The sequence below is a fragment of the Hyaena hyaena genome, unplaced genomic scaffold (assembly GCF_003009895.1).
Source record: "Hyaena hyaena isolate Hyena2069 unplaced genomic scaffold, ASM300989v1 scaffold_522, whole genome shotgun sequence".
NCBI lineage: Eukaryota > Metazoa > Chordata > Mammalia > Carnivora > Hyaenidae > Hyaena > Hyaena hyaena.
This window is the reverse complement of record NW_024081156.1, coordinates 684432-828610: the sequence shown is the minus strand read 5'-3', so window position 1 is coordinate 828610 and position 144179 is coordinate 684432. Positions and strand designations below refer to the sequence as shown.

At 36.2% G+C, this 144179-nt stretch overlaps 1 protein-coding gene across 1 annotated transcript; it reads right to left on the bottom strand.

Annotated features, from left to right (window-relative positions):
* Positions 1-35486: 35486 nt before the first annotated feature.
* On the bottom strand, positions 35487-105695 carry RTKN2 (rhotekin 2). Its single transcript, XM_039255368.1, has 12 exons — positions 105518-105695; positions 99145-99341; positions 88484-88542; positions 83075-83128; positions 81633-81750; positions 79041-79235; positions 67155-67249; positions 57268-57374; positions 56218-56349; positions 44106-44271; positions 39770-39877; positions 35487-38477 (listed from the first exon to the last, which is right to left on the bottom strand). The coding sequence occupies exons 1-12, from the start codon at positions 105575-105577 to the stop codon at positions 37942-37944; spliced, it is 1827 nt and encodes a 608-aa protein (XP_039111299.1). The 5' UTR covers positions 105578-105695; the 3' UTR covers positions 35487-37941.
* Between the last annotated feature and the right edge of the window lie 38484 nt (positions 105696-144179).

Here is a 144179-nt window from a genome sequence, read left to right as displayed (position 1 = left end):
GGGCAAGAAAGTAAATTCTTTGGGTGATAATAAGGGGGTGGTGGAATTTATCAGCATGATTACTGTTTTAGATTTGTACTGTGTTCAGCTTAGATGGGAAAATCAACAACCATTCACTGGTATACTCTATGTGATCAGGCTCTTTCATTAGGCATATTTCAGGCTTAGAAATACATTCTAACTTCACATTATGTATATATTTGTTTTAAGTGCTATTGTAGTGGGGGGCATAGAAGAGATAGAGGGTGGGGTAGGTTGAAGACACAGCTCCAACAAATGAGGACCTTGAAGGAATTATTCACTAGGCAGACATCTCTTGAAGGTCCACCTGTTGAATAAACAGACCTTGCTCAGGGAGGGTTTTCTGGTGCTACAAAGGACTGCAGAAGAAATATATCTATAGCCATTTTTTTAATAACATAAGAAGAACAAAAATACCTGTAGTGGTCTCAAGGTGAAGAGGAAATTGATCAGTGTCTCAAGTGTAAGAAAAGAGACTAAGATCCTTTCAAAAGATTTCAGCATCAAGGGTTGGAACAAAGACAGTTTTGCCTTCTAGTAACCAGAGCACTTTATTAACCAGATTGGGCCATTCCTTGAAATTTGTCTATTTGCAGACTTGGATCCCTGAGACAACTTCTAGCCAGCAAATTCTCCAAATATGATTACCTCCAATATATGAGCTCATTTCTCTGCACTTACTCCCAAATGGTGGACATCGATTGGTGACATTAATGAAGTAAGTACCCAACTATCTTTGTTCATGAGCTATTACCTCAGTATTGATTGTAGCCTTAATTGACAATTACTTGAATGGGCTGGGCTATACTGAGCTTTTATTAATTTTCCATGGTGATACTCATTATTAAACTTCATTGCAATTGTTTAACAATGTACACTCCCCCCTGTGGCTCACTGAACTGGAAAATTCCACTGGCCATTTCCCAAACCTCTTTATCCTGGAAAATAAAGAATTTTGCTATTGCTAAATTTGATATCAGGATTCTAGACCTCGATTCTGCAGGGAGAGAATTGGCTGTGAAAATAAATAGAATTTGCTAAATTATTTTTCCTTCACTGCTATTTCAGAGAACATGTTGTATCCACGGATTTTATTCTATCCTTTGCTTCCTAGAGTGAACTCCATGCTCCTGTAAAATTATATTCATTATTCTTTCTCTTTTTCTTTTTTTTTTAAATTAAGGGTGTGGAGGAGGCAGCAAGGTAAAGGAGATTTTGTGGTTTTAAGGACAAGGAGTTTGGGTTTCTAGGGGTGGTAAATTGCAGCAAGGTAAATAGAGAAGGGAAACTAAGGGAAACTAATGGTACATAAGGTTATTTAATAAGGTTTATTTATGCCGACCCATCTCAGTGCCATCTCTGACTCCAGTGATAAGGGCTGTTCTCCCCTTCCTGGTATGGGAGAAGGAAGCAGAACACCAACAGGAAGGGAAATTTATGCTCCATTCCTCGGCAGATCAGTGGAGTACAGAAGCCTCCTCTGTGTCTGCCATCTCTCCATAGCCTTCAGCTTAAAATAATCCTATTCCCAAGTGGCATATTTGGTGGGGGGTGAAGGGGGACAGGGGCAATACTCTGATTCCTTTTAAAGGTGATTCGGAAATGTGACTTATGATGTCTTATTGAGCAGAGCAGTGGTTTTAATGTGACATAAATTGATTAGAGTTGGAATTCACTTCATTATGAGCTAATGAATAGAGACATTCTTGTAGTTTTCTGGGAGAGTGAGTGCGGCAGCAGAGAAATTTATCCATAAAGGAACTGATAGATGTTTGGAGTAGCTGTTCTAGAAACATAACCAGTGAATATCCACAAAGTGTCCCGGAAAAATATTGATTGGAATTCAACAAATTCAACTTTCAATTAATCGGACAGGTGTCATTTTTGTTTGGTTTGTTTTGTTGACCAAGAAGTCAATGATAAGAAAACTAGCTTCTGTTGGAAAGGATGTTTTGAAAGAGAAAAATTAACAGAGATGAGTTTACTTTGAGCACAATAATCTTTGCCTTTTATGAAAGGCTATGTAATGTAGTGGAAAATGCCCTTCACTAAGAATCAAAATTCTTATAGTTTCATGTTTCTGGACCTCATTATAATATGGCCTGTATAACCTCTGAGGCACTTTCTGTGCTCTTAAATGCCACAAATTTGATCTTTAGACATTGAGCTCTGGGAAGGTAATATAATGGAAAGAGTACTGCACTGGAAGGCCAGAACATTGCTTTGAGTTGTTGTTTCCCCAGCCAGCTGTGTGACCTTGGGAAAGTCACTTCACCTCCCTGGGCCTCACTTTTCTCCTCTACACCATGGTGTGCTATTGAGCCAGGTCACCTTCTCCTTTTCAGGTCCTTCAGTTCAATATGGTAAGCAATGGCTCCTGTTGCAGTTACTTGTTTTTGTTTTTGTTGTAAGTTTATTTATTTATTTTCAGAGAGAGAGAAGGGAAGACTAGGGGCAGAGAGAGAGGCAGAGAAAGAATTCCAAGCAGGCTTTGCACTGTCAACAGAGCCTGATGCGGGGCTCAATTTCACATGAGATCATGACCTGAGACGAAACCAAGAGTCAAACACTTAACCAACTGAGCCACGCAGGCGCCCCATGTTGTGGGGTAACCCTTATTGTGGTTACTTCTGTGCACAGACCTGGCAAGGTTATAGTGGCCAGTTGTTTAATAAAACACAAATCCAGGTTTCATCATGAAGATTATTTTATGGATTCAGCTGACATCCACAATCAGTTGACTTTAAGTAAAGGAGATTACACTCAATAATGTGGGCAGGTCTTTTCCAACCCATTGGAAGTTAAGAGTAAAAAACCGAGGTTTTCTGGAGAAGAAAAAGTTCTGCCTCAAGACTGAAGCTTTAACTCCTGCCCGAGTTTCGGTCTTTCCAGACTGCTCTGTGGATTTTGGACTTGCCAGCTCCCACAATCATATGAGCCAACTTCTTAAAATAAGTCTCTTATCATACATACATATATGTAAATACACGTTTATTTTATTGGTTCTATTTCTCTGAGGAACACACTGATACAGCTCTCCAGGTGAGATGATAAATTGGTGGCCATCAAAGGAAGATGCACTGATATTTCTTCTACTTACTATGGTAAGAGTAGGGATAGAAACATAGAGCACATGTTACTTCAGTGGCTATATTCAGCCCACAAACATTTTTTCTTGGGCCTACATAGTTTATTTCTTTTGAATTAGTTGACAACGTTTAAACATGAAGAGGTATCAATTAAAGTGTGACTTTCTCTTTCTCTTTCTCTTAAGTATTTGGAGATCTAGCAACCTGGCCTGTATTCTCGCAAGAGAATAATCAGTCTGAATGAAATCCTCAGACTGGGTCACCTCAAACTTGTCACTCTGGGGATACACAAAAGTTTTCTATGGAGTATCAATTTTTGGACACTCGACTTCCATATGTTCTCATTTCTATAGCTGATCTACCTGGCAACCTGCTTGTCTCCCGAACCCTCACATTTGTCCTTTCTCTCTCAGCTCCCCTTTCCAATCATCCTTTTCTCACCTCATAAAATGAGGTCAATATGGAAATAATGCTGCCCAGCTCCCACACAGCACTTGCTGCCCATAGTGGGTTGAATGATGACCCTCCAAAGATATGTCCATCTAGAGCCTCAGAATATTAACTTATATGGCATAGAAGTGTTTGTAGATGTAATTAAGGTAAAAATCTTGAGAAAAGATCATCCTGGATTATAGTAGATCATAAATCCAATAGCAAATGTCTTTATGAGAAGCTGAAAAGTAGAAAATAGCCACAAAGGTACAGAGGGAAAGGCCATATGAAGACAGAGGCAGAGATCAGTGATGCATCTACAAGCCTAAGGGCACCAAGGAGTGCCAGGAGCCAGGAGAAGCTTCAAGACAGGTGGCATGGAACAAATCTTCCCCAGAGCCTCCAGAAGGAACCAGCTCTGCTGACCCCTTGGTTTTGGACTTCTGGCCTCCAGAACTGCGATAGAATACATTTCTGTTACTTCAACCCACCACGTTTGTGGTAATTGGTCATGGCAGACCTAGAAAAATGAATATACTCCCCTCTGCGGGGAGCTCCTTCAAGGTTGACCTCAGCTGCAGGGGACCACCCTGACTGAAGTCACACCCTTTCCAGGACAGCCCCACATCTGGCCATGCAGAATGTGGGGTACTTGTCACCAACACAAATCTAACGGGCAGGGTTCACCCCAGGGCTGCCTGCTGGGAAGTCTTCGCCAATTTCCTCTCATCCAGGCTTGTTTCCTCTTCCTTCTTTGCACATGTGTTGACCCCTTGTTAACATCCTGCTCCCCACATTCTGTCTCAGCATCTGCTTCCAGAGAACCCAACCTGTTATTGCAGAAGAAAATGCACACCTTTTACCATCTCAGGTCTTCCTATCATGCATCACCTCTGGGTGTCACAACTCTCTAGGTAATAACTGGACAGTTCGAAATATTGATGTTGATGTTGCTATAAAAGTTTCCTATCCCCATTTACTTATTTATATAAAGCAATTTTCTCAGCATTTATATCTATAAACATCAAACTTAGAAAAAGGTTTGGTGCTGAATCCCATCTCATGCTAGAGGTAAATAATACTCATCTGTGCATATGTGAACTAATATGGAAAAAATAAAAGCCTATCTATCTCATATAGGTATGCATTTAAAATTTTTTAATTTTATGTTTCGTAATTATTCATAAAAATTTACAAGTAAATTTTAAGGTTACTTTAATCAATTTTTCCAGAAGAAAAATATTTTAATATTTATGGCCTTATGGTCAAAGGATATTAACTTTCAATTTGTATTTTTATTTATGTTGCAGAGAAGTAAGAAAGTGTGATGAATAAAACACTTTAAATCAGACATTATGGTTGAATAACATTTTGTGGGGGGAGAGTAATTAAAATACAAGTTCAAGGAAGGGCACCTACAGTGGCTCAGTCAGTTGAGCTCCAGCTCTTGATTTTAGCTTAGGTCATGATCCCAGAGTCATGGAACTGAGCCCCACATCCTCAAAATTCTCTCTCTCTCCCTCTGCCCCTCTCCCCTGCTCACACACATTCTCTCTCTAAAATAAAATTTAAAAATAATTTTAATAGAAGTTCAAGGAGAAAAAGGAAGGAACATTTCTGTTTGTCAAATAAGAACTTGTTTGTGTATCTTTTTTACGGTTAATAGTGGCTATCAAATTGCTGTGGGGTCTAAATTGTATTGGAGTGGTGTAAATTTTTTATTTTAAATGGTTACCATTTATAGTACATCATTAATTACCGCACCAGCCCCCCTTTTTAAGTAGGCTCCACAACAAGCATCGATCCCAACACAGGGCTTGAACTCACAACCCTGAGATCAAGAGTCAACCCACTGAGCCACCCAGGCACCCCATCCTTTTAATAACTATTAAGCATACGATTACAAATTTTAGATGTTTCCTTAAAAATCTGATGAGGGTGGTACAGTTTCTCAAAAATTTGGGGGGAGGTTCATGACTACCACTATTTGCACTGCCTGCTAGCACCAGCAGGTATTTCAGTCTTTGACTCCTGCCTTGGCTAAACAACAGAACAACTCTATGCTAAAGCCTGTGTTAATCCTCAAGTGTGGTTTCTGAGAGGATTATCCTCCCCAGATCTCTGAGGAACTAACAGCATATCTGCCAGGGAGGAAGGGGCTGAAATAGAGAGGAGGGGTAGCTTTTTCTAATTCTCACAAAAGCTCTTTAAAGGCAAGGGCCACAGAGGAGAACACTCTGATGGGCAACAGGGACTGAATGACCAATTCCCCCAAGACATTTAAGAGAAGCTGCTCCGTCCACAACCTCTTCCCATATCCCTCTCCTCTGAGCTTTCTTTCTTTCCCTTCTCTACATAGATTCCATTCCAGGCTGAGGGGAGTGAGACATCTAGGAAAATGTGTTTGCTTTGCACCAAAATAATAACCACAACTATAGTAATGACTGCTGTTTATTGAGTGCTTACTATGTGCCAGGTAGAAAAGTTGATTATCTTAATAGCTGACATCAGAATTACCTGCAGGAAGGAAAATGTCTTTTCAGAGTCGCTTCATTAGCCCTCTTAGGAACTGTATCAACGATACAAAGGGAAGCAAGAGAATTTGGGGAAAAAATTATGACAAGTAATAACAATCAACACCTTTATAAATGCTAACTATATGCCAGACAGTGCTCAAAGTATTTTATCTATAGAAATTCATGAAATCCTCACAATCATCCTATTATTATCCTCATTTATGAAAGGGGGAAACTAAGGAACAGAGACAAAGCAACCAGCCTCAGTACTAGTAAGCAATAAAGTATCAACTGGCTCTAGAGTTTGTGCTCTTATCTACTATACTGTATCTATGCCCTTAACCACTGAACTATCAGGACTATATCAGGACTTTTTAAATAAAACAATAGTAATTAAGCCAACATGGTACCGTTTCATCATAGAATAAAGAAATAGAGATCATAAACAGACCCACATATAGAAAATTAACAAATGATAATTAGGAATTTCAAATCAGTAGCAAAAGTAGAAACAAATTTCTAAATCACACCTAAATCAAATTATATTCCAGATGGATCAAATGTATCAAATGTATAGAAATGTAAATGTTATCAGCAATTTTAAGTTCTAGGAGAAAATATTGGAATATTTTTACAATGTTGGCATTTCCTTCTAGGTATATGAAGCAAAGTATCTATTTTAAAAAAGATTTGTACCTTTAGCTAAATATACAGTAAATAAAAATTTCTATATGGAAAACAACACACTATAACTTAAGTTGGAAGAAAAATACTCTGAGATAATACTATAAATATATGATAAATAAAGAGACAGAAACCATAATATATAAAGAGCTTCTATAAATCAACAAAGAAAAAACCTCAAATTACACATAAGGATAAGAAAAGAAAAAATACAAACATGAATTCACAAAAAATAAATGCAAATATCCAGTAAATCTATAAATAGATGTACAATCATCACAGAAACCAAAGATATACAACATTTTTAAAAGGGATATCATTTTAAAGAAAAATATTAGTAAATATTAAAACATTTGAAAATATGGCAGATGGAAAACTCTAAGGTCCTGTTAGCATATTGGCAATAGTGTAAATGGCAAGCCTTTTGGAGAGAATATCAACAGTAGCTATTTCAACAGAAAATGCATCTTCCCTTTGTTCTAGTAATTGTAGTTATTATAGGGGATAATTATCAGGTCATTCATAAAATGAATCCATGTTTCCCCCCTGGGTCAAGTTTCTGCACCTCAGCCTGGTTTGCAAGGCCCTCAGTAGTCTGGGCCCACCTACCCACTCAGTGCCGCTCCCACACACCAATCTGTTATCCCAAGCCTGGCAGGTACCAAATAACACGACCTTTGCTTATGCTGCAAGGACCCTTCTTTCATGCTTTCACCTACCCCCACTTGTTTCAAGGCCAAGTCTGAGCTCTATCTCCTACATGAAGTCAGGTCCTTAGCACAGCTCCTGACACCAACTAAGGGCTCAATAAATACAAGCTTTTGTTATTTTAATACTATTAACTTTTAAACATCTACTTTTTCAGGTGACACCCTAAGCCTTTTGTGTATGTTTTCATACAGTGAGGTTGGAAGTTTCTGGAAGACTAGAAATACTTTGGGCTTCCCATGTGGAGGCAGTACAGTTTACAGGGTTCTAGTATCAGACAGGCCTAAGTTTGACCTTGATCTGCCATTTTCTGCCTACGTTTCAAGTTATTTCTCCTTTATGCACCAGCCCATAATACATGCTAAATCAATTGGTACTGTAATGATCACGGTTGCCTACCTTCTCTCTGCAAACTTGCTCCCTCCCATCAATGCCAAAATAGAATCAAACCCATGGAAAGCAGTCAGCAAACTCTAGCAAGCTGATCAGGTAGAGGTCCAAATTGTCGTGTGTTCTATCAAATACACTCTAAATGACACTTTGTGTGAGTGCATGTGTGTATGTGCTTTCATTCATTCATTCAGTCAGTCATTCAATCAATCAATCAATTATCTAAGAAGAACTCCCCTTAGTTTGCTCTTAAGTGAGCTAGTAACTATTCTCAGTTTAGAGCTAGCCAAGAATCAAACTTGACCTGGTTGCTAGGAAACTCTGTCTTTGGAGCAGAAGTTAAAAATCAATTCCCTCATGCTTTAAAGAACTTATATTTAAGTAAATGACTTCCTCAGAAATATTGATTCATTCCAAAAGCATTTAAATAATACAGAAAACAAGAGGATTTTTATGTGAAAGCTGCATCTCCACAGTGAAGTAGACATGTGTGTAAGGAAAACATATTTACACATATAATCTACATCTTGTTCAGAGAGAAAATAGACTCTAATGTAGTAATAGGACTATTTATATAATGAACTCTCATGGGCTGTTGCATAATTAATGATTTCTGAACTATATGAATGTTTTTATGTGAAAAATGCCTTTGTGAACTTTAATAAAAACTTGGTTTTGTGATTACATCAAAGTCTGAATTTGTATTAACAAATGAAGCTGTGTAAAGACATGAAGACATTTTCTAATGGAAACATCATAATTAGAAGCACATTTTCTCAAAAGATGTGTTTTGAAAATGCTTGCGCCTCCTCATGGCCTCAGTGCTTGCAAAAGATTCTCATGGTCAGCAACTGGCTTCACCAGCATTCTCGGACATCAGCTAGCCCCTCTCCAGGGAGGGATGCCAGCCAGCCTGTGAAATATTTCTACAAGAACTTTTGGCTGCCTTAACTGCGTAAAGCAAATGTTTGTTTGCTGCGGTACGTGAATCAAATGCTTTTGTGTGAAAACACTTGCTAGAGAAACAAATGTTTGTTTTGGTAATCGACATTTGGACTGTTGGAACATTACCACTTAAGATATTGGTTTGAGAAATATACATTTAATTTGGAAAGCACCAGTGAGGATCAGGCATGTGACACAAATCTAGGCTGTAAGGAAATGAGGTTGAAATTGGACCCCAATATTTCACTTCCCCTTGTCAGATCTGACTAGGAAAATGGTGCCTTGTTTGACATGTTGCTGTATAATGTTACTGAGCAACAGCATAAAAGAAAAAAAAAGTGATTTACTTCCTTCTAGAAGTGTATGACTTATAAATTATCAAAGATAGCAGCAAGAGTGTATTTATCTAGTATTAATATTTAAATGCCATCTTCCTATTGAATGTACCACATGCTCCATATTAATCTTTTAGATTAGACTTAGTACAAATTGATGTTTCCTAAATGGAAGATTTCTCCTTACAGTTCACTTTTGATTATCCATGCTAACTGGCAGGAGGCAAGGTACAGATACCCCAAAACAGCAGGTGATATAGAAATAAGCATTGGCTTCAGAGAGCATTAAATTTTTTAGTAGCAGAAAGAAACTAATTACATTTTAAGGGAAAGAGGTATTCAGAAGGGAGTTTGATGGCAAGGGGGTAGTTTTTATTTTAAATATTTTTGGTCACAGAAAATCCATAAATAGAAAGTCAAACGATGGTATATTGAGGTCTAGTCTAAATACTAGAGCACAAACATTTTTTAATTAACTATTTTATTTCCTGTACATTTTAAGTATATTTTTAGTTCTGACAAATGCCAGGATTACATGTAAATGCATTTCAATTTTTTTTACCACTATGTTTGAGTTTTTCTCTTTTATGAAAATTAACTGCAGGATCCAGGTTCATCTGAAAATTTATGAGCTGAAATCTATAATCAAATCACTATGTACTTAATAATAAAATAAAATTATAGCCCACATTCCTTGCTGCTGGCCTTAGTCCTATTTGATCTTTGGCTGAAAAAAATGTCATATTTTTAAGTAGAAAGGGAAGCCAGTATCAGAATAGCCAAATAGAAGGATTATTCACTAGAACATCAAGAAACATGACTTTGTATCCTGAATCCACCCATTGCTGTTTCCATTTGTAAATTTCATTCTACCGTTGAGAAAGATAAGTGATATAATTCATATATATTTGAAGTACTTTGAGCTCCCCAGAACTTAATAATTCAAAGTATTACAGTAAATTCCCATTTATTCTGAATCCAAACTACCAGAAAGCTGAAATAATGAGAATATTTTTTGTGCAATTTATAAAATGGTAATGTCCCTGGAGCATTAAAAGATTCTAAATTCTTCTGAACAGTCACAGAAAGATTAAATTTTGTTCAGCATAATTTTATGGTAAGATGTTTGATAGGGTTCTAATTCTTTGAAGATAGTAATTAATCCATATGTAGCCTATGGTAATTCTTCTTTTTAACTTCAATATAGAAATAGTATCTTTGCATTTCCAGGAAACCTTGGTTTTGTATTTCTAGCCTAATCATGCTCTAAAATGTAGAGCATATCATAAGCTTTACAAAGTTTGATAACGGATCACATATGTCCTACTTTATTAGCTATAAATGATTCATGTGATTTCAAGTAAGAGCCACCCACTCAAGCTAGCTAAAGGAAAAGATATTATTTATTACTTTGAAACTGGGATCTTTCAGGGAACCCACACCTGTGCTCAGGCATAAACTGGACCCGAGACCGGGGGAGGTCTGTGAGAAACCCTGGAAAATTATAACTTCTCTCTGCCTCTCATCTCTATTCTCTTTATCGGCTTCATTTTCTTCTTAGTCTGCAAACCAATACCTGCTCTATTCCCTCCACTTGATGGGAAGCTGGGGCCTCTGTGGTAACAGACATTGTATATTATGGAATCAGGCATTAGAGAGACACCAGCACTTTTTAGGCCCCACTTGAGTTGTAAGAGAATAAGATATGCCTGCTGGGGTCAGGTATGCACTCAGCCCTCCACTTCCCAATCCTTCTATCTCCCAGTACACTGATGGGGAAGAGGAGAAGGATCATAGCCTGGGTAAATAATCAAACCCCATGGACAGAAAAAGGGGCAATTATCAGAAAGGCAGCCTCAGTGTGAGCTGAAAGATATCACTACCGATTTCATCAGAAGAGTTTTAAGTATTAAGAAACTGTCACATTCATGGTGACAGATACAAGTTTTCTAAAATTCTAATTTTCACTTGAAAGCTTAAATTTTAGCACTGGCAAAAAAAATACTGTCAATTGCATGACTGTGGTGACAGGCTGACTTCATTCATTTTTGAGAAAATGTCTGCCAAACAACCAAGTCTAAATAACCATAATTTGTCTGTCAGTTATTCTTTTAAGTAAAAATGTTCCATTTTAAAAAGAGAGAAAGAGGCTAGTTGAGCTCACAACTCAAGCAACCACACACATGCTTTTCCTGGAGGCAGCCATCATACCTTGGTCCACAGTGCTTCACACATATTTCCTATTTCATCAGGTAGAATACTTCAAAAAATATGTGTAATCAAGGGTCAATATTTAATAAAAGTAATAAGTTTTAACTGATCCATCAAGGGCATTAAACTAAACTGTTTTCTCTTTCCCTTCACATGGAAGTTAGGAATATAATGATTACTAAGAATATAATGAAGGCAAATTCTTTGCTATATCTTTTTCGTGTTATTATGAAAATTGTTTTGCTTCCTCATTTTGCTGAAAGGGTCTCAGAGATACCCTCACTAACTCCATAGCCATGGATCTGTGGATCACACTTAGATATTCAGTGCTATACACCAACCTGCTAAACAATATTCATATTAATTAGCTGAAATCATTGAGCAAGGGAATCTTTTTCCTTTGGTATAATATGTTCTTGGCAGCAAGAATATGGACATCCACATACATGGAGAACATAACATTTAACAATTATAAACAAATTAAACTTTTTAGAAATCAGTTCTGGGGAGAATTTTAAAACTCAGACTGATAAAGTTGATTAAGAACCCTGGAAATAGTGAAGTTCAGCATAGCATCCAGTGGAAGAATATTTAAAACAATAAATGTTGTTGAGTTTGGTTGGATGCATTACTTTGCAGAAACTGAGAAGACCTTGCACAGAGCCATGTGATATGACAATTTCCCAAATCATATAAAATTAAAAATTCAAGGAAGTCCTTGAAGGTCTAGCCACAGCAATCAGACAAGAAAAAGGAATAAACAGCATCCAAATTGGTCAGGAAGAAGTGGAACTTTCACTATTTGCAGATGACATGATACTATATATAGAAATCACTAAACACCCTACAAAGAAACTAATAGAACTAACACATGAATTCAATAAGGTTGCAGGATACAAAATCAATGTATAGAAAGCCACTGCATTTCCATACACTAATAATGAAACAGCAGAAAGCGATATTAAGAAAATATCCCACTTATAACTGTACCAAAAATAATGAAATACAGTAAAATTTTGAATTGTGAATAACTTCTTTTGCAAGTGCTCTGCAAGATGAGCAAACATTTCTAGTGAATTTTAACTTGATAAATGAGCAATGTCTTTCAATACAAGTAGTATGTGACATTGAATGTCGCATGATCACAACTGAGCTATTGGTTCTCCCTCTCTCTCCTGCTGTGGGATTGTGGGTGATTGTCAACGCAATGTCACATTTCTGCAAAATCCTCAAAAGGAGGTAAAAGCAATTGGATACGATTCTTTGTTAAAGTTGCACAAAAAGGAAAATGTTCCATTGAGCCAGTAGATAGCAGTGATTCCATTGGTGATAGTGAAAGTCTTCCTACACAATAACCCTCCTCTCTCTTGTCTTGTCACACCAGCCATGAAGGTTTTCAAAGATAAATGCAGGTTAATTTGTTTATTTTTCTTTATATTTTGTATTTTCTTTATTATTTTATATTATATAAGAGTATTGTAATTGTTTTTATATGGATATTTTTGGATTGTGGAACGAATCATCTGTGTTTCCATTATGTCTTATGGAGAAATTTTATTTGATATACAAGTGCTTTGGATTACAAACATGTTATGAAATGAATCATACTCACAAACCAAGGTTTTACTGTACCTAGGAATAAACTTAAGCAGGGAAGTGAAAGACCTGTATTCTGAAAACTCCAAAATGCTGATGAAAGAAATTAAAGATAACACAAAAATCTCATGGGTTGGAAGAACAAATATTGTTAAAATGTCCATATTATCCAAAGTAATCTATAGATTTAATGCAATCCCTATTAAAATGCCAAGAGCATTTTTCACAGAGCTAGAACAAACAATCCTGAAATTTGTACGGAACCATAGAAGACCCTGAATAGTCAAAGCAATCTTGAAAGAGAAAAACAAAGCTGAAGGTGTCACAATTCCAGATATCTTTTTTTTAGTACATTTTTAAAATGTTTATTTATTTTTGAGAGAGAGATGGAGAGAAAGAGACAGGGGGTGAGGGGCAGAGAGAGAGGGAGACACAGAACTCTGAGCTCTCAGCACAGAGCCTGATGCGGGGCTTGAACCCATGAACAGAGAGACCATGACCTGAGCCAAAGTCAGACACTTAATCAACTGAGCCACCTAGGTGTCCCCAGATTTTAAGTTATACTACCAAGCTGTAGTAATCAAGAGAGTATGATACCGGCACAGAAAAAAGACACATAGATTAAGGGAACAGAATAGAAAGCTCAGAAATAAACCTACAATTATATGTCAACTAATCTTTGACAAAGGAGGCAAGAATATCCAATGGGGAAAAGACAGTCTCTTCAACAAATCGTGTTGGGAAAACCGGACAACTATGTGGAAAATAATAAAACTGGATCACTTTATTACACTGTACACAAAAAATAACCTCAAAATGGAATAAACACCTAAATTTTAATACCTGAACCCATAAAAATCCTAGAACAGAGCACAGACACTAAGTTCTCTAACATTGACCATAGAAACATTTTTCTAGAGATGTTTCCCGAAGCAAAGGAAACAAAAGCAAAAATAAACTATTGGGACCTCATCAAAATAAAAGGCTTCTGCATAAGCAAGGAAACAATCAACAAAACTAAAAGACAATCTACTGAGTAGGAGAAAATATTTGCAAATGACCTACAAGATAAAGTGTTAGTATCCGAAATATATAAAGAACTTATACAACTCAACATCCAAAAAACAAATAATTCTATTAAAAATAAGTAGAAGATATGAATAACCATTCTCCAAAGAAGACATCCAGATGGCCAACAGACACATGAAGATGCTCAACATCACTTATCATCAGAGAAATGCAAATCAAAACCACAATGAGCTATAACTTCACACCTGTCAGAATGGATAAATAAAAAACACGAGAAACAAGTGTTGGTGAGAATATGGAGAAAAAGGAACCTTAATGCACTGTTGGTGGGAGTGCAAACTAATACAACCACTGTGGAAAACAGTATGGAGTTTCCTCAAACAGTTAAAAAAGAAATTACCATAGGATTCAGTAATCACACTACTTGATATTTACCCAAAGAATACAAATAATTTAAAAGTATATATGCACCCCTATATTTATTACAGCATTATTTACAACAGCTAAATTATGGAAAAAATTCAAGTGCCCATCAATAGATGAGTGGATAAAGACGAGGTGGTAATATATACAATGGCATATTACTCAGCCATAAAAAAGAATGGAATCTTGCCACTTGCAATAACATAGATAGATCTAGAGAGTATAATGTTAAGTGAAATACGTCCGTTGGAGAAAGAAAAATACCATAGGATTTCACTCATATGTGAAATTTAAGAAACAAAACAAATGAACAAATTGAAAAGAAGAGACAAGCCAAAAAATAGACTTTTAACTATAGAGAACAAACAGACGGTTACCAGAGGGGAGGTGGATGAGGGATGGGTGAAATAGGTAAAGGGGATTAAGAATACATTTCTCCGGATGAGCACTAAGTACTATACAGAATTGTTGAATCAGCATGTTTTATACCTGAAAGGAACATAACACTGTATATTAACTATACTGGAATTAAAATAAAATAAAAGTAAAAATAATTAAAATACTGTATAAAATTTAAAAACTCATTATAAAAATTTAATCATAACAAACATTTTTAAAAAACACAATAAGGAAATCTTTAATGTTTAATCTACCATAAATAGGTTTGTGAGTTAAATAATAACAATAAAAACATAACATAAAATAAATTTTCAAGTGAGGCCATTACCACATATAGTATTGATATGAGACCACCACTGTGAATTTATTAAAATTCAGAGATTCAGGACTAAGGAAAGAGGGGTTTAATTCACAAGCTGGTAACCTTAAGCAAAAGTCATGGAACCTCATGGGACTATTTACATATAGTCCATACCTCACACTTTTATTGTATTACATGAGTTAATGTATTTAAAGCGCTGAACAGTACATAGCACATAGTGTATATTCAAAAGTGTTATTTCTGTAAAACTTTCAAGAGAGCCAATATAGGGGCCCCTGTATTGATGCCCAGTGGGTTGAGCATCCTACTCTTGATTTTGACTCAGGTCATGATCCCAGGGTCATGAGATCGAGCCCTGCATTCAGCTCTGTGCTGAGCATGAAGCTTGCTTAAGATTCTCTCTCTCTCTCTCTCTCTCTCTCTCTCTCTCTCTCTCCCTCTCCCTCTCTCTCTCTCTCTCCCCCCCCTCTGCCCCTTTCCCCTATTTGTGCTCTCTCTCTAAAAAAGAAAAAGAAACAAAAACAGAAAAAAAGAGATAGGCAGGCAATATAAAGCAGAGAAATCCCATATCTAAAAAGATGGCCTTTACTATATAGTTTATGTAAAATAACCATTAAAATACAAGTTACAGCTCAGAAGTCAAAAAGCATAATAAAATCAGTTAATATAAAATAAGAAAAAAGAAGGAAGATGGGAACAATGAACTGATGGAACAAATAGAAAAGAAGTAGCAAGATGATAGACTTAAACTTTATCATATCAATAACCACATTAAACATAAGTATCTAAATAAACATCCCAATGAAAAAGCAGAGGTTATCAGATTGGATTAATGTTGCTTTTTAAAAAATAATGTCATTAGGGGTGCCTGGGTGGCTCAGTCGGTTAAGCGTCTGACTTCAGCTCAGGTCATGATCTCACGGTTCGTGGGTTCGAGCCCCGCATCGGGCTCTGTGCTGACAGCTAGCTCAGAGCCTGGAGTCTGCTTCAGATTCTGTGTCTCCCTCTCTCTCTGACCCTCCCTTGCTCACGCTGTCTCTCTCTCTCTCTCTCAAGAATAAATAAAACATTAAAAAAAATTAAAAAAAAATTTTTAAAATAATGTCATTAAAAAGCACATTTTAAATATAAAGGACAAATGAGGTTAAATGTAAAAGAATGTAATAGGGTAAAAAGGAATGTGCCATGCTAACATTAATCAAAAAAAAAAAAAAAAAAAAGCCAGAGCGGCTATGTTAATATCAAATGAAGTAGATTTCAGAGCAAAACTAGTGACTGGGAGCAAAGGACATTTCACAAAGATAAAGGGATCAGTTCATTGGAAGGGTATGAAACTCCTAAACTTTTATGAATCTATTAACAGAATTTCAAAATATATGAGTAAAAACTGATAAAACTACAAAGAGAAATAAATAAATCCACAGTTATTGTTTCAACCCACAGGGATTTCAATATCTCTCACTAATTGACAACACAGATAAATAAAAGGTAGATAACAGGTATATAGAAGCCTTGAAAAACACAATCAAGCAACAGAACTTAATTGACATGGACAGAGTAGAACAGATGTCCTTTTCAAGTACACATGCATGAAACAATAATCAAGAGTGACAACATTCTGGACCACAAAGCAAATCTCAATACATCTGAAAACTATTCTAGCTATACAAAGTATTTTCCTTCACACAGTGGTATTAATTAGAAATCAATACCAGAAGGATCTGTAGAAAATCTCTTAACGTTTAGAAATTAAATAACACTTATGACCAATGAAAGAAGTATTTTGAACTGAATGAAATAACACACACACACACACACACACACACACACACACACACATAGGATGTCAAAATTTGTAAGATGCTGCTAAAAGCCATGCTTTGAGGGGAATTCACGCACTAAGTGATTATAATAGAAAAGAAGGGCAGTCTCAAATTAGTGACCTCAGCTCCCACCTTAGGAAACTAGAAAATGAAGGGCAAATGAAACTCAAAATCAGCACAGGGAAAATAATAGAAAATTTAAGGGCAATCAATGGTCTTGAAAAACAAAACAAAACAAAAACCCAATAAAGAAAATCAATAAAATAAAAGCTGTTTTTTTATATTAATAAAATTAATAAATCTCTAACCAGGCTGATCAGGAAAATCTAATAGAATAAAAAATAATCAACATTAGGAATGAGAGAGGGAGGTGATACCACTAGAGTATGCAGATATTAAAATGATAAGGAATATTATAAACAATCTTATGTCAACAGATTTAACAGCATAGATCACATGCATAAGTTTTTTGAAGGACACAAATGATGAAAACTCTCTCAAGCAGAAATAGATAACCTGAGTACGTCTGTATCTATTAAAGGAATTACATTTTTTCAAAGAAACTTTCAAAGAAAAAAAATCCAGGCCAAGATAGTTTTATTGGTGAATTTTATAAAGCATGTAAATAAGAAATAATACAAATTTTATACAGGTCCTTCCAGAAAATTGAAAAGGATGTCATACTTCCCAATTCACTGTTTGAGGCCTCAAATTAATCTACAGATTAGATGAAATCGCAATCAAAATGCCAGAAGGAATTTTGTAGAAATTAGCAAGTGGATTCTAAAATTCATATGGAAAGATCTCTAATAGGCAAAACAACTCAGAAAAAGAATAAAGTTGGAGGACAACAGTCTGATTTGAAGCCTTACTACAAAGCTGGAGTTATCAAGACAGTGTGGAATTGGTGTAAAGACAGAAAAATAGATCGATGGAGAAAAATAGAATGTTCAAGTCCAAACTGACTTATAAATGCATGGGCAACTGATTCTCTACAAATGTGCAAAGGCAGTTCAGAAAGAATAGTCATTTCCACAAATGGTGCTGGAATAACTGGATATGCATATAGAAATAGTGAACTTTGATAGTTCACACCATATACAAAATAAACTATAAATGGATGACAGACCAAATGTGAAACTTACACCCTATAGAACCTCCATAAGAAAACATAGGAGAAAATTTCAGTGATCTTGGGCTAGGCAGACTTTGTAGATATGACACCAAAAATATGATTCATGAAATTAAAAAAACTGATAAATCAATGGCATCAACATTAAAATCACTGTCCAGAGAATGAACAGAAAAACCACAGACTGGGATAAAATACTTGCAAAACAAATATCTGGTAAAGGGCTTGTATCCAGAGTATATAAAGAACTTTCAAAACCTAAGAAGAAGAAAACAATTCAATTTTTAAAGGAGCGAAAGATTTGAACAGATACATCACCAAAGAAGATATCCTGATGGCAAATGAGCACATAAAAAGATGTTCAACATCTTTAATCATTAAGAAGATGGAAGTTGAAACCTCAGTAAGATATTACTACCTACTCATTAAAATGATTAAAATGAAAAAGACTGGCCACCACTATATGTGTACACTAGAATTGAACAATTAGGCAAATTGATGGTGGAAGTGGGAACCAGGTTTCCCACTATTTGCCTGGGAGGCTATAATAATCCAGGGGAAGTGGCTAGACTGGTAATGGTTTTGAGCTAGATACGTAATGTTTAACTTACTATAAACACATGATTACAGAAATATTTATGGTTATGGATACAATCATGCCTTCCTATTTTCTTGTTCTGTCAACAGAGAGATCGAGAAGTAAGGATACTCAGTAACCATGAGCACAGTGAGCCAAGATCTTGGCTTCTAACACCATCACCAATAAAAGAAGCCAGGGTACTTTGAAGAAATGGCTGATTCTAGGACTGGGGTGGGAAATGCACAGAGAAGCCTAGAGGAGTCTGTGGTCCTACAAAGTAAGGAAGTGCTCAAACAAAAATATAGTAGTTGGGGGTATGTCAAAGAAACACAGGGTCAAGTCAAAGAGCTCACATGGCTGAGGTAGTGTTGGCCAAGTTTCATCACTGTGAAGTTACTCTTTTTCCTCCTCTCTGTACTGTTCTCTTTGGAAGGAAGTCACCATGTTTAGCCTCAGCCTAACGACTGGAGAGTTATGTTCCACCTCCTGAAGAAGGGAATATCTACATAAATTATAAATGAAGATATATTGGAATTCTTCTCCTGTTATTTATTTATCCAGTCATTTATTAATATTGGAATGTATTACACTTTGTGTTATAACCCAATACTACTTTATTCTGTTGCTCACATGGTTCCAGCTTCCATACTTTCTGGAGGAACAAGGTATTCCAGACTCATCTCATGTTGTCCCTATCCCAGTAATTGTATCAGCCATTTCTACAAAGAACCCTGATTTCCTTGAGTGGAGAAGAGTGTGTAGAACCAACACCTGTATACTAGGCATTCTCACTGTTACTGGTATGTAATTATATACAAGGCCTTCCCAGTGGATAGAGCTAGGATACAGATATGTAATAAAAATGAATGAATAGCGATACTTCCAAATCCAATCCAACAATGCAGGGTATATTCTAATCTTCCTCTTTTCATACTTGTAGCCCAACAGTGAGAAATCTGGATCCCATTATCCTCAGTATACTTATCACTTGTTCGAGCCTATAGTGCATAGAAGATGGTTTCAAAATTGCTAGCCCAATTACTGCAATGGAGTATAAGAATGCAGCACTTAAAGATAAGGACTTTGACATCTGTGACCGAGGTGGTAGAGGAGGAAGTTAAGAGTTTGAATTTACCATTTCCAAAGTGTTTGACCTTGGACAAGTTATGTTGCTTATTAAAGCCTCAATTTCCTCACATATGAAATGGGAATAATATTGATACCTACCACACAAGGTTATTATGAGGATTAAATGGGCCATGGTCATAATAAGTATTCAGTAAATGGGAAAAAATGTTTTAGATACATTCTGGGAACTCTCTTTAATATACCATGGAGAGTGAATGCAAGGAACAAAATAGGGAGAATCTTAAGGCCCCACTTGTGCCTGGATATCTTCTAGATGAACTACCAAAGGAACTGTTAACAGAAGGATAAAATGGAGACTTGCATGTCTGTGTTACTTTTATATTTAGAAAAACAAACTTCATCGTAAAAGATTTCTTGGTTTATTAAAAGATTGATTTGATATCTCAAATAAAAAGTTTGAAGATGATGACTATAAACCTGGTTTTCCTGATGTGTAGTGCTGAGTATCCTCTGTGCCCTGGCTAGCCTGGATAGTTGGCCCTGCAGGCAGGCTAGTGGCCTCTAATGTCTCGTCTCATTGCCATAGTTAGTGTCCATATCCGATTCTTTCATAGCATTAGAAACAAACACATATCCATAGTAATTTTCTCTTCATGTTCTCTCTCCCTTTCATTTATTTATTTGTTCACTCAACAGATGTTTACTGAGCACCTACCTTGTTCTAAGCACTACCACAGGCATTGGGGACACAGCAGTCAACAAAACCAATAAAAATCCTAGTACATAACATTCTAGTACAGGAATATTTTATATATCTATTGCTGCTTAACTTAAACTATCCCAAAACATAATATCTTCAAACAATAGCTTTTATTTGCTCACAATGCTCAGTCAGGAATCCAGGGCCCAGCTTGGCAGCTCTTTTCCATATAGTGTTGGCTGGGTCCTTCACTTGACTCCATTCAGCTGATGGCTATGATAGGTTAGGAAGTTCAAGAAGGTTTTATTTATATGTCTGGAGCCTTGGTACTTACCCATATGTGGTCTCTCATCACTTGGCTAGTTTGGTGGCCTCAGGGTAGTTGCTTTTCTTACTTGTCTGTTGGCTTCCAAGAGGAAGTCCTCCAAACATCAAAGGCAGAAGCCCAGATCCAAATGAGGGGAAACAGACTATTTCTTGACTGGGGAGTGGCAATATCGTCTCAGAAAAGAGTATAAGAGATGGCAGCTAATGTTGTAGTCACTTTTGGAAACAGTCTACCTCAAAGAGATGGATAACTAAGATAAGTCAGTGAAAATAAATTCTAAGAAGATAACTAACATAGGGAAGGGTGTAGTATGAGTTGCAATTTTAAGTAGGGTGGCTAGAGGACACATTGAGCTGGTTACGTTTAAATTAAAACTTGAAGGAAATGGGGCCAAGAACATTCCAGGTGGAGGAAATAGCAAGTGCAAAAGACCCAAAGCAGGAATATGCTTGACATTCAAGACAGCAAAAAGGCTGGTATGTCTGAAGTAGAGAGAATGAGCGGTCCCAAGAATAGTAGGAGATAACAGCAGAGAGGTAAAGGGTCAGTAGATGTTTTTAGAGTCTTGTAGGTCATTGTAAGAACTTTGGCTTTTCCTCCAAATTAAATAGCCTTTGGGTAGTTTCTGAGTATAAAAGAAATACACATCTTATTTTACTTTATTTTATTTTATTATTTTATTTTTATTTCAAAGATTTTATTTAAATTCAAGTTAGTTAACATATAGTATAGTATTGGCTTCAGGAATAGAGTTTAGTGATTCATCCCTTACATATAACACCCATTGCTCATCCCAACAAGGGCTCTCCTTAATGCCCATCACCCATTTAGCCCATTCACCCACCCATCTCCCCTCCATCAACCCATAGTTTGTTCTCTATGGTTAAGAGTCTCTTATGGTTTGTCTCCTTCTCTGTTTTTAGCCTATTTTTCCTTCCCTTCCCCTATGTTCATCTGTTGGGTTTCTTAAATTCCACATATGAATGAAATCATATGGTATTTCTCTTTCTCTGATTTATCTTGCTTAGCATAATACACTCTAGTTCCATGCAAGTGTTGCAAATGGCAAGATTTCGTTCTTTTCGGTCACCAAGTAATATTCCATTATATATATCACATCTCCTTTATCCATTAATCAATTGATGGACATTTGGGCTCTTTCCATACTTTGGCTATTGTCGATACTGCTGCTACAAACATTGGGGTGCGTATGTCCCTTAGAATCAGCATTTTTGCATCCTTTGGATAAATACCTGGTAGTACAATTGCTGGGTTACAGGATAGTTCTACCTTTAACTTTCTGAGGAACTTCCATACTGCTCTCCAGAGTGGCTGCACCAGTTTACATTCCCACCAACAGAATACACATTGTATTTTACATTGTCTTTCAATGGGATCCCTCTGTCTGTTACACTGAGGATAGACAATAGGAAGCTAAATAGAAGTAGGGAGACCAGTTAGGAGACTATTGTAATAATTCAGGCAATAGATGATGGTAGCTTGGATTAGGATGGAGGCAGTGGAGAGGTGGTAAGTGGTTGGATTCTGGACATATTTTGAACATAAATCCAAGGAGATTTACTGACAAATTGGACATATAGTAAGGAGAAGATAGGTAAGTCAAGGATGATGTCAAGGTTTTTGATCTGAGCAACTGGAAGGATGGAGTTGGTATTCCGCAGATGAACTGAGAAGATCAGGATCAGGAGAGAAGAGTAGAAGGTCATGTTAAGTTTGGAATGGTTATTTAACTTCCAAATGCAGCTATTTAATAAGAAGTGGAACTTTTAATGGCATTTACATATGTGTGTACGTGTATACATGCACACGCTTTCAGATACATGGACAATTTTTTGGAAATACACATTAAAAGCTGCATAATGGGTATCTTTAAGAATGGCATCAGTGCATAAAGGGAGGGAGTAATACACATTTTTTTGTTTCTTTTTAAATTTAATACCATTCGATACCATGTTTTACACATATGTATGTATGTAGTACTACATCCTGTATTACTTTTGTAATGAGAAAATTACATTAAATTTGAGTGGTTGGTGAAATGAATCAAGTCATCACAAATAAATCTTATCAGAAAAGCCCTCGTTGGGCTTGGCAATGTCCTTTCAAGCTCTGACAAAGATTTCTGTGACTGAATTAACTGCGAATTCTTACCTTCACTTCCTCCTCAGGCCTCTGTGAAATTTGGAGTGTGCAAACAGCCTCTCTAACTCACTTGCCTCCTCTTGAAAACAGCACCAAGAGCTCTCAGCACTTACCTACCTCACAGGAAATATGAGGTTGGATGAGATAAGGTGTTCAAATACTTCTGAGTTACCACAAAGACAGGTGCTCATGTAGGCAGGATATTGAGTCCTGGAATATTAAGACATAGTAAAAAGAAGCTGTTTCTGCCTTTTGATCACACAGGCATTTTGATACTCTTGAACTATTACTCTTCATTTAGTCTGCCGGAGAATGAGTGTTTCTCCCCAAACAGTATTCATTTTAGCATTTTTGTTCATGCCTTCTGTCAAACAAGATTTCCACAGCCTTTGATTTTTATCAAGATTTACTTGACTTTATTCTTCAAAGCATTTAATTCAAAGTTCACTCTATCAGTGGGTGGATTAGTTGAGTAACTGAAATATCAGTGTTGAATGCCATAATAGTTTGTTAAATTATTTCTCTTCACAGAAGATATACTTACCAAAGTCATGTACTAATGAACAATGAAGTGACTGTCTAAATAGCAGGCATTTTTAAACGAAAGTTACTGGTACACGCTGAATGAAAAATAATAAACAATGACAGCTCTAACAAATGTTCAATCCATGCCTCTTAAGAATTCTTCCAAGGCCATTATTATGTGTCGGGTAGTGTATTAGGTGCTATGAATACAAGAAGAAAACACATGTCTTCTCCCTCATGAAGCTTATATTCTGCCACAGAAATGCCACTTTGTATTTTAAGTTTGGCGTAACTGTAATGAAGTATCTGAGATGCTATGTGAAGAGGAATCTGGAAGTCACTGGCTGTATCCGTTTCTGGAAATTACGTAGTCGATGACTATTATTTTGAAAAAATCACCTTTAGTTCCACAAAGGTAAGGAGAAACCCAGAAAATCACCACCACGCAGAATCACAAAGTGCTGTCAGTGGAAAAAGTTGCAAGTCTCAGGAAAGATGAGCCATCTCTATATGTAAGGCCTTTCTTAGAACCAGAACTTACAAGAAATCAGGCTGAGTGTTCTAAAAAAAACAATGTACATTTTTTATTACAACCCCCAAACAAAACTTCTGTCACATAGAGGCTAGATATCCATAGATATTTTGGACTGCAGGGAGTGCCTTCTATCCCTGGAAGGTGGTGAATGTAGAGTGCCTTTGAGATTCCGCCCCAGCCTGAAGTACAATTGTGAAGTTATATTTTCTCTAGAGAAAGGTTTTTCAACAACCAAATACACCCAAGATGCTAATATTCTATTTGTATTCTATAATTATTTAACAATGATCTCAAACCAGAGATGGAGCTAAAGAAAACAAATAGGCTTTGTTAATTACTGAAGAGAGTTAAATAAAAGTATAGGCTTGACCAGATATTCTTATGCCTTAAATTCATTGGCAATCTTACAGTTCATAGGTCAAACATCTGTCAGATTTAACTAGTACACCACTAACTGGTCAATGCTCAGTGCAGGACCATTCGCCACCACCAGCACCCCCAGATCCCTGGTAAATCTTGCTAATGTCTTGTCTCTTGCTTTTGCCTCCCCGTTCTAATTAACTTTCCACCCACATTTCTGATTTCAGTGCCAACTTCAGATGACTCTTGCTTCATCTTATAATTTAGTTTGCCATCCCTCGCTTCTATAATTATTCTTAAATAAGACCTCCATTGTAAAAATAAAAACTCACATTTTTGATTGGCAGCCTCTCCAGGTTGACTGGCACTTGGGTGCTGTGTCCTAAGCAAATGAGCATTTGATTGCATCAGTTCTTTTGGCTCTGATTCAAAAAAAGCTCCTGGCAAGGACATTGTCTCGCTTTCAAATGGCAGTGAGACCCCAAAGAAGGAACTCCTGGTTTGGTTCCTTTAGGAAGAGTCCAGGTTAACCTAACATCAGAATTCATGTTGCAGATGCACATGACCACTGGATCCTCACCTTGCAGCCACGCCAGGTGGGGCCGTCTCCTACAGAGCGCGCCAAAGGTTTCTCGTGCTTAGAACTTCAGGTGGTGGGACAATAACAACAGCCTTAGCACCTAATGCTTATTGACGCTTACTATTGTCCTGGAACTTTACAGATAACTTTATAGGAAGTTTCTCACCAAATCCTTGAAACGACACTCTGAAGAAGGTCCTATGGGTCTGGGGCATAGCAGAATTATGTTGATTCTGCCTCAGGCCAGTCAGTGAGGGCAGCGCCACTGAGAGTCAACCTGAGGCGAAGTGCCTTCAGCACAGCCCTGGATGGAGACTGCGAGATGGCACCGACTGAGGGAGGGGGCTGGGCCATTGCCCCTTCCCCTTTCTCTACTCTGCACCTGCCTCCCTTTCCTCAGGGATCTCATCCTTACCAACTCTTAACATGTAAGTTTGTGTTTTGTATTTGTCTCGTTTCAATTAGGGGAACAGTCTACATTTCAGCTGAAGCTTCTACTTAATGCATTTAGATATTGTGAGGTTCCGAAAAGAGTTCCTCTCTACATATCTACATTGTTCAAGAAGGACGAGTCAAGTGAACAATTTACTAGAAACATAATTGATGAGGGAACATTCTCTGGATTTAAAGGGGACAAGTGTGGAGACTTTGTGACCATGGAGGAAAAGAGCACAGTGGACATGTTGGCATTCTTGTTTCTCTTAACGGGAATGGGGAGTTGGCACAATAGGGGACGTGGGTGTTAGCCCCGTGGGAGGAAAACATGTGTGGGTTAATAAGGTATGTTCTCTCCTTAATTCATAGTCCCAGGAATTAGTTCAGGGTTAATTGTTGAAGATTTAAGCCTTTGGGAGACACTGAAGATTTTGATGCCCTCTTCCCTCCACCTTATATAATTTAAAAACAGTAGTGTGATACCATTTCATACAATAAAATCTTAACATGTGTGTGCTGGAATTAATATAGTTTTAGTTTTTTTCTTATTGAAAAATCTGCTCTCTCTCCCTCTCTCATGTGTGTGTATGTGTTGTTGGACTGATATTTGCTTAGTTTCGTCTATTGAGTAACTCAGTACTGAGCAGTCAAACTATAAGTTTCTAGAAGTCCAGTTGATTGAAAAAAGGAAAAAGAGGAGTTAGTCTAAAGTTCATCAGCTTTGGGGCACCTGGGTGGCTCAGTCAGTTAAATGTCCAATTTCAGTTCGGGTCATGATCTCACCGTCCATGAGATCAAGCTCCAGATGGGGGCTCTGTGCTGACAGCTCAGAGCCTGGAGCCTTCTTCTGATTCTGTGTTTCCCTCTCTCTCTGTCCCTCCCCTGCTCGTGCTGTCTCCCTTTCTCTCTTCCAAAAATAAACATTAAAAAAAATTAAAGCTCATCAGCTTCTTAATTGGGATGTCTAGCAGCACCTAGAACTCTAGGAATGCCTTAGACCAACAGTTTTTAAACTGGTGTGAGAAACCCCAAGGTCCTACAGAGAAGCTTCTGGGGCTGAGAGAGGGAGATGGGTAGGAAGCTGGGTGTGGAGGCCATGCGCTCCTCACTCCCTTTCCCTTCCAGAGTAGTTGCACTGTGATCTGTCTTACATATTAAAAGATCTACGTGAGATTTGGTTTGAATCTGAAACAAAAGCATAGCATTGTATACTTGTCGTTTTAATTCTGGTTACTGAACAGAAACTTACTTGAGTCTTTTTCTGACATTGCAATGAAAACCCCATGAATCAATCCAATTAATCTATAATTATCATGCGGACAGATATAATCCCTGTATCCTCCATGAGGATAGCCTTCATCCTCATCTTCACAAGGCCAGGCAGCTAGCAGCGTCCCACATGTGATGGGGACTTGTAAAGTGTTGGCCGAATTCATGTTGTGTTTTCCCAATTCCATTAATAGTACTAGTTATCCACTACTCCCAGGAAGTTCATGGCAGAATATTAAATAACAGAGTACTTTCACTGGTGTTATAAGGCTTGTGGTACATGTAGTCCAACATTTTCTGGGCTCTCCATTCTAAGCATTTTATTTTAGTAATTGATTTGGGTTGAAATCAATCTACAGTGGAATCACATCTCTGAATTTTTATTGAGTTTAATTTCTCGGGATGCTTTGCTGCATGATATAGCAAAGGTGTTGAAGGATACTGGGCACACAACGCTAATTTCCTGAAGAAACTTTGAGTGACTCATTTGGGGATGATGTCAGCTTTGCTCTCATAATTGACTATTTGAAAAACACATTTGGTATCACAAATTATGAAAAAAAAACCCCGCCCAACCCCTCCCCCCCGAATATATATATATATGTACAGCTGAATTTCTCACTGAGGGGAGTAGGAATCATGGACTCCTTTCAGAACCTTTGGTGTGGACACATGTACGTGAGGTTTGCCCTGGGCCCCTGAATGTTTCCTCCTTTTAATCTGTTCACCTCTCTGTGTCACTCTTCACTACCCTTCAGGCCTCTCCTTCCCTTTGACTGAAAAGAGAATTTGTAAACTCAGTCATGCTAAGATATCACAGGTGGAATCAATTTAAAGTGTCACCTTCTCCTTGCCAAGGAGGCTGGTAGGTAAAGAGTTGAGTCAATGGTGTCACATTAGTGACCTGGATACACGGTAGAAGTTTTCTCTCTTTCTCTCTCTCTCTCTCTTTTTTTTTTAATAAAGCCAAGGGAGGCTTAATCCTCCCAGCACCTTTGTATTGATAAAACTTGACTAAAAAATAGCCCCTACTGTCCATGGACTTAACATGTAGTGGAGGCACCTACAGGCTACTGTTCCTTTTCTTCTAGAGACATGGCAAGTGTGCTCCGCAATACCAACTGCAGCCACCCCTGCACTCACTGCTCTAACAAAGACTAAGTCAGACGTGATCTGGATGTACTAAGCCCACATGGCAGATTTCTGCAGAAACAAAATGGAAGGCACGTCGGTCTGACATTCAGGGCTGTTCATCATCTGTCTCCACTGCCCTGTCCACCTATTTCTCAATAATCCCCCACCATATGCAATTAAACCATTGCAAGCCCTCGGTATACCCTACATTTTTGTGCTTTTTAAGGTCATCTATTGCTATGGAAACAAATGATCACCCAAAAGTTATTGGTTAAAACAAGTAGCATTTATTATCTTACTGTATGTAAGCTACTGCGGGTCAAGAATTTAGGAAGGGCTTCGCTGGCTGGTTTCGGCTTGGAATTTCTCAGGAGGCTGCAGTCATGGCTGGGCTTAAGGATCTGATTCCAAAGTGGCTCACTCAAAAGCCCATGCTTGTGTTGGGAGGAAGTCTTCGTTCTTCTACATGTGGGTCTCTTCTTCCAGGACTGTGTGAGTGTAGCTGCTGGCTGCCCTCAGAGTGATCCAAGAGAGAGTGCTTAGGTGTAACTGTCCTTATTATGACCCAGCCTCACAAATCACATGACATCGCTTCCACCATATTGAGTTGGTTAGGAGTGAATCACTAAGCCCATATTCAAGCAGAGGGGAGGGAGATTAGGGTCCACCTTTGAAGAGAAGTATCTAAGAATCTGTAGATGTATTGTAAACCACCATAATGCTCCTGCCCCGCTGTTCCATTTCCTCCGCTCAGAAAGCCCTTTCCCATATCTGCGTAGCCCAAAACTTGTTAACATGGCTGTATGTTTAGAAGCATCCCTCCTCTTCCCAATAGATCTGAGCAGCACCCCAAACTCCCAGGCATGGCAATCAAAGCTCTCCAGGTATTGTCTAGCGTCCCATGGTGAAAAGAAATCACCCCTGGCTTAGAACCACAGTTCTAGATGTTAACTTATGGGATTTATTTTTGTAATCCCAATGTTAAACAGTTTTAATATGCTGGTGTAGTCACTACTCTAAAAGACTATTCTAACAGTCTAGGAGAACATGCCTTTCTTCTTTCAATCTTCATGCTGCTGAAGACCCTGACTTGTTCTGCCCAATCTTTCCTAGGCTTCCTTCACTCTGGATTTCAGTAGCCTTTCAATAAATTGCCCCAGCTTGTTGTTGTTATTTTTCAAGGCCTGGCTCAAATACTTCTCCCTGATTTCCTTAGATGGAATTTATCTTTTCTCGCCCTTCATATTTACATTAAAATGAGTTCCACAGCTTAGTAGTAGATTCAAGGTTTACATATACCAAAACCAGGTCCCTTCTGAAGGCCTCCAAGGGCCAAGCATCATGTCCAGAATACTACAGGTTGGATCTTTCTGTGAATGAAATGGATTTTCATTTGGGGCTTTAATACAAAGGGATATACCAAGCGACCACAACACTAGGGAAAAAGTTTGGAGGCTACTCTAGCAAAACTCGTTCCTAATGCTTGCTTTCTTTTTTTCTTTTTTCCTTCCTTCCTTCCTTCCTTCCTTCCTTCCTTCCTTCCTTCCTTCCTTCCTTCCTTCCTTCCTTCCTTCCTTCCTTCCTTCCTTCTTCTTTCTTCCTATTTCACATTTGTTAGAGGCTGGTAGTACAACGAGGATATTGAACTCTCACTTTGGATCATGAATGATGACGTTGAAATCCTATTTCACTCACCATGAGACCTTAGGCAAGTTACTTAATTGTTCTGTGCCTTAAATTGCTCGTTTGTAAAATGGTGACTGTTATGATACCACCCTGAAGGGTTAAAACAGAAGACAGATCAACAGATTATCTCTAGCTGAATTAGGCGAGGGAGGGCCAGAGCCTCACTCTCTTGGCATCACCCTCTGTTTGCTATCTCTAGGGGTATCAACTTAGGAGCCTCGGTCTTCTCTAGACTCGTATGTGACAAATACCAACAGTCATTCCAGTGGTTTTGCCGAAAGGAAAGCTGAGCAGATGAGTAAATAGTTTGCCCAGGCAACATGGCTGGTTAATGGTAAACCAGGGACTAGAATCCAATTCCCCCAACTCATAAACTGCATAGTCTTTCCACTAACTCTGCCAACTCTATTCCTGATGTTAACTATTCTTACTTAAGTTTGTCTTGTTTTCTTGAACTGACATTCAAGTTCATGGCTGGTGGTCCAACATATCTTACCTTTCCCGTACTGCCATTTTTACTTTAGCCATGTTCTCTTTAGAATGTTCTATATTTTACCTTAAAAATAGGCTCACTGCCTTATCTGATTCATTCCTTTCCGCAACTTCCATGACTACACTCCCCCTTAACTTTGAGTGCTGTAAAATTAAACTCCAGGAACCTACTGGATAAATTGACTTCTATTTTCCTTATTTCTCCTAGATTTAAACAATCTTCCTACTATAATTTGCTCTCACATTATCCCAAGATATTCAGAGTATAATTTTGCACTGCTTACCTAATTTTATTAGTAAAATGATACCCTTTTGCACTTGTTGAAAAATTGCTTTGTCAAAGTTCTCATACCCCTCTCTGATTTCTCATAATTAAAATTATATGTATTATACTGAATACTTTTTTTATCGCCTAATTTTGTTTTATGTATTATTTTTCAACTAATTCCTCAAGTTCACTGATGGTAGATAGGGATTGTTTTAAAGGTCTGTCGATAGATATATTAGTGTTAGATACATGGACTGCAAGTTCAAACAGTAATTCACCTTATGGGTGGTCCTATAAACTAGAATGTGAACTGCTCTAGAATAAGTGTTCTTTTTAACTTTGTAAGCTCCAATAGTGCCTAACATAGGGTTCTAATATAGGGACCATAAGTATTTGAATACATTTTTACGTATCTCTTAAATTCTTCTGTACTGTATGTCCAGCATGTTCACATGAAGTAAAACATGGGGCTGGGTTAAAGTCCTTTTAAGAATATATGAATGCATGTACGTATATCAGCTATGTCTTCTCATTCCTTTCTTTAAGCTTGTTACAATATGATATGTCACACTATAGAAACAAGACAAGAATTTATATGCCAGGCCCTGGGCTTTTTGTTACATGTATTATCTAATTTAATAATCATGACTATCCTATGAGGCAAATACTACTTTTACATTAAAGATTAAAAAAAAAAAGCATAAACAAATTAGATGAGGTTTAAAAAAAAGGCCCCAAATCATACAATGAGGTCATGTTGAGATAGAAGTTAATCTGTAGCCATACTCTCAGCAACCATGCAGTGTGACCCAGGGCAAGTGTTCAACATTTGCTTAGTGGGCTAGGGAGTTAATTCATGTATTTAGCACAATGTCCTACACATAATTACCCAATAATATTCCTTCATTATTATTTCACTATGACAGGATTAAAAGGTCAATAAGATATGCTCCCTGTCCTTGAAGAATCTCTCTAATTTATGGTAGGCAGAATTCCAAAATGTCACTCCAAGATTTCCTGCCCTATGGATATATCATGCCCTTGATAACGTGATATTAAATGCAAAAGAAATTTTTCCAGATGTAATTAAGTTTACTAATCAGTGGGCCGTGAATCATCAAAAGGGAAACTATCCTGGTGGGCTGCATCTACTCACATAAGCCTGTAAAGAGTAGGTCTCCCAGCTGGTAGTGGATGGAAAAGTCAGACTTGAATCCAATGGATTCAACTCCTCCATGAGGAAGATCTAACGCACCAGATTTAATGAGTTTTTGCTAGCTTTGAAGATTGAGGGGTCCACATGCAACAACTGAAGAGTGAGCTCCATCTGCTGAGAGTAACCCCTGGCCAATACATAAGCACGAGGGACTACTGAATTCTGTGGACACTGGAATAATAAGCCTGGAAGCAAATCTTCTCCACAGGCTTTGGATTAGAGCCCAGCCCCGTGGACACCTTGATGTCGGCATTGTGGGATCCCAAGCAGAGAACCCAGTGGAGCCCATCTAGACCTCTGATCTACAGAAAAGTGAGATAATGAATCCATGTTGTTTTAAGTTGTTAAGTTCATGGTACTTTGTTATGCAGGGGAACACGACACTATGAACAAGGGCTTGGGCCATAGAGATATAAAGCACAAAGAAAGGAATGGAACTACCTAGGTGGAGAGACTGGAGAGGGTATGGAGTCCTGGGGAATTTAGAGGCACTACCATTTTGAAGAATGAATGAAACTTTCTGGCTGTGGGTTGAGGGAAGATTGCACGGAGAAGAGAGGGAGGAAAGGTACTCTAGGTAGAGAGGATAGCACAAAAAATGATGAGCAAGCAGAAACTTGTTGAGGCAAGGTCCACATGCTGAGAACAGCAGGAGGAATGTGCCCAGCAGGGCGGGGGAGGTTGGAGCACAGCTGGGATGCTTTGTTGGCTGTGGAGAGGTCTGCACTTCCATTTTGCCAGCACGGGCAATGCTTTCAAAAGAATCTTTAAAAACTAATTGAAAATACCTGGAATGAAGACTTGACAATATATGTATCTATAGTTTTTTATATAAATGAACGTATTTTAATATTCGAGGTAAGTGGATGGATAACTCTTAACACTCTCTCCCCTTTGATGTAAAACAAGAATTGCCACAACTAATTAAGAAGCATTTATTAAGATGGCTAAATTCAACAAAAATATATCTACTCACAAAAACGGAGAAAATTTGTTTTGAGTAAATAAACATAAAAATACAACAATCAGGAAAGTACCTATTTTCAACAACAAAAAATCTATTAAAATTGTTTTTGAGTATAGTTGACACATGACACTAATCAGTTTCAGGTGTATAAGATTGTGACGTGACAAGTGTATACGCTATGCTGTGCTCACCACAAGTGTAGCCACCACCTGTCTCCATACATCGTTATGACAACATCACTACTGCTTCCTCTATGCTGAGCCTTTCACTCCCGTGATTTATTCATCCTGTAACTGGAAGCCTGGGTCTTCTACTCTCCTTCACCCATTCTGTCCATGCCCCCAGCCTTTTTCCCTCCAGCGACCATCAGTTTGTCTTTTGGATTTATAGGTCTGATCCTGCTTTTTGTTTAAAACATTCTATTTTGATAATGTCGAATCATATTTATGGCATGGCGTAATTATGTATAGACCGGATCTTTTCAATCTATCCCTCCTTTAGTAGTTACATCAAGAGATTATCATCTCTGAAAGCAAACTGCTGTGACTTAAAACACAATTTTCAGTCAGATTTGGAATGATCTTCCATAACTTTCTATTTATCAATATGTCAGGATTGGTATTTTTCCGATATTCAGAGAAATAAAAATACTTCTGTAATAAATCTCCTCAGAGAAATGGAAGCTTTTTCTAAAATGAAATATTAAATATTTCTGGCCACGCTTCATATTTAGAAATAAAATGTTGAAATAATATAATTGAGCCAGGATTGTTCATTCCTCTCCCCCTCCCTTGAGGAGCTCCATGAGTATAAATTAAGCACCGAGGGAGGTACATTAAAATAAGGAGCCTCCTTGTGGCTACAGCAACCAAGTATCCCAGGTCCCTAATTTATTATGAGTGACCTAAAGCTCTGGGCAAATTCTGCATCAATAATCTAAAACTAAGGTTATATCAGTGGATTTTTAAAAGAGTATCCTATAAGAAGGATCATATGCAAACATTTTAATGATTGTTAGTTACACATAGGTTATCAAAGTCTTATAATAAGTAGCACCAGCTACTGGGTGTATCTTTCTCTGATTAAACTGATTTCACAAGAGTTTACTTCTATCAATCTAGTGCAGAGGGGTATCTAAAGAAAAAGCTGGCAAATGTCTTCATAAACCAGTTCTTTTAATGTATAGAAATTTTAATCACATGATTGTGGCTTCCTTACCAATCATTGGTACTTGAAAAAATATATACCCATAATAGAGTACATTTTAATCCAGATGATCGACCTACATTTAATTAAAAAATAAAAATGAGAGGCTCCTGGGTGGCTCAATCGGTTGAGCATCTGACTTCGGCTCAGGTCATATCTTGCAGTTTGTGAGTTCGAGCGCCGTATCAGGCTTGCTGCTCTCAGTGCATAGCCCACTTCTAATCTTCTGTCCCCCTCTCCCTCTGTCCCTCCCCTGCTTGTGCTCTCTCTCTCAAAAATAAATGACATAAAAAATTTTTTATAAAAAATAAAAAATTAAAATTACAGGGGCACCTGGGTGGCTCAGTCAGTTAAATCTCCTACTCTTGATTTCAGCTCAGGTCATGACCTCACAGTTTTGAGATCAAGTGCCACGCGGGGTTCTATTCTCTTTCTCTCTCTCTCTGCCCCTCTCCCACTTGCACAAGCTCTCACTCTCTCAAAATAAATAAATAAATAAATAAATAAATAAATAAATAAATATTACAAAAATGCCAATTATACAAGTATGTTATAGAAAATAACACATGCTACCATATTTTCAAATGAAATCTTGTCTTTTATGTTTTTTTAAATATTTTTAAAATGTTTTATTTCTGAGAGAGAGACAGCATGAGCAGGGGAGGGTCAGAAAGAGAGGGAGACACAGAAACTGAAACAGGCTCCAGGCTCTGAGCTGCCAGCACAGAGCCCGATGCAGGGCTCGAACCTATGAGCCGTGAGATCATGACCTGAGCCAAAGTCGGACGCATACCCGACTGAGCTACCCAGGCGCCCCATGAAATCTTGTCTTTTAAAACTTCAAAGGTAATGCCCTTTCTAGCGTTAACTAAAGATATGCATGATCCCAAATAAACTTTTTTTTTCATAGAACTATTATTAGCAGAGTTACATTAAACATGTAAACATTCAAAAATAGTGATGCTTTTGAAATCTAAGTGCACAAAGTCAACTCTGTCTACTTTATAGTTTAAGCCTAATAGAACCCTGCATAAATGGTCATAAAGTTTAATTACTGTTCAAAAACTCACTTTAAAAAGACAAGGATTTTGATAAATTCTGACCACAGAGACAGACATTTTCCTGCCAAAGCACTTCTCTTTGTTCATGGTACAGCATTCTATCTGTATCTAGTACAGTTGCCCTTCATTCATGGTAACACAGGTGATTACATGCAACTGTCATTTAACATAAATTGCATCAAACTGCCCTATAATTTCATTTTGGACTGAATTAATTAACTTCTCAGTAGGTGACTGAGGTGCTGAACATAAGCCTAAGGAAATACTTGACTGCTTAACCTACCTTAGATGAATTGTCTCTAACTCAAGGCAGCTTCCATTTTTAATAAATACTAGAAAAATTTATTTAGTCGGATCTTAAAGGGTAAAGATAAGTCATTTATAATAAATGGAATTAGTTTTCCACATACATGCACATCCATTTAAAAGAAGTCAGGGGACACTGCAGATAGTTAAGGAGGATTTAACCAAACTCACCAAGAGTTGGCATGCCTGATATTTTGAAAGACCGTTTACCTTCGGAGGCTTGTGTTTCCAATAACAAGATGCTGTCTTTGTCCTTGGCAAGATGTTTAAATAAGAAGCTAACCACTTTGTAACAAGTAAAACTAATACTATCTTCAAGTTGCTGTAAGTAATTTATATCCCAGAGTTTGAAATGTAAATGTAATTTTCTAAGACATTATCTTCAGATCATCGGAATTATCATAAAATCATAAAATAGCTATTCTTTTTTTCTCTAATTATAATATTATTATCAAGATCTGACAGCTAACTCTTTGTTTTCAAGTTTATGGTCTTCATATATCAAGAAACAAATTAAAAGGACAAAGAATGTGAAAAGCCAGCTTATAAAAAGCTGAGATGTCTTTTATTACACAACATATTTTTATCTGTCATAAACTTCCGGTTTAGGAAATGCGAAAACAAATACTTCTTTTGACGAACTCCTTGACAAAGCGTTTAAGTATTTTTAGATTTTTTTTTCACTGTGGAAGGAAGGAAGGAAGGAAGGGAGTAAGATGGAAAGAAGGAAGGGAGGGAGCCCCAACTCCGTATTATACCTTTTGGGGGGGAAGTGAATGAACATTTAATGAGCACATTAAAGGAAGTGAAGTGGAGACTTCAGCCTGATTTCAAAGGCTGTGTAGCACACAGTGAGACGGGCCCCCAGAAACAGCCTGAGTGACTGTGGGAGGGAGACGGCCCCTGGTCAGGCTTCACATAAACGGTTCTGGCAGGAAGGGCTTCAGCCTCGTTTCAAAGTGCCCCACCGAGCAGGGCACAACTGCTAGGTGGTTTCTCTAGGCATACATTCTCTTTCCAGTACACCTTAAATCCTTCTTGATATAATATGCATGAGGAAATGACAAGAATATAATTTGGAAGTTTTAACACTGGTTGTTATAAGGAAGGCTTCAACTAAAAAAAAAAAAAAATGCTTAGATGCCAGTTTCAGAAACAATTTTGCCTGCAGCATCTTCTAGCTCAATAATTTAGTGGCAATGACAGTCACAAATGCTGTCAAAAACAGCAGTGAGGTTTAAAAAATAAACAAAAATTCAAACAATGAATATCCTGTAGATTTTTAATATGTCCTCTACTGATTTGGCAACCAAAACAGAAATTGAGAGCCTTCTAGTTAGAAAAAACAAATTAATCCTACCTCTGCAGGTTTTCACACACGTGACTTTCTGTACGCCCTCTACGGCATGCATACGGGGCTTCCTTCTCATCAAATACGATGTCTGTCCTGGGGTTCACGGTCACAAGAGACCTTTTGTATCATTACTCCCTCGAGTTGCAATTCTGACTAGGAGGCCCGGGCAAACACAAAAGTAACCTGGCAATTACATCATTCTCTATAAATGAAAAAAGACTGCTATCTAAAAATAATGAAAGGCTCCATTTAAATTAATGTTATTTTTTGTCAAGTATTCATTTTACTTTGTAATAATGTAGTTCTGATCCAAATAGGGTTCTCATGAGCTTTAAAAAGATCTCTAGAGATTATACGCAGGCCAGTAATTTAATTCTTGTATTTTCATTTCTTGCAATGACATTTAGGGTTCAGTGTGATTTCACATTTTTTGGTGCTGTTGCTGACACCTTATGGAAACTGCTTTATTTGAAAATTCTGATTTGATATTTAAAACTGTTCAGTTCTTGTTTAGAACAAGCATTATTATTTAAAAAATGGATTTTTTGTTCCTTAAGGTATTCATCCTCTTGCTGTTGATTTCATAATCCTGTTTGGGTCACTATGATTAGTTGCTATGGAAATTACCTCCTATGGAAGTGATTCCGATGTCATTGTTGTAAGACTATGACTTTTAATGAATAATATCAATAGCAGACATCAACCCTTACTAGAGAAAAGGAAATTTAATTAAAATGTTTTAAAAGGATTAATTCTGAAAATTATCATGATGGCCAACTTTTCTGATATTTTTGAATTGGCCATCTGCTTTTTAAATAAGCATTAGATGAATTTTAAGGTGTTAATCAGCTACTCACTTCCCCAAATTCCAGTGTTACAATGGAAATTAGCACCATGCATAGAAAAGTGGAAATAAAGAACATTTCATTTACCTTTTCTCTAAACTCATAAATGTTATGCTTCACTTTATGAGAGTTAATGTCAACAGGATTTCAGGGCTCATCAAGGAAACAACTTTGAATAGCACATTATAAATCCCCTTTAAAGATGAAGAATTTAATATTCCAAAATTTTTCCCAGGAATTTCAAAGGTCAGTGAGTTAACTAGTGAGTTAAACAATAGATGAGAGCCAGTGAACCATTAGATGAGAATTCCAGAATGCTAAGAAGAAATTTTCTTGGGTGGATTCTATAATTTGTGGTTTGAATAAAACTTTTGAAACATTCCATTAGTATTAAAATTCTCACAATGAGAATGTGGCTCAGATTTAACACATTTTAAGTTACCAGACAGTCTCTCCCCAAAGAAATTTTAATGCCTTCTTCTGCCTAGTGCTTGCTCACTGCTGGTACTAATTTAGGAATAAATTAACCCTTCCAACAATTAGGATACTGTCTAGAAACTGCCTCTTGCACTCTACTGGGGAAATCACTTATGTTTGGAAAATCAGAAGTAAAAGAGAAATCCATTTCTTCATTATAAAACATTTTTATACCTAATAGCTTATTAATTATTGATGTAAATCACTATCATATTTACCAACATAATTACGTATTACTATATCTCCAGTGCTTCTGAAGTAAGCCTAACAGTTATAGATTTTGTTAAATGTTTTATACATTAAGGGTTTTCTATACTTGTGCTTGCAACCAAGATCTAGGGTCCAAAATGTCTTTGATAGATTTTTGCCTTGGAGCTGGCACTGGCTTGGCTTCAAAATTGGTTTTAGTGTCTGTGAGTCCACCGTCAGTTAAATTATTTTTCCTGGCAGGGAGAAGTTTTCGAGGAGCAGCCATTGGTTTCTGTAAGTGATGCATTAGGGTTGATAATTTGGTATCCAAAGGCGAGGGCCAAGGTACACTTGTTTTTTCCCAGTTGTCCTTAACCAATTGATCTGTGTTGCTCTGTGTTTTTAAGCTGAATGGAGCTTTATCAGGAGGAGGAAGGGGAGCACGTCTCTTTTTCCCTTTCCCATCATATAACTGCTTGCTTGCAGGAGATAACACTTTTTTCTGGATAACCGCTTGATGATTACCATCAAAGAGGCTGCCCCAAAGAGGTGGTGAGGTTTCTTCATGCTGACCAGTAAGACCCTGTCCATTTGTCTCTTCAAGTTTTTTTTGTATGGTCTCAGGTAAACTTTCAAGTTTTATAGGTGAATCAATGCCTGTAATAATTTTAAGGAAAAAAATCCATGGGGAAAATTCAGAAGCTGTGTGCACTTTGAGTCAGTTATTGTTTTCTAGACCAACATCTATATATAATGGTCATCAAAACACACTGGATAAGCAAGTGACTTGGGACTGTTTTGTTGTTGGGTTTTTTTTTTTTTCCCAAGCATTTACTTGTAAAAATAAGCCTACCCCTACCAACAGAACTAAAAACTAAGGAGATCATTCACTGTGCACTGCACATGTACACACACACACACACACACACACACACACACACACGTTCCTAAATAAGTGAGTAAAACCCAGCTTTCAAAGGAGTAGAGTTACATCGGATTTGTTTCAATTCTGTAGATTAGGTATTTATTAAATACCATTTCTTGGATTTAAAATCTATTCTGATTTCTAGGTAAGAGTGGACTCCCTTTTTACAAAAGCCTGATATGTAACTTGGACAAATGTAACTGGATGAGTATCCTTTCCTGTAGACTAGCAAAAGTCTCTGTTAATAGAGAAAAAAATCCAAACCAGAAACCCAAGGACACATTTTGGTGATTAGAATGCTGGGTGAATGTTTCCTTGAGAAAAAGAATAGAGATAAATGTCTATCAAATGAATCACTGGTATTTCAAATATGTTAACCCAAATCTATCATTTTTAATCTAACATTTTAAAGTAAATGTAAAGTATATGTTGGTGACAAAATAGACTAGAATTTAGTGTTGGCCTGTGTCCACAGCACTGTTCACTCTGTAGGCAATCCTACAAAGATAAATAAATACCCTTCCAAGTGTGGGAAAATGGAGTATTAATGAGTCTAGAAAGTTAAAATTTTCCAAAGCATTAAACTTAACCAATTTTTTGACCTGAGATGAAAGAACACTTCCATTTACCAGTATTCATTTATCAACATTACCTTAAAACAAATTTAAAATACAGAAAAAATTATAGAACATGATTATACTTTAGAAACTGCAAGTTTACATTTTCAGAATTTTCATCAGCTACTCAGCTAATATTTATTTTCAGTGCACCTTTATTCAGTTTGAAGCCTTAACATTTTCGTTTGATCTTAAGCATTCAAACTATGAAAAATGTGTATTCATTAATTTTGTATTAATTCATCTATTAAACATGAGTTCCTCAGTCTATAATCATAGTCTTTTTTCATTCGTTTTGACTGCGCCCTGAAAATTTTAGCATTTTAATGTCAATAGAATAAGCTGCTTGAGTATGGACAATGTTGTTTTTGTTACCCTGAAGCTTAGAAAAGACAAACCCCACTTACTCATATCATGGTAGACTGAGGTCGCCTCTTTTGTCAAGAACAAAGGTGGTTTCCGTGGTGACATAATCTCAATTTTCATAAGTTCTTCACAACAATGCTTCCATTGGCCTAAGAAAGACAGAAAAAGGCAGTGTAGTTTAAAACATAAATGTGAAGACGTATACTTCATTTTCAATAGATATCAACATATTTTTTTGCTGTGAAAAATAACAGTGAATTTATAAAGCATTGCCTTAAGGAAGCCACAAAAACCTAATACTACCGATGATTTTACAGTCCACATCTGAGCACAAAAGTAATCTATTTTAAGAATAAAGTTCTATATACAGACATAGGAAGCTAAGATCTCTAGGCTATTAAATACTGTGCTATTTCACTAGTAATGATCGATAACTAAAATTTCTATTCATGGCAAAAGCTGGCACAAGTTCTCCTCTTTTAAATATTAAATAAAAACACCCGGTATTTAAGACACTTGAAAGGTAAAAATCAATTGAAATATAGTTAGAAGCATTGCTTCTCAAAAATGGCTTTAATTGAAAATTCTAAGAAATAAGAAGTGCTTATTTAACAATCATTTCTTCAAATGATTATGCTTTTCAAAAATCATCTAACCCTAGAAAAATACTGTATTTTCATTCAAGTAAAAGGTATATAAAAGCCCATTACAATGAAAACACATCACTCCAAATTCTAACTGAATCTAATTTATTCAGGAAGGACACTTTAAATAAAGCCATTAGTTACTAGGAATAAAAAATACTCTTAAATAAGTTGTTTTAAATTTAAAAGTGTGAACATCAATTTTTCTTTCAATTATGTTTTATTATTTTCATCTTAAAATTCTCAGATTAATCTCTCCTGAGTGCTGTATACAAACAACTTAACCTTTCCATATTTATTGTGCACCTACACGCTGGGTAACAACTGTGCTAGAAACCATGCGTCTCTAGATTCATATTCTAAAAGCAAGTTACTGAGGTTCACTATTCTTATACTCTGTCTTACATCTGTAGAAAAGTAAGCGTCATACACATATGTGTCTTTTTGGAATGATTTATGATCTATATTTCTCTTCCTTTTATTATATTCTCAATATCCTATTCAGTTATTTTCAATAGCTTAAAAATGAAAGACATTTACATTTAGTCAAATTATCTATTCATTTTTGTTGTTTTAAATCCAATATACAGCCATGGTTATATGGTAATATGCATAAATTTTAAATCCATCACCTTAAATAGTTAAGAAACATAAAAAACCTTTTAGTGTGTTTTATTACAATGCTAAGTATAGAATATGGCAAAAATTTCAAAGTAGCCCACATAGCATCTCAGAGAGAGAACAAAATCTTGAGTTTGAGGCTTCAAAGGTTGCTCTGCAGAATTTAAATCTAGTAGGATCTGAGATCTGATAACTTATTCCTCCCCTCCACTTCCTTTTTTAGATAAATATATAAAAGCCAGCTTTTCCTTCTTGGGGGCAGAAAAAAATTAAGGTCTTATCTACTGGAAAAATAATGAAATACTTTAAGCTAGCAAACATTTCTCTGTCAAATCTTAGGCAAATTACAAAGTGCCGTATTTTCTCTATATCGATAGATTAAAGCTGTTCATTGTTAAAGTGGTAGCAGAATATTAATCATTTTGAAAACTGGAATATAATGCCATTTTATCCACGTGTAACTGAAGTCAGAGGTACAAGTGTGAAATGTTCACTGGTCAATTTTACAATGGAAACATTTTACCAGTGAATAAATTAGTATGCAAAGTTATATGTGATACCAACATGCTGACATAAAGGCCTCAGTATAAAATATTAAATGGCTATGTTGTTTTCACATAAAATCTGTCTATTGGAGCTGATTACCACAATAATATTTGTTGTGATGTTCCCAGTCAAAATGATCTGCTGCTTATGTTGACTCAATATGTGTATTATTAAATAGGTGAAACAAGTTTATCTTTGACTCACCACTCCTACCCCTTTTGATTATCCAGAACAGTGTCATTCCCTTTACGTGTTTTTCAGCTCTCAAGTATTAAAAATTTGCTACTATAACCTCCTTGGCTCCAACCTCCACTCTCCATTCTTCTCTGTTCTTCTACAGGCTTAGTGCCATTAACGTTTTCTCATGATTTTTAATCTTCTCACTCTCTGTTTTCTTCTCTTAAGCAGAGTCAAATAATTGAAATTTGCTCTAAATATTAAATTATTCTTAGTTTATTTGCCTTGAATATCCATCCCCCTACTTTGTTCTACACATCATATTTCCCCTAAGATTGCAAGAGGCTACATTTACCATTAGGAAGGTAAAAAATTTAAAGTACAAGTCAATCTTCAGGATTTCCATCTTTGCTTCATATCTTCATACACAATGAATTCTTTTTTTTAAAAATGTTTATGTATTTATTTTTGAGAAAGAGAGAGAGAGATAAAGGGAGACAGAGAATCCCAGGTGGGCTCCACACTGTCAGCACAGAGCCTAAAGCCTGATGCGTGTCTTAAAGCCACTCACGAACCATGAGATCGTGACCTGAGCCGAAATCAAGAGTCAGATGTTCAACTGACTGAGCCATCCAGGTGCCCCATACACAATACATTGTAAAATGCAAATCTAATAAAATTTAAACTTTAAAAACTAGATAGATTGGCAGATTTTATCCCCAAATCATTAAATACTAGAGAAGTAGCCAGATATGAGAACCTAGTTGTCATCACTTTCTTATTTCGACAGTAATATCATGGGATTTATGTCCCTCCAACTCCCTATTTTAGCATGATAAATTACTTTATGTAATCTGGAGAATAAAAACATGAGATCATCTAGAAGTAGTTGATATCCAGACTATAATATTCTGCATTTTTACCTCCTCTTACCCTTCATTCCTGTCTTTATACACATAAACATTTTTATAGAATCACTTCTAAAAATAATACAGTCTTTGTAAGACAAACTCTCAAAAGCAGAGCATTTAGGAAAGCAGTTAAAATTTCAGATGTGATCAGCAAACGAAAGGAAGTTGTTGTCTTTTAAGTCACACATCTAAGATCAGCTGAAATTTAAAAAAAAAAAATGTAGTGCATGCTGATAAGCATGGAACAGATATTCAAACGTCTACTGAGGGCCTAGGGATAGTACTTAAGGAAAACAAGCCCTGAAGAATTCCAGAAGGCTATAGAGGGAGCCCTCTGGTTTCCTGGAGTAAACCAGAATCTCTTCAGGCCTCAATTTTCTCAACTTTAGAGCAGAGGGAAATAATTTCTGCCCTGCTGGGCTGTTGTGAGAAATAAATGAAGCCATATGGCATGTGGAAGGTAATCAATAAGTTCAGTTCCCTTTTTAGCCCCCTCCCCAACCATCACTGTAATACTTGACCAGGCCATGGATCACACTAGGCTTATAAAAATTAATCTGAGGACAGGAGGTACTAACTCCTTTACAAAGCTCCCCAAAATAGCTCATTAAGAAGTCCTAACATTTCTGTAGGATTATTTCTAGGAGTTGCAGAAATAACTTTGATTGTTTGGAAATGGCTATCCTTTGTAATTCTATAAAAAAAAAGCATTCTAAAGATATAAAATACTGGTTGAATCTAACAGTGGCTTAGTTTGACTAGAAGTAGCCCTTATCAATAGTCTACATTTATACAAGTGGCCCTCCTTAATACCCATCACCCATCTAGCCCATCCTCCACCTCCTTTCTTCCTATTTCAATATCTTCTTGTTGATAAAATTCCTCCTTAATTTGAGAATATTAGAACTTCACATACTTTACATAGTAGAACTCTATTATATTACTATCACATTGTTTTTAAAATCGTGCGCTGTACTATTGAAACTGAAAAACCATATGCATGGTTTAAAAAAAAAACCTTTGGATGATGTCCAAGATGATATTATAACAAATCTGGAGTTAACAGAAGGTTACATAAAAATGAATCTTCTGAACATTTCAGCATTTTAGAATCATCACTAACCTAAAGAAGTTTTTCACTTCTCAAATGGCTTGTTGTCCCTTTGATTAAACACACTGCTTTAACCAGTTAAAACCTAGTATTTTGAAAAAGTGTGGTCTACTTGTTTTAGGGACCAGAGGAACTTAAAAGTAACACTAGGAATTCAAAGACGCAATAAACTATAGTTAAAGTCAGGCACTGGGGAAAGGTCAAGAGAAAAAGGCATCAATGCACTGATGATATACGAACATTTTATTCAAGAGCATAAAAGATTCTTGATATAAATTATAACATTATAATTTTAATATTTAGATTGCTTTGTGCATCCTTTCATGATACATGAATATAATATTAGCAAATCCAAAAATTAACTTACTAAGATCAAAAAAATGCTGCCAGAAGGCTTCCATCCATTTCTGGAGGTCTTCTCTGTTGTCCACTGCAAAGAGATGGGTTACACACTGTCCAGCAACAGGGTTGATGACAGAGAAATTATGAATTTTTTTCTTGGCATTCTTATCCATTGCCCGAATTCTAGTTTCCTAAAAAGAAGACAAAATTAATGTTTTACAAGAGAATATTTTTGTAATGAATAAATATTTTACTGCTCACTACCACACTTAAGAGCAGATACATTTATAAATCTTATTGCTGTTCTTTTAAAATATGGAACTTTGAGAATTTTCAAAGTTCAGACTCAGATGGCTGAGTTAAAAAATGCTTTGTATTAAAAATACTGAGTAATGTTTCAAAGCACACTACATATAGAACTTACATTAAATTACATGAGATTAAAACGTAACCCGTTTTGATCTTTTTAAGTAGGAATTTGCTATCTTTATATACATCTTAAAATTTGCAATAAAACAAGTACGGCATGTCGTAACTGCAATGTGAATTATGTTAACTACATTTCCAACAGTAATAAAATAAAAGAATCAGCAAAGTGTGTTTGTTATGCTAATATTCAGGCATTACATACAGTGATATCACTTAAAGCAGTAAAACCATAGTGTTTACTGCAGCAAAGCAGTTAGGTTTTCCCCATTAACATTTATTTCATATGTAACATTCATTTACAAAGCTCATAGCTAAAGATCCATATAGTACTATAACCTTCATGATGGTAACAATTATTTTTTAAAAAGCTGAATGCAAGGCTCTACAACAAAAGCAATGGTTTCATTCATGTTGGTAGTCTAAGCTTTCTTCCCAGGTGGTACTAGGTATGACATGTGTCTACACGTAGAAAGTCTGTTCCCAAGTGACACAGGCACCACCATGCCACATGACAAGCTAGCAACTACATGTAGTTTCCAAGGAGTTTCGGGGAAAGAAGTCTGGAATAGAAGTATCTATTCTGGCAACAATAAGGATTTGGCCGCCTAGGTAATGAGTGATACTATTCTAGAGCAGTGCTGTCCTGCACAAGGAAATAAGTGAGCCACATTTGTAATTGAAGATTTTCTAGTATCACACAAGAAGGTAAAATGAAAACTGGTGCAAATAATTATGTAATAATGAATTATTGCATTATTTTAAAGTACATTTTTACAAGGCACCTGGGTGGCTTAGGCGGTTGAGCATCCTGTCTCTTGATTTTGGCTCAGGTCAGCATGATCTTCCAATTTGTGGTTTCAAGCCTCAGTGCAGAGTCTACTTGGGATTCTCTCTCCCTCTCTCTGCCCCTCCCCTGCTCACGTGTGCACTCACACTCTCTCTCTCAAGATAAATAAACATTTTTTTAAAAAACTTTAAAAAAATAAAAAGAACACCTGGGTGGCTCAGTAAATTGAGCCTCCAACTTCAGCTCAGATCATGATCTCATGGTCTGTGAGTTTGAGCTGAGCGTCAAGCTCTGTGCTGACCTCTCAGAGTCTGCAGCCTGCTTTAGATTCTGTGTCTCCCTCTGTCTCTCTGTCCTTCCCCCATTCGCCCTCTGTCTCTCTTTTTCAAAAAGAAAATAAACATTAAAAAAATTTTTTAAATAAAGTTTTTATGCAACCTAATGCATCCAAAATATTATTTTATTTAAAATTTTTTTAATGTTTATTTTTTTGAGAGAGAGAGACAGCGTGAGCAGGGGAGGGTCAGAGAGAGAGGGAGACACAGAACCCGAAGACAGTCTCCAGGCTCTGAGCTAGCTGTCAGCACAGAGCCCGACGCGGGGCTCAAACCCACGAACCGCGAGATCATGACCTAAGCGAAAGCCGGACGCTTAACCGACTAAGCCACCCAGGCGCCCCTAGATGACAGAATTCTTTCCTGAAGGAAGGAATTCTTACTCAAAAATCACATAAGAAAAAATGTATCCTGCATGAAGTAGCAACATAACTTTGAAAGTTTGAAGTACCACAAAACATAGGGACTCGTAACCATCTTAGAGACACTGTCATGTTTAAAATGTGGGAGTGGGAGTGTCTTCAGAGGACTGTAATGGCCCTACGGTCAACATTATAATTTAACGTAATGGTCTTTTTACATTCCTATGCCATGGTAATAAACTTTGTGAATTAACTCTTTTAAGTAATTATTTATACAATATAAAAACAAAATGGTGCCCTAATTGGTATCCTTGCAGGCTGAAAATGCATGTAATCAACCTCTTTAAGTATAAAGCTTATTGTCACCAGCAGAGAACAGACTGAAGCTCTAGCAAGAATCTCTAATATGCTCTCAATAAGACTTCCTGAAGGCTGACTCGGTGGGGGCAGGAGAACCCTCTATTGCTCTCATAATAAAAAAAAAAAACAATAAAGTATGAATTATTCTTGTCGAAATTGTGCTTCTCTCCATTCAAATCTATCTTAAACAAATTTCTGACTACCTTTTGTATGTCAGATTAAAATAGATTCAACTTTTAAATATGGAAAGTGTGATTTTTATAGATGAATATGTACATTTTTAATAATACCAAGATATCATTTCAAATGAAAATAGCTATGTAGAAAATCTGATGAACTGGATCATTTGTGTCTATCTAAGAGAATATAATGCAATAATATATAAATACTATACACTATACACTCCATTAGCTCTGAGGACCATAAATACCACTAAATTTTTAAAACATGAGAAGTTTTTAAACGGTGCAAATGAAACATGGAATAGATCATTTGAATTAACTTCTATATTTTATCACTCAAAATAATTTAACTAATGGGAATTTTTTTCAACCAAAAAACTGGATGTTAAGAAAAAGTCATTAAATAAAGTTTCTGGTAATGTCAGAAAGTCCATGCAAGTTGTTTTTCACTCTGGACAAAGTATCAATAAGAGTTCTTAAAACTTCACTGAGGAATGGATTAGAAAACACAAAGTGAATTTTAGGACTTATCATTATGGGCTCACGTGATGTTTAGATGAGGGAAGTGTCTCCTCTTAGCAGGATTTGAAAGCAAGAAACATGGGCATTTTTGCTCCCACTATATCTACTACCTAGAATAATCACTCACTAAGTGATTTATTCTTCAAAATATATTTGAAGAATAAATGAATGAGATAGGAGAAGAGCAACTCAGATAATGATAGTTTAGGTTGACATACTCAGATCCAAGAAATAATCCTAACCCAACACTTTATAGATGAGGAAATTTATGTTCCAAAATAAGTTTTCTATCTAAAGTCAGAGTTTCCGGTCTTGCTTTTTGCTGATCCCAAACCACTTAGTTGATTTGGGAGGTTTTAAAATCAACTTTTATTGCTCTGTGGATAGATTTGAGACCTCACTGTGAAATTTTAATCCTTGGCTGGATCTACTTTTGTCAGTCACACATACTGAACTGTAACCTTCCACTGCATGACATGGTGGGAACCCAGAAAAGGCCAACTGAAGTCAATACAGATAGAATCTGAGAAGCCAATTTTGTAACAAAATATAATTAACTCTGAAATCAAAGGAAAGTTTCTTTTAGGCCATTCACTATTTTGAATCAAAACTGTACTTCAACCTCTCCATTTCTGTGGTAATGAAAAATTACTAAATCAGGACTAGATTTATGAACTGTTTCTTACCTTACTTTTGACTATATGGTCTTAAAAAGTCTACTATGTACCCAGATTATGGTTTCTAAATATTCTTTCCTACTAAAAGGAATCAGAGCTCTTTACAGACATGGCTAATTCTTAGCAAGGGCAAGAAAATATATAGGATAACTCCAGAACATCTTGTCCTACCAAAAGTCCTTGTCGTACCAAAATATTACTAGGATTATATCAAAAAGACTCAAGAGCCAAACTGAAGAGGCTTTCAGTAGCCAAAGATTGGACAATCTAAATGTCAATAAGAATCCAATGGTATGGATTAATGCATGAAATGTCTTTAAATCCATAAATTCTTTTTTTTTAATTTTTTTTAAACATTTTTTTTAATGTTTTATTTATTTCTAGGGGAGAGAGAGAGAGAGAGAGAGAGCGAGCAGGGGAGCGTCAGAGAGAGAGGGAGTCACAGACTGAAACAGGCTCCAGGCTCTGAGCTGGCAGTCAGCACAGAGCCTGACGTGGGGCCCGAACCCATGAACCGCGAGATCATGACCTAAGCGAAAGCCGGACGCTTAACCGACTAAGCCACTCAGATGCCCCAAAATCCATAAATTCTTAATGATATTTAAAAATGAACTCATATGGGGATAACTGGATAGCTCAGTCAATTAAGCATCCAACTCTTTTTAAATTTTTAAAAAATGTTTTATTTAATTCTGAGATAGAAAGAAAGAGATAGCTTGAGCAGGGAAGGGTCAGAGAGAGAGAGGGAGATAGAGAATCTGAAGCAGGCTCCAGGCTCTGAGCCAGCTGTCAGCACAGAGCCCGACATGGGGCTTGAACCCATGAACTGTGAGATAATGACCTGCGCCTAAGTCAGAAGCTTAACCGACTGAGCCACCCAGGTGCCTCCCCTCCTTTTTCTAAAAATTTTTTTAAAAATGTTTTAAGCAGCCAACTCTTGATTTCCACTCAGGTCAGAATCTCACAGTTGTGAGATTAAGCCCTGAATCAGGCTCTGCACTGAGTGTGGAACCTGTTTGGGATTCTCTCTCTCTCTCTCTCTCTCTCGCTCTCGCTCTCTCTCTCCCCCTCCCTCCCTCTTCCCACTCACTCTCTCAAAATTTAAAAAAAAAAAAAAAGGACTCACTTCTCATTTTTGAAGGGTGCTAGGGAACTATCTCACTGTTTTGGCAGCTAGTTATATCTTAAAGTCTTTATTCTGTCTTTCCTATAAGAATTGTACCTCAACCAAATACTTGATAAGATAGAGGTATCCCACCTAGTAAATGAAGAAAGAATGTTAAAATACCACCAGTTTGCAACCCCACATGAAATAAATGATGTAAGGAATACTCATCTATGGATGTTAAGATGATTAGAAGACCCAGGCATTAAATGTCTCCCAATAAAAGTACACAATATTTCCTAAGACATATTGTTACTAACCAACCAACCAACAAACCAAAATCTGATCCAAAAATAGAAGAATAGGGCAACTCACAGTGCAATCAGCAAAATTCAAACAATGAAAAACTCTCTAGGAGAAATGACACAATTTCTTCAATAAATTCTGGTGTGTGTGTGTGTGTGTGTGTGTGTGAGAGAGAGAGAGAGAGAGAGAGCATGAAACCAAGAGACCACTCCAACAGATTTAGAGATTTAAGAGATCAAATCCATCAAATGCAACATAGAACCATTATTTCAAAATCCTGATTCAAAAGCTATTTAAAAAATTACAAGGCTGGGAAATTTGAACACTGAATTTTTGATGATATATTGACTACATATATGACTATAAATTTTTGTTAAGTATGATAATTGTAATAATTACAAGTAAAATCATATAGTCTCCAGGATTTGCTTCAAAATAATTTTATGATGGGCAATGTATGAGGGTACAGACAGGTTTTGTTTTTTTCTTAATTTTTTAATGCTTTATTTATTTCTGAGAGAGAGAGACAGTGTGAGCAGGGGAGGGTCAGAGAGAGAGGGAGACACAGAATCTGAAACTGGCTCCAGGCTCTGAGTTAGCTGTCAGCACAGAACCCTACCTGGGGCTCAAACCCATGACCTGAGCCAAAGTCAGACACTTAACCGACTGAGCCACCCAGGTGCCCCTGGACAAGTTTATTTCTATTATTCTCTTTAAAGATTAACTTTAAATTTCCCCTCCCCAAATTAAAAATAAAATACAAGTATAAAGAACTAAGTGCCTGCTTTCCTACCTGGAATGCTGAGATAATATTATTTCACTCACAGCTTCCTCAAAACATGTTGTCAAGAATAAGTAAGTTCTTTGAAAGGTGTTTAGTTTAAAGTCTTGTTAATCAGGAATGAAGACAAAATGTTGCTGGTGAAAAACAAGCTTTAGACCTTATATATATTCTAATGACAAAGAAAGTATACTGTCACAATATTTGGCAAGGAATGTTTGAAATACATAAATGATAACCATAAATCAAACTAAGCATTAGGAAGGATTAATATAAGTGTGATATAATTATTTTCAATTCATGTCAATGAAATCAGATGTAAACTCCTAAAGGAAAAGCCTTAAGTAATTATTTTTGCTGTATTTATTAAACGACAATCTAAATAGTTAACAGGATTGAGACATTAAACGACTAACGTAATCAGAAAAAAAATTCCATGTGCTTCATAATAATTTTGCTTACTAGGTTCCATGACAAATGTGATGGTTAAAAGCAATTTCAAGACAATTTAACAAAGGTCTATCAGACCAAGTAGTGATATTGATATGTTTAGTACAAATTTTATTATTCATTAAATTGAAGTGATGTGTAGTATTTAAATCAAGAAAATACTTTTGATCTCAAAGACCCAAACCACTTTTCCATTCCGCTACTCACCTCACCGGCAGTGGATAAAACTGGCTAATAAAATGTTTTCTACAATGTATAGAAGATTCAGTGGCTCTGGTAAGTCCCTTATTGGTAATGTCTTGCTCAACAACATTAATTGTGAAGTTTTCTGAAGCTGAAGCAATCACTCTGAAGTAAAGCATCCTTTCAAATTTGGATTGAAAAGAAGAGGGGAATAGCTTAGGCCTTTCTTTCCTTAATGTGACTATTTCCACAGATAGCTCCCTATGAAAATTACTAAATTGGCTTAGCTTTATAGGAAATGCCATTTAGAAGAACAAAAAATACAGTTAAAGAACAGATCCTGTGATCAAAATAACAGAACTATTGTTTATATACTTTAGCAACTGCAAAATTTATGATTTTCCATAATTTTTAAAGTAGCATTAAGCAAAATTATTATTTTCTAAATCATGAGTTAAGAAGAAAGACAGCCAAGAGAAAAAAGAACTTTGATTTGTATTTAATATTTAGCATTATTAGGCATAAAAAGAGGTTAGAGACATAGAATTGAAAATATACTAAAAACTGAAACAAAAGCCTTCTTAAAACTTTTATTTGGTGCTTACCTGCTCTATTTATCAGAAAATACGAAGCTGACATTTATCAAAGGTCCTGTTTAACATGTATCCCATAGAAATTTCCAAAGTAAGTCAAACAACTAAAATACCTACCTTATATTTGAAAATCAAATAATTTAAAACATTGAATAAATAAAATCTATGAGTTTACCATTAATATGGGGGGAGCACAACAGACACAACACTCATTTGCTTCGGCTGGAGGAAGTAATGCCACTCCAATACATACTGCCAGTATCAACACAAGACCAAAATATGAACTCCTTACTCTGAAAATTGGGCATTAAAACAGTAAGGTTTTATCCTCCTGCCTTTTCAGGAGAGACTGGAATTCATTTCCACTTGATGAGGAAAAAGTCCTTCTTTATAAAAGAATGCCAGCTAATACATGTAGAATGAAGGATATTGTGAGAACAACATACGCAATCTCCAGTGTAACAACCAATTCAGACAAGAGCAATCTGGTCACTCAAACCATTATGTGAAAGACTACTGGACAACAAAGATATTCACACAATGCCAGACTATCACCTCATTGACTACTTGCTAATAGGAAAGAAGAAGGCTTATCTTTATGCTAGGGACAGTTGGTGGTCACCACCTTAACCAAGTCATTGAATGTGGCAATGCCAATAATGAGACAACCTGACATCATATGCCCTTGAACAGAATGCCCTGGAAAGCATTTGTCATTATGCATGAAATATGCTTGTAAATAATGTTTAGAATGAATCTAATCAAACCTCTAGACCCAATTTACAGTTTAGAAGAATACACAATGCTTGAACATTCCTAGATTGAAAGTAAAAGCTAAAAGGACACTTTAGGGAAAATGGGGAAATTTGAATATGGACTGGGTGTTAGCTGATATAAGAGAATTATTGTCAATTTGGTTAGCCATGATAATGGTATTGTAATTTCATCTACCCAACACACTTTTTTTAGAGGCTCCTATTTTTAAGAGTTGCAGGTTGAAGTATTCAGGGATAAAGTCTCAATGTTGGAGACTTATGGGTCGGCAAAAAATATACATCAGAGACATTATAGACTTACAGCTGTAAGATAAATAAGGTCTGAGGGTGACTATAGCTGATAGCACTTCTGTGTGACTGAAATTTACTAAGAGAGTACAACTTAAATGTTCTCAAAAAAAAGCTTAAAAAAAACCTATAATCCAATATTGATTGTAGTAATGATTACAACTATATATTATTTGTCAAAATTATCAAATTGTATACTTATAATTGGTGAATTTTTATTTTATGTAAACTATATCATCATAAAGCAAATTAAAAACTAAATATAAAGAGTTTATAGGGTGCCTGGGTGGATCAATTGGTTAAGCATCTGACTTAAGCTCAGGTCATGATCTCACGGTTCCTGGGTTTGAGCTCCACATCCAGCCCTGTGCTGACAGCTCAGAGACTGGTGCCTGCTTCAGATTCTGTGTCTCTCTCGCTCTCTCTACCCCTTGCCCACTCACACTCTCTCTCTCCCAAAAATAAACATTAAAAAAAATTTCTTTAAAGAATTTAAACTCCCCACAAAAAGAAAAAAAAGAGATAAAGAGGACAACAATGGTAACTGTTAAATCTAGGTGATATGAAAATGTCACTATAGTAGTGCTTCAACTTTTCTATAGATTTGAATAATTTTCTAAGTTGAAAAAAATAGATAAAAATTACTTTAATAGGAGATATAACTACATAATGGCCAGGTTTATAGAAGTTACAAATTGAATTCTTGACTGCGATCATCATATTTAAATAAGGAGACCAAGGCATTTACTGTTAAAAGTGAAGTTTTCAAGTAAATGGAAGGGTTCAAAAGAAGCATGATGTAGAAGTAGAAACTGCAAACAGAAAAGCTGCTGCAGAGAAAGGGCAGGAATCAGCCCTGGAGACAATGAGGATAGCAATATCACAAAGCTAGAGAATGGAAGACTTTGTTATCAGTTTAATCTTCAAGATCAGCAACTAAATTACATTAATCTTCTCAATCTAACCCTTACCTCATGGTTTAATCTTAAAATTCTCTTTTGTGCTTTAGATGAAAGTCATGCACAATGACAGTTTATGTCATCAGTCGTCAGGGTCAAACATAGCCCATATCGTCCCCAAGTCTAAGGCTGAGGTTATAGAAATTACTAGATTAATCATTTTCCTGCGAATTTGTAATGGTCAATTGTGGAACCACCACTGGGATTTCTAAATATGGTGATTCCAGTCATCTTAAGAATGAAGTTGATTGACTACAGAATCCCATCAGTCACCAGGCCATCAGCTTTTATTACTACAAGGAAAAATGAGTCAGTTGAAAAAAGGTCAACTCAGCTGGACCATGTAAACACTGTTAACTGCTTTTTTGGAATTACACCCTTGTCATCAGACAAGAAAATATAGATACACTGGTTACAGTAAGAGGGGTTCCATTACAACCACCTCTTAACTTTAAATGGTAAAGAGTCAATATATGCCCAAGCCATTGCCTATAGATAGGTAGTAACTGTGGCTTCAGACTCAGAACCTCACTTCAGAGCTGCTTTTTACTCTCATAACTTATTCAGAGTGGCTACAGAGATAGGAAAATGTCTAATTTTGCCTTCCAAATCTAGTCTAGCAGTATGTCTGTAAGGAAACAGAAAAACAGTGAGCCATGTAATTTTACTTACTAGCTAGACAAGTTCTATCTGATCTGTGAGTCTGTTTCTTCACTTGTAAAACAGAAATAACATACCTATAAAACAGGGCTGACTTAACCTGCTCTAACATAAAGGACTGATAAGATAAAATTAATATCTTGAAGACTGTTTTCAAATAAAATAAATGAATTTAAAAATATCATCTGTCTAGATTACATTTTAATTTGCTACCTGACTATCCACATTCCATAGCACAACGTGTGAGAAAAAAAAAATTCCATTTTTCACTACCTAGCTGCCTAGTGAAAAACAGGTTAGATAAAATCACCTATGCAGAACTCTTGCCAAAAATATTTACCTGAATCCAGTGAAACAATTAGTCAAAAACAGACTTAGGGACTAGCCTGGATTTTCCCAAAATGTCAGTATAATAAAAGACAAAAAAAAGAAAAACAGGCAATGAGTGATGGGTCCAATTTAGGTAAAAAGGAAATAAAAGACCTGGTGACCAGCTGCAGTCTATGCTCCTTGATGGGGGGTCTTGGATGAAACAATAAGTACAAATGGAACACTGTAGGGACAGTTGGGACAATCTGCTCTACATATTAGATATTATTTTACCAACAATAAATTTCTTGAGTGTGATAAATAAGATGGTTATGAAGGAAATGTCCTTATTTTTAGGTGAAACATTATGCTGTCAGCTACTTACTTTCAAATGGTTCTGAAAATAATCTCAAACTATCTAAAGAGAAAGCAAATATGGTAAAATATTAGCAAAAGCTGAAGACTCTAGGTGAAAAGTATACAGGTGTTTGTTATTCTATTCTTCCAACTTTTCTGCACATCTGACCAGGAAAAGTGGACATTGCATAAACAAAACAAAACATAAAATTGGCAAGTAATGAAAAATATATCAATTTTCCAATAAAAATATACTTTTCAGAAACCAACCTAATTATCTAAACTAAAATAAATTCACCATGTTATAATGTTGAAGTATAGTATTTAAGAGCAACACTAATCTTTCTAAAATAGAAAACAGATCAATTAAGTGCACTTAATTGAAAAGGTCTCACTGAAGAATTTCCTTTAAGAAAAAGGGATTGTGGGAGGAGGGATGGGCTAAATGGGTAAGGGACATTAAGGAATCTACTCTTGAAATCATTGTTGCACTATATGCTAACTAACTTGGATGTAAATTTTAAAAATTAAAAAAAGAAAAGCAGTATAAAAGAAGCAAAAGCAGTATAATTTCTAGAAGCAGTATAGAAACAGACTCAATGTTATTATTGGAAACGATCACAGAAATTAACTCAAGTCTTTATAGATTAGCAAACTAGTATCCACATGATTTTCAAGACATTCAACTTGACGTTTTTTCAAAAGATAATTTCAAGTCAGGCAGAACATGTACAGTTAACAGATGTGATGGCTCATATTTTACCAGATACTTCAATTCAACCACTCCAAAAGCAAAAGCAAGCAAAGTAAAACAACTAGAAACAACTAAGTATGGTCTATGGACAGAAAACATGATATTCTGCTCTAGAAATGCCATCACAGTGCTCTAGAGTAGGAATGCCAAGAGGCGCCTGGGTGGCTCAGTCACTTAAGCATCCGACTTGAGCTCAGGTCATGATCTCACAGTTCCTGGGTTCAAGCCCTGCGTCGGGCTCTGTGCTGACAGCTAGCTCAGAGCCTGGAGCCTGTCTTCAGATTCTGTATCTCTCTCTGACCCTCCCCTGCTTGCGCGGTCTCTCTCTGACTCTCAAAAATAAATAAAAAAGCATTAAAAAAAAAAAGTCTCTTTAGAGTAGGAATGCCAAAACAGGGGGCAGGGGGACCCTCTAATAAACACTAGACTGAGGTAATAGATGAAGATAAATTTAAGATCATGGTGTGTGTGTGTGTGTGTGTGTGTGTGTGTGAGAGAGAGAGAGAGAGAGAGAGATCAGGCTTTCCTGTTCTGACAGAAGGTTGGACAACTGCCCATCATTCCCCTAAGAAATCAGGAAGTACACTCAGGAATATCTTTTTATGGGTTCATCTGAATACTAACTTTCTAGAAAAAGCATCACTGTAACATGAGCTAACAGTTTATGTTTATATTATCTCTTAAATAAATTCATGAAAAATTTAAATATCCTGTTAATGTGGAGTTACATTCTCTGCTTTAAAACCTATTTACTGGTATAGATTTCCAATTACTATGTTTTCTTAGGAAATATACTGTATTTCCTTTACCAGATAAGCTCTGTAATAGAAGAAAAATAAGAAGATTAATTTATCTTTATGAACTCACTTTTCTTCATAAGATGGCAATAAGGTAAATTGTATAGAAAAGAACAAACTTTATAAAATGTTATGTCATTATTTTCAAAATAGCATTTTATTTACCTTGTTAACGGACACTACCAAAGCTGGTTCCACTTTGGCTTCAATTTCTTCTGGGGTATAAAAACAATAGAGTTTACCCCCTCTTAAAACACAGTACAACCTTCTCCAACTAATCAGGTTTTCCACCATTTGCTGAAAAAGAGTCAAGCAACCATCAACCTTAATCATTATTTATCATCTTAACATTAAATTCAACAAAATACTTAAATCACCAAAGTTATGTTAGTTTAAAAAAATATTTTAATGTGATAGAGTTACCCATTAATTTAATGTACAATAAGTCAGTAGTCTAAAATCAAAGAGTAAGTTAATATCACAGAAGAAAGGTTTGGAATTCTCAAAAGCATTAAGCAAATGGAGGTAATGATTACCACATAACTTTTACACATATGGAATCATAAATCAATGCAGTTTTAGAAAAGCTAGTCTATTAAAAATTAGTGCTTCAAATTCCACAGCAATCCATCTAATGACTCAAAAAATTATAAAAATAACTCAATACTCAAAATATAATTTTCCCTTACTGTTTGTTCTCAGAATACTGGAAAATGGTGACTCCCCTATAAGAATGCAAATTTCCTTTCCTCTTAATGGAATCTTTTAAGAAAAGGTATTGATTCATTGAAGCCCATAATTAATTATTTACTGCATATAAATAACTATGGTTATAAATAAATCAGGAGTAGGTGGCACAGAAGCAGCTTTGGAAGCCCAGAGGCCTTAAGTGTGCCAAAAGCTGTAGGCCAGGAAGGCCTCCTATCAAAGGTGTGGAGCAGCCCTCATCTGCTTCCACAAGGGGTCCTCTGCTGCAATTATCCCACCACTGCCCTTATGAGGCAGAGGGACCTGGAGATGGCTCCTTAAGCCATCAAAACCACCTTAGACCCCTCCCCTTCCCACCTTCTCACCCCCACTATGCCGAACACTGAGAAAACAGTCATTTAAAGGAAGGCTTTAAAAATAATACTTTTCATTATCAGAAGACTAAACTGCCAGTACATTAAGATCTAGACTGTAGCTATAATTGTAGGATATTTAAAGTCCTCCAACCTGCTGATTAAGAAATCCTGCAAATGCATCCTCAGCCATACAAGCTGGCTGGGCGACTAGTCGGCAGCACATGTTGCCATATAAGGGAAGCCAAAATGAAGACTCCTCTATTTAAACAAGATAGAAAAAAAAAATCAAGTTATAAACATGTTTATCTGAGGTCATAATACATTTCTATTTTTTTTCCTTTTTGAAATTTTTTTGCTTTGTATAAGAACATACATAAAGGTTCATCCTACTCAAATACCAGTGCCATAGTTAATGAAAAAATCAAATATGAGAAAGTAGACAGGACAGGATGATATTAAACTGATAGCTTATAAATGTTTTCACCCAGAATAGATGTGGAACTTTTAGTCTTTTGATCTCTTGTTTGATCTTAAAGTATTTAACAAATGAAGGTAGTTCAGGGCATATAAGTAAACTAATTTAAAATAAAAAACATTCTAATAAAATGATTCTTATATGTCAAATTCTACTTTTTGTTCTGATTTTCATTATAATAGCTAGCAAAGTGATCCTCTGAATATAACATTTCAGAGGACAATTTCAAGATAATACTTTAATAAGCCTCTTGGCCATTCCTCTTCCCCTTCTCTTACTGAACAGTTTAGTTGTAAGTCACTAGGTGGAGCCCACACCCACCGGCACCTGTGCCCAGTGCCGGAGCCAGGCAGGATAGGGAGGGTAAGAGAGCCACCAGGCACCAGGTGTCAGAGCCTGAATGGGCTGAGGAAGATGGACGACATGCGGCACAGCCCATGGGGGATTTCTCTTCAGGGGGTGGCCTGGTGTGGGAAGTCAAGGCCCAAGCAGAGTGATGAGAGTGCCTACATGGTATGGCTGCCCAGTGTGAGGTGTCAGAACCCAAAGAGTAAGGAGAGTGTGCACATTTGGCAGGTGACTCAGCCATGGCAGTCGGAGTCTATGAGCAGCGGGGACACAATCCACACGTTTAGTGACCCAGAAAAGTGTGTCAGAGCCCAGTGAGAAGGGCATCTGAGAATAGAGGCAGTGGGCATGGGGTGTCAGAGCACAGGCCGGCTGAGGAGGGTGTCCACATGAGGTCACGGAGAGGGCAGCCAGGCAGGGGAACTTAAAGCCTGGGGTAAAGGCCTGTGTGAACTGTGTGAGCCTCAGCAAGGAGGGACATGGGACAGGGGCAGCCTAGAATGAGGCTCCAGCAAGGAGAAGAGAGCATCTATTCATGGGAGGTAAAAGAATGGGTGCTTTCAGGAAGACCAATCAAAGAAGAAAATGCATTAAAGGTAACAGAAGATGGATTTCTTCCTGTCAGAAAAAGGAGTTACAAACATGTAGAACGAACTCTGTGCTGTTAGATAAGAACTGGATGCACTGGTATGGACTCACGTTTTCCAACATATAAAGATTAGGAAATACAGAACAAATATATAAGCCTGTGTGCACCTGTGTCCTCTGAGAGGGCCTGTGGAAAGCCACAGTGGTACTCTAACAGTACCACTCTGATAGCAGTGAATACACCTAGAACCCAGATCATGTCTTCTAAATATTATTTCCATCAAAAGGAACCAGCATTCCTCTAAAAAATGACTGATTCCATGACTGGGGCAAGGAAAGTACAGGATGAATCTGAAATACCTTGTTTTATGCCATAAAGCAAGGAAGTACTTGATGAATGATGAGAATATTGTCAAAAAAGACAACAGAACCCTTCTTGAATGTGTTCCCATTGGCCTAATTGGGGAAAACTTGAATCTTAAAACAAGCAATGATATTAACATTCAATAAAATAGGAAAACATGAGCCCATATTGATATAAATAAATGAATAAATTGAAAGATCAGGAAGACATACACTTACATAGTTTCAAGGCACCCCCTTCCTCCACAAAAATATATATTAAAAGTTCTTTCAAAGGGGAAACAAAAGAGACACTTTACAGTAGAGAAGCTGGGCAGACACCACACTAACCAAGTGATCAAAGTAAAAATTACCAGTAATGGGATGAATCAAAATTACACGCCACTTGACAGAAATCAGTAAGAACTCAGGATCACTTCTGTGATATTCCTGCCCAAGATGCATATCCCAAATCTTATCCCAAGAAAACATCAGATAAACCCAAATTTAGGGACCTTTTGCAAAATAACTGACTATGATGCTTAAAAATATCAAGGTTATTGGACCATCTGGGGGTTCAGTTGGTTAACTGACTCTTGATTTCAGCTCAGGTCCTGATCTCATAATTCAGTGGTTCAAGCCCTATGTCAGGCTTTGCACTGACAGCATGGAGCCTGCTAGAATTCTCTGTCTCTTTCTCTGCCCCTTCCCTGCTCTTTTTCTCTCTCTCAAAATAAATAAATAAACATTATAAAAAAAATTTTAATGTGAAGGTTATGAATGCCAGGAAAAGACAGAATTTGAAATGGTGCAATTTGAAAGAAACTAAAAGAAGCATGATAATCAAATGCAATGGATGATTCTGCACTGGATCCTTCTGTCATAAAACATTATTGGGACAGTGAGCAACACTTTATTTTATAGAGATTGATGATTAAATGGTAGTAATGTGCTAACATTCATTTACTGACTTGGATAGTGGTAGTGATGTAACTAATGTCCTATTAGTAGGAAATCTATATTAACATATTTGATGGCAATGGAGAATCATGTAAACTGCTCTCATATTTTTTTGGGAAAAAGATCTTGACATTTAACTTGTAACTTTTCTGTAAGTTTGCAATTGTTTCAAAAAGTTCTTTCAAACTTTCAAAAAACATTAAGATACTCCTTTAATGTAGTGTGTAAGTAGGCATATAGCCTTCACATCTGCATGGAAAGAAAGCATTGCATAATTTACTCTGTATATCAGGGTATAAGTAAAAACCCAATATGTGGCCCTTCCCCCACAATGGAACACACAAAAATGATTTTCAAAGTTTTCACTGCATCCCTGTTGGTAATACCCATAAAATCGCTAGCCATTGATTGTTATGGTTATTGACACAAAAGTCTTAATACCTCTGGAAAATAAAACATTTTTTGGTAAAAATACTATTATATATAGATACCATACCAAGGTTTGGTACATCAGTTACATGAAAAAGATGTGCCTAAATAAAGTATACAAAGGAAAACAAAAAAAAATTTTAACAACCTGCCTGCTCATTATTAAGAGTAGAGCACAACAAATTGTCTGGGACTGTTCAAATCTGTTTATTAATATCTTGGTAAAGCTGCTATCTTTCAGAAATAAGGGTTTGACCTCGGAGAAATAAATGCATAAATAGAACACAGGCAATGATTCTAAAACACAGGCATAAATAAATAGATACAGGAGAAGTTCCTTTTCTAAAACAGGCAGGAAATGAAATAAAAATTCTATAAAAGCAGGCATCTGAGTAAAACATCTGAACTCAACTTTGTGATTTATGAATTTAAACTTTGAAAGCAAATTTCTTTATGTAGCAATCCTAGATTTATAGATGGCTTATGTTCTAAATATCTGTAAGCTAGTTATTTTTAAGCTAGGATGCACTTTGTTAAAAAATAGAATCATAAATGATGATTAGTTTTTCAGACAAGTTCATAAAGTTTGTCTAATCACTAATGTATCCTGGAAACTACCACTTTTAACAATGTGCTTCTCCAGTAAAATTTAGATTTCTCCAGTAAAGTTTAGATTTCATAGTATGTAGAGAAAAATAATTTCCTTCTGATGACAGTCCTTGGAAAGGGATACTAGATATAGAATTCATTTTTCTGCAGACCCCTTGCCATCTACTCTGTAATCACCTGTCCCTTCTGACCAAGGTCTCTTTACAGCTGACGACCACTGTGGAAGAAGCAGTCTCTGACAAGAAACATGACATCCATCTAGTCATTTAACCCAGCTGAGGACTAAGTCTTCATGTTTAAAAATACTACCCATCTTAAGTAGGAGGGTTGTGAAAATCAAATAATGTGGAAATGGCATCTATCATGGTGTCTGTCACATAGCGGCTTCCCATCATTTCACATCCAGGGCAGTCTCACTCCCCAGATCATGCCCTTTCCATTTTCAGTGATGTCTCCATCCCTGCACAACATATCTAATCCAAATACTTAATTCTTCTTTTCTAACCAAGGGTGACATTAGGACAAGATGAAATGAAACCGGAAGTGAAAAAAAGCAATTTGACTTTCCACTACTTAAAGATTTTATCTAATTCATTTGCAGTTTCAAATGGGGAACAAAATGGTGTTTGAAATTGACAGCAACAACAAAAACAAAACAGGCAAGGGAAAGAATCCAGATAACATCTTAGTTCCCTGTGAGTCAATCTTCACAGTATGGTTTCATTGTTTTATAAAAAGAATAAAAATTTCTTGATGATGAAGATACCATTTTAGCTTTTCCTTTCAATTATCAGGAATAATAAAACTGCGTTATAAATTTTAGAAAATATAGTCACTTCCTATCGTCTTTACAGACACTGACAAAACTTTATTCAGGAAAACCCAACGTATTAACATAGATTTATATTAATGCATAAATTTGATGGTGGCTTTTTTTCCTGCATAAAATTGTTTCCTTTAAATTAGAATATTTCTTTTTTTTCCAAATAGGACTGATTTACAAGATTTTAATTCACCACACATTCTAGGAATATAACTACTACAAAGAGTTAGGCACATGGGTTATTGTTTCTTTAACTTTCTTCTGTGGAGTCCACAAGCCCCAGTGCCCACAGTTTTGGGTGTTAGTGTTCTTTTTTTCTTTTCTTTTTTTTTTATAGTTTATTGTCAAGTTGGTTTCCATATAACACCCAGTGCTCATCCCCACAAGTGCCCTCCTCCATGCCCATCACCCCCCTTCTAGCACAGGTCTTCTCACAATCTTTAGTCTGTGAGTCTGTATTGAATTTCTCTAAAAAAAGAGCCATACCACATAGGGTCCATGCGGATCTACCCATGAGTATTTTATTGAATAAGAATCTAGTAATATCTTACAGAACACTGAAGACAACTGAGGAATCACTGCTAAAATTAATGCTTCCTTTATAAACTGTATTCTTTTCCACAACTTTGCAGGCGATTTGGTTGAAAGAATGGGGCCTTTCATCATCAATTCCATTATGCATACATGGATAGTATTTTGAGTCTTTAGGTGCTTTAATCATCATCCCTGACCAGAAAGCATAGCAGAATACAGCCTGTCCTGGATTATTTAAAGTCTGGCTCACCCACTTTCTAGCTACATGACCTAGCATGCTATGTCCTCTAGGCTGCAATTTGCCCATCTGTAAAGTGTACATGACGATAAAATGAAGAACTTGTGAAGGTCACAGAACTAGCCTGTGCTGGAACCAGAATCTGAGTCCAAGGCTGATGACACCACAGTCCACACCACTAATCACTTCATGGTAATGCTTCCTTTACAGATACATCCCACAGACACTAGGAATGAAAACTGCTTAAAAGTGTTTACTTATTTACATTTTATTGAGGTAAAAACACCTAACAGAAGATTTATCCTCTTAACAGATTTTTTTTAGTTTATTTAGAGAGAAAAAGCACATGTACAAAAGAGCAAGGGACAGGCAGAGGGAGAAGCAGAGAGAGAATCCCAAGCAGACTCTGCACTATCAGCAGAGTCCAATGCGGCGTTTAAACTCACAATCTGTGAGATCATGACCTGAGTCAAAATCAAGAGTCGGACACTCAACCAACTGAGCCACCCAGGCGCCTCTCGTCTTAACAGATTTTTAAATGCACAATACGTATAGCAGGTCGTATAGCAGGTCTCTAGAACCTATTCATCTTGCATACCTGAAATTTTATACCTGTTAATTAGCAACTCCTTTCCCCCGGTAAGTGCAATTCTACCCTGTGCTTCTTTGAATTTGCCTATGTAGACACCTCACATAAGGGGAACCATAAAGGGTCCTTCTGTGACCGGCTATTCCAGTAAGCGTGATGTTCTCAAGGGGCATCCATGTTGTCACATATTGCAGAATTTCCTTCTTTTTCAAAGCTGAATATTTCCTAGAACACTGTCTGACATATAACAGACACTCAACATATGATGGCAATATTGATAATTCCAGAAAACTGACACAAGTTGAAATGACAATAAACTTCATCTACCAGATTTTGTGATAAAATTGGTAATGTTAACACTACTGCAGACTTCAAATTTTGAGTAAGGAGATTGTGCAGACCAATCTTCCCACTGAAAACTACTGAAAATGCTGTATCAAATTTATTTAAAATTTCTTCCAAGAGCAACAAAAAGGTAACAAGACCAGTACAAATCTGATAAGAACCAGTGAGTTAAGTGAGCACAGACGCTGTGTTTGTCCTGAGAGCATTTGCCAATCCCAGCAAGTCTGAGTTTATGATTTAATGATCCTGCAAGATGAGGAAGCTGAACAGAAGTCAAAGTCTAGGGCCTGAAAAATGTAACTGGTTTAATGGGAGATCCTCCCCCTGCTAGGCTGATATCCCAAAGGAACCACCAACAGGGTGGAGGTGAACCAGAAATGAACCAGCCTTGCTGCCTAGGATTCTCAGTACCTAGAAGTGGGGATAAAAGAGGTCCAGAAAAACTCAGACATGATCTTTGGATAAAGTGGGCCCCGAATGATAGTTCCTCCAGGTGCCTGCATCAATTCATTCCTGTATGTAAACTTTTAATTTTAATGACAAGTGTATGAAGATAACCCAAAATGCAAGGAATTGAGGCATCATGAGAACTGTAGGAAAAAAACAATAGCAATATACTATCCATCTGAATTATTAGTCACAGGCTATGAAACAGCAATGCATGCTCTTCACCAAAAATCTGAAAGATAACATTGACAACGCATGCAGGAAGCACATCCTAAATTTAGGTAGCAAACAGGGAGGATAAAGTGAGACCATCGACACGGGTTTAACAGGCAAGCTGGGAGAAAAGAGAATGGAGCAGAGGCTCTCTGAATGGAAAACTGAGATTTTGCCCAGACACCAATCAGTACTTTCAACAAGTTAAAGGAGTTCCTAAAGCAGCATAAATAAAATTAAATTCTGCACCTATATCATAATGAAACTTCACAAAACCAAAGGTAAAGGGAAAAGAAAGCTACCTTAACAAAAGTGACACACTGACATGATTTTCAACAGCTGGTAAAAGAAGCCAAAAGATAGTGGAATTATATCTTTAACATTCAAAAAGAAAAAACAAAAACTGTCAAAATTCTATATCCTATAAAAATATCTTTCAAGAATAAAGCAAAAAAGAGTCATCTTCAAACATAAGAACAAAGGTGTATGATATCAGTGGAACATAGTAAAAGAAATTCTTAAGGATTATACCTCAAGCATAAGAAAAATGATCCCAGATGTAAGGTATTAGATACAAGTAGTGCACAAAAACTTTAGGTAAACCTAAGTAAATATAAAATGTATAAAACATCTTGTGAAATTAAAAATCAAATAGAACTCTAATGTATAACAATAGCACACAGGTCAGAGAAATTGTTTAACTGTTCTAAAATCCTTGCACTGTCTAAGAAAAAGGTAAAACTATCTCTTTTTTTTTAAAGCTTATTTATTGTGTGTGAGAAAGAGAGAGAGCACGTGCGTGATGTGGGGCTCAATCACATGGACTGTGAAATCATGACATGAGCCAAAATCAACAGTTGGACACATAATCGACTGAGCCACTCAGGCACCCTGTAAAACTATCTTTTAATTTTAGACTTTAACATATACGATTAATGCCATTTCTAGAAGTGCTATTAGAAGTAATTTCTAAAAGATGAGAAAAAGAATTACAACTTAACTTCAAACAAGGAAAAACTGAAATGATGAAACTATCAATCCTTTAAAAAGTCAGGAAAGAACAGAAAAGCCACCATGAAATATATTAAGACTCAACAGCAAACACAGGATATGATGGCAGATTTAAACATAAATATTTAATATCATACAATATGGGTTATAAACTATTTGGTATCAAATGCAAAATGACTAAATACTCCATTAAAAAACACAAAGACTGTCAAACTGGATAAAAATTAAAATCCAGTATATAATGCTGTTTGAAGAGACATAGCTACAATATAAAGATAAGAAAAGCTTGAGGTAAAAGAGTAGAAGAAAATGCACCATTTAAAAATTGTGTATCAAATAGTAAAGGCTCAAATAATATAAAGCAAAAATAGACATAACTATGAGAACTAGAAAATCTACAATCACAGCAGATTTTATCAGACTTCTCACAGTAATTAATAGGACTACAATAATTATTTCTAACAAATAACTAGAATATATAGAACAGACCACTGAATAAAAAAAAACCAACAAGCCTACTGCAAGAATGATAATAAAAAGACAGAGAACATGCAAAACGCCAGTATCAGGTGGAAAGGAGAAACATCACTACAGGTGCTGGAGAAATTCAATAAAGCTATCATGAAAAAATTAATGCTTATAAACCTGAAATTTTAGATTAAATATACACATATGTATAAAAATATAACTTACCAAAACTGATTCAAGAAACTATAAACCTAAAGAACCCTGTAACTATTAAAAGTAACTGAATGAGTTATATAGTGATATAATCATATAATGAAATACTATAAGAAATAAGATATACACATACCGAATGAACAAAAACCAAGTCACTAAGAAGACATAATGTGATTTTATCCATATAAAATTCAAACACAGAAAAAAATAAACTATATTATTTAGAGAAGCACACAGAGGTGGTAAAACCAAAAATAAATTCAAGGAAGTGAATACCATAAAAACTAGGGCACATTTACACCTAGAATAAGTAAGAAGAAGTAATGATGGCAATGTTCTTTCTGGACGTGAAAACAGTTATGCATATATTCATCTCATAATTATTTGTTACATTGTACATTCACATTTTAAGAACTCTTCTCTTTTTTAATGTAAGTTTTATTTTTTTGTAAGTTTTTCAATGTTTTATTTACTTTTGAGACAGAGCATGAGTAGGGGAAGGGCAGAGAGAGAGGGAGACAAAGAATCCAAAGACAGGCTCCAGGATCTGAGCTATCAGCACAGAGCCCAATGTGGGGCTCGAACCCATGAACCGTGAGATCATGACCTGAACTGAAGTTGGATGCTTAACGACCTGAGCCACCCAGGTGCCCCTATGTAAGTTTTAGTGCAAAACTTAAAAAATATTGTTGTAAAATCATCTATCTCATCAGTACAGAGCCACCATCCTCATAACAATAAGTACAACTAAGGTAGTACATAATTTTGTATATTCTGCTTCAGAAAATGGACAAAATAAACGACCCAAGTTATATTTCCAAACTACTTTACCATTACCACTCTATACTGCTCCTCATAGATAAAATAATCAGGAAGAATGGAGAATGCTCATGCTAAATTTTACAAACCTTTCTAATTGTTTAAGTCCCTTCTTCACCTTCCTATATTATTTTTTTTCAATAAACTACATCTACCAATATCATCCAGAGATAAAACAGTTAATATTAATTTAGCCCTATATCCTATCTCCTATATCCTCTGTTTCTACCAGCATAAGGGTTGGCTTCCTCAATTTCAACTTTAAAAATAAGATAGGTCTTTGATAGCCAACTAGAAGGGTATTGAAGTAATCAATTTCAAGTCTAAGACAAGGATCTAGAATACACAAAACCTTTCTGTTCTCACTAAGCTAGCCTCACAAACAAATCTCTGGCAAATGGCATTAAGAAAACATAAAATTTTTTTCTCTTTTGGGGAAACGGAATGAACATATTAGAAAGAACCTACAGAATCATGCATGCCTACATTAGATAAGCCAACAACCACTGCAGAGGAGCATATTAAAATTAGGAAGTATTACTGCCACAACATTATCTATTGACATAACATACATAGAGTGTACTCACCATTTCCATTAATGGACAGATTATGTGTCTTGAAGCTATCCTCAGCACTTTCCAAGGTCAGAGTAGTATGAGCTAGCAAATTATATTTTGTACCCCTAATAATAGAGAGAAAGAAGACATGCCTTAAGTATTTTAGTATATTTTCTACTACATAAATATTTAGATGTTCAACAACAGAAAATATACAACCTGACTAAAAACCAGGCAAAGATCTTGAATAGACATTTCTCCAAAGAAGATATACAAATGGCCTATAAAAACATGAAAATATGCCCAAGATCATGAATCATTAGGAAAATGCAAAGCAAAACCTACAATGAGAGGTTCATTGTAATGGTTTCACATCCATTAGTATATGTTTTATTAAAAACAACGAAATAAAATAGAAAATAAGAAGTGTTGGGTAGGATGTAGACAAACTGGAACCTTTGTGCATTGCTGATAAGAAAGTGAAATGCTGCAGCCACTATGGAAAATGGTAAGGTGGTTCCTCGAAAAATTAGAAACAGAATTACCATATGACCCAGGAATTACACTTCTGGGCATATACCCAAAAGAAGTTAAAGTAGGGACACAAATGGATATATGTACACCTGTATAAATAGCAGCATTGCTCACAATAGCCAAGTAGTAGAAGAAGGGCAATTGTCCATTCAAAGAATTAAAGAATAAACAAAATGTGATACATACATACAATGGAATATTATTCAGCCTTAAAAACGGAAGGAAATTCTGACACATTCTACAAGAAGGATTAACCTTGAAGACTATTATGCTAAGTGAAATAAGCCAATCACAAAAGGACAAATACTGCTTGATTCTACATGTAAAGCCCCTAGAACGGGTCAATTCATAAAAACAAAAAGTAGAGGTAAAGGTTGTCAGTGGCTGGATGGAAGGGGATCGGAGTATGATTGTTTATGGGGTACAGAATTTCAGTTTGGAAAGATAAAAAAAGTTCTAGAGATGGATGGTGGAATGGTTGTACAACCCTGTGAATGCACTTAATGCCATTTAACTACACACTTAAAAATGGTTAAAATGGTAAATTTTATGTTATATATATTTAACCACAATAAAAAATGAAAAATATATTTAGATATTATAGATGACAGATTACAAACATAAATGAATTATCAACTTAGCATGTTTATCTCTTTACACTATTTTATCTTATAAAAATCTGCAAGGTATTTGGTTTAACTCACAAATGTTTCTCAGGAAGATCTCCATTCATTCAAAAATATTAACTGAATACCTAATATGTGCCAAGTCCTATGCAAGGTGATGGGACATTAATGATAAACAGGACTCAGTATTACATTCTGATGCAAGGGGGAGAGAAAAAAAAAAGAACAAGCAAAGGGATAAATAAAACATTGGCATTTGTAAATTATAATGCAACATTTTCTATGAAACAAAGGAGTAAGAAATCTGAGGAGACCTGTTAAGAAAGAGAAACAGGAAAGGACCCTCTGAGGGGTAATGGTTATAACCTCATAAAACGATGGAGCTAAGCTAAGAATGTGGGAAAACATTCCAGACAGAAAGGGTTGTAAGTAGAGCAGTGTGGCTGGGGCATAGGGAGTTCACAGGAAACACCACCCTACTTGACCCAAGATCAGAGGTACAGGCAAGGATTAGATAGCTGGGACTTTGCTGTGAGCCTTGGAAGAAGGGTGGACTTGATTCCAAGTAGAATAGGAAGTCACTGGAGAAGGTTAAGAAGGAGGGAGTGATGGGATCAGATTCACATTTACTTCCTGGAGTTTACCAACTTCAAAGATTTGGGGTTTTCATCCATCATATGGGAGAATGGAGGACTTCATTACCAATTCCATTTTTTTCCCATTATAGTTCCTTGATGCTACTTGTGTTAAAATAGTACTCTTGCCAAAGTATCTAAAAATTCTGATGATAAATTTCATACCCTGGTACCTCGTGGTGATAAAAAGTACATTTTTATTCAATAATAATTATATTTTCTGTGCTAGCAACCTTAATTTTATTTCAAGACTTTCCTTGGTTTAATTATTTTCCAAAGCAGTAAAACTTCAACATTCAAAACATCAGAAAGCATGTTAAATTGAGACAAACTTTGTAGAAGAGAAGCATTGGGTAGGAATTTTTATTGTATCAGGTGATATGTTTCATAAACTTTCTTCATCTCTTACTAAATCTTTAATAGAATCTCTACTACAGAGAAAAAGTATGTATACATGTAAGGGTGCAATGCATACTCTGCAGAACATTACTCCCTTGGATAAACAGTTCTTGGTTTATTTTTTCTCCAGTTTTATTGAGAAATAATTGAAATACTTTACTAAGTACAGCATGATGGTTTGATTTATCTTGATTTTTAATATACAACCACCATAGACTAGAAATATCTCTCAATATCCAATGTCTTTCATCAGTGTTTATAAAAGAAAATTTATGTTTCTGTTTCTGAAACTCAACAAAAATTTTTTAACAAAACAACACAGGACTAATATTTCAAGGTACATTCTGAATACAATTGGTATAATGTCAGACTCATACGGAAACTTCTGGAAAAGTTCACTTGGCACTAAAAAATCTCCACTGTTGGAAGAGCTAAAAGGCACCAGCCTCGTACTCAGTGTGACCATTCTCTGCTATTACTCACTTATCCTGGGTTTCTATAGTCCTTCCATAGTTAGCTCTTATTTTTCCCTAGTGTTATACAATGATCCTCCCCCCCAAAAATTGAGAAAGTATTAGAGAAAACTGTGGAAAGCATTTCAGAACAATTGTTACAATGGAAGAGCAAACATTACTGTGCACAAACCGCCTACTAACAATCCCTAATTGTCTAGTGATCAGGGTCCAATATATTAAGCATTATCTCAACGTGATAATTTGTCACTGATATACAAGTTTTACAGAACTGCATTATAACTACTCCCACCTGGAATAAGGGGAAATAGACTCCCTATTAGCATTTTAGTGCAGTGTGTTATCTTCAGGAGCAGCTGACTGTCAATAAGAAGGTAAGTGATACAAGTGAAGAGATGCCAGGTGTGTCTGACAAACACACCCAGGGTGGCTGGAGTACAATGAAGGAGGAGAGGTGATGTCCGAAAGGTAAGTAGGGGGCAGACCCTGTACATGACAGTTCTTTGTAGGGCATCAGAAAGACACTGGATTTTATCCTGAGTGAGATGTGAAGCAAATGGTAGGTTTTGAGCAGAGGCATCTGCTATGATCTGACGTGCATTTTTAAATGATATCTCTGGCTGCCATGTGGAGAACAGATCACAAGGACCTACACTGGTAGCGGGTGAGCCTGTGAGAAGTGGCAATATTCTTCATATATTTTTAAAGTTGACCCAGTGTGGACATGGGATGTGAAAGGGAAAAAAAAAGAGCTGAAAACAATTCCAAGGCTTTTGGCCTGAGAACAAAAAACTCGAACTGTTGGTAACTGCAGTGAGGCTGACTGGAAGAAGACTAGACATGGGAAGTGAGAGTTTAGTTGTGGATAAGTCAAGTTGAAAATTGTTTTAGGGGACGTCTGGGTGGTTTCGTCGGTTAAGCATCTGACTTCGGCTCAGGTCATGATCTCACAGTTCATGGGTTTGAGCCCCGTGTCGGGCTCTGTGCTGACAGCCAGCTCAGAGCCGGGAGCCAGTCTTCAGATTCCATGTCTCCCTCTCTCTCTGACCCTCCCCTGCTCATGCTGTCTCTATCTCTCTCTCAAAAATAAATTTTTAAAAAAAATTTTTTAAAAAGAAAATTGATTTAGATGTGTAAATGGGCTACAGGGTAGGAAGCTGGATATACAAATCTGGAGTTACGAGGTAAAAAAAAAGTAATGAAGAATTAAATTTGGGAGTTACCAGTACACAAATGAAATTTAATTAAAGTTATAAAGTCAACTGAAGTCCAAGGACTGAATACTGAGACACACTTCATAATTTCAGATTAAGCTGAAGAGCAATGAACAAAGGAGACAGGTGAGGAACAGTCGCAGGTAGAAGAAAAACCAGAGAAATGGTCTCCTAGAGGGCAAGTTAACAGAGGTAACATGACGAAAACTGACTTAAGTGGTCTAAGAATAAGAGGTGAGGAAGTGGACATTAGGTATATAGAAAACTCTTTTCTGTAAAGGATAGCTGTGAAATGTGGCAACAGGTATATGTTTGTAGCCATGATGCAGTAAAAGAAAAGTTGACGGTGTGGGGGAATGGGGTACATGTGCAAGACCTGACTTCTGAGTGGTTCACAAGATGTGATCTAGTGTGCAAGAAGGTGGCCTTAGATGAGGCAAACAATTCCCAAGGAAGGAAAGCAGCAGATAAAGACACAGATGCAGATAGGCTGCTAGACTGGGGAGATAGAGGATATGCAAAGTTCTCTCCTGATGGCTTCATCAGGGTCAGTGACATGTGAGACAAAGTCATCAGCTTTGAATGAGCAGAGAGGAAGGGAACTGGAGGCTTCAGAAGAGAGAGCAATATTATGGGAAATACTTTCACTGAAGAGAGGTAAAGTGGAAGTTATGGAAACTTAGTAGGATTGCTCAGTCATATTGAGAACTCACTCAAGGTTACTAATCGTATGTCTAAAGTGAAACCAGTCACTAGGACTGTTTGTCTCTAGCTTCCTCATCTAGTTCTCATGAACGCAGCTGCAGAGGATCTAAAAGGAGATTTAACCAAGGTTGGGGTTTTTCCAAGGTAAGTAGGACATAAGGAGAAAAAGGCTAGGAAAGAATAAAGTGGTAAATCACGGAGTCTAAGCTAAGTTCAAGGCAGAGCACTGAAGGGAACAAGCTGGAATGTGGGAGGTGGTGGATGGAGCAAGATACTTGCTCTAAGTTTCACAGAGGATATACAATGATTAGTAACAACAACGTCCAGGCACAATAATGGGGTGGAGGGCTGAAACAGGCAAAAGGACAAGATCACTGGTGGCAGAGGGTCATGGAACTGAGAGGTCAAGGTATTAGATGGCTAGGCTACATGTCATTTTAAGTCCATCAAGAGAAATATCTGAAATGGTGGGAGGCAGAGAGAGGGAGGGAAAGAGATGAAGATACTTTTTGGGTTTATTTTTCAGAGTGACATTGTCATTTATTCTTATTAACCACTGAAAACATTTGAGTATTCTTCACCTGAGGAACAGCAGTATTTCAATACTTAGTAAAAAACAAAATGCTAGTGCTCTGAGTGTGCACAGGAAGCAGCTGGGTTATATGCTATGCACCTGCACCAGGGCCCCGGAGAGGAGGAGGATCAGAAAGCAATCTGTGTGGAAGAGTAGGCTGAAATTATGTGATGATCCAAATATATGTTTATATTTTTTCTCAGGCCTTAATACATAATTGTAACTAAGACAAGTTTTCCTCAACTGCTGTCAGGTAAACATAGAACACATCTGCCTCTATTTCCAATGAATGATGCATCTGAAAATAATATGCAAAAGATTACTGACAACTTCTAAGAATGGTTAAATAAACTAAGAACCAACTGCTAGATAATGTGGTCATTAATGATTATGTGAAAACTCTGTAATAAGTGTAGAAAAAAAGGCCAAATGTGTAATTATGAATATCTAATTATCCCCCAAAGGTAGGTATTTAAAAACCTGGAAAAATATCAGTTCAAAATTATAAAAAGTATTTGATTTAGAGTGAAGTGTGAATAACTTTTTTCTCTTCTAGATTCTATTTGATTATTTTTATAATCAAATAATAAATGCGGTGAAGTGGTAGTACGCTGGAAATCTCCCATAAAAATCAGAGACACACAAAACATTATAATAGCACACAGGCACAGCTTATGATATTTTGACAAGCAATATGTTTCTAAAGATTCACAATAACTACTTGACGTAGGCAGGGCAGATAATTTGGTCCATATTTTCAGATGAAGAAACTGAAGTTCAGAGAATATAATTGACTTGCCTATACCTACCAAGTAGAATATTGGAAAGAAAAGCCCTCTATACTATACTTACTAGCTTTATACTTCATTAAGAAATGGTTTAAAATTATGGTACTTTTTCTGTTAAAACAGATACAAGCGACTATATTTCACCACTGCAAGAATTTTGAGTCCAGGGAGCAGGACTCATTGACCTTGGAATACAATGTACCATAGGATATAACTGCAGAATAATCATTTCTAAGATGAGTAAATGAATGAAGAAATTACATCCAATGGCTGAGTAACTCCTTAGTTACGTTTGAGCTCTGCATTATCTTTCATGTGACCAAAACATTAATATCATTGTTCCTCAAAACATAAATAATCCATTTATTCTGGACAAGTGTTAAGATACTTGTTTTATAACTTCAACCTAATTTAAAATGTAGTATAGTGGCTTATTTTTTTAAGTTAACGCACCTTTTTGTCAAATAAATAATCACTCTTAACTTTATGAGCTGTCACAAAATGATTGTTTAAAATGATGTATATTTATACAGTGATGAATAATGTTCTAAATAGTTCTCAAGGAGCATAAAGTAGTAAACTCAGCTATTAGAGACACTGGGAAAATCTGGCTAAAGGAATTTCAGTAAGTGAGATTCCACAAACAAAATCAATAAATGAATCACATCAGGAAGCATGCTAAAAATTACCAAAAATGTTCAGTCTTCTTTCAGATCAAACAATACTTTATAATGATATAACAAGTTGCTTCATTTTTAAACCATGACTAATTACAATGCCAGTGCTTCCAAAACCAACAATGATCTCACTTTTAAAACATTCTTGTCAGGATAACATTTTCTTACTAAAACATTACACTCATTCCTTTTAGCCAACCCTAATATTGAGTTCCCAAGTTTAATCAGCTACATTTTTTTAATCAAATAGACCAATTGTTATAATATTTGTAGGGGGGAGGGAGACTGGTTCAAAAATGGTATGAAAAAATAAATGACTACTTTAAATCGTAGTCTAAAAAACGCATAAAGAACAGCTATATTTGGTCAGATGCCATATTATTAGAGAAGATCTATACAGCCCAAATTTGATCTTTTATGCCCATTTTAGTTAAAAATTAAAAGCCATATTGGGAATCTTCTCACTGAACTAGATTACTATTAAAGAAAAAAAACTGATCCCTTATGTATTCTGATCACTAGTGCTATTCTCCAACTCCTATATGTTGCTCAAGTGGTCAGTTAAGGAATTATCAGTTAAGAGTGATCCTGAGCTATGACTTTAGTCTGAATTCATACCAGAAACTCAGTAGAATATAGGTATTAGCAGAACATGATTCAGTGAAATGTAAAAGATTTACTTTTTCTTTGACTAACTTTAATTGCTATCGATAAGCAAATGGCATGCAAATTGCATGGGAGAATGTTCACAAAGAAAATCAGTGTTTGGATTCAGGTATAAACCAAGTAAAATAACAAATCTAATAGGAAAATGAACACTTCAAGACAAATATGTCATTCACTATTTTAAAAAACTTAACACCAATAATATTCTCAAAAATTCCTCCAGGCTTCAAAGAAAAATAGAGGTTAAATGCAATTTCTAACATCACTCAGGTTATCTCCCATGAAATTATAAATAATGGTTTTAAATTTTAAAGTATCTGTTTACATTCTATAATCCTATGTTGTTTTTAAACTGCAACGTTTCAGCATGAGTTTGCAGAAAAAATTCAGAAAAAGCACTAGTCTCAGAACAGTAAAAATAATAACAATAATGGAAAGAGCTACAATTCTCAAATGCTTACTATATTTTTTTTCCAATCATTAATTTTTGAGGAAACTCCATACTGTTTCTCATAATGGTTGCACCAATTTACATTCTTACCAACAGTGCAGCAGGGTCCCCATTTTCTTACCAATAGTTATTTCTTATCTTTTTGATAATAGCTATTCTAATAGGTATGAGGTGATATCTCATTGTGGTTTTAATTTACATTTCCCTGATGATTTTTGATGTTGAGCATATTTTCATGTGCCTTTTAGTCATTCATATGTCTTCTTTGGAAAAGCATCTATTAAGATCTTCTGCTTTTTTTTTATTTTTTTTTTTTTTTTTTTTTTTTTTTTTTGCTGTTAAGTCCTAACCCTTAGCAGATAACATGATTTGAAAATATCTTGTCTCATTCAGTAGGCTGCCTATTCATTTTGCTGATGATTACCCTCACTGTGCAGAACCTTTTGAGTTTGATGTAACAATTCCACTCCTGGGTATTTATCTGAAGAAAATGAAAACACTAATTCAAAAAGGTGTATGTACCCCTATGTTCACTGCAGCATTATTTAAAATAATTGGGGCACCTAGGTGGCTCTGTCAGTTAAGCAATTAACTTTGGCTCAGGTCATGATCCTATAGCTCATGAGTTCAAGCTCTCATGTCAAGCTCACGTCGGGCTCTGTACTGATAGCTCAGAGCCTGGTGCCTGCTTTGGATTCTGTGTCTCCCCCTCTCTCTGCCCCTTACCAGCTTGTGCTCTGTTTCTCTCTGTCTCTCAAAAATAAATCAATGTTTAAAAAATAAATAAACAAATAAAATAAGTCAAGAGGATGTAATTTATAGCAAGGTATCTACAGTTACTATTGTACTAATTAATATTTGAGTTGATATTAATATTTGTGCTATATTGTATTAAATACTATATTAAATATTTGAAAGCTGCTAAGAGTGTAAATCTTAAAAGTTCTCATCACAAGAAAAAAAAATTTGTAACTCTGTGTGGTGAACTTAAGACGAGGCACCAGTGATCATTTCTCAGGGTGTACAAAATTGAATCATTATGTTGCATATACCTGATGCTAATATGTTATATGCCAATTATACCTGAATTTTAAAAACATGCTTAACTAAATAGCAAGTATGGATTATCTTTCTGAACCTCATAACGATCCAATGGAGTTAGATATTATTACATCATTATTATTATTATTGTTCACATTTTACAGAGCGAAAAGCAAAGACCCAGAGAATAAATTCATCTGCCCTTGGTCACACAAATAATAAATGGCAGGATAAAATGTTAAGTCTTCATTGCCAAACAAAGAGGTTTTAAAATGAGATTTGAAGCCAATCTCTGCTTTTACATGCTTTAAGGTATATGAAAACCTAGAAATGTCTCTAAGAAAGCAGCTAATAAATGACTGTGTCTAAGCATCCTTCCCTATCATATGAGAAAACTGAGACCCAGGGAACAATGTAACTTGTCCAGGATATTACTGGTCCTATCAGTGTTTTGAATAAAGACTTCTGCTGCTTAAAAAACTTTTAAAATTACTGAACTCAGTGATTATCTCTAATGTCTCTTTCAGTTCTAAAATCTATGTTTCAACCTACAAATAACCAAAAAGAAATAGCTGTACTACTTTACAGTTGAATTAAAGCACCTTGCAGCAAATTCTTGACATGTCTTAATCTAGAAAAGCCTTAATTCTAAAGAAATTTAAAGGATCCTTTTCCTACTTTTTAATGACATTTTTATGAGAAAAGGCTTACATTTTCTATGACCATTTTTCAGTGGATGAGACCCATTCAATGGATCATTACATCAATTTATGATTCATAAACAGCATTTTTAAAAAATTAAAAATAGAAAAGTCTGATCACAGTATTATAAATAGGTAGGGCTAAGTACTACCTCATGAAATCTGTCTGCTTATGCTGCTGTAGGCTCAGTCATGAATGTATTTCTTAGCATGGGTTTTAAGCAAAATAGACTGAAAGCTACAGGCTAGAATCCCAAGACATTTTCCATACCTGAAATGTTTTGTTTTTTGTAATCATGGTAAAGTTACTGACACGCTAAAAAGCCAACTCTACTCAGATATGCAAAGAAATTCTGGGAATGTAGACCAATCAACAGTTTTCTCAGGTAACATAAACATAGGGGTGCCTGGCTGGCTCAGGAGGTTAAGCATCTGACTCTTGATTTTGGCTCAGGTCATGATCTCACGATCATGAGATTGAGCCCCACTTCAGGCTCCGGGCTGAGCCTGGAGCCTGCTTGGGATTCTCTCTCTCTCCCTCACTCTCTGCCCCTCCCCCACTCATGCTCTCTCTCCCTCTCTCTGTCAAAGTAAATAAATAAACATTTTAAAAAAAGAAAAGAAACATAAAACTGTTTGTGAAGTAATACATACAACGTTTAAGGAAAGTATGTGAAAGAAACCAGGATTCCCTAAAGAAAGATACAAGATGAATGTGGTCATCTTGTGTCAGAAAAGCAAAGAAGCTATCAGAGACTAGGCTTTGTCAAAAGCTGCAGGAATCAGCTGAAGGTTTCCCACTAATCAAGGATGGGACAACTTGGCTTCAAAGAGAATAACAACTATAACAGATTGAAACAGAAATACATAGAATAATTCAAGAGTTCAAATAAAAGAAAACACTGATTACCTCTATGGTTGCTAGGACATCAATTTATTATTCTAAAATTGTGTAAATAAAAGAATCAAGTATATTTTCTCCCTTTCCTCCATCAGTGTTTTGCACTTATACCCAGAGAGTTCATGAAAGAAAGTTCTTCTTGAGATCAAAGTTTAAACTTGTCCAAGTTAAAAAAAAAAAAAATGCATGACAAATTTAGAAAGTCACCAAATTATAATCCCTAATGAAATAATCAGCAATAGCTGCTAAAATCATTAGATTGATAGGGATCTTTATAATGGATGGATTAAGCTGGCAACACCTGAACACCGGTCAATTTGAACATAAGTGCAAGTGGGACAAGTCCTCCTAATGGGGACAGTAGGAAGTACCTATAATCAATGTGAAGTATTATTGACTAAAAAAACCTGAATCAAATCAGTCCTCTAGATCTATCAACACAGGGGATAAAGAAAGATATTTAGAAGGACCACAAAGATGCAATTAGCTAAACTCAAAATATGGAAAATTCTACAATATCTGATTTCTTCAATAAATAATGGCAAGAAAAAAGTAGACAGGAAGTCATTAAAGACTAAAAGAAATCTAAAAGAATCACTCAAATGCAATACTGTAGAACTTATGTGGATCCTGATTTACACAAATTATAAGAAGACATTTTCACAATTGGGGTAATTTGAATACAGACTGGATATCAGATGATATTAGGACTTATTTTTTATTTTGTTACATGTGATTATAGTAATGAGGTCTTGTTATCAAGAGATAAAATATTGTTAAAAAACTGTTAAGATGAATGCATGATATATATGGAAATCCAGTTAGTAGACTGACACACAGCAAACACTCTGACATAAAGATAGTCCCTTTTTGAGAAAAACATTTCAGGGTACCTGGCTGGCTCAGTAGGTTAAGCAACCGACTCTTGATTTGGGCTCAGGTCATGATTTCAGTCTGTGAAATCGAACCCTGTGTCAGACTATGCGCTGGCAGCATGAAGCCTCTGTGGGATTCTCTCTCTCTCTTAAAATAAATAAATAAACTTAAAAAAAATATATCTCAGCTTTTGTGGTAGATACTGGAATTCCAAATCACTAAAAAACATTGTTACCCAACTTCCTATTTTCTTTTTTTTTTAAATATCTTTATTTATTTCTAGGAGAGAGAGAGGGAGACAGCGTGAGCAGGGGAGGGTCAGAGAGAGAGGGAGTCACAGACCGAAACAGGCTCCAGGATCTGAACTGGCAGTCAACACAGAGCCCGACGCGGGGCTCGAACCCACGAACCGCGAGATCGTGACCCAAGCGAAAGTCGGACGCTTAACCGACTAAGCCACCCAGGCGCCCCGCAACTTCCTATTTTCAAAGGAAGTTATTAAGGATAACTCAGTTGGGTTAAGTGTCAGTTTTGTTTCTGCTTCAAGACGTTATTTCCATTTAAAATGTAAACTTCTACTCCACATACAATACTTTAAAATGTCACAAATATCTAGTAATACTATGTCACTGTAAATACTGTATTAAAAACTTACGAAATAGCAGAACTATAGGATAAGCATGTTTCATGATCTTCTTGAAGCGCCGAATTTATTTTCTTCCCTGTAGCTTTACTTATAGATGTCTTCAGTTTCTTGGCTAGTTTTTTTGGTGTGTTGGTTATAGAAGATTCTTCTGTACAGCAGCTATACACTTCCACCTTTATCTGAAAGTCCGGCCCTGCTTCATTACTAAAATCAAGAGCATTCATAATGTTAGAAAGTTAACTCAGTAGAAAATAAAATTGTAACACCTTTTGATGTTTTCATAACATTTAAAATCACAATTTGAAGTGGGTTTATGTTAATATACATTAATGAGGCAGAATCTCCCTGTGTTTAGTATCTAAATGACCTGAGAGCCTCACTGCAACTTCCAGAGCTACCAGCTTCTAAAATATGGCAAAGGTATCTCAATTCAATCTGTATACATAGGCATAGTACTAAAGAAAAAGGATAAAATGTCCTGGTCAGGTCATCTTGTTGCCAATGCCATTTCTTATTGTCACTTCAATTATACCATTTGTAAAATATTTACATTATATGTGTGATTTCCTAAAATAACTATTCTTCCAAAAGAAAAAAAGACTTAAAAACAAAAGGAAAGAAAACAAAAAGGTTTCTTCTGCCAAAACCTTTGATTTTCATTTCTTTTTCATGAAGAGTCACAGTCCAATCACCATCTTGTCTTCCCCACCCTCCCTACCCCACCTCTGTACCTACTAACTCTTACTGTAATACTATACTATTCAGTTACCTAGGGGAAAACAAACAAGCAAGAAACCATACAAAGCGCTATACTAAAAGGCAGGAACTCTTTGAGGGAGGGTGCCGCCTTGGTAATCTCTGTATTCTTAACCTAGCATAAAAGGTACTCAATGCATCATTATACCCATATGCAAATTTTCTGCCATTTTAGCAAATGCTAAGATTGGCTTTGCCCTTTTCCAGACACAGTGTACTACCTTTGCCATAAAAGATTGTGGTGGCGTTACTAACAATAAAATTTACTACCCGCAAGAGAGGTCCATCAGCAGTAGATTTTGCCTTACACGGAAGCTCCATCAGTCTTAGAGATTTCAAATGGCCAATCTATAGTTTGGATATACCCAAGGAGTAACTCCCAGATATTTTTATAGTTTACTTGGCAACTTTTAAACATACAGTATTCCTGGTAATGACTAACAAATGTCAATATTTAGAGAAAAACCAGAGACTCATAAATATTGAATACTTATTAAAAGCAATCATAACAAAAGCACATTTTTAAACAACATTTAGAACATTTGTCAGCAGTTATTTTTGGAACAATTTAAAATATTTACAGAATTTTTTTAAAAATTATAAATCATGTGTTGTCTTCCCAAGTAACTTGCATCGTTCTTTCAATGAAAAAAAATTATAATTTTGTCTTTGTGGTAAAAACAAACAATAGCAAAGTGGTGTGAAGAAAAGAGATCATTAACAGGACAATCTTGGTAGGAAAAAAATGGACTAGCAAAGCTGATAACGGAAATAAATGTATTTAGATAACAAAGGAAAATTATACTTTTAGTCTCAATTCTGTAAACATTTGGTGATATTTCTGGGATCCTAAATAGATTCCTTATTCTTTGTAAGAAGACCTGTACAACTGCTAATAACTCAGAGCAGTACATGTTATTTTTCCATGCTACACAGTTATTTATGGGACACTGGACAGAAGCCACAAAACATGGCTTGCAATAGTTTTTCTAACATTACGTGAGTGGCAAAACTACTCTCAAATATCAACTGTTTAACTCCATAGCTGAAAATGGCAAAACACATGGAAATTCAATTTTACTTAACTATTAGTTAAGTAGCTATTAATATTTAGATACAAAGATGGTGTTTTTGAAACCCTGAAAGAAATACAAATCACACACTGATTTAGGCCAGTAGCACCTGTGAAGGGGCCAGGAAAAACTTCTGTTAGTTAAAAATGATTTCTATGGCTACCTGAGGAGTTCCTTCTGGCTCTGTATTATGACCACAATAAAATGAGCCTGTAAAAGAGCAGGGGCAATAAAAACAACCCTGAGGATCACCCAATCTTTTATTTTGAAGTACATGAAAAGAGAACACCATAAGAAAAAGAACATCTCAAAATTTTACCAAAGTGCTTTTCCTATGGTACATATTTCAGTACTATCTTATAAATAAAGTTGTTATAACTATTTTAGTATTTCTATAACTAAATATCCTATAGGAGATGTATTAACGTGTTTTATGCCCAAATTCACTCTCTATAAAATAATGTTATAATGAGGCTCCATTGTATTCATAGCTTGGCTTAATAACACTATAAATATTTATAAAAATTAATAAAAATTTATCATATTCAATGAGTAAATATTTACTACTAATACTACAAGATTTCCACTTTATTTTACACCAAAAAGTTTCAAATGCAAAAATGTATTTCTTCTGAATAATTTTCAAAATCAATTTAAACATTTACACATCTTATGCTTCAAAAATAATCCAAAGGCCCAATAATTTTGTCTTCCTTTAAAGAAGGTAGAATTTTAAGTTATTCTCATTCTTTGAAGATTTAAACATACTTACAATATAGTTACATTTTCAAAACATATATCTGTGATTGTTTTATCCACAATTACCATGTCAGTATCAAGAACTTCAGCTCCCATTTTGAATAAACAGAAAATGGCATAGTGCTGTGATCCTAGGGGAAAAACAGTGATCCATGACATGAATTATATCTGTATTATGTTAAAATCTCCTTGAAAATGACAAAATTATCTCAAATATTTATTAACAGACTCTTATTTTCATACATGGTACACTGTAACCTTAACTTTTACAGCAACTGCTCTGTCAATATATGTTAACACCTTACCCAACCAGAACAAAGCAACTAAACCAAGAAATATAAAAAAATAAAGCTGAACATATAGGCCTCTCAGCAGCCTAATGTAACCAGCACATTCATAAATTTTATTCCTAGAAAACTCTTTAAGCTTTAATTAATAGCAAACTTATTATTACATATATACCTCTGTCATTTTGGTGTCCAACTCTATTTAAGAAGACGTTTTCTAGTATAAGAGGCTAAGTAAGAGTAGACACGTTAATAACAGCAAAACATTTTCCACCAAACTGACAGCAAGAGAGGAAACCACAAAAACAATAAAAAGTAGACATGTGAGCACAAAATACATAGCTGCTGAGGCTTTTAATTTGGTGATGTTTTTTAAAAGTATTAGGTGATTAAAGGGCCAAAACCTCACTATTGAGAAAATGTTGCTCTTCAGAAAAACTCTATAGTAATCAAAAAGATACGCTTAATCCCCACGTGCATTCCATTTTAAAGTAAATTATATTTCCTAATTGAATAACAAATACACTAACCTGATTTTGGATTCTTCACATAAAACTAATTATGCTCAATATGATTCAGTTTCTAAAGTATGAGGAACAAAGCTATCACAATAGACAAAAAAGATAAAGGATTATCATATCTTTTCTGCTTTGCCTCTAACAGCTAGAAATCATTTGAGGTTAATTTCTATGACCTAAGCAATACATGGATTTGTGAAGACTATATAAAGCCATAAAATGCTGAAGGGGGAAAACCAGATCGAGCTAAAAATCCTTCCCTCTTAACATCCTGTTAAATAATCTGAAGTAACAAAACAAGGCAGAAAAGATCTCCCAGATTATGGTCAAACAGAAATGCTGCCTATACCTTTACTCCTTAAACATTTTCCTTTGTTACACACTTCCCTTCCCCACAACCTGTAACTGTCCTTGCCTAGGTTCCAACCAACAACTACAAGTACATCAGATAGGCATTATCTTAGTAAGTATCAAGCAATTACAACATATTTGTACTAAAACTAGGAAAAAACACAGTTCAGCAGGATACTGCTTATTCTGTCAAATGACATCAATTTACTTCAGCATGGAAGCAGCTTTTTCTCCCAATAATCACAAATTTACTATACCCTAAAGAAAACATTCCAATTATAAATTAAAATCATACATACCTTCTTTGTTGCTGAAGTGATCAGAGTCTTTCCACATTAGTGGTATTCGAATATCTACAAAGGAGGGGAAAAAGAAATGACAAGTAATAATCTTGATAAATTTCATTTCTTAGAGTGAAATGAACCTCTGAGTTCCATAATAGATTCTGACCATTAAAGCCAATATAAAATCTATAATTTAAATATTCTAACACAGGCAATATTTTCTCAAAAATAGCTTAGACTAGGAATATAAAATGTTATAGTTATTTAAATAATTTACTAAAAAATCCTACCAACTATTATTCAAGAAATTTTTTTATTTTTATTTTTTTTAATTTGTTTAATGTTTTGTTTATTTCTGAGTGAGAGAGAGACAGAGTGAGCAAGGGAAGGTCAGAGAGAGAGGGAGACACAGAATCGGAAACAGTCTCCAGGCTCTGAGCTAGCTGTCAGCACAAAGCCTGACGCAGGGCTCGAACCCATGAACCCTGAGATCATGACCTGAGCCGAAGTCGGACGCTTAACCGACTGAGCCACCCATGAGCCCCTATTCAAGAAATTATTAAGTAAGGTCTGTAATAAGCTTACACTGTAACATTTTCACTTTGTGATTTACGTATTCGAAATAGATGAAATAGTTGAATTTCTACTTTGGGCAAGCAGCAGCAACAAATGTAGTTAAATACATTTCAAAATCATAAAACAGTAGATAGAAGGGACATCAGGACTTCCACTATGCAAACTGGAAAGATGAAGAAAACTCAGTAACTTATCTAAGATCATTGTTTGTGACAAACAGATCAAATTCTTTCCATTAAGAAGATTTAACTTGTCTACAAAAGAATCTGCAAGATCTTTGTATATTCATGTTATAAACTACATAAACTACAGCATTTCCCTTAAGAAATAAAACTAAAAAGAGCAATGCATTCCTTCTTTCAGACCAGAAAAAGGGCCTATGCTAAAAGTGATGGAAACACATTTTCTCTCATTCACACATTCTTCAAATTTGAAAGTAACTGTGTTAATGATCCTAATTTCAGATGTTAATCTAGACCTTTGACACAGTCAAAATTTTTCCTTCCTAATTTCCTCCATTCTTCCCTTTACTTTTAATACTAGGTTAACAATTTTCTTCTGACATTCCTAAGCTATCTATGTATCTTCAAAGAGAATCAAACTTCTACCAAATAGATTAAGATGTATGAATTACAGCATAACACAATACAGTAGTAAGCTCAATGATAAAGTGAAATTAGTTTTAATTACTCAGAGTGTAAATACTTCAAATCTTTGTGGAAAATTTATCTGTTTAAGATATTTCCCAATTATACTTAGGACATTTGTGTGCATGTTTTTATACCTATTAATTATGCCACTTTCAAATACTTACAAATCTTTATGAACAAAGCTATTTGACTACATTTTTATGTTGTGCTTCACTTTAAGTCCTATGATCCTTTGTCCACATTTTCATTTGTACAGAATTCTTTTTAAGGTTCTTAATGCCGATTTCTAATGTCCTTCCTAGAAAAGCTTTATAATACTCCTCCACCCCTACCCTGCCTAACCAGGTGCCTATGTAGGAGTGCTCTTGCCTCTGCTGCCTTAGCAGTTTTAATAAAAATATTACTTATCCGGCTCTCTCCAGGTACCAAGCTAAACACTTTATATACATCTCATCCAACCATAAATTTCGAAATATATTTACTAATTTAATAGTCAGTTGATAAGATTCGCTTAGCTTTGTATTTTCCTGATTAACAAGAAAAATGTCAACACATTTATAAGACAGTTCAGTGAATGTTTGTATCCATGACCCGTTTTTCTTTTTTTTTTTTTTAACATACTGTTTATAGTTTATACTTTTAAAAGTTAATTATTTAATCTATATGAGAATGTTGGGTATATGAGATAAAAATATAAAGATTTTTCTTATAAAAATAATTGTTCCAGCTCCATTATAACTAATAGGACATCTGTTCCTCACTGAGGAAGATTAAATGATAAAATGGATCTTTATCATATATGCCATTCTGACCAAGTATCTCTTCTTTGGCTTTATGCTTTACAGGTCTAATTGAATCATTTATTAATTACTGTCTATCCTAGTACAGATACCATACTATTATAACTATTGAATCTTCATAATATACTTTGCCATCTGTTAGAAATATATCCTTCCAAACATCTTATTCCCAATTGCTAATTTCTGTGAGTTTTAGAAATATACTGTGAAAACTCCCAAAAATTTCATAAGAATTCTACTATCCTAATTAATTTGAGAGCCAGTAACTTTATAATATTGTGTTAATATATACAGTAGCATGATACAGTCATCCTTACATGTTTATTAAGGTTATGCTTGGGGTATATGATATTTGGGGGTTTTTTTTGTATTTTTACTGTAAAAGAGATCCTTCTGCCATATTTTCTAACTAGTTATTGCTGGTTTTGAGAGCAGATTACCAGTTTTTGTATATTTATCTTGAATCTAGCCACTTTTACTGAATTCTTTATTAGTTCAAATAGTGTTAGAGTAAGTTTCCTTAGATTTTCTAGCTCTGCAATTTCTTATTTTAAAATAGCATTCAGTTTCTCTATATCTTTTTAGTAGTTTCATCTTTCATTCTTGCTATTTTAGCTGCAATTTCTAAAACTGTGTTAAAATTATATTGATATAATAGACATTTTTACTTTGTTCTTGATTTTAATGGGATTGCCTTTATTGTTTTATAATTATGACTTGGCTGATACCCTGTCAGAGAGCCTGCTTCTTGCTTGACCACAGTTGCTGACTCATTTCATTTCACAACTGTTCTTGTTCACAGCTGTTCTTATCCTATTAGGGCGGTATTAACTATTTACACTATCTTGGGAGGAATATGAACCCTGACTTCCTCTGCTATACACCAATAGCCTATGGTGTATAACAGTCTTGACTTTTCCCATAGCCTAGCTATGTCAAATCTTGAGAGAAGGCACATATTTCATATCTATTTACCAGGTGGTCTATTTACTGTTCAGATGACAAAAGATTTGTAGCGTACCAAATATGTTTTTTAATTCAGCTTCAAATAGTAGAAATTCCTTACAGATTCTTGCAAATGGTTGACTCAGCTTTAGTTTACACTATGCTTGCCTTTGTCTCTTTTTGTGTCTTCATGGACACTTTTATGATAAGCTAAAAGAGACCTATGAATACAATGGCTAACTTGATGCTATCAAGTCCTAGAAGTCTTTCTATCATTTTTAAAAGTAAAAACTTATGTTTTTAACTGTGTGAACTGACTTGGCTTTAGATATTGAATTAGTAGTCAATGAATAAGCTAAGACAATTGCCACGATACAATTATTTGATGTTTAGTAGGAATGATCAGGATATACCTGAATTATTCTTTTTAATTTTGTAATGATCTAGCCATGAGTGGTAAAGCTGGAAATGGAAAACCCAGGTTTCACCTGCCAATCAGAGTAATCTCAGAACATTATGAAATTTTGCTGCAAATATTCATTTTGATCAAAACAAAAGTCACATTTTCATCCCAATGTCAAAAGAAAATGGATTTATAAAGGTGAATTCGTTTTTAATTTTGTTTTTTAAACAAATGTTTTACAAATATACAGGCAAGATATAATTAAGGCTAAGCAAAGATGAAAAGAAATTACATATGTAATTTTCTGAGACTTCCAATTCCTTAAGTTAATTTAAAATTATCTTTTGGAAAGAAGGAACACATGCAGAAATAAGTTTAATTTCTACACTGAAGTATCTGTGGTCAGGAAAATAGTTTTTTCTCTTATTTTAAATGCTTTTACTTTAGCACTCCTCTAAATGTACAGTAAATGCTATTTTCACGAATTGCTGTAGCCAATAAACTATTATAAGATGTCAATAGATATTAATTCTATCATGTCATTTGAATCTTCGAGAGCAATTTAACATATCTCATTTGTGTACTTACTGGCACTAAATCAGAAGCAAGAATAGAAGACTATGTTTAAGTATTTTTAGAAAATCTCCCTTAAAGATCTATAATAGTTTATTTATTCACATTAAAATGTATTGAACATAGTGCACAACTACCATGTAAAAATACTGTGTTTGGCATCAAAAGCATATAAGGAGGTATAAAACATATTTTATTCCAGTCTTATAATTGGAAAGATGAAAACATGAATATAAATAAAACAAGCAACAGCTTTTTATATAGTTACTTTTCCGAAGAATTTTTTTATGGGAGCAATTCCTATGATTTAGGACAATTACATCCTGAAAAGTCCAGATCTATCTTTCCTGCATGAGAATTTTGTTTATCCATAAAGACATTTCTAAAAACAGTTCCTTGGGGGAGAGAGCCTGAAATGTAGCAGTATGTTCCCTGGAGCAAAGAGAATAAGGCTTCTGGCCAATGAAACAGCTAGTTATTACTTAAGGGCTAATAGAGGTCTGCTGTACCCAAAATGTACTGATGAGATAATATTTGTACAAGGTACGTTATCTAACTAGTGTACACGAGTCAGCCTTGTGTTCATTTCAATCTGTGGCATCTCCAAGCCACTGGCTAGTTTCTTTAACACTTGGAGAAACTGAGACAACAGAGCATTAAGTGCCATCTAGTGGTAAAGGGTCTCCTATCCGCATTAGGAATTCAAAGAAAGAAAACATCATTTCCAGCTGGAATGATAACAGGGAAGGCTTTATAGATGAGCAAACGGATCCCGAAGATAACATAGTTATTTCAAGAGCTAACTGGGTGTCAGAAGCAGGCAGTGTATTGACGGAACAGGGAGAGAAATGTCTGGCTAAAGCAGACAGTTTATGTACAGGAGTAGAAGATGGGGCTAGAAAAAGAGTTGGGTCAGAATAGAAAACTGGGGGAGGAGGAAATTTGGTTTTTATCCTATGAAAAACAAGAAAACAGGCATCCATCCGATCAACATCAATGAGCAATTACTATGCGTAAGCACTGTGTTGGCTTCGGGGTAATGACGGACAAGACAAACATAGTTCCAACCCTCGTGTAGCTTCTAGCCTGGACAAACATTAAAAATATTATTGAAACCTCTGAGCAGAAAAGGAACAGAGTCAAAGATTTGAGTTTGCAGTCCAGCTCAATGACTTATAGGAAGTTATTTAATCTCTGAGTCTAGAAAAAGAGAACTATCCTACCTATTTCACAAAATTACGCTAAAGAGAAAACGGTAATATATGTCATACAAATGGGACAGCTTTTCCAAACTGTAAAATCTTACACAAAAGTACAACATAATGATAAAAAACAGTGTTTAGAACAAATATAGACAGAAGTGTGCAAAATAAAATGAAAGAAAAGAATGGACGCAGGGAATTAAAATCCCACCAGTTCAGGAAGGTACTTTATAGAATTTATTCAGCAATATAAAAACAACCCACCTACAACATACCTGATATGGCGATCTTCCCTTTACATGCTGTTCGTTCTTTACTTTCAAAATTCACATCACTGTCAAAAGGAAAAAACCTAATGAAAAAGAGCTCTTTTCTAAAAAGCAATGTTTTAATAATCTTTCACAAATGCCTATTAAAAGCAGACATATATCCATACATAATAATGACTTCCAGTTAATATAAACTACTTGACTCAAACTTCAAGATGTTTAGTGAACAGCTAGCTGGCTTTAAGAGAAATACATTTAAGAAATATACTGGCTTACTCTACAACCAAAGTCTTCTGTGAACACTTATTTATAAGCAAGATGTACAAAGTCTGTCCAGGTCCCAGGAAGTGTAATACCTTGGATCACCACTTCATAAATTATATTTCTAGCTTATCACATTATAGTTTCCTGAAAAAGTTAAAGAGCTTTCCAACCATGAATTTGCTACTCAGGAGTACTTTATCCTTAAAAAAACCTAACAAATATTTTAAAAAGTATTCTCTGTTATACATTTATATACAATAATATATCATTTCCTTGAAATTAAAAAAAAAACTACATACTAAAACAATAAATTAACTCAGACACTAAAGGAAGGGAGTGGCTCTGCAGACAGAATAAAATGTGAAGAAACCATTATCATGACAATACAAAAAAAATCTCAACTAAAATACGTGTATAAGAAACTCCCAGATCTGACTTTAGAATACACTATTATGATGAAAAAAAATTTTTTTAAGTTATCTCCTGCTAAATCAAATCAATCCCTTAAATATTTTCCAATATCCTATTTCCTAATATCCTGCATTTAAAATTAGCATTTCAGGAAATCTGCGTGGCTCGGTCAGTTAAGCACCTGACTTCGGCTCAGGTCATGATCTCACGGTTTGTGGGCTCCAGCCCCACATCAAGCTCTGTGCTGACAGTGCGGAGCCTGCTTGGGATTCTCCCTCCCCCTGTCTTTCCCTTGTCCCCACTCTCTCTTTCTTTCAAAGTAAATAAACCTTAAAAAAATAACATTCCATTTCTGGGACATTACTTCCAAGACACTGGACATTTTCACATTTTTTTTTTTGTCTCCACTTAATTTGGTTAGCTAATTAACTACTGGCTAATTTAATTAGGTACTTCAAATATGTGATAGATAAAAACTTTACATTTGAATACTGTTTCATTCTAAGAGAGCTTTTGGAGATTGGGTGGGATTTTGAAGTGTAACTAATTTTCAGAAGAGTATGACACCATCTCATTGCATTTCAGTAAGCTTGTTAAAAAGATTGCAGAGATATTCATTATCATATGCCAAAATTTAAAAACAAGATACTTCTCTTACTCTCTCTAATGGCACGAAAGCATTTTAGACAAAATATATTCCAAATGCACTGAAGTAATATACTGATGTACTTAAATTGATAAGCTTCCATAAGACATGTATATAATATTTTTAGAACTACATATGAAGTATAACTAAAGTAATCTTATAGATTTAAAGCCATAAATTCTCAGGATACTATGTAATTACTTTATGGTCACACTAGTATTTAAGTTAAAATAGGGAATTTACTAAGTAAAAAATAAAAGTATTCATTGATTATTTCAAAATAATGTTTCATTGAATCATAAGTTTAAAAAGAGTCATATTCAGTATTTTATACTCATGTTTAGTTTGTCATACTGGAGAAAATTAGCTTCCTTATTATTAGTTCATCACAGAGTGAAAAGTTCAAATAGCCTACAATAAGGCACACTAGAAATCCAACACAAATCTCAATTTCCTCAGGTTGGTGCAAGATGTACAATATAAGTAACAGTTGGCTGGCATTTTTAAGTAATATTTCTAAAAGCACCTTCTATATGAGCAATACATAATATAAATTCCTAAAATACTTATTTCGGTAAAAAAAATATAAGAAAACTCTAATATTGGTGAGTAACTGGAGTATTATGGAATAGGTCATAGATTACACTAAAGTTGAGATCCATTAGGTATTACTAAATTGTATTAAACTTAATGCTGTAGCAGGTAAGTGAATTTTTGAAATAGTAGAACCACCAAAAGCAAAATTGCTGAATATTTATCAAAAAAAATTTTTTTCTCCTCCAAATCTTTCAGCCACCTGGCAGAGTATAGCTTTCTTCCCTGTAATTACAAATTGCTTGAGCAGGCATTTTCAGGGCCAGCCAACAAAGTTATTATACACAAATATTATCAAATTATAATATAAATCCATTTAACCATATAATCTTATAGAATAATTAAGTCTATGTTTTTAAAAATGAGACACACTGAAGTAATTCAGCCTCATTTTGCTGAAGCTTGAATTATTTTCAATGCAAATAACTCCTCAAACTGTTATTCAGGGTGCTAAAATGTGATGTTTTTCTAATTAATCCAAATTGACAATAAAATTGTTAAACATTCTCTGTTTAATAATGTGCTACTGTAGCTAATAGTTTGCTACAGTTAAATAAATACTTGTTTGAAAATCTGCGATGTTAATGCCAATTCTAAATGCTACAATTAGAGAGCCAGCTTGAGGAAAAAGCAAATAACCACAAAATTATCTAAGCAGAAGCACAGCTAAATAATAGCATACCTTATTCTTATAAACCTAGTCTAGAGCATTATTTTGGTAAGACTTGTAAAGGCTAATTTAAAAGAGATAAAAATATGAAAGACAAACTTTAAAGTTTGCTTTATTACTCAATTTCTGCCTGTAGGTAAACAAAATGACCAACAGAGGGTGCCAATCAACCACTTTGTTGCTCAAAAATCTGTATTAAAACTAAGTACAGATTATCCTATTTTATATTATTCAATATGAGAATTTAAAATGACATTTATTTGCCAAAGTTAACAAGGTATAATGAGAAAATGATGAAAGTATTTTATATTTTCTTAATGAAGCACTAAAAGAATTCTAACTGGGATTCCATTATTTGGAAGCAGGTTATAAAATCCTTCACATCTTATGCAAATAAGTGAAAACTAAAATATTCAGAAGTACTTTATTGTGGAATTTTTTTTTTTAATTTTAATGTTTTTTTTAAATTTATTTCTGAGAGAGAGAGAGAGGCAGGGAGGGTCAAAGAGGGAGACACAGAATCTGAAACAGGCTCCAGGCTCTGAGCTAGCTGTCAGCATAGAGCCCAACACAGGGCTCGAACCCACCAACTGTGAGATCATGACCTGAGCCGAAGTCGGACACTCAACCGACTGAGCCACCCAGGCGCCCCTACTGTGGAATTTAAAACATACTAAAATTATGTGTCATAAAATTAATTATTTAATATGTATCTTAAAATTGGAAAGATGAGATTTCTATTTCAAACCTTGATATAACAGACTGTTTCAAGACACCAAACAATATAAAGTTTAAAAAATAAAATCAGCAATGCCTTTAATATACCATGTTTTATTTCAAAAATACCAGGAGTACACAATTTTCATTTGCCACCTGTACTGTTTCTTTTTTTGGTTATAGTATATAAGCAATAAATTAGGCAACTGGAATATAAGAAACTAGTTATTGTGGCATTATTAAAATCACAATTATGTTGAATGATATACATAAATAGGTACTACAAATTATTTTGACTAATACTGTTTTTACAAAACCAAATAAAGTATTTTAGAGTTAAGATATATATTGGCAGGTTCGAGTAAGAGGGAATATTATTGCTAAAATGTAAGCTCTAAAAGCATATGGATTTTTTTGGTCTATTTTGTTCACTGCTGAATCACCGGTTTCTTCAAGACACTCAATAAATGTTTCGTGAATACTAAATGAAGTGAAATATATATGGCCATTTTGATGGGAGCAGGGAGCATTTAGTAGATTCAGACTGAAGTCTTAGGTTTGAATCTTACCATCAATAAATAAGTAGTTAATGAAAGAATTGCCATTAACCTCTTAGGCTGAGCATCATTATCTGTAAAATATTAAGTACCTACCTACCTCATAGATACTGAATAAAATAATATTTTCAATATATCTATGTCATTCTTAGAAATGTTACACAAATACATGGATTACTGAGGATTACTGTGTACTTATATTTTTGGCCTCAGTATTTAACTTGGAGTTTACATGGAAGTGGTACTAAAGCATTTGTTAAAGTGATCAGAATATGACTTCTCAGTTCCTGTAAGATAGTGATAGCTAAATCTGAATTTCTTCAGGTATCTTATAAAATCTTTCAGATCAACAAGGAAAGCAAATAACTAGAAAACAGAGACTATAAAAAAATTTACTTTACATGTAAATGGGAGAAATTAACCACTGAAACCATCAAAGCCAACTCCTGGAGGCCTTAGCCCAGTAAAGAGTCAGGTACCCACTGCAAAACACAAGATCAATTTTTGATGTCCCCTAGAAGAAAAGACAATGGATATAAGACCTGGTGGATACCATAACACTGGTTCCTGGGGAGTTGAAAGGAAGGGACTCCAAAAGAATTCTGGTTCAGAAGTTGTTAGTCTTCTGGAGAAGAGAGACACACAATGAGGGAGGTATCCTTTGAAGGTCTGGCTGTGCCAAAGAAAAGGAGGAAGAGAAGGGAGGAAGAGAAGAGAAAGGAAGGAGGAGGAGAAAGGAGGGGGAGGAGGAGGTGGAGAAAAAGAAGAAAGAAGAGAGAAGGAAGAAGAAAGAAGGAAGAAGAAGAAGGAGAAGAAGGAGAAGGAGAAGAAAGCAATTGAAGTTAAAATCATATCAAAGAAACAAAATCATATCAAAAAATCAGGAAACCAACTAACCAACATCCCAAAGTCATCATTTATTAAAGAAACTTCTCTTCAAAGTTCGAATAATAGAAAACACTCTTGAACAAAAAAACAAGCAAGCCCTTCTGCCCTCCCATCATCACCTGGCCCATGCTACATATTTAATTAGGGATAAAGAAAAGGACCCAAACATCCATAGAAAGCTACTATAAAACAAAAGTAGGAGTCGTCAAAATGCTTCAGCTGATAAAAATATTCCACCAACCACTCTCCAAAATTATAAAGTAACAAAAATATGATACTCCAAAATGAATTGAGTGCAGTTAAATAAGGTATTGCAAATGTGAAACAAGTGATGAATCTGATCTAAAACCTCAGACTAGTAAAGTACAAACAATAGGTAAATATGCAAAAAAGAAAAAAAAGAAAAGAAAAAAAGGAGGTAACAACAAGAAATTAGAAAAAGAAAAAGAAAATCATTTCTGAAATGAAGAGTAAAATACAAGGTGCCCAAGAATGAAGACATAAAACTAAAAGTGTATCAAGGGACATAATGGATGAGAATGATAAGGAAAAAAAAGCAAAATTAGATAAAGATTTTAAAGATATCAAAGAGAAAGCAATAGACACAGAAGGCAGGCAAAGAAGATCCAACTTATGTGTAATTGGAGTCCTTAAATGAGAAAAACAAAGTAAGGAGATACTTAGTGCTTTATTCTAGAGGCTTTAACTCTAAGAAAACGCTCTGAAAATAAAAGAACTGAATCTGCGTATCGAAAGGGTACTAAGTGAGCCAAAAAACGGTCAGCCTTTAAACATACACAGACTTTAGGACAGCAAAAACTAGTTTCAGCCTCTAGACAAAAAGACCAAGCCATTTACAACCAAGGAAAATAGACATTAGATTTTTTTTTTATAACAAAAAAGGGATGCAAGGTTTTCAAGAAACTCCAGGAAAGAAAGCACTGGCCATGGATTTTTGTATACAACCAAGCCATCCTTTTAAAGATGAACGCTAAAGAAAAGCACTTTAAACATAAAAGAATGTGAAGGAAGCTATACTCACATTGACAAGTCTACTAGATCATAAACTTTCTCCAAACAAGGTATGATTTTGGAAAGTACAACAAAAGACAGGTAGTGAACAGTATGCATGTTTAAAAGTAGATCAAAGAATAAAACAAAGGTGGAGACAACAACTACAAAATTAGTATGTAAATATTATCTACTCCACTAAAGGAGAACTAACACAACCTAGAAAAAAAAATAATAAACTAAAATAAAGCAGAAAGGTACAGAAGGAAAAAATGGAAATGGAAAAATAAAATGAGTTCATTTATCTCCACATAGATGAAAAGTGAAAATAAAATTCTATCATTTAAAGTAGAAAAACAAAATAAAAGCCTAAGTAAGGGGGAAAAAAGAGCTAAAGTCATAGTTTTTTAAATATAATAAAGTTCATTAACTACTATAACCAATAACTCTTCTTAAATAAAATTTAAAAAAGCAGAGAAGATAGACCACATAGTAAAAGACAAACCTCAATTATAACATACATAAGTAAACATAGCATATATAGAATATAACAAAGCCAAAGCCAAATATATCAGTAATATAAATGTAAATAGGCTTAAACTCCCTAGTTAAAGGATTTTCAGATAGGTCCACAGTATAAAACTCAACTCTGGATGAACACAAGAAATACACCTTCAACATAGTGATTCACAAAGGTTAAAACCAACAAATGCAAACACTAAAAATGCCTAGGGTTATGATCTTGTTATCAGGCAACCCAAGAATTCGAGTCTATGTAACAAGCAGTAGGCAACAAGAGTAACAAAAGAACACTTGATAATAATGCTAAAGGCTGCAATTGACAATATGTGCATAACAAGTGCTAAGATACCAAATGTTTCATAAAACAGAGAGTAGGAGATATATAAGGGGTAAGACAGGAAAACTTAAGTAACAAAAATCTCAACCTTTCAATTCAAAACAGTTCAAGTGGCCCAAAACTAAGCAAGGCTGTAGAATATTTTAAAAACAATAACATATATCTTTTAAACATATATTAAAGTTTGTACTCTGATAAAAGAAATGTAACAACTTTAAAAGCCCATAAAAGTTATGAAAATTAACTATATTAAGTCAGAAAGAAATTATAAAATATTTCTTAAGATAGAAAAAGTAAAAGTCTGATCAAGATACAAAATGAATTCTTTTGGTAATGTCAGAGTAGCTCATATTGGAAAAACTCTACCTCCCCCTCTTCTGTTTTCCATAGAAACAATATAAAGCCCAGGGAAACTACTTAAAAAACAACTACCTGAAGGGACTGGCAAGTAGCCAAAAGAAAGAAGTCAGAGTCAACACCAGAAGAGAGTGTATTCATACAATGGAACTGTTAAGTATAACAGTAAAGAGGAGCAAATCACTAATACATGCTAGTTACATGTTGAATCTCAAAAGTATTACGCCATAGGAAAACACAGAGTACATATGGACAACTGCATTTAGATTAAGTTCTAATACAGACAAAACCTATGGTGGAAAAAAAAATCAGTTATCCACGGTTGGTCGCCTCTTAGAGTAGGGGCAGAGGTAGGTACTACTAATTGGGAGTTGGGGAAACACCAGATGACTCTGTTTATAAAACTGATAACATAACTATTCACAAAGAAAAAGATTATTTTAAGGAACCTTTAATCATGGTCTCCTACATGTTTGCACATACACAGACACACACACAGAAAGAACCTTCTTTGAACTGCATCACAAAAAATAAGATGAACTGATGAACAGACAGATGAATTTAGAATAAAAGTAAATATATTTAAAATATTAATTGTAGAATCTAGGTGGTGTGTATATGAGTCTTCTATTGCACAAGCCTTTCAATCTTTTTGTATACTGTAAAAATTTTATAATTTCTCTATGTTGGAAAAAAAAAACTGCAAAGAAATCCTGAACTGGCCTAGGTCAGTAATCATGTTGATACTAAAATTATGATACTTTACATAATCACATTATTAAACAAATAAGGATATAGGATTACTGTTATTATGAATTAAGATTTTCAGAATAACAAAAAGAGACACAAATATAAAATAATTGAAGAAAACAATAACCTATAAATATCAATATGAAACTCATATTTCTTTAATGTTTGTTTATTTTTGAGACAGACAGAGTGGGAGCAGGGGAGAGGCAGAGAGAGAGGGGGAGACACAGAATGGGAAGCAGGCTCCAGGCTCTGAGCTGTCAGCACAGAGCCTAATGTGGGGCTCAAACTCATGAACTGCAAGATCATGACCTGAGCCAAAGTCGGATGCGTAACTGACTGAGCCACCCAGGCACCCCTAAACTCATAATTTTAAAACTTTTTGAAGTTTATTTATTTTGAGAGAGAGAGAGAGAGAAAGAGAGCAAGCATGTCTGTGCAAGGTAAGGGACAGAGACAGAGGGAGAGAGAATTCCAAGCAGGCTCCACTGTGACACAGCACAGAGCCCAATGAGGGGCTTGAACCCACAAACCATGAGATCATGACCTGAGCCAAAAACAAAGACAGATCCTTAACTGACTGAGCCATCCAGGTGCCCCCAAAACTCATAATTTTTTAAAAAGTCTCTCCTATAATTATGTCTACTAAAAAGGTCTAAAAGCAGTGATCCCCAGTAGCAATGAGCACACCTGGTGCCCAGATCTTGATTTCAAAATTCCATTTACCATTAAAGGGAAACAAGACTCATTAGACAAATGGCTGATTCCAGGTATAAGGCATAGAAAATACAAGACAAGCCTGTGTTATCTTTTTGTGCTAGAAAGTAAGGAAGTTCTTAAAGACTAATAGAGGCAAGTCAAAAGAATTAAGAAGCCATTCTGAAGGAACTTACATCAAACAAATTTGAGACAATTTATCTATCAAAAAGATTAATGACTATAAATGATATAATACACTGAATAAATAATCCATGAAGCAATAGTGAAGAGAAAGGAGAGGAATGGGCTTTCTTATAAAAGACTAGCTAAAATGTATATAAAAATAATAGGGTTAGATAATTACTGTCTGCAAATCCCATTGTAATAATGTTGGCAAGGATCATAAAAGGATAAAACCACCAAGTGAAAGCTAGTTAGATAACAGAATATAACAGATAACTTAATATAATGTCCCACAGATTACTTGTGAATTGCAAAGGAAGAACCATTATATCACAAAGGAGAAATCAGGCAACTTCTACCCAAACCAAGGGATCAAAGTGAATCATGTAGAGTGGTAAAACCAGTTATTATCTCTTCACATTCATACTGGCAGCATGTATCTTGCCCAAACTCCCCTAAAACAATTCTTGCCCCCAAAATGTTTAACCTGAGTCTTATTAATAAGCCATTAGATGCAAATTCCAGGTACAACAAAAACAGGAAATAGGATAAAAGGTTCAATGATACCATAAAGAGACAAATAAATACAAAATGAAGGACATTCATAAAGGATATTTTTTAGAAGTGTAGACTCTTCAAAGCATTAATGGCAAGAAGTCTTTATAAAAATTAAAATGATTAAAAGAAATTAAAGACATAACCAAATGTATTAATGAATCATAACTGAATTCTTCCACTGAAACAGCCCCCTCCTGACCAAATATCCTTAAAAAGGGTACGAGAACATTTATCTCCATGAGTAGAATCACCCAAATTATGCCACAGTTCTAAATTTTTCATTTTATCTTAAAAATTCATGGTTAATAAAGAAGATATGTCATATTTATTCTATGGCTTTTTATATATCCTGACGCATACCCATGTACGCTCAGTGATTTATGTGACCCAGTTTGAGCAGCATTAACTTAAACCAGTGTACGTGCATCTGAAAAATATTTTCTTAAATTATGACACAAGAATAATTTCATTTTATAATGTCAAGGATAAATAATAATGAAAATTATTTGACGTATGTTGAATAATAAAAATGTAAAAAGTATTAAATCAGGTGTTTAATATATATAATCTTAATTTTCAAAATGTAAATATTATCTTGCCTAACATAATTAAGGAACTGAGGCACAAAGAGATTAAATATCCATCCAAAGGCAATGCAGCTAATAAATATTAGTTACTTTGTACACAAGTCTTTTATCCTATCACAATCTCATCAACATGTTATTTTTACAAAAATCTCACTTTTCAAGAATTCAATGGAAGTGCACTGTGAACAGCACAATAGCCACTAATGTATCAAAAGAAACTCTTCGCTAGCAGTACAGCTTTAAGACCAGTCAATGATGGGTGAAGTAAAATATTGGAAAAAATTCAACATCTAGCCACTAAGGTGAGTTAATTCTTAGGTTCAAGTAAGACTTGGCATTGTAAATAGGATAGGATGTAAATTTCATACACAAATCCTAGACCCAATCCAAAAAGATTCCGAAAGAATAACAGTACTTAGCGAATCCTAAGCAACCTCCTACTAACTTCTGTCACTAGCCAGTTAACATGTCCTTTGAGTAAGTTGCTTACCTCTCTAGCACTTATGTTCACCATATGAAAGGGGTGTGCATTTCAATTTCTATACCTAAGTTTCCATTACTCTCAGCTAGTACCTCTTTGTTAGCATATTTTAAACAACTCATTTTTTTAAAAAATTCACATTTCTATATACTATCAGTCTTGGGCCTCTTTAAAATATTCCCTCAGTTCTTGATTCTTAGCCACGTCATTTTACAGGCTGGATACAACAAAACTTCCTGGTGAAAACTGCTACTTTAATAGTAAGTTTACTCAGAGTTCTACATCAAAATGTTTATAATATTAGAGCATATTTCAGTGTATTTATTTTTTAAAAGCTTTGGTGATTTGATACTTGACATTAAGGTTAAATTATATTGTGTTCTTAATTCAAATACTTCAGTACATTAAAATCCATAGGAAAACTATACTACTAACCATCTTCCAGTTTGATTTGCAACCTGTTCTTCTAATTTCTGTAGCTCCGATGTGTAAGCCATTATTCGAGCATTGCATACCATGAGATTCTTAACTGCATGCAAGATCTGGTCTTTCTGAGTACTCAGAGAAAGGAGTTTCCATATTCCTTCTCGCATTCGAATTTCCAAATCTATTTTTTCTTGAATGCTGCAGTCCTTAAAAAAAAAAGAGAGAGAGAGAAAAGCATTTTTTAAAAATAGCAAAAATTAAAACATTTCTTTTTACTAGCAAAAATGTACCAGTACTTTTATAACATATTGGGAAAATAACAAAGTTTTGAAGTATGATAGTACAAAAAATATAGCAATTTGCAAAACCTTAATTTCTTGCTTTATTAGGAAGTCTGCAATCTAGTGGAGAAACACAACAGAAACAAGGGTGAGAAACATTACATATTCTTTGCATAATTTCACAAGTTTGAATTGTGTCCCCCAAAATATTCCTCTCCTCCCAGAACCTCAGAATGTGACCTTATTCAGATACAGGGTTTTATAGATGTAATTAGTTGAGGTCATGCTGGAGTAGTATGGGCCCTAACCCCAATGACAGGTGTCCTTATAGGAAAGCCAAGTGAAGACAGAAAGACATACAGAGAGAACTCCATGCTAAGACTGAAACAGAGATGGGAGTAATGAGTCTACCAGCCAAGGACCACGAAGCAACCACCAAAAGCTGGAAAAGGCAAGAAAGACTCTTCCTATAGTCTTCAGCAGGAAAATGGGCCTGTAGATACCTTGATTCAATACTTCTGGACCCCAGAACGATGAGAGAATAAATTTCCATTGTTTTAAACCACCCAGTTTTGCTAATTTGTAAAGGGATAGCCTCAGGAAATGAATACAACAATATATATAGTAACTAATATGAATAATACAGCACATGTACATATTATTTAAGTCATATTGTGGGATGGCAAGATGTGGTTGATGACGCTGAATTAACCAAGGAAAATCAGATGCTGGAAAGGAGCAAATGCTGAGAGAGGGACTAAGGTTTAGCAGCTACGGTAAACAATGTCAATAAAATCTCAGAAGCAACAGAGGGAAAGCACTGTGCTCAAAAAATGTCAAAGTCTTTGGCTATCAGATGGAACAGAGATGTAGAATATATTTTTGGATTTGTTTATTTTAGTTTTAAGAGTCACCATGAAACTACAAAATCATTTTAGTTCTGCAAGTCTTTCATTCCATACAATGATCTTGTAATGACCTGGCTCTATATACAAGTTATACATGTAACAATAAAATCCTATTAACTGAAATGTACTGTTCTGATTTAATTCACGCTGGCTTTTTAAAAAATTATAAATCAATGGATACTCTTTACTAAACTAAAAACTTAATATTGTTCTAGTATGTCTATTTCTAAAAGTAAAGTGACCATTATCCTGGCTTCTGTGGTGTAAAAAAAAAAAAAAAAAAAAAAAAGAATGCTATAATTTACCTTTTAATAGAATCAAACTCTATATAAAAAATGTAAATGGAACCTAATAACAAAAGTTCCAGGTATTAAAAAGGCAATCTTTTCAAAAAGAAAACCTAAGAGTTAGGAGACCAAGTCGATGGAAATTACACTAAAAGAGAAGGTATAGTAGGTGATTTAACTTGACTATACAAAATCAAATGCACTATTCACATGCAGAAAACAGATCTGGTTAATTACCCACATCATGTAATTGCCACATAAAAACCTTCTTTAGTGGTAGAACTCAAAACTGATATACTACATAAATGTAGTCATTTGCTAGTTTTCCTTCTTTACACATGGCTGAATATCAACAACTCCATTTCATCTTTTAATGACATTGTCAGTCCCAAAGTAAATTCTCCTTTAATGTAATTAATAACTAATTATAAGAATTATCTATGTGACCCATATGTCTATAAGATTAAGCTCCGGCAAGCTGGCATTGGGGAGCACATACACACACACAGGGAGCAACCTGAAGCAGGATGAACAGTTTTACCCCGCAACCCAAATATAAACAAATACCATCTGGTGCCATTAAATTCAATTTTGCTTTTAAATGTTACAGTGAGGCAGCCAGCTGAACCAGCACAGTGGTTCTTAAAGCTACACATGAGAATCATTTCTGGTAGTGGAAGAACCTTATAAAAGTACCTAAACTTAAGACCCACCCCAAAACACTTAGGCTCTCTGGAGGTGGAGCCTGAGTAGTTTTTTTTTTGTTTTTTTTTTTTTAAAGTTCCTCTAGTGATTCAATGTAGAGCCAGGGTAGAGATCTGTGGTAGTACTTGAAATTCCATAGGAACCTGGAAAGTTGCAACAACCTTAAGAAACCAGTAGGTGGCCACAAACACATTAAAGAATCAGTTTGGGCTTCTAGGGTTTTCATCTTGTTAATGAAGACTGTCTTCATCACTTGACAAAGACTATAAAATTATAGAGGCCTGGGAAATAGCGCAAAATTGAAATGCAAAGGGCTTGTGTTTTAAATCACTTTATTTGTAAGATTAAATATTCATTAAGGAAATAAGATATACCTAACAGATATTAATATTAGAATTCTAATAGAGTGGGGGGGTCAGCAAACTATAGCCTAGGCAATGCTTGTTTTTTGTAAATAAAGTTTTACTGGGGCACAATCATGCCCATTTGTATTATCTAAGGCTACTTTCAAACTGCAATGGCAGAGTTGAGTAATTTTGACAAAGACTATGTGGCCCACAAAGCTGAAAATATTTACTATCTGCCTTTTCAGAGAAACAGTTTGCTGATTCCTTACTCAGCCAAATTAACATACACAGTAAACTATGACCTTACCTCCCCTATTCTACAGTGAGCAGATGTGGATTTGGGAGGGCTGACCTGATGGGGTGAATTGTTAAGTGTATGTATGCTTTTGAATGTACTGGGGTTAAAAAAAGAGAGAGAGAGAGAGAGAGATGGCATTAGCCCATTTTATGTTCACCCTGCAACTTCTTTTAGTTCACACATCTATACTTCACATAGAGGGAAACTCTGATCAAGTGATACTACTACAGTCAAGAAAGTCTTTACAGAATAAAAGAAGTTAATTTAAGTTAATAAGTAGAACGGCAGAGAGCTAAAATCATGACTGCTGCTGCCTCAACCATAATGGCAGACAGAGTCAACACTGATTAGGACCCACAACAGAAGCATGTAACCATCCCTTTTAGAAGTGTCTGAAAGAAAGTCTCCAGAAAGAGCAAGGAATGGGGTGGAGGGAATCCTTCTTCTTGCCATTTCTTCTTCAATTTTATAAATATGAGCTCCCTTGTAATCAAGTCAAACAGGAGCCTATGGTACTGTCCTGATCATGTAGGTACCTAGTCAGACTGATAAAAATCAATGGACAGGGCAAGGCTAAAAATGAAATAGGGAAATGACTTAAAAGTGCAAATCTGAATTATGTAGAAAACAGAAACATACCAGGTTTTAGAGCATAATGGGACAAAAGAAGTGCAAAAAAAAAAGGCCTTAATTTTTTTTTAAGTAGGCTCCACACTGGGCATGGAGCCCAATGTGGTACTTGAACTCAAAACCCTGAGATCAAGAGTCAGATACTCAGCTGACTAAGCCACCCACACCCTCCTGAAAATGGCCTTAATTTTGAAATTAAGGACTGACTTAAAAATAAAATGAAGTTGGGCTGCTGTAAGACAACTGTAGTAATCCAGATAGAAAGTATCACCAACCTAATGGATGTAGTTAAACCGTGTTAGCTAAGAGACCATGATGAAAGAGAAGACTGCAAAAGAGTATACATAACACATCCTTCTAAAAGAAAATTGTATTTTAAGAATTGTTTATGTACAGAAAATGTCTAGAAACTGTTAATAGTGGTCATCCTGCGGAATGGTAGTACAGAAAGAATTCTTAAATTCATGTTTCTGTATATGTTTACTACAATGAGATAGTGAGACGGAGAAATTGAAGAACTCCATAAAAATCTGCTTTTGCTCCTTTTCCTGCTTCTATCCTTGCTAGGACCTGCATCCACACCCCACTTTACACGTCTTGTAATGAAAATGGTGTATGTCCTCCTTGTAAGGGACAAGGAGTTAATGATTGTCTAGAATAGATAACACCTAAGGAGGAACCAGAGGAAAATGACTGGAGGCTACCATATGTGTATTCCAGAACACGAGCACTAGATATCTCAATGCCAAGACCCCTTGGCTCCAAGTAATAATGCCTGGGCACTCATCTTTGTTCTAACAGGTTCCTAGATGTTTGAGAGGACACGTACACTAGACCATCATCCTCAATAAAAAACCCCGGGTCCTGAACAAAGACAAGACTCGTGCTCCTCTCCTTTCTGAGTCTCCTGGACCTTTGTCTGTATCTGCTTTCTCTATGTCCTCAATAAACTCACCTCCTGCTGGTTCACATGTGAATTCCATCCTGCAGGAAGCCAAGGACCCTTCTGGCTGGTTATGTAGGGCCCCTTCTAGATCCTCGAACCAGCCTGCTGGCATCAATGGTATCACTTCTTGAATTTCATTTTTTATTAAGATTTCAAAAGCTTGAAAGTTTGTTAGAAAGGTTAGGTGGCTGTCCCAACAGATGAATGGGACAAAAGACAGTAAGAAAAAGGTTTCTGAGTGTCAGGTACTATGCTAAGTACTTTAAAGAGGTTCTCAACTCCCAGCAACTTTCTGGAGTAAGCATTTTACCCTTTTTACAACTGTGGAAACCAAGGACTTAGAAAAGACAGATTACTTATTCAAGGTTGTTCAACAAGCAGATTTGGATTTGACCTTAATCTGACTCCAGAGTCCATACTCTCTACTCACAGATGATTCCACGGTTTGAGTAGAGGTGTTTCACTAGTGTTATGACCACCTCAGAATCTTTCCACCTATTGGTGGAAGACTCATTAACATCAGAGGAAATACAGCAAATAAAAATTCACTGCTAGTCAAGTATAAAATTCTCTTACCCTCAATATTCTTGTTAGATTGAAACCTATTATGATTTTACAATTTTTATCCAAAATCCAAACAGAAGGAAGTGCACAACTCAATTACTTGACTTTTTTGTTAAGAAACCATTAAATACCATAACATCTCACATGTAAATAATCCAGCCCTTATGTATATTTAAATATCTGTTTTCATTCCGCATAGCTAAACTTCTTTCATAACCTTATCCACTTGTCTATTGTATAATTCCTAAATATTACTGCTGCACACAGCGAAATAAATATACGACTACACCAGCACCCATGTAATACACATGAGAACCTCAAAAGATTGCCAATTCACTAGAAATCAAGATTCTGTTATCAGAACAGACAAAGTACATAACAGGACAGGAAAGTATTTTACATCAAAATGTCCAAAATTTTTTAAAATGATGGCATAAAACAGCATTACTAATAAAGGAGTGGGACAAAAGAAAACTTGCATAATGGTTCTTACTGTCTTGCTTTATTTTCCTCAGTATTACTGAAGAATTTCTAACAATTTTGTACCTGCTGAGGTTTCTAAACAAAATAAAAGGTTTCTAAGCAAAGGTTTTCCCAGGCTTTTAATCAAAACTAATAGGTCGGACTATAGAAAAGTGCTAAAAGTCTACTAATTTTGACCTACAAAACTGGTATTTTCATATGACTTATTCTATTTCAGAACTAGGTAAAAGAAGGTGGAGACTGAACTAAAGGGAAGATCAAGCATAAAGACATCAGTTTTAAGGCTCTACAGTTATGGTTAAGGGGAAAATGTAACATTTTAGTAACTGATTTCCCTAAGAAACCGCGTTGGTCTCTATCAAGTAAAAAGATTTCTAACACACACTTTACATGGCGAAATAGTGAAACATCAAACTTCCCTCTTATCCGATTCGAAAAGAATCCACTTTAAAACCAACTTTTTCTAAGGTTCCCAAGGTTGCGGTTTGCCACTCCATCCTGCCCCACCGAGTTTATGTTTTGTGCGGACATCGCTCCAGTAATTGTGCTTTCTGTCAAATCGGGCAATAAGCAAACCGTCCTCCCTTGGCCTTGGATGGGGTTCTAGAAAATCCCGGGACCCCCATTCCCCCGTGTCCCTCACACTGGGATCCAAACACTGGGGGTGGAAGGAAGCAGCCGGCAGGGGCGCCCGGGAACGCACCGCGGAACTCTGGCATCGCTTCCCCGTTCGGGTCTGTCTCCTCCAAAAGAAATCGGGGGCCGGAGGAGGGGTGAGGAGATTTCCAAGCTCCACTGGAGCCTCAAAAGTGCGGTCTCCTAGCCAGTCCCTTTGTTTCTGGCCACGGCTGAATACGGGACGCGGAGCGGGGGCTTTCTCGACGAGGCAAAACGGTGGCTTGAGGACTGGAAGCCCGGCCCTTCCTCACTCACCTGTTGGTCGGGAAGGCCAGCCAGGCGGAACTCGGGGCCCCTCACCGTCTGCGCCTCCATCTCCAGCGCCCCTGCCGAAGCCCGCCGCCGCTCCTCCAAAGGTAAGATTTGAAAAGCCCGCCGCTAGCTGGAGCCGCGGAGGACGCCAACCGCCGTCCCGGCCGTACCAAGTCCGGCCGCAGGGGGAGGGGCGCAGGGCCTCCAGACGGAGGGCGCACGCGCAGTGGCAACGCCCCGCGTCCCGGCCTCCCGCGCGGAAGCGAGCGGAGACCCGAGCCCTCAGAGCCGGCGGGGAAGTGGAGCGCCGCCGGAGGGTGTAAGGCACTAACTGGGGAGTGGGCGGGCCTGGGACAGCAGTGGGCGGGGCCATGGGGATAGCGTTGGCCACTGAGCGCACCTGGTCCCGCACAGCGTTTAGGCAGGTGGTTTTCGAGGCACGCCCCTTGCACCGAGTGCATTTTGCCGGAATCCCAGCCGAGGCCGTCCATGGCTGACTCAAGGCTGCCGTCCCTGCGTTCCTGCGGACGACCCAGGGACGCAGGGTGTCGCCAGGAGCCCAAGACCTCATTCCCAGAGAACCAAGGGACACTGCTCCCAGCGCCCGCACACCGCACAGCATTGTCACTCAGGTCAGTGGGAGACCACGGCCCTGTTGATCAAGCTGGTGAGATTCCTTGTCAGACATTTCGCAAGGTCGTTTCTTTTGTCCCCAGTGTTTCTTTGTAATTCCGGATACCCCCACTGCACACACATAAGTAGTCTGTTCTTGCAAAGACTTCTTTCTTGAAAGTAGTCTACTCTTTTCGTGCAAAATACTTCTTTCCTTACTCTTTTGCACCAGCATCCAAGGTGATGGCAGAATGAGGTATTATTTCCCCAGAGCCCCATTTTTTTGCTGTCCCTAAAGACCCATACAAAGTCTTTTTAGCAGTTTTGTTATTAATCATAATGCAAAAGTATGGAATCTTTAAAAATCAAAATTGAAGTGCTACAAATTTCAGAACCCTGTAAGGTCCTTAGAATCCATTATCCTGGCCTATCCTAACTAACTCTTAAAAAGAAACGGGACACCGCTTTGACTTCTGAAGTTTTTCCTCCTAAGGGAAAAACCAACCAAATCAACTCTCGTGCCCACAACCTCATAGAAGAAGACGTTGAGTGCTTTTCCTTCCATAAATAGGGTGACTATGTTTTTTATTTGCCTGAGACATTCCCTACTTGGGTTTGTTGTCTCAATGTCCCACCAATCGTGCACTTTTCCGGACAAAGTGGATATTAAATTGTATGGTCACAGTATCCACAAGGCCCTTTTTTAAGCAGTTAGTTCAAAGATTTACTTCTGAAAATATGAAGAGTGCCCTTCCTCTCAAATAAGTAATTTGCCTCTTTGAGGCCTTTTGGACTAGATGATAACAGAAGCTGCCCAGATAGGAATGACATCCCCTTACAATTAGGAATGTATGGGTCATTACAGATGACCCATATCCTTACACACAACTCTAAAATATGGACAGCTGAAAATTACCAACACAATGAGTTCACCACATTCTTTCCAAACACAGGTCTGAATTCCAGACTCATTAGGTACCCTTCCCCCAATGTGCTCCTCTCTTATGCTTACCACTTTGTGGTATAATTATTCCCTACTCAGAGTGAGCAGCATGAGCCTAGTACAATCCCTGACTCATAAAAGAAATACACACGGAGCTCATCATCAGACATATATTATTTCTCATATAACACACACAGCTCTTAGACTCAGACCAAAATAGTTACAGAAGCCATCACTTCATGGGAACAGAGGCAAGCCAACCAATTTAAAATTGGACACTGATGTAGGAATATTTGATAAATACTAACTGGAGATACATTTATTTATAATACTTGAAGAAAGAGATCTAGGAAAAGTCATATTTAGTAATTCTCTGTAGAATTGACAGTTGCTATTAAAGACCTTTCTCCTTGGAGAAGATATGATGTAGTCCCATCTCTTTATTATTCATCAAGGGATGCGCCCAGGAAAGTGCTAAAGATAAAACTAGTATATGATGATTAAAATACTTCTGAGTAGGAATGCTGTTTCCTTATTTATCCCCAGGTCCTTCTGGTAGTTTCAACATAGTTTTCTCTGATGTATGTGACGTACATAAAAATAGATGGAAACTAGAAGAGGTTAAAGATTTCACAAGCAGTAGTTTGGTTAGAAAATTGGTGAATGAATGGATGAATCTAACAACTCCCAGAAAGTAAGAAGTACTACGTTTTGCCACCTCAACTGTTTGAAAGATAATATTTGGGCATCTCTCACTCAAGAGCTAGCATCCTACCCTCCTTGGGCTCCCACAGTTGATGGATCCCCACCTAATTGCCCAAGTATAAAAGCTTCAGCTGAAGGTTGAATGATGGCATTACTGTTTTACCGATATTACTTGCCATGATAAGTTCAACATTTAAGACTAATTATAAGTATCTCTTATCTCTAATACAACAAATATATAATATTTAATAATTAATAAATATAAAATCAGTATTTGACATAGACAATTTAGATAATATGAATAAATGTTAAAACATATTTTTCTTCTCTTTATTCCCTACATTCCCCTTTTTAACTCTCTGAAAGTCCAAAAGAAAGGAAAATGTTGAACTTGAAATCAGCTCTCTTACATAATAGACCCATTATTTTTTAAATGTGGTTTTCCCCAGAACAGGTAACTGTTGTAGTTTCTAATATCCTCCTAGACTCTCTTTAAAAAATTCTGTTAAATAATTCTCTTTGTGCTTCCTTTGTGTTATCTTGTAGGTAATGCATTTAAAATGAACTTCATAGACTAGAATTGTATTTTGAATTATACACCAAAAAAAGGAAAAAATGAAGAAACTGAAGTAAAGAGGCTAAACAGAGGTGCAACATTTGTTTAAATGCATAGGCCGTAATCTACAAATAGCAGAAGCATCATATAATCATAAGGAGGAAATGGAATACAGAATCTGAGGACTCACTAGCTCTATGACCTTGGGCAAGCCACTCAGTGTCCTTATCTATAAAACAAGTATAATAATAGCCAGCTAGGTTTTTTTTTTAAGTTCTTATTTATTTATTTATTTATTTATTTATTTAGAGAGCAGAGGAGGGGCAGAGAGAGGGAGAGAGAAAATCCCAAGCAGGCTCCATGCTCTCAGTGCAGAGCCTGACAGGGGGCTCCACTATGAGATCATTGACCTGAGCCAAAATTAAGAGTTGGACTCTAAACCAACTGAGCCATCCAGGTGCCCCACCCAGCTAATTTTCTTTTGTTTTGTTGTTTTATTTTATTATTTAAATCCAAGTTAATTAGCATGTAGTACAATAATGACTTCAGGGGTAGATTCCAGTGATTCATCCCCTATGTATAACACCCAGTGCCCATCCCAACAAGTGTCTTCCTTAATGCCCCTTACCCATTTAGCCCATTCCTCCACCTATAAGCCCTCCAGCAACCCTCAGTTTGTTCTCTGTATTTAAAAACCTTTTATGTTTTGTCCCCCTCTTTGTTTTTATATTGTTTTTGCTTCCCTTCCCTTATGTTCATCCATTTTGTATCTCAAATTCCACATATGAGTGAAGTCGTATGATATTTGTCTTTCTCTGACCCATTAATTTCACTTAGCATAGTACCCTCTAGTTCCATCCATGTTGTTGCAAATGGCAAGATTTCATTCTTTTTGATTGCCAAGTAGTACTCCATTATATATAAATACCACACCTTCTTTATCCATTTATCTGTCCATGAGCATTTGGGCTCTATAGTGCTGCTATAAACATTGGGGTGCAAGTGCCACTTCAAATCAGCATACCTGTATCCCTTGGATAAATACCTAGTAGTGCAATTTTTGGCTTGTACGGTAGTTCTATTTTTAATTTTTTGAGGAACCTCCATACTGGTTTCCAGAGAGGCTGCACCAGTTTGCATTCCTACAGCATACAAAAGATTATCTCTTTCTCCACATCCTTGCCAATATCTATCATTGCCTGAGTTGTTAATTGTAGCCATTCTGATTAGTGTAGCCATTCTGATTGTGATTTTGATTTGTATTTCCCTGTGTGTTAAGCATTTTTTCATGTGTCTTTTCGCCATCTGGATGTCTTCTTTGGAAAAGTGTCTATTCATGTCTTTTGCCCATTTCTTCACTGGATTATTTGTTTTTTGGGTGTTGAGTTTGATAATTTCTTTATAGATTTTGGATACTAACCCTTTATCTGAAATGTTATTTGTAAATACCTTCTCTCATTCTGTTGATTGCCTTTTAGTTTTGCTGATTGTTTCCTTCACTGTGGAAACAGCTTTTTATCTTGAGGCGGTCCCAATAGTTCATTTTTGGTTTTGTTTCCCTTGCCTCCAAAGACATGTTGAGTTAGTAGTTGCTGTGGCTGAGGTCAAAGAGGTTTTTGCCTGCTTTCTCCTCTAGTAGTTTGATGGCTTCCTGTCTTACGCTTAGGTCTTTCATCCATTTTGAGTTTATTTTTGGGTATGGTGTAAGAAAGTGGTCCAGGTTCATTTTTCTGCATGTTGTTGTCCAGTTTTCCCAACACCATTTGCTAAAGAGACTGTCTTTATTGCATTGGATATTCTTTCCTGCTTTGTAAAAGATCAGTTGGCCATACGTTTGTGGGTCCATTTCTAGGTTCTTATTCTGTTCCATTGATCTGAATGTCTGTTTTTGTACCAGTACCATACTGTCTTGCTGATTACAGCTTTGTAATACATCTTAAAGTCCGGGACTGTGATACCTTCTTTGGTTTCCTCTTTGAGGATCGCTTTGGCTATTCAGGCTCTTTCCTGGTTCCATACAAATTTTATGATTGTTTGTTCTAGTTCTGTGAAGAATGCTGGTGTTATTTTGATAAGAATTGCATTGAATATGTAGATTGCTTTGGGTAGTATCGACATTTTAACAATATTTGTTCCTCCAGTCCATGAGCATGGAATATTTTTACATTTTTTGTGTCTTCTTCAATTTGTTTCATAAGCGTTCTATAGTTTTCAGTGTATAGATTTTTCACATCTTTGGTTAGGTTTATTGTTAGGTATTTTATGGGTTTTGGTGAAATTGTCAATGGGATAGATTCCTTGATTTCTTTCTGTTGCTTTATTATTGGTGTATAAAAATGCAACTGATTTCTGTGCATTGATTTTATATCCTGTGGCTTTGCTGAATTCATGGATCAGTAATAGCAGTTTTGTGGTGGAATTTTTTGGGTTTTCCATATAGAGTATCATGTCATCTGTGAAGAGCGAAAGTTTGACTTCCTCCTGGCCAATTTGGATGCCTTTTATTACTTTGTGTTGTCTGATTGCTGAGGCTAGGACTTCCAATACTATGTTGAATAACAGTGGTGAGAGTGGACATCCCTGTTGTGTTCCTGACCTTCGGGGGAAAGCTCTCAGTTTTAGTGATATTAGTGGTATGTCTTTTGTATATGGCTTTTATTATCTTCAGGTATGATCCTTATCTCCCTACCTTCTTGAGAGTTTTTATCCAGAAACGATGCTATATTTTGTCAAATGCTTTCTCTGCATCTATTGAGAGGACATGTGGTTCTTGTCCTTTCTTTTATTAATGTGGTATTTCCCACTGATTGATTTGCAGATACTGAACCAGCCCTGCATCTCAGGTATTGATCCCACTTGATCATTGTGAATAATTCTTTTACTGTGTTGTTGGATCTGGTTGACTAGTATCTTGTTGAGATTTTTTGCATTCATGTTCATCAGGGAAATAGGTCTGTAGTTCTCCTTTTTAGTGGGTCTTTGTCTAGTTTTAGAATCCAGGTAATGCTAGCCTTATAAAATGAGTTTGAAAGTTTTCCTTCAATTCTATTTTTTGGAAGGAACAGCTTCAAAAAATTAGGTGCTAACTCGTCTTTAAATGGATTCCCCTAGAAAGCTATCCAGCCCTGGGCTCTTGTTTTTTTGCGAGATTTTTGATTGCTAATTCAATTTCTTTACTGGTTATGGGTCTGTTCAACTTTTTTTCTTCTTGTTTCAGTTTTGGTAGTTAATATGTATCTAGGAATTTTTCCATTTCTTCCAGATTGCCCAATTTATTGGCATATAAGTGCTCATAATCTCTTATTATTGCTTACATTTCTTCATTGTTGGTTGTGATCTCTCCTCTTTCATGCTTGATTTTATTTATTTGGATCTTTTCCTTTTTCTTTTTGATCAAACTGACTAAAGGTTTATCAATTTTGTTAATTCTTTCAAAGAACCAGCTCTTGGTTTCATTGATCTGTTCTATGGGTTTTTTTTGTTTTGTTTCATTTTGATTTTGTTTTTTTAATTTTGATAGCATTGATTTCTGCTCTAAACTTTTTTAAAAATTATTTTTAAAGTTTACTCATTTTTTGAGAGACAGAGAGTGAGTCGGGGAGAGGCAGAGGGAGAGGGAGACACAGAACCCAAAGGAGGCTCCAGGCTCTGAACTGACAGCACAGAGCCTGACGCTGGGCTCGAACTCATGGACTCTGAGATCATGACCTGAGCCAAAGTCAGATGCCCTGCCGACTGAGCCACCCAGGTGCCCCATGTTTCTGCTCTAATCTTTATTATTTCCCATCTTCTGTTGGTTTGGGGTTTTATTTACTCTTCTGTTTCCAGCTTTTTAAGGTGTAAGATTAGGTTGTGCATCTGAGACCTTTCTTCCTTCTTTAGGAAGGCCCGGATTGCTATATACTTCCCTCTTATAACCACCTTTGCTGAGTCCCAGAAATTTTGCACTGTGGTGTTATTATTTTCATTGGCTTCCATGTACTTTTTAATCTCCTCTTTCACTTCTTGTTTAACCCATTCATTCTTTAGTAGGATGTTCCTTAGTCTGAAAGTATTTGTTGCCTTTCCAAATTTTTTCTTATGGTTGAGTTTGAGTTTCATAGCATAATAGTCTGAAGATATGCATGGTATGTTCTCGATCTTTTGTATTTGTTGAGGGCTGATTTGTGTCCCAATATGTGATCTATCCTGGAGAACCTCCCATGTGCACTTGAGAAGAATGTGTATTCTGCTGCTTTAGGATGAAATGTTCTGAATATATCTGTTAAGTCCATCTGATATAGTGTGTCATTCAAAGCCATTGTTTCCTTGTTGGTTTTCTGCTTATATGATCTGTCCTTTGCTGTAAGTGGGGTGTTGAAGTTCCCTACTATTATGGTATTATTGTCAATGAGTTTCTTTATGTTTGTGATTAATTGATTTATATATTTGGTGTTCCACATTAGAGGCATAAATGTTTATAATTGTTAAGACTTCTTGGTGTGTAGACCCCTTAATGATGATATAATGCCCTTCTTCATCTCTTGTTACAATCTTTAAAGTCTAGATTGTCTGATGTAAGTATGGCTACTCCAGCTTTCTTTTGATGACCATTAGCATGATAGATGGTTCTCTATCCCTTTACTTTTAATCTGAAGGTATCTTTAGGTCTAAAGTGGGTCTCTTGTAAACAGCATATAGATGGATCTTGTTTTCTTATCCATTTTATTACACTGTGTCTTTGGATTGGAGCATTTAATCCATTGACATTTAGAGTGAGTACTGAAAATTATGAATTTATTGCCATTGTGTTGCCTGTAGAGTTGGAGTTTCTGATTGTGTTTTCTGGTGTTTGTTGCTTTTTGTCTTTTTTGTTGTGTTTCATCTTTTCTCCCCTCAGAGAATGCCCCTTAAAAGTTCTTGCAGGGCTGGTTTAGTGGTCACGAACTCCTTTAGTTTTCGTTTGTCTGGGAAACTCTTTATCTCTCCTTCTATTTTGAATCATAGCCTTGCTATGTAAAGAATTCTTGCCTGCATATTTTTCCGATTCAGCACATTGAATTTATCCAAATATCTGTGGATAAGTCTGCTGCAAACCTGATCTGTCTTCCCTTATAGGTTAAGGACTTTTTTTCTCTCGCTCCTTTCATAATTCTTTCCTTGCCTGTGTATTTTGTGAATTTGACTATGAAATGCCTTGTTGATGGTCAGTTTTTGTTGGATCTAATGGGAGTTCTCTGTGCTTCCTGGGTTTGGATGTCTGTATCTTTCCCCACATTAGGAAAGTCTTCCCCTACAATTTGTTCACATATATCTTTTACCCTTTTTTCCTCTCTCTTCATCTTCTAGGACCCCTATGATTCAGATGTTATTCCTTTTTAATGAGTCACTGAGTTCTCTAATTCTTATATTGTGCTCTTTTGCCTTAGTTTCCGTCTTTTTCTTCTGCTTCATTATTTTGCTCCATAAGTTTGTCCTCTATACCGTTGATTTGCTGCTCTGCTTCATCCATCCTTGCTGCCATGGATTTCATCTGAGATTGTATTTCAGTTGTAGCATTTTTAATTTAGTCCTAACTACATTCTACTTCTTTTATCACCACAGAAATTGATTCTGTGCTATTTTAAACCCCAGCTAGCATTCTTATTATTATGATTCTACATTCTTGTTCAGACATCTTGCTTATTCTGTGTTGATTAAGTCCCTGGTTGTCATTTCTTCCTGTTCTTTCTTTTGGGGTGAATTCCTTTGTTTAATCATTTTGAAGAAAGAAAAAGAAAAAAATAAAAAATTAAAATTAAAAAATTAAAAACAACACAAAAAAGCAAATAAAGGATGCTACATTCTAGGTATGTTTTGGTCTGGTTGTTGAAAGAGCTTGATAGAATAGAGGAAAAAGGGGAAAAAAGAAAAGAAAAAAGGAAAAAAAGGAAAAGAAAAAAGGGGAAAAAAGGAAAATGTTTGAAAAGTTTTAAAAAATGAATACAATAAAATAGAATGAAATGAAATGATGAAAGTAAAATGGAATAAAATACTGCAAAAATAAAAATATAGTAGAAAAATAAAGTAAAATATTTTTTAGAAAAATAATTTTTTTCTCTTTCTGTATTGAAGAATAAGAAAAGAAAAAATTGAATAGGTTAACAAGTGAATAGAATGAAATATAAATGAAATTAGATCCAGTTTCCCCTAGAAGTCAAAGTATGAAGCACTTTATAGTCTATAAACTAAGCAGGGGAGACATTTCTGGTGTTCCTCTAGATCTTGGTTGGTGCAGAAGACAGGTCTTGGTATAATGGTTCTGTTTTCCACTAGATGGCGCTGCTTGGCTTACTGGAGTGAATCATTGTGGCACATGTACATGTGTGTGTACATGCCCAGGAGGGGTGAAAATGGCATCATCCAGCTACCCAGTCTCTAGCATGAAAACTCTGTGCTCTCGTCAACCAACAATCAAGCACCCTTCCTTTGTGTCTGACTTCCATCCACTCACCACTTCTACACTGTCTGCAACCAAGCTGTCATCCTGCCAGGTGGCACCTCCCTTCTGAATTTTATCTCAGATGTGGCTGTGTTTCCAAACCCCTCACTTCTAAGGGCCTAGTGGCTTGGGCCTGCCCCAAAACCTCTGGGTGAGGGTCTACCCAAGCAATGGCCAAATACTGGCCTGCCCCTGGGAATGTTGGTACAACTGTGCTGCCACAGATGCCCAGAGACTGTGGCCGTGTGCTAGCCTGCCCCAGAAAAATTTTGCATGATTGTGTAGCAGGAGCATTTCAGAGATTATAGTCAATCACAAGACACATCTGGTGTCAGGCTTCAGTGAACTCTTAACATCCTGTTCCAACACCAGTGAATGTGGTTGTTCTCTGGAGTCTGCTGGGACCTTTGCCTGTGGGGAGGCTGCACAGCCTCTACCAAAGGTCCTCCCAGCAGGGAAACTGCCTCTCCCCATGTGGCCTGAGCCCCTTGGACCTCACTGTATGCTCCTGCGGATTTGCCCTTCCCACCAGAGCTCCACCAGATATCAAGCTGCGGTTTCAGATTCTGCCCTTCCCTGTTTATAGAGTCCTAATGGTATTTAATCCCTCTCGACACTGTGTCTCCCTGTTTACAGAGTCCTACTCATATTGAAACCTTTTCCTTTCTTCTTTCTCCTTTCTCCTTTTCTTGTTCAGTCCCTTATGGGTGTTTCCGCTGTTTCTTTTTCTTTCCAGCTGCTTTTGGGGGAGATGCTTTTCCTGTACTCTCCCCCCATCTCTGCCCCCTCTCTGCAAGCAAAAACAGCCCCCTACCTTCTGCTGCTTCTCTCTTCCCACTTTACCTCTCCATGCCGTGTACCTGCCAAGTTCTGTGGCTTACATTATGCAGATTGTTGTACTAATCCTCAGACCAATTTTTTAGGTGTGAAAAATGGGTTGGTGCTGATCTAGCTGCATTTCAGGGATGAGAGAAGCAGGAAACTTCCATGCTGCTCCACCATCTTGGCCCCTGTCTCGTTTTTTAAAAGTTGTTGGGAGACTCAAATGAGATAAGATTTGTAAGACTGCTTTGTAAACTGATGGTCTCACTCAAGCATGAGGAACTCTTACTCATAGGAAGGAAACATCAGCACCTATGGCCAGATATACAGGACCCACAGAACACTGAGAACTGAATGAGAAAAGCTTATGTGACTAGAGTTGTCAAGATATATCACCTACCACTGAAAAATAATTAGTAACTAGATTAAAAATAAAAAACTACAAATTAATAAAAATCCAACTTGAAAATGGATCAAAAGTTATGGTAGGCATTTTGTAGGAGATTACACCCAAATGACAAACAAAATGGAAAAGTTGCTCAACTTTATTACCAGTTTGAGTCTGTACATTTGCATATTATCAATTTACAGATTAAGATCCCAATAAGATGATATTTGATGGTCACTAGATTGGTAAATATTAAGGAGCTTGATAATACTAAGGTCTGGTGAAGTTACAGGTCAAAAAGATATACATTGATAGAGAATATGTAAATTTGTTGAATCACTTTGGAAAAAATTCAGAACTATCTTGTAAAGTTAAAAATGTATATACCTAGCCATTCTACTCTTAGGTACAAATATCCTTAGGGAAATTCTTATAAACGTGTACCAGCAACATTGTAGTAGCAAAAATATAAAACAAATCCAAATGTTCGCTTCAGGAAAATAGATTTTAAAAATTGTGTTGGCATACCCAATGAAATATGTCAGTAAAAATGAATAAACCATAGATACATGTAACATCATGGCTGAATCTTGGAAATATTGAATGAAAAAAGCAAGTTGCAGAGTATTGGAATATATAATTTTTACAATGCTGAATAAGAGAATCTAAACAAAATATTGTTTAGGAACACATTCATGTGATAAAAGCTTATATTTAAAATAGAGAGTGCTAAGAACAAAATTCAGGATAGTGACTATCTCTGGGAGAAAGGTAGGGGGATGGGATGGAGACAGAGCATGCAGATATAAAGCTACTAGAAATGTTTTCGTACTTGAGCTGGGTAATGGGTTCCCAGGTATTTATTTTAATGTTTACCTAGAGATTTACATAGATATTGCATATATTCTTTTGTGTGCCTCAAACATGTCATAATAAGAAATCATTCTAAGGTATTTGAAATATTCTTTTACCAGTTAAACAATGGTGATAATGTATAGTATTTTAAAAGATTCTTACTTGGCAAAATAACAATATATTTTTGGCTTCCAAAATTGGACTTACATTTGATTCATTTCTAGTACATTTTACTATGTGAAACTCTGAAAGTACAGCTGTAATGCGTTGGTTGGTGCCTATGCCCAGTGAGAGATGAGAACTGGCCACATGGATTTATCTTTGAACACTTAAGAGCCACTGCTTGGAGCTTGGAAGCTGGGTGCCAGGTGGGGGAGGTAGAATTTGTAAAGGACGGGAGGTTTGTTAGAAGATAGGGATAAAGTGAAGTGCAATTGGAGCTTTAACTGTTAATGTGTTACTGCATATTACACATAGGCCTACGGACATTCAAATGGCATTAAAATCAGAGGGCTGCTTACTGAGCAAGCAAATCAGTCAGAGGAATTAGTTACATGACTTGAAACAGTGGTCCTCAAACTGTGGGGCACAAGGGCTTTCCAAAGTTTAAATGAGCTTGGGCAGTTTTAAAGCAATCATTGTCAAGATCTTCAACTTATATTCCCCATCCAAAAATTAACTTACCTAAGGTGCCTGTTGTCTGGGCCTCACATTGATTCTCTTTTCATGGCTACCTTATCCCAAGTGACAAAAGAAAGGTGTCACTGGTAAGCATCCCTACAGCATTGCTCTGGGGTACAAAAACCATGTGAGGGCCAAAGGGACAATTAAATTTATTGCTATTGATGTTGCTATAAGCAATGAACAAGGAGCTCAATGCTTACATGTATAAAAATGAAAAGCAAATGTAGACTTTTGATGCTGAAAACGGTCTCATTTTGGCATTATTTAATATTTTCCCATGGATACATAAACTAACTGAGGAAAGCAGGACTCATCTATCTTATTTTGAGATTCATTTCCAGGAAAATTTTGGATGTTTGATATTGATCCATTATCATTTGCAATATGCTTGTTTTGTTATCAATTGTATACTACTACTAATTTTAATATTGCAATCCAAAAAACCCTCTTGACCATTAAGTCTTATATTCACATGAAATGCAAAACTGCAAAAAATTCCAATTTACATTTATATGCTCGCTGAAGAGAACCATGATAGGATGAGCATTGAAGACCTCAAGCATAAAAATATTTTATATAAGCATAAAATTCTGTGAAGAAAGTGGAATGAAAATAGAAGTTCAGGTAGGAAAAGGAACAATGTAAAATCTCCAATTTAGAGATAAAGCGGTTCACGTATTTTCTAAATGGGTGATGGTGGCTGAGTATCAAATCTTTAACATTTTGGGTTCCATTAGATACACTTAATATTTAAATTGCAAATTGTAATTATTTTCAATACACCAGCAAGCATAGCCTTTGTAACTATTTAAAGATATGCTAAAATGTAAGCGATGCCATCTTAAAAATACATTAACGGGTAAAAAAATTTTTAACAATTCTCTTAGGAGTTTTACGCAAATATTTTTGCAAACTGCTAATGTAGATATGATGCTATGACATCACACTGCAAGACCTGGGTGTGTCTATGTCTGACAGAGAGGCACCCTTGCAGATTCGCTTCCTCAATTTTTTCTCTGATGCTGCTCTCTGGGCTTCCCACCATCCCTCACTGTCTCTCTTAACCATTTCAAGTTTCCCAGACAGACTCAGCTCCTTCTCTAGGAAGTTTTTTTTCTTTAGGTGCATGAATACCATCAATTAGGTGTAGGACAAATTTTTCTTTTCCTGCTTTGGTTCTAGAAATGGTTCTTTTTATAAAAGTTACCATTGTTTTCTCCTTCTCAAGAGTATCTTGGCTATTACTGGGCCTCTGGTCACTTGTGTAAAATTTTGAATCAACTTCTCAAGTTCTGAAGAAACAAAAAAGAAGTCTGTTGGAATTTTTATCGTGATTTTACTAAATTTAACTAATTATTATTATTTTTTTTTTTTATTTAGAGAGAGAGAGCTCCAGGTGAGCAGGGGATGGGGGTATGGGTTGAGATAGAGAGGTTGAATCTCAAACAGGCTCCTCACTCCCCAGAGTCCAATCCCAAGACTTTGGGGTCATAACCTGAGCCCAGGAGTTTAATGCTTGGGGCTCCTGGGTGGCTCAGTCGGTTGGGCGTCTGACTTCGACTCACATCATGATCTCCCATTAGTTACCACTTTGGGCTCTGTGCTACAGTGCAGAGCATGGATCCCACTTCAAGTTCTTTGTCTCCTTATCTCACTGTCCTTCCTCCACTCATGCTCGCTCTCTTGCTCTATCTCCCCCTCCCTCTCTAAAAAAAAAAAAAAAAAAAAAAAAGTAAGAGTCTGATGTTCGACCACCTGAGCCACCCAGGAGCCCCCTAAAGCTGTATTGAATTTAGAAGAAACTTATATATTTAGGGTATTTAGCATTCCTCTCCATGAACATCACAAACACTGCAAATTTAGAGCTTCCTCAATGTCTTTCAGTAGGAGTTTTATAGTTTTTTTCCATATAGGCTCTGCATATCTTTTGTTCCACATTTTTTTATTCCTTATATCTCTTCTTACTATTTAAATAATTGTTTTAAAAAAAATTTTTGTTTGTGGCTAGTGTATAGAAATAATCCCGATTTTCGTTTGTTGGTATTATATCCAAATACCAGTTTATCCTTCATAAATTACTTTCTCTTACTATTTCTAATAAATGGTAAGTTTGAAGAGGGCCAAGTGCAGGGTTCAACTAAGTGTCCATGATAACAATTTTGTTTCTTTTGTTTCTAACTCTTGTTATTCTCCTCCTGACCTACTGCAGTTGCTAGGGCAGGCTGCTAATAGGGTGTTCAGTGGAAGCAGTAAAAGTGGGCATGCTCGTCTTCTTCCTAATTTTAAAAGAAATGTTTCTAGTGTTTAACGACAGCTTTATTTCACTATGCATGTATCTTGTCACTTCAGATTTATGCCCTTCATCCTTAAACATTAACTCTTTAAAAATTGTCTCTCCATTTTCTGTATTCTGTCATTTAGGGACTACAATTAGACATAGGTTAAATCTCATTCTTTTGTCTTTATCTCCTAGCCTTTATTTTATATTCTCCATTTTCTTTCCTCTTTGTGCTGAATTCTGAGTATTTTTTTCCATCTTGCAATTTCTTTATCTGTGTCTGATTTCCTCTTAAATTCAACCACTGAGTTTATTTCAACAGTTACATTTTTCATTTTAACAGTTCCACTTTAGTTACTTTTTGGTCTCTTCCTTGTCATTTTGTGTAATCTTTTATTGCCTGTGCATTCCTATGATTCTATTTTTAACGTAAATCTTTTTCTTAATTACCCTATATTCTATATCCAGTCATTCTACTATTTGTAGTTTTTGAGGATATTAATTTGATGTTTCCATGGACATTTACTCATGGTGACTCATTTCCTTGTGCTTTGTAACCTTTAATTGAATGTTCATATGTAGCTAATCTCAACTTTCTTCCAGGGAGGATTTGCATATGCTTCTGCTGGGAGCCATAAGGCTCTGGTCACCTGAGAACAGTTAGCCAAGATTCCCAGATATAATGTTGAAATCTCAGGTGCAGGTCCTTTGACTTGCCACTGGCAGGACAAAACCATTTGTGTATGTGCCTGGGCATGTGTTTCAGCTCTTGTTTTTTGTTTTTTGTTTTTGCTTGGTTGGTTGTTTTTGTTGTTACTCTGTTTTTAGTCCTTTAAAGATATTTCTTCTTTGCTGATATCTCAGCAATTCTACAAAGTTATACTTCATGAAAAACTTATATTTCAGCCAAACTTGTTCAATAGTGAGAGAAATCACTGTTCATGAAATCTACCATGCTGCTGATATAGAAGGCCACAGGAAAGGGTATTTTAACACCAAAAATATAAGAAGTCTGCAATATTCTTCACCAAAGAATAAAGAGCAGTCTTAAATTGCACACATCTGGTTTTAAGAGAAACTTGCCATAGTATCTTTGTTCTTCTCCTTCTGCAAATGTAGCCACCTGAAAAAGTTGTTCAGTGTCCCAACAAGGTCACCATTGTTCATCCTTAGACAAAGATGGAATTTTTTACAGGATAGAACAAAGAGCCATGGAGAATAAATGGACTGGAAAGCCCCTTGTAGGTCTAATCAAAGAAACTTTTCTCTGCCTTTGAGATAGAGGATCCTTAAAAGATCTGCCCCCTGGAATTTCACACCTGCTGTAGAAAACAGTGCTGTGTCTCCCATTCTCCTCTTTTCTCAATAGGAATAGTTACTGAAGTTACCCTGAACACGTTTCACCAATGTGTACTTGATGTTCGGCAAGCAGATGACTTGTCTTTTCGGTTTTATAGGTCTTTTGGTTCAAGAGGAGCCACACCCAGACATGAAGTGTATTTCTCCCTGATGTAGAGACTACACTGTGTCATCCATAGGTCCTGCTCATTGCACTTGTTGTCCTTACTAAATGGCAGTTTGAGGTTTTCTCCTTCAGGGATGGGTGAGTATATATTGCCTATGGAAGGAGAACGAATTGAATATTTGGGGCCTTGAAGGACTGACTATTGTAGTCAGTGACATTCACAAAATATTTCTGGTTTGGTTCACTGCCTCATAGTTTTGCCCATTTGCAGTTCCTCACAACTGGGAGGCATGCTTTGGCCGATGAACCATGAACAGAAGTGTTTGTGCCACAGCTTTAAGAGCAAGTGTGTAATTTGCTATAATTTTCTCTCAGTGTCCCAGTGACAGGCACCTTTCCAGATAGTGGATTGTACAATATCCTGGGTTGCAGAAAGAGAGAGAGAGAACTAAAGAAAGCCCCACATATCTTCTGATAGACTTGCATTAAGAGCAAGAAATCTCTTTGCTGTTTTGAGCCTCTGGATCTGGAGATTGTTTGTCCCTTTAGCATCACGTAGGCCATCCAGACTGATGCAGGTACAACAGTGAGAGGCAGGACTTAAAGTATGGTCTTAGCCCTGCCACCTAGCATCCACCTGCCAAGTCACTTGGCGTCTCTAAACCTATGTTTATTCACCTGTGAAGTGACTGATAATCCTGCCCTTGTCTGCTTCACTGGCTTGGTTTTGGTACCCAGCAATTGTGAAGGAGTTTGAAAAATGTAAAGGAGGGACAAACATGTTCCAGTAGTATTCCTAATGGCATTGAATTGGTTTATTACCATCTATATAATGCCAATCCCAAGAAGAAAGCATTAAGGAGCTTATGAAAACTTGAGACTTAAATCAGATAATGGTGTAATGAATGACTTGATAATTTCAGCATGAAGCAGCGATATGTCCATCTAAAATATCTAAATAACTACACACACCTTCTTTTGTAAACATACACCTCTTTAAAGGGTCTTCACTGCCTTTGAAATGTTAGTGTGAGTTAGAGTTATAACTGAAAAAAAGAAAACCAAAGGTAATTTTGGAAGAAAATAAGTTTATTTTGGTCTTAAAAATTATATTTTGTGTGTGTGTGTGATATCAAGGTGAGCACTGAGTTGGCTTGCTTACCATGAATTCCAGAGCCAAGTTTATCAAACTGCTTTGTTTTCAAACTTAATCAGCCCTTTCTTCACCACAAAACTCTGAATTCTCTGGAGTCGACCCTCGTCTTCCATTGAGATCACCACATTAGAAAGAATGTCATAGAGTCTTATGAAAAATGCCCTTCCTATCATTTTCTGAAAATCTAAAGACAACACAGGAAACAGGAAACACAAGAAGACATCCTGTGACCACCTTCCAGAGTGTGTGAGCCTGTTTGGCAGTTCTGCACTGGTTAACAAAGACCATAAACTGAACACCAAAGCCTCCCATGAGAAGGAGCTCCAGGTCTTACAGGCTTGTTAGTTTTGGCTTGCCATTTGCTGTGTTATGAATGGCCAGGCGGGTAGGGCAGGCTCCATGTTAATTTTGTAAAGTGCTATGTTGACTGGTACTATCACAGTAATGATGATGATGTGTGATGAGTAATTATGTATGAAAATCTGAGCTCTTTCTCATATATAAGACACCTGGATTGGATTATTTATCTCTGTACTTTCTAGTTTTGCAGTGGGAAATCTTAAAGATTTAGAATTCATTTTGAGCTCTATAAGCTTCACTGATTAGTTATGCTCAAGTTAAGTGTTAAATAATAGCTAATGCTAAATGAAAGCTTGCTTTCTGCTGATCACTGCTCTAATTTTTTTTACATTTACATTCTTTTTATTTTTTTTTAATGTTCATTTATTTTTAAGAGAAAGAGTTACAGAGGATGAGCAGGAAAGGGGCAGAGAGAGAGGGAAACACAGAATTTGAAGCCAGCTCCAGACTCTGAGCTGTCAGCGCAGAGCCTGACGGGGCCCAAACTCACTAACTGTGAGATCATGACCTGAGCCAAAGTTGGACACTTAACTGAGCCACCCAGGCACCCCTCTAATTTTTTTTCCATTTGTTAACTCTGCCATGAAAATAATTTAATTTTTTCAAACCATTTCTTTATTAGTTACAGAAATCATTTATGAATTTTCTTTTTTTTTTTTTTTTTTATNAGCACGAGCAGGGGAGGGCCAGAGAGAGAGGGAGTCACAGACCGAAACAGGCTCCAGGCTCTGAGCTGGCAGCCAGCACAGAGCCCGACGCGGGGCTCAAACCCACGAACCGCGAGATCATGACCTAAGCGAAAGTCGGACGCTCAACCGACCAAGCCACCCAGGCGCCCCTGAATTTTCTTATTTTTAATGTTTATTTATTTTGATAGAGAGCATGAGTAGGAAGGGGCAGAGAGAGAGAGAGAGAGAGACAGAATCTGAAGCAGGCTGCAGGCTCTGAGCTGTCACCACAGAGCCCAACACAGGGCTTGAACTCACAAACCATAAGATCATGATCTGAGCCAAAGTTGGATGCTTAACTGACAGCCACACAGGTGCTCCAGAAATCATTCACTTATAAAATATGCACTAAATGAAAATAAAGTGTAAGATAATATAGTATCAGTAAGAAACTTTTTGTCTTTTGTAACTCAAATAATGTGGCTCTGACTTCTTGAAAGGACATTTGTGTATGCTAGAGAATATAGTCATCAGATATACATCTAAATTATTTATGTCCTAACAATATCTTCATCTTCTGGAGTTTCATTTCTTTGCTTTGTGGATTTTATCTGTAGGTTTAATGTGTCTTTCTGAATGTGTAACTCTAAATACTTTGAAGAATCCTGTATACCAATCATAACATTGGATTCATATTCGAAAAGTGTCTAACCAAAATATTCTTTCAAAATATTCTTGTGCCCAAAAGGGTGCCTGGGGTGGCTTAGTCTGTTGGGCATCTGACTTCAGCTCAGGTCATGGTATCATGGTTCATGGGTTTTGGCCCTGTGTCGGGCACTGTGCTGACAGCTCAGAGCCTGGAGCCTGCTTTGGATTCTGTACCTCCCTCTCTCTGCCCTCCTCACTCATGCTGTCTCTCTCTCTCAAAACTAAATGAACATTAAAATAAAAATATTGTTGTGCCCAGAAAAAGATACTAATAATAAATAGAAAAAAATAGGTGATTGACCTGCTGAAAGAATTTTCTTCCCAATGCCCAATATCTTGTTTTTCTGTATAGTTTTTATTTAATTGAACTCTACTTTGCTTCTTTGCTTAATAGTTTCTTATATTCAAGTTAATTATAGGAATTACATACAAAATTATATGTATTTCATTATCTAAGTTGAAATTTATTTCAACTTTGGGACATTACTTATTTACTCAGACTAAATTTGCCTCTATTAACTGTGCTTCAATTCCATAGCTTTTCTTTTTATTTTATTAATTTAACTATTAATTATGATAATTTGGATTATCATAAATTACTTTTTAATATAATGCATCTTAAACATGAATTTTGTAAGTTGAAAAAAAGTCTGTAGAAATGAATAAAAAATATACTTAAAAGTCCTTTGTATGTCATATTTTTTCTATATCTTAATTCATTATTAGAGGAAAAAACTGTTGAGTAAGCATTTAACCACCTTTCAGTATTCAAAAATTATTTTCCCCTGAAAAAACTTAGATTGTTCCAGAAAATTCATTTTAATAGAATGACTGGTTAGATATGTTAAATAAATATATATTTTAAATATGAGAATGGTTTGGTTATTATCACCAAATATACCAAGAAGATACTATGCTATGTTTTTCTAAGGTACAGAATAAAATCTGCTAAGTTACAAAGTTAGATCTGGGTTGATGTCAATTCTTTATGGCTTAATCAGGTCACAATTTTTATGACTATTGGCAAAATGTATTACAGGATTCTCAGAATAAAGAAGATTCAATCACAGAGTTTTAGAAATTAGAATAGGCCTTGGAGGGTATCTATCCAGCTCTATTCTATACTTTTGTAGAAGACAGTAGAAATAATGTAATCATTATAAAACATTATCATAATAATGAAAGAATTTACTACTTATCATAATAAGTATCACTGGGGTATATTGGCAATCTCTTCCAAAATATCTTTAGTAATATGGTAAGTTGCTAGCTTTCATTTATTATGTATTTATATAAACATTAATATATATTATATGGCATGAGATACAATATCAATATATGATTTAAAAAAGAACATTTCACGGAGTGGTTTTCTGCTGTGGTCTTTTCCGTGACAACATTTACTTAAGAACATGAATTGGCTGTTAATGATGAGCTACCACAATATTTTTTCCATCATTTAAAAATGACTGCTTACAGTATTTTCAAGAGCTTCTCCCAGGTAGCAAGACATGATTTCCCCAAGGGCCATCTCCTTATGTTCATCTTCCTAGGACTAAAGTAATATGTGCAAGGTGCCTGCTATGGTTTGTCTTTCCAGCTGTGAGCCTAAGATCTGTAAAGGCTGTTGGACATGACAGTTAAATGGAGAGAAAGAGAGAGAACAAGACAGAAAAGATGCCCACCACTGAAGATCCCGCCATGGTACTTGTTTTCCCGGCTTCCAGATCCAATTGGCATAGTTTATATTAGACACGACATTAATCATCCAAGAGCTCAGTGGCCGTGACAGTTGCAATGTCTTTTAAATAAAATGCTTCCTTGATTGCATTCTGGTACAGCTGCATCCGCCACAGAATAAATATAGTCATTTAATGTCCACTGAGAAAGTCATTTTCTTTCTTCCTTGTAGTAGCAGCAATTTTTCTCTTCAAATATAAAGCAAAATCTAGTTTTTAAGATAGAGCTCGTGAGCAATAGTCACATTTCTCTGTCTAAAGCCAAGAGTCAGCCTCGATGTTAAATTTATTTACAATTTTTATTGGTGAAAAGTTATAGTTGCAAGTATAGCCGAACATAGGATTTCATCTATTGAATATTAAGTCTTTAATTTTTCAGATGAAAAATACGACAAAAAGACTTGCCACCTCCACTCTCAGCCTCAATACTCTCACATACTTTGTAATATTAAATAATTTTTCAGGATCATTATTATTTATTTCTGTGGCTACATTTCAAACCTCAAATTAACAAGATTAATATCAAAAGTTTTTACAACACTAGGTAAAATGTCAGTCTGATGCCATAGTAATTAATTTAAAAAATGAGACTACAAATTTGAATCTATTATTATGATCATCATATTTATGATGGTATGAATAAAGTTACTCATTTCAGAATGTTAACAAGATATCTTTCATGTATCATTAAAATAACATGTCAAATACTTGGCTAAATTATTGAAGTACTTTCAATATTAATAATTTCATACAAATGTCTAGCAAGAATAACCAGTCAAAATTAATTAATGATCAATTAGGATAGATTATTTCTCTTGGCTCTCAATTGCTTAATAATCAACTTGCATTTTTTCTAAAATAGGTCAGTTTGCAATGAGTCTTAGTCATTTCACACTTCTATTTTTTAATAAACCAAAACTGTCTAAAGAAATAAGTAATTCTCTTGCAAGTTATTAATCCTTATGGATATTATAAATCATGTTTTCATCCTTTGTATTTGATGTGCTCATTTTCTTTTTAATTATTGTATACTAATGTGATACTACTGCAGTAATTTTATTAGTTCTACTCTTAATACGTTTCATAAAACTTTATTTATTCTATAATTAATTATATTTGACTTCACAGTGCAAACATTCCTCTCATTATTACACTATTGATCAGGGAAAAATTATTTTCAAGACGTTTAGCTAAAAGATAAAAGGGTACATTAACAGCTTTAATTTTTAAAATTATTTTGTACCCTAGTTTGGATTTTTGTGACTCTGTGTTTGCTACACAAATCTCTTATTAATTTAAGCTAAAACCCAAGAGATTAAGAATTTAACTCTGGCTTATCTTTTATCAAAAGATATAATACTGGCAGGAATTACCTAGCAAGTTATGGTAAGGAATACAGATCTGAAATGTTGAGTAGGAATTAAATCTTTGAATCTTGGGCAGGTTGAAGAGATGCTGGGTTTCTGACAACGAGTTAAGCTTTTCTATAATTATTATATTTGAGAAAGTTCATTCTCTCTATGTACCCATATAATTTACCAGTTAATTTAGCAATTCCTGAATTACAGATGAATATTAAAATGGAAAAACTATGAAAATAACTGCAGAATAGAGATAAGCAGAATTGCTGTCATGAAAACAATTCTTGAAAATTCTACCAACCAATTATTCTAAATGTTAAGCTTATCATTTAATTTAATTGAGGTCAGTTCCTTTCCTACCTACATCACTGAACAGTAGTATATATTTTCTTAATGGCTTTGATTTCATAGCATACATGCCTACTCTTAAATTACTTCTATGGACCTTAGTATGTTAACTAAGTGATGTACATAGGAAAGCATTCCATTTTTCTGACTGCTTTCTATGGCTCTAAATATTCTCCTCATTTAAAAATGGGATTGATGGGGCGCCTGGGTGGCTTAGTTGATTAAGCATCCGACTTTCGCTTAGGTCATGATCTCGCGGTTCGTGGGTTCGAGCCCCACGTCAGAGCCTGGAGCCTGTTTCAGTCTGTGACTCCCTCTCTCCCTGACCCTCCCCTGCTCACGCTGTCTCTCTCTCTCTCTCCTAGAAATAATAAAATTTAAAAAAAATTATAAAAATGGGATTGAAGTCTGTTTGCTTAGATACTAACTTAATCTTTTCAGTAGCCCCATGATAGGTATAAATTGGAGACTTTACATATAATAATAACAGCAGCCATAGCTAATATTTATTCAGTATTTTTGTTCTGTAGTGAGTATACTCTGGTGCTTTATATATTATCTTATTAAATCCTCACTGCCTGAGGCAGGTGAATACAGGAAAAGGGAGGAAGACTCACAAATTAAGTAACTTGCTTAATTCACACAACTAATAAGTGGCCAACCTGGCTGAGACTTAAACCAGATCTGTTTGATTCTAGAACCTGCTACACTACCTTTCTACTTGCAATAGGTTAGGAAGATTAGAATAGAATACAGTACAATAAGAGAGCCTGGATCCGATACGGTAGAACCATATTTTTTTGCTGTAAAGAAAAAAAAGTAAAAAAAAAAAAAAAAAAAAAAAACTCTCAAACTTGATTATGATAAGATTCAGCTGGTTAGGGGAGGTGACAATTATGAGAAGCTGGGGCACCTGGGTGGCTTAGTTGGTGAAGCATCCCACTCTTGATCTCTGTTCAGGTCATGATCTCACAACTGTAGGATCAAGGCCCCCAACAGGATTAGGATCCTCTTGCTCTGTGCCCTTCTTTCCGTCTCACACTCTCTCTGTCTCTAAAATAGAAAGGAAGGAAGGAAAAAGGAAGGAAGGAAGGAAGGAAGGAAGGAAGGAAGGAAGGAAGGAAGGAAGGAAGGAAGGAAGGAAGGGAGACAGGGAGAGAGACTCTGTGCTGTCTCTGTGCTGACAGCTCAGAGCCTGGAGCCTGTTTCAGATTCTGTGTCTCCCTCTCTCTCTGCCCCTCCCCACTCATGCTCTGTCTCTCTGTCTCTCTCTCTGAGAAATAAATTTTTAAAAAACATTTAAAAAAATAAAACAGAGAGACAGAGACAGAGAGAGAGAGAGGGAGACAGGGAGAGAGAGAGAGAGAGGGAGAGAGAGAGGAAGGAAGGAAGAGGGACGCTTGGGTGGCTCAGTTGGTTAAGCATCTGACTTCGGCTCAGGTCATGATCTCCCAGTTGGTGGGTTTGAGCCCCGCGTCAGGCTCTGTGCTGACAGCTCAGAGCCTGGAGCCTATTTTAGATTCTGTGTCTCCCTCTCTCTCTGCCACTCATGTTCTGTCTCTGTCTCTCTCAGAAATAAATTTTTAAAAAACATTAAAAAATAAAACAGAAAGAGAGAGAGAGAGAAGGAAAGAAGGAAATGGGAGAAGTTAAAAGAGAGCTTAGAAACCGTGTGTCCCTGGAAAAGAGACACCCAAGATAGGATGGGGATCCAAGATCAGGAAGACATGGGCCTTACTCCTGGATAGAGACTGGAGAAGCAGTGAGGCCTCAAAGCAGGAAGATTTGTGAAGTGTCTAGGTAAGTAGACACCCTAGAAAAAAGCTGGAAAGTTTCCCTTGCCTCTTTATAGGAACAGAGAAGGGTTCCCACGCCCAGAGGGAAAGGTCCTTGACAGCCTTCCCAGGGCCCAGCATAGCTTGGGAGCAGCAGGCAGATCTCTGAACACTTTGAGAGTGACAGTGACATCGTGGACAGAACGGGATCTGAAGGGACCTTGCAGTGAAAGCACACTCTCAGCAGCTTGTGTGGACCCGCGATTAAGGAGCAATCAAGGCAGTGGCCAGTTCAGCAGATGTCATTGAGGGTAGAAGTTGCTGGGGCCAGGGATCCCTCCCAGGGGCATTCACACTGTAAAAGACTGTCACACCAGGGAAAGGACAAAGCTCAATTGACAGATCACCACAAAAAGAAATTTTTGAACTTTTTAGAAATACGTAGACCCTGTCGACATAAATGAAATCGTTAAGTAGAGGCTCAAACAAGGACCACCTTTAGTCCCCACTGGTCACCCAAGTGTCACCTTACATTGAAGGATTTGCTTGATTTCATTCTTTTGTTATGACATGACATCATCTGCCTGAGGATTTTAAATATTCATTTTGCCAATTTTGTGGGGGAGGGAGAAGATTTCTGATTATTATCTGTTCATCCACTGCCATCATCTATCCCCTGCCTTTGTGCTGAGCTGTGCTGTGGAGGCTGACCCCTGTGACCCGCATCTCCCAGGCTCCTTTGCTACTGGCTTCTGGTTGGTTCAGCCAGTGGGAGGCACTGACAGTGGTTAAAGGATGGGGGAAGAGAGGGAGGGGTCTGTGTTTCTTCCTCATCCCCTCCTGCTTTGAGTAGTGGCCATATGTCTTCCCAGGCTTTGCCTCTACTTCATGGTTCCAACTGCCATTGGGTTTCAGGCGTATGTATCACTTCCTCTCTTTATCCTTTTAGGCACCAATGGCCTCCCCAATCGCTGGACCCTAGGTAGCTCACCGTGCCTTGTTTCCCTTCACTCAGCTCAGTCTCAGGGAATAGGCCCTTCATTAGAATCTCTTGAATCTTCTGAGTTGAATTTTCTTCCCTCCAGGCATCCTAACTGATATTTTTAAAATTTTGAGTTGAGAATGTTTTGGTGAGCACTAATAGAGATTCGGGAGGCAACTAAAGCTTTCATAAGCCACAAACTTAGTAATAGCCTGGGCATATGGTGGTGAATAAATCAGAAAAGATTCTTGACGCAACAGGGCTTCTAGATGGAATGAATTTTCTAACATATAAGACCTCATGTCACAAGATGTAGTCCTGCCTCAGATGCACCTGGAATGTTTGTTCAGAGCTGATGCCCAAGGCTTCACCAGGTGCCCTGACTTTCTTTACACATGGACATTGATATCCAAACTTCTTGCTGTAGCACAACCATTTTTTCAAACATATAAGCAACTCAGGACTTGATTAGCAAAGAATTGTCATATTATATATACAAACATTTCTATAATATTACATTGATTAAAAATAACAAAAAACAAAATATTAATATTGGGTACTATGATTGCAAGTTGCAGTCATAAAGTATTTTAAAACATTCACATTTTGGAGGCAGGTTACAAAACATGGAAAAATTTGTATTCACACAAATCAGTAATGGAAATTATACTACTTTTTAACCACTCACCTTGCACTCTTAGGATGTTCTTCATTCACTAAAACAGTGATGCCGAAAGTAACTTTGCTCTTAGCCTTAGGAAAATCAAATTAATGTTTACACATGTTAACAGATAGGTAGATCTCCCAATTGAGTTTTTTTTTAATGACAGTTTTTAAAAATAATTGGAGGGGCACATGGGTGATTCAGTTGGTTAAGCGTCTGACTTCGGCTCAGGTCATGATCTCAGTTTGTTGACAGCCCTACATTGGGCTCTCAGCTGTCAGCGCAAATCCTGCTTTGGGTCCTCTGTCCCCTTCTTTTTCGCCCTTTCCCAACTTGCATGCCCTCTCTCTCAAAACTAAATTTAAAAATATATAGATAAATAAATAAAATTGGAAATGTTTAAACGGTGAAATTTGAATCAAGTGTCTCTGAAAAGTACTTCTGTAGAAATCCAGAATTGGTGAAGGGAACTACCTGAAAACTACTGTACTGAGCATTGTGTCAGATTTTGCTCTATTTAAGATAAGATAGTGACTTAGCAATACTTAAGCTGATCAGTTGAGCAGCAATTTAGATTAAAGCAAATATGCTGTGTATTTCTCTTGGCAATTCACTTAGTAATTAATAATTTAAATCACAGTTTAAAAAATGAAGCTGCTAGTATATGGATAGTGTATGAGGTTAACACTGTTAAAAAAAAAGATGTCTATGTATTTTTAAATTCTTTATTATGATACATATTAAACATAATCCTAAGTGAGGAGCAACTTAATGAATTCTCATGAACCTATAACCTGGGTTCAACACTCTCAAATCATAATCAATCTTGTTTTATCTAAGTTGCCCCCTCCATCCAGCCCCAGCACTGATTCACTGGAAGCAGATACCAAACAGCATATCACTTCTTCCGAAAGTATTTTCAGTAAAGTCTCTAAAAGACAAGATCTCTTTGTAGGCACGTAACTGCAGTCCCATGATTTAAACAATTCCTTACTATCATCAAATATCCAGCCAATGTGTTCATAGTTCTCTTAAAATTGCCTAACATCTTTCTACTTTGCTTGTATGAATCAGGGTCAAAATATGATCCATACATAGCAATTGTTTGATATGCCTCTTAAGTCTCTTATAAGCCCTTTTTTCTCTTTCTTACCATTTATTTGTAGAAAAACCCATGTCATTTGATCTCTATAATTTCCCAAGCTGTAATTTTTATTGATTGCATGTCCTGTCCCTCTGCCTTCTGAGTTTCTTGCAAATTGGTAGCAGGATCTAGAGTAGCAGTTCTCAGTCCAGGCAGTTTTGACCCCAGAGGACATTTGTCCATGTCTGGAGACATTTTTGGTTGTCACAGTGAAGGGGGGTGCTACTGGCATCTGGGGGGGAGAGGCCAGGGATGCTGCTAAACATCTCCTTCCCCCAACAAAGGATTATCTGGCTAAACTGTCAATAGTGCCAAAGTTGAGAAACTCCAGAGGCAAGGTTACATTCGATTTTGATTTTTATCCCCAACTTTTCTCAGTGTGTCTATTTTTATCATCTTCACATTTAGGTATTAATATTTACACTAAATAAATATTAATTATTTCTAACATATAAGTTGAAAGATACCATAGGTTAAAAACATATTGGAATGACTTTAGAGAGAGTTCTAAACTACAATTAGGATTAGCCTTCATCTTGGTTCCCTGATCAGATTATGTTTTATTCAGTAATCTGTAAGTTATATTCAGAAGAGTTTGATATCTCACTACAATTGTAGCTGGGGTGCAAAGCTCATTTTTAAAAGTTTACTTATGTTTTGAGTGAAAGAGAGAGAGAGTTGGGGAGGTGCAGAGAGAGAGGGACAGAGAGAATCCCAAGCAGGCTCTATAACATCAGCATAGAGCCTGATGTAGGGCTTGAACTCAAGAACCATGAGATCATGATCTGAGCTAAAGTCAGACACTTAACCTACCAAGGGACCTGGCACCCCATTCATTTTTATTTATAATAGTAATTACAAATTAGTCCAGCTGCCCTGTTAACATGCTATTTTCCAGACCCATTATGGAAGCTGAGAAAATTTAGTATTTCCTAAATTGTCTGAAATTTTTTGAGAAAATTAATACAAAAGGCAGTAACAGTTTTGCTTCTAATATGTATAGCTATAATTAAATTTGAAAATAAACAAGCCATCTAGTCCTGGCTTTTGAATAAAAAAGCAGCATCACTTAGAAAAAAATTGAAAAGAATATCTCATTTACAATGATTCAAGTTTTTAAAAGTTAATCACCAAAAAATGCACTAAAGAAATAAAATTTTCACTAGAAGTAGCCTTGTTTTGTGTGTGTGTGTATGTGTGTGTGTGTGTGTGCGCGCGAAGAGAAGAAAATTTCTAAATCCCAATTCTGCCAGTCATCTGAGTTAAGCTTTTATGTCTTTATGCTCTCTGGCCTTTTTCTATAAGAAAAAAAAAAATTGTAAGCAGTGAACAATGGAATGACATGCATTTACAGAATGTGTGGTAGATAAAAGAACACAGTAATCTTAAACTCCGAAAATATTTTTATCTCAGAGATTGAAAACAAGATAAATGTGAAGAACCCTATTAAATATTAACTGATTTTATGTTGAAATTTTACCAAAGCTCTATTTGTGAGATAATAGCTCAGCTGTCTTTTCAGTGAGTGCATGAGTGGCCTACTTAATACACATGAATGTTTGGGTCATCTATATGAAAATATGGACAGCATTCTAAAAAGAAATAACCTTTATAATTTTTTATTTCTCTGGTAATAGTATACTAAATTATGAGAATTTTTTCTTACGTATTTTTTTTAATTTTTTAATGTTTATTTTTGAGACAGAGCATAAGCAGGGGAGGGGTAGAGAGAGGGAGACACAGAATCTGAAGCAAACTCCAGGCCCTGAGCTGTTAACACATAGCCTGACGCAGGGCTGAAACTCACAGGCTGTGAGATTATTACCTGAGCTGAAGTCGGATGCCCAGCTGACCCCAGGCCACCCTCTCTTAAATATTTTAAAATTTATAACAAAACAGTAAAGTTTTAAAGTGAGATATTGAAATGAAACATGATTGGCTGCAAAGGACAGGAATTGATTCAAAGTAAGTTAAATAAATAAACTATTTTTCCTCAGGTACTTGAAAATCCCATGGAAAATCAGTGTGGTAGACCCTACTAGTGGCTCTCTTCCCCTCCCCTCTCCACCCCATACCACTTTTTTCCTTTCCAGAAAGGCCTACGTCTCTCTGCGGAGGCAAAAACCAACAGATCTGCAAGCTTCCTTTGCAGCTAGGGTATGGTCCTGTGACCTAATCCTGGCCAACAAGACGTAAGAAGTCAACTGAGAACCCTCATAAAAGAATTTTCTTTCCTGTCTTTAGTCATGGTTGTGTGAGATGTGGTGCGGTAGTGGTTAGATGAAGTGTGGGGCCAAAGTCCTGATTTGGCCTACCAAATCAGAGCTGGAACATCTACCCCTGAACTCCGTTATTTGAAATGAAGTGCTCACATATAATGGAATGTTTTATTTTTGTTATTTGTTATATATGTTCAAAAGCTTAAGGGATATTATCAAATCGTTATCTGTTCTTCTCACAACTCTTTTTTCCTCACTGTTGGCTTCATTGTCAGGCTCCAAAAAGTGACCCCAGGTGGTTCAAACTAACATCAAACTTACTGATAATCAGTTTTAGCTTAAGGAGAATTTCATCCAAAAGAGTTCCCAAAGTGCCCTAGGATTTAGTGAGATTCATCTGTCTTAAGTTCTGTACTCTTACATGAAACGATTTCTCTAGCCAATGACATAAAATATAGTGATCAGGTCTTCTGAGAGCCCTGGAGCTGAGGTCCATCCTACCCAACCACACATAGAATGAGCTATTTCCCTGGGGCGCCTGGGTGGCTTAGTCGGTTAAGCGTCCGACTTTCGCTTAGGTCATGATCTCGCGGTTCTTGGGTTCGAGCCCCGCGTTGGGCTCTGTGCTGACTGCCAGCTCAGAGCCTGGAGCCTGTTTCAGTCTGTGACTCCCTCTCTCTCTGACCCTCCCCTGCTCATGCTCTCTCTCTCTCTCTCTCCTAGAAATAAATAAAACATTAAAAAAAAAATTTAGAATGAGCTATTTCCCAATATGCTAACTGAAAAATGGAAATGGATGCTGTATAGACAAACAGTTAAGCAACAAAAAATCCAAATGTTTGGTGCAATAATAAAAATAAATGTTTACATTGTCTAAGTATAGAATATATAGAGAAAAGGTAGTTTTAGAAATAAAGAAACTATGGGGTGCCTGGGTGGCTCAGTTGGTTAAGCGTCCTACTTTGGCTCAGGTTATGATCTCACAGTTTGTGGGTTTGAGCCCCACATCGGGCTCTGTGCTGACGGCTGGCTCAGGGCCTGGAGCCTGCTTCAGATTCTGTGTCTCCCTCTCTCTCTGACCCTCCCCTGCACACGCTCTCTCTCTCTCTCTCTCTCAGAAATAAATAAAAAACTTTAAAAAAAAGAAAAAAGAAAAAAGAAAGAGACTATAATTCTACTGATTGAATCTTTTAAATACACAGATAATTAAGCTCCTAATATACTCTAATATATGACCATACATTGAAAGTCAGACCTGTCTTCACATTTAATGAAGGAGATAGAGGGAAATCAGTGATTACAAACATAGCAGATGTATGTCATGTGTACTGCGTGTCATGGTTTTGCCAAGGAATGTCAGAGGAAGGGTGAGGTGAAGGTTTCCACAAAACTTTCCAAGAGTTCGTAAGATGATGGAAACCGAGTTTTAGAAAGTTGAGATAGTGAGAACTTCCTGAGAAAAATCAGAGGCAGGTAAACTCTTGGTGCCTGTGGTTGATTCTAGGCTATTTCCAAATCTGCTAGTGGCCTTCCACAAGTTTTCTGGCCTCTCTGTTTTTCTCATCAGTAAATAAACAGAAAGTGGGTTGAGAAGTAGGGAAAGAGGATAGGGGAGGTCTTTTCCATGATTCTTTACAGACATAAAATACGATTATTCTGTCTTGTTACTAATATCTCCATGGATGTGAAAAAAGCCTAAAAAAAAGAGTTTTTCATTTTGATCCATCATGAAATTGACAATTGACCTGATTTTTTAATTACTGGCAGAAAAAGACTTTAGTTTAATACTGAATAACAGATAACCAAACCTCATGTTTGGAAAACGTTCTCCTAAAATTAACTGTCTTATAGTTAACAACCCACTTGCGAGGGATACGTTTAAGTTTTTTCTTTTGGTGAGTTCACCAGCAAAGCTGTTTTTAACGTTAAAAGTTCATTTGGTGCTTTCCTGAATTGTTTGCTTTGATGCTATTCATTTTTTTTTCTTTTTTTCTTTTTTCTTTTATATATATATGGAGAGAGCGTGCATGCACAAACTAGGGAGAGGGACAGAGGGAGACAGAGAATCTCAAGCAGGCTCTGACATGGGACTCAATTCCACAACCCTGGAATCGAGAGATCATGACCTGAACGAAAATCAAGAGTGAGAGGCCCAATCAACTGAGCCACCCCGGTGCCCCAGTATTCATTTCTTTTTAGTTTGAAGTTCTCTAGGACTCCTTTGAGGCTTGAAGGACCCAATCACACTCATTTACTGTAATTATTGTGAAAATCTGAATTACTAACCCCACATTGCACCCCCACTGAATAGTACAGTAAAGCTCAGAAAATGAAAAGGAGAAAGTAAGGAAACAGAAATTTCCTAGGGAGATTAAAATTCAGGAAAGAAAATTTCCCCTGAGACAGGTCCTATAGTAAGAGGGTAAGAAAACCTGAGTCAGATTACTGATCATCCTGAACTTGGCACCTATTCTTTAAAAAAAAAAAAAAAGGCACCACTTTATTTCTTCATATCTTTTGATCTTTTGTTTAATAAACACATATTTATTCTTCTTGACTTTTGGCTTTTATCTATCAAAATAAATCTTCCCCTTTTAAATTTACATAATCCTAAAATGTGTCCTAATGTCCATATTAACTTGAAATGGACCTATATTTATATACATTGTGCTTAATCTTAGAAAGCATCTTCCCCTATGGAAATGAAGAAAACTCTCATTTCTTTTCCCTCTCAATCTCACTTCTCTAAATGACATCAACAGCAATGGAAAATTATACTGTCTGTGAAAGCCAACTTCTGAAAATGAGAGAGAAGCTAATATCTGTTGATAAATATTGGAAGATTTCAGATGTGAGTCTTAGTATTTTTAGTGTCCTATATTTCTCATTGGATTCATGAAGTTACATTCAAGAAAGGAAGCACTTACTATGCTTCTGTTATTCTTTCAGACATTATAATAGAAGGAATAGAAATGAGCCCTGAAAATATTTGGAACCATATGGATCTATCCCGTGACTATAGACCTGTTTATTTTGAAGTATGACAGCAGATCTGTAACAAAACACAACATCATACACATTTACCTTGTGGTACATTAATTTGAAAATATTCATTATGACAAGTAATGAGAGGAACAGAATGCTCTATTTGTTCAAGTGATCAGAAAACTCATCTGGAGGAATAATGGGCTTTTCTCTGCAAGTCTGACTGCAAGGAAACTATGGGAGGGCACACCTAGCTTACCTAAAATATGTCTTCTTATTTGCTTTTATTGGGAAGTTTCAGCCTTTTTGTAGACGAACCCAAGTAATTATTTTAGAAAACAGTGTTCTCAGGGTACCTGGGTGGCTCAGTCAGTTAAGCATCCAACTCTTGATCTCAGCTCAGGTCATTATCTCACAGTTTCATGAATGCAGAGCCTGCTTGGGGTTCTCGCTCTCTCTCTCTCTCTCTCTCTTTCTCTGCCCCTCCCCCACTCATGCTATCTCTATATCTCTCAAAATAAATAAACTTAAAAAAATTAAAAGTAAGACACAGCGTTCTTAGATTGTACTGAGCTAACTGAATATTCAGCTTGCTAAAGTCTATGAAGCAGAGCACACAAGACAGAAAAAAAATACTATAATTTAATATCTACTGGGATAAAAGAACTCACCATAATATATCAGTCTGAACAAAAAAGATCTTCCCATCCTCTGAATTCCACACCATTAAGGGAAGTTCTGGTAAGATTTGTCACTCCATAAATCCCAGACAGTATTGCTCCAATCAGTTCTTCACCATTGTTCAAATACGTAAATAGTTAACCGAATGGAATGTACATTCCCCACACATGTCCATACATACATGCGTGCACTCAGGGAACAGAGGAAGGGGTTGGAGACATTCCATTGAATGGTGACACCACCTTATTCTATGAGAATATACACATCATTTCTCCTCAATGGGGCCATCAATCTGTTTATCATCTTAAGACCAAATGAGTGCAAAACACTTCTAGGTTTGTTTTAAAATACAGTGTTGAAATGGTGATAAAGGCTTGTTTAATCTTACACAAAATTTCAAAAGTAAAGTCCCACTTGCCAAGAGAAAATTGTTTTTATAGACCATACTATCTCTTTTGAATATTAAATATCCAATTATACCTCAGAAGTTGGCTTATCATGCTGTGGTGAGGCTGATTTTCCATTTAACATAAAGGAACAGATGTTCTCTGCACACCAGGGATAGGGGGAAATCTGCCCTTCTTTTTCTCATCTCCCACCCACAACCCCACTGGCTGTTCTCCACATTGTAGATACATCCTCTCTCCAAATTGTGCAACATGGTATTAGGCAGAATGCTACCAATTTCCTGACATTTGATCATCATCTTGCTAAAAAACAATTTCAGACTAATAATAGACGTGAATTGCTCACACAAGTTAGTAACATCCTTGGGGTGCGGGGCAGGGGGTGGTGGGTAGAGGAGTGGAGACTGAGGGGTAAAGTTTAGAGCCAGAAAACAATTTGTGAGGGTTAAAACAATTTGGAACATGTTATTTCGAATCTAATAATATTTCCAATGGTGATCAATGACCAAGGACTAAAATCTTGATTCAGAACAGTAACAAAGAGAATGAGAATTTATCTTTCAGAAATTCAACTTAAATAATTTTGAAATTATTTTACTACTAAATGTTTTTTATTTTATTTTTTCAAGTTCTTAATTTTTTTTTTTTTTTTTTAAGGAAAGAGAGACAGAGCATGAGTGGGGCAGGGACAGAGAGGGAGACACAGAATCTGAAATGGGCTCCAGGCTCTGAGCTGTCAACACAGAGCCTGATTCAGGGCTTGAACTCGGTTCATGAGATCATGACCTAAGCTGAAGTTGGTGGTTTAACTGACTGAGCCACCCAGACACCCCACACTAGTACATGTTTTATTGCGTGTGCCTTCTAAAATATTTTGTTTCAATGTATCTAATAGATTTTGTTTCAGTTTTAACTAATATAGATTTTAGGGTTTATTGGTTTGCCTCTTAGGAATTTATGTTCAAGACAAAAAGAAGAGTGGTTTATTTGTTTGGATCCCAGTTTCAGCAGCAGTGGGAATTGGAGTGCAGAGAAGGAGCTCCCACAGGCAGCTCTGGGAACTGGAGACTGTCAGGGTTCAAGGAAGAGAAGGCCAACAGTTAAGAAGGAGTCCAGAAGGGTCATCCAGCTCAGAAGGAAAGAGGACCAAGGTCACCAGCACTGTGGATGGGGCAAGGCAAAGGGGAGCCAGGGAGGCAATAGTGTCAGTGTCCAGGAAGGTTTTTAGATACTATAATTTTGGTTTGTTTTTGTTGTTTTTTTTAATTGAGTGGAACCAAAGATGGTTTTCAATATTTCAGTTTCCTAAGAGCGAGCCGTGGAGCAGACTCTGCCTGTTACCTACTCAGCAGCCTTCCTTCTCCCTGCTGAAAAATCAGATCTGTTCAGTTAGAGATGGGGGTCTCTTGTGCTGAGGAAAGGTAGGCCTCACCTTCAGGCCTAAGGGTGAATAACGAGACTCTAGACCACTGTGGTCATTCATTCACTCATTGATTCAATGTGTTGTCAAACACCTACTAAAAGCCATGCACAGTACTAAGCATTAGGGATACAGCAGTGAACAAGACAGACAAAACTCCTGTGCTCAAGAAACTTATATTCCAATGGGAATAGACACAGTTACTAAAAATGTAAGCGAATACAGTATGTGAAATGGTAGGTTAGGGAGAAAAAATGAGCAAGATGAGGTAAGAAGTGATAGGCTGAGGTGGAGGATGGTGATTACATAGGATGGTTAGAGGCAGCTTCAGTGAAAGGGGAGTGAGTCATACTGGCATTCGAGGCGGAGGACACTGCAAGCATGGCAGCCTTGAGGAGGCATACTGGATGTCAAAGAACAGCAAAGAGGCCAGGGTGTTTGGAACAGAATGGGTGAAGGAAAGGATGGGTGAGGAAAAATATCAGAGAGAGAATACAGTGGTGAAAATCAGATGGTATAGGATCAGGTAGACTTTGACTTTTACCCTGTGTGCAATGGGGAGTCCACTGAAGTTTTGAGCAGAGGCATCACATGATCTGGGATTTGTTCTACGCAGCTCTCTAGCTGTCTTGATGTCTCCTGGTCAGTGAGTGGTCTAATACTTGTTAAGGGACATCTACTAGGTATCTATTGCCAAATTTTTTAATAAGCTAAACATTATGAACAGAAAGCCCTTCCCTTTACTGTTTCTGCCTGGAACTTGAAGGTGATGCCTGGAGATACAGGGGCTGCCTTACTACCATGAATGAAGAGGTATCATGCTAAGGATGGTGGAGTAGAGATAGAGAAGAGGCCTGGGTCTTTGGTGACACCACTGAACCTTTATAGTAGCTCATGACTACCTACCTCCAAGCTTTTGTTTTAATGGGTTATTGTTTCTTGTAATTGAATTCCAAGCTGGAACTGACATTGAAAATGAAAAAAAAAAAAAAAAAGAAAATGACAACCATTACACACTTGAAATGACATTTAAGTACCAAAAAGAGTGGGAAGAGCATCATCTCAGAATATGATATAAATTTTTAAATTCAATCACTTTAGCTTTACAAAAAAATCTCAATTGGATTTTAATTCTTCTTTCTTCCTTATGGATCAGTAAAATCTTCATCACGGACTAAGCTCTAAAGCCAAGAGACAGGGGCACCTGGGTGGCTCAGTCAGTTAAGCGTCCGATTTCAGCTCAGGTCATGATCTCACTGTTCATGGGTTCAAGCCCCGTGTCGGGCTCTGTGCTGACAGCTCAGAGCCTGGAGCCTGTTTCGGATTCTGTGTCTCCCTCTCTCTCTGACTGCCCTCCCCCCCTGCTCACACACTCTCTCTCTCTCAGAAATAAATAAAACATTAAAAAAAAATTAAAACCAAGGGACAGAAGAGCTGAACAGTTTAGCAAACCAAGCCCTAACCAGTAGCCATGACCTTGATGCACACTACCAGGGTTTGGGTAACACTTCAAGGTTGAGTGACCACATGTCAAGGTTTGCTAAGGACAATGTTGGTTTGTGCTTGCTGCCCCTATGTAATAATTATTATTTTTTAATTTTTGTAATGTTTATTTATTTTTGAGAGACAGAGCGGGAGTGGATGAGGGGCAGAGAGGGAGGGAGATACAGAATCCAAAGCAGGCTCCAGGGTCTGCACTGTCAGCACAGAGCCCGACGCAGGGTTCTAGCCCATGAACCATGAGATCATGACCTGAGCCCAAGTCAGAAGCTTAACCGACTGGGCCACCCAGGCGCCCCCCTATGTAATTATTAACAGCACGTTCTTTCACCCTCAAAAGTGATAAGGATATTAAATTTGTAATATCACACACACACATACATGCATGTCCCCACACACAGGAGTAAATTAATCAAACCTAAGGAAGTAAACAGAAGGTATTCTCTGGAAAATTGGCCAGGTTTTGTGGAAGAGCCATTTTTAAAATATCGTTTGTTTGAATTTTGTATCAAGTGTGTGTTTTACTTTCAAAATTTTAAAAAAGCTTACAGCATTTACAGGAGGTACTTACCAAGTTATAAGGATTCTAAACTTTATTTTTCCTATGTGGGGAATCAATCACAGACAAAAATGTCAGATTCTATTGGAATCGACATCTGAATGAGACAAAAAGCTAATACTTGAGAATAAATGTCAGTTACTCAGCTCTCAGAGTGTGGTCAGTTAACAAAGGATCTCAGAGGCCTGGTTGTTGTGCTGGCCGTGCTGCGTCATTTCCTCAGTGCCACCTGCTGCCCACCCTCAACATGCTTCCTAACGCTACTGTAGGTAGGCGTTCAGGACAGAATGGAAACAATTTCCCTAACTTTCAACAGTCAGCAACTCTTTTGAATGCCTACGTATTTTTTGAATGCCTGCTATGCAGAAGTGACCTGGCCAGGCTCTGGGTAATGAAAGCCACCCTCTTCCCACTCTTGTGGAACTGAAGTTTTGTAGGAGAGACAGGTAATAAACAAGCAACTACACACACCTATAGGGAATTACAAATTGTGTAACTGTGGTGAAACAAATGAGAAAAGCACAGTGCTAAGGAAGAAATGAATGAATGAACTAACACATTTATTTTGCTGGAATAACAACAATAACAATTAAAAACCTGAAAGCTTATATTTCCTCCTTCTACAAGGGGAACTAGTGTCCAAGAATGGAAAGGAGATTGGATTCTGTCAGGTAAGTCCAGTTCTAGTTCCACCACATCATAATACTATGACTGTAAAAGTGACAAATGTTCTAAGCCTCATTTTTTGAGTTGACCTTCTTTTGTCATAATGTTGCTGTGAAAAACAGAACAAAATTAATCAGTGAAAGTGAGATGCTAGAAAGTACTATTTATTATCTATTCTGTCAACAAACATTTATTGAGCTTCAAGAAAAAAGGCTGTAGTCAAAATCTCTGATTCGGGGAGATAGATAAATATATGTAACTATGTGTGTGTGGGGGGGTGTTTGTGTATGTGTATGATGTTTATTTTTTAAGGGTGCTTTTTAAACAAATGGAAGTAAAAAGCTCACAAAAAAGGTTGTTTTTAAAGGCCTTTTCAGGGTCTCCTAGGTGGCTCAGTCACTTCAGCTCAGGTCATGATCTCAGAGTTTGTGGGTTCGAGCCCTGTGTCAGGCTCTGTGCTGACAGCTCAGAGCATGGAGCCTGCTTTGGATTCTGTGTCTCCCTCTCTCTCTGCTCCTCCCCCATTCATGTTCTGTCTCTCTCTGTCTCTCAAAAATAAATAGAAGTTAAAAAAAATTTAAAGGCCTTTTCAAAGTTTTGCTCATGCATGACTTGAAGATCCAGCCTGGTACTGGTCATCATTTACATTATCGTAAACAGTGAGACTAAATGTTTACAATGTGATGCTGAGAGTTAATTTTTGTTGTGCCATGTGAATCATCAATGATTAAATAATAATCAGCATAAATATGTGTAGAAACCCATGCATATATGCCCAATTAATTTACAATGAGGAAATCAAGACTGTGCAATGGGGAAAGGACAGCTTCTTCAATAAATGGTGTTGGAAAAGCTGAACAGCACATGCAAAAGAATGAAACTAGACTGCTACCTTACACCATACACAAAAATTAATTCAAACTGGATTGAAGACCTGGATGTAAGATCTGAAGCCATAAAACTCCTAGAAGAAAACAAGCATAAGGTCCTTGACATGAATCTTAGTGATGATTTTTTAAATCTGACTCCAAAAGAAAAAGCAAAAAAATCAAAATTAAACAAGTGGAACTACATTAAACTAAAAGGCTTCTTCATAACAAAGGATATCATCAATGAAATGAAAATTCAATCTACTGAATAGAAGAAAACATTTGCAAATCATGTATCTGATAAAGGGTTAATATTCGAAACATAGAAAGAATTCATATAACTCCTAATAAAAAACTAAGAAATTCAATTAAAAAATGGGCAGAAGATCTAAATAGACATTTTTTCCAAAAAAGACATACAAGTGGTCCACAGGTACATGAAGAGATGCTCAACATCCCTAATCATCAGAGAATACAAATCAAAACCGCAGTGAGTTATCACCTCACATCTATGAAAATGGCTGTTATCGAAAAGACAAGAAATAGCAAGTGTTGGCAAGGGTATGAAGAAAAGGGAACCATCAGGCACTGTTGGTTGGGATTGTAAATTGGTGTAGCCACTATGGAAAACAGTGAGGAGGTTCCTTAAAAAATTAAAAATAGAACTACCATACCCAGCAATTTCA

Bases quoted from the DNA above. Each gene is read 5' to 3' on its own strand.
- RTKN2 (XM_039255368.1), bottom strand. From the start codon at position 105,577: ATGGAGGCGCAGACGGTGAGGGGCCCCGAGTTCCGCCTGGCTGGCCTT. The intron at 83,129-88,483 runs GTATGTTGTAGG...CCTCCTTTGTAG, and splicing joins AGGGAAGATCGCCATATCAG to ATATTCGAATACCACTAATG. The intron at 38,478-39,769 runs GTAAGTGGGGTT...AAATTATTACAG, and splicing joins CTCAGTCTACCATGATATGA to GCATTGATTCACCTATAAAA.